The sequence below is a fragment of the Rhodamnia argentea genome, chromosome 1 (genome assembly GCF_020921035.1).
Source record: "Rhodamnia argentea isolate NSW1041297 chromosome 1, ASM2092103v1, whole genome shotgun sequence".
Taxonomy (NCBI): Eukaryota; Viridiplantae; Streptophyta; class Magnoliopsida; order Myrtales; family Myrtaceae; genus Rhodamnia; species Rhodamnia argentea.
In genome coordinates this window covers 28,534,105-28,663,830 of record NC_063150.1, presented here as the reverse complement: position 1 = coordinate 28,663,830, position 129,726 = coordinate 28,534,105, and the positions used below count along the sequence as shown (strand labels likewise).

The window sequence follows — 129,726 nt, the reverse complement described above, 5'->3', positions numbered from 1 at the left end:
TTTTGAATTGGATTTTTAAGTGATCTCTAGGATGACATGGCCTCATCCAAATGAAAAGCTAGGTATACAATTGAATCAAGTTTTGGGATTTACCAAATGGAAAGATAAACCAATAACTAGGCTACTGCCTCGAATGCTAGATTTTGTTTGAGGTGCTAGGATTCGGCACACACCCACAACGAAATAGAGGGTATAAGCGAGGAAAAGAAATTGAGACATAAGGTTCATCCATGTTCATCCTTAAACTAAAGTTACATCCAACAAATGATTCCACTATAATTAGCACCCCACACTTCTCTATTACATCACTCAATTATATGCGAAAAAGAATATATGTATCAACAGCTATTCATGAACTCGACGCTAAACTACCAATAAAATACGGAGTCGGACTATAAAAGTGCCCTGACGTCCAAGGGGCGCTGCCCCCTACAGCTCTGGCTGGGATGGCTCCCTCCTCTGTGCTTTCCTTTCGATGAAGAATATGAATCACGTTCTAACACGTGGGTGTGTGTATAATTGGAAGATGGTCTAGACAAAAATTACAGAAGAATTATAGCACACAAGTTACGAAGCTCGAAGATTAGTCAATCTCTACCTGTAGAAAAATATAGCAAACAAGAAAAAGCATTCAAACTCCCACTTGTCAGAGAGCACATTTGTTAGGAGCGACGAAAGTCGATTGCTGCAAAAATCGACACGGTTCTGCGTTTTTGACTTTGCTGATGTTGCGTTTACACACGAGGGTTTTTTGCTCATCCGATTGAAGTTGTAAAAAAGGATCATATTGCTGAATTTCTTACTGAGCATGATTGATTTTGCAAAAATTTTGTGAGAGTATATGAACGAGTAGATCGATTCTGGTCATTAGTCTCGCTTAATTAAACACTCGTTAGCAATAGTCATCTTGTGATTAATCAACTATAGCATATGATTCCTGATATACGTAGTTTTACTATTTTTTATTTGTGTATAGTTATCATCATGTATTGTATTCTTTACGTCCATAATAAAGACAATCGGTTTCCGCAGATGTTGATTTCAATACGATAAATGTGCAAATTGGCAAAAGAAAATGAGGAATATGGTACTTTTTCTTCACTTAGTCATAGTTTTAGAGCTATGATCCTCCGCCATCAACGGCTCTTTCGTGCCCATAATGTCATTATTCATTGCCAAATAAGGCATGCACATGCATGAAGATTATTCCTTGTAATCCATACCCTATATCTAACCTAAGGAAAGAAAAAGTACATAAAAAAGTATATCAACAAAAGGGTTAAATAGTGAATTTATTACGGGTCGTAATATGTTGCAAAGACGAATCATTTCGCCACCTCGATATACAATTGTACATCTCAAGCTTTGGCAAAAAAGAAGAAGGATTACCCACCTTGAGTCCTATAGAGATGCACATCACACATCGCGATACTTCTTTTCTCCAAAGGGAAAAAAAAAAAAAAAGTTACAACATTCTCCCCCGGTCGATGCGACCTTGTTGCAAGAAATTAAGTTCTATGTGATGGCGAAAAATTAACAGGTCGGAGAAAGAAAATGTAGATTAAAGCTTCTATAAAGTAGGCCATTAAATTTCGTTTCATCAAAGCTTCATCGTGCATGGCCTCACCTCCATGTCATCCATGCATGGCTATGAGCTAGCGGCAAAAAGTGTTAGAGAACGACACACATGCAAACGACCTCACAATGTTCATGGACAAGGACTTAACAACACCAATGTAGGAATCATTATGCCCAACAGAAATCCTAAACCATATGCTCAAAAGCTAAGATAAAAGAAGGAGGAGAAGAAAAAGATCTTCAAACCCATCCCTTCAATGGAAAAGCCACCCCCTACCTAGCTACACAATGTTTACATCACCCCCATCAATGACTCAATCCTCCACAAGCAATCACTTGAAAAAGGGCATTAATTAAAAAAAAAAAAAGTGACCCAAAATAAAATAAAATAAAAATAAAGGTCATCCAATTAATTAAAAACTTTGATTTTGGGATGAACCTGTGTGAACCTCCATGTGAAATGTCTGAAAGCTGTTTAAAGCATATATGCATTAAAATCTCTCTCTCTCTCTCTCTCTCTCTCTCTCTCTCTCCCTATGTAGCTTTTCCCACAACCATCCCCTCTTTAGGGTTTATTCCCAGAGCCTTTTTGTACTATGCATGATGCAAGAAGAACACATTCGCTAGTTTGAATCTCCCATTTACAAACTTTCCCCTCACCAATCCCCAAAATTCTTCAAGAAAAAAAAAAAAAAACAGCTAAACAGGCTGACAAACCCTAATCCCGAGTCCTCCGCTAGAAATATGCCGCATGAAAAGGGTTTCGACATCTGGTCTGCAAAGGTTTCAGCTCAGCTTTCAACACTTTACCTAACATTCGAACATGACAAGCATGCATGCATTTGAAATCCAAAAGCAAAGAAAAGAAGAGAAAAGAAACACAATTTCCTCACGTGAAAAAAGACAAAAACAAGAATGTATGCCATGCATCTAACGCGATCTGCAACTACTAATCTCCATACCGTAGTGTATATGCAACGCGAAATGCCATCAATCACACCTGACAACCAAAGAGAGGAGGAGGAAAAGGGGAGGAGATGAAGAACCAGAAAGAACAAGAATTGGAATAAACTGAACAAAAAAGTTTGGAGATACAGGACTGAATGCCTCCATAACTTAGTCGTACGTTTTAATACAAATGACGAAAGAGAAAGGTCAAAATCATAAGTGCCCATAAGACTAAATTACTCCAATTGCTAAAACTCTAAATCATTTTACAGAGAGAAAAATCCCAAAACAAGGCACCAATTGCATGCAATGGTGAAATGGGTACTCCTAGAAAAGAAGATACAGACCCCGTAACAAGGCTACAAAAAAAAAAAAAAAAATGAACTGGTTAGGGAGAGAAACTACATACCAGTGAAATTAACACAACTTAGATGAACATGCATATATCATCATCCTGTGGTTATGTCACTCCTCTTTTGGCTCCTGCTTATTCCTCAGCTGTGACGGCACGATAATGTCCTGAAGCAGCCCATGATCCCTCGCCAAATCCAAACCCGATGATGGCGAGGTCGATGACGGCACGGGGAGGAAGCGTTTCTCTTCGTAAAACCTCGGGAATGACGAGGGACTAAAGCTAGGCTGCGCTGAAGTAGTCATGCTGGTGCCGCTAGTAAGGAGGCTCAAATTAGAGGGACGCGAAGTGAAAGAGTAAGGCACGTTAAGGGGTTGCAATTGCTGGCGGTTGTAGTGATCCTGGATCAGAAACGAGGCTGCGGTTGCCGGAAGAGCGCCGCGGTAGGAGGCGGCAGCAGTGGCTTCTGATTGGAGTATGCCAAGGCCGCTCTTCGGCGCAGCGGGGCTGAGGTGGGTGTGTTGGCCCTCGTAGGTGGTGACGACGATGGAGGGATCATCGGAAGATCTCTCCACCCTCTTCTTCACTCCACACCCTGCACTAGTGCAACGATAGTAGCTCCTGCTCCATCATAAACATTGAAACAAAAAAAAAAAAACAAAAAAACAAAAAGGAAAACAGTTAAATTCACAAACAAAGAGAGTCTAACTTGCACCCTATATGATCTCCAACACCGATGACAAAACCAACAGTTTCCACAAGAGACAAGCGCCCGCGAGTAAAACTTTATCGTGTGTGTTTCTATAGTGTGAACAATGTCTGAACGCACAGTTGAGTGTGTGAAATGAGGAAAAAGGTTGGGAGTGATCTCTTCTTCTTCTTCTTTTTACCTGGGATAAGGGCTGTTCTTGACGGCTTTCTGGCCGTACTTCCGCCACCGGTAGCCGTCGTCGAGGTGATCGACCTCGCTCTTGGTCATGAAGGCAACTCTCGGCTCCCTTTGCCTCTTCTGGTTCTTCTTCTTGGGTTTCAACCTGAGCTCACAGTACACAAACAAAGACGCAACAGCATATCGTTCACTCTCTTTTAACAATAATTTTCTGCCAAAAGGGTAAAAGAAAAACGAAATTGACTCGCAAAGACACACCCTCCATCATATGATAATATTTCTTGATTCTTCGTCTGTGTGTCTCTCCACTAAATTTCATGCTTAAAATGCGCGCGGACAGACACATGCACACATATAAATAATTTTTTTTTATATATATGTGTGTATGTATAGCTTTGAGAAAAGGAACTCATTCATCAAGAAACCTAAAAACATTTTTCAAGAAAATACAAAAAAAAAAAGAAGGAAAATTCCATGCTAATGGGAATCTTATACTGCAGAAATTATACATGGGACCATTGTTTCTGGGGGGGCAACTAAGTACTGAAGGAACAGGGGGAAATTAAAGGAGTATAGATTTAAAAAAAAAACAAAAAAATATATATATGAAACTTTCGGATTAATTAAGGAGAGGGAAATAATGAAACTCACTGTTTCTTAGTCTTATCTTGATTCTGCTCTCCCTCCTCTTCCGCGGTCTTGTTGGCCTCTCGCTCCTCCTCATCATTGCCCGCCGCTTCGTTCGACGACAGCGACACCGACGACGAGTTCGGCGTCGCCGGGTTGTTCACCACCTCCGACGACGTCTCCGGCACGGTGGACGCCGGCGAGGGGAGCGGCTGCTGCTGCGAGGAAGGCGACGGCTGCGGCGGGGGCGGGGGCTGGTAGTGATGGTGGAGCAAATCCAATAGCAAGGAAGAAGAGGTGGCCACGGTGGCTGCGGCGGCGGCGGCGGAGGCGGAGGCAGGGGCGGGAGGAGGGGCGATGTCGAAATTGTCGGGGATGGCGAGCAGGTCCAGGAAGCCCTTCTCGACCTCGTCGACGGGCATGTCGAAGATGTTGTAGTTTGGCATCATGGGTTCCTCCGGGAATAAGGAATTCGCCATTGATGGAGCTTCTTCCGTCATCATCATCCTGCTCCGCTGCTGGGGATGCCGATCTTGATTCTGTTGTTGTTGATGGCGATGGTGGTGTTGATGATGGTGGTGTTGACGATGATGATGGGGTTGGTCTTTCTCTTCCATATATATACGTACGCGCGTGTGGATGATGATGAATCACGAGCTCCTCCTCCTCCTCCTCCTCATCGTCGTCGTCATCTTCTTCCTCACTCCAGCTCGAGCTGCTTTAGCCTGTAGCTTTAGCTTGGTGAGCAAGGGTTTAGAGAGAGAGAGAGAGAGAGAGAGAGAGAGAAGAGAAAGACGATTTTTGAATTAGGGATTGAATAGACAATAAAAGTGGGGTTGGGTTGGGGGCCTCTTTTTGGAGAACAGCTTGGATATAGGAGGTTCCACGCCTAGGTTTGACCGGCATTTGCCGGTTGCCCTAAGGCACTTACAAATTGAAACCTCCCCAAATAAAATAAAAAAAACAATATTTAGTTCCGACCCCGACCAGACTCATACCCAACAACTCTGCGATTTCCTTCTACGAAACTGAAAATCGCGAGCAAATAAAATCTGAGACAAATTTGAGAGTCGATGAAGAGCCGGCAGATTCGTGATATACGACGTCTTCAAATCGATGGTTACGTAAAAATTTCCAATTTTTTTTTTTTAAATATCAGACGGGTGCAAAAATCAATTGAGAGGGCAGATAATAATCGGATTGGATTGGATTGGATTGCAATCGTGTGTGAATAGTAGGGGGAGTGTGCGGACCGGCTTGGGGGGTGCATTAAATGGGGAGGCGACCGACTACCCGTTGGGTTGGTTAGTTTACGCGGAGGACTTGACCGGTTTTTACCGGACCAGTGTGGACGGGGGTTCTCGTTTCCACATGGGCACGAGAAAAAAATTCAAAATAAAAAAAGAAAAATTAAAATACGCAAAAGACGTATTCCCTTACGCGTCCTTCTATTATCGTCTCTCTTTTTTTTTTCTTCTTCTTCTTTTAAGCTTCTTTCTAGACTCTCCCTCTCTCTTTTTTCTTTTCGTTCCTCGCCGGGGAAATTTTCTCCGACCATACCTTTTATTCGATGGATTCGGGGTCGTGAATCTCGCCTGCCTCGACGCGAAATTGGTTGAGATCAAACGGTCCGTTCATGCGATATACCGACCGGGGTGGGTGAAGGAAAGGTTCGATCCAAAATCCATAGTGTGCCCCGATTAATAAGTGAAGTCCCGATGTTAAATTACACAGACAGCACACGGTTATTACAAGCGAATAAGTATGCTTTTTTTTTTTCTCTTTAACTTTCTCGTCAAAATTCAAAATTTCATGAATTTCGAGAATTATGAGAATTTATGTGAATCTGCGTGTCAACTTATATGTATGTGATAGGAATTATGTGCATCTCGGATTTAACAAAAGAAAAATACAACAATGCCTGGGTTACGAGTTTTTGATTAAATATTAATAACTAAAAGCCAATCCAAAAAATCCCTTATGTTAAATTGGTTTTAATACTTCACATATATATATATATATGTATATATATCTCGAGGGCGTTTTTTTTTCCCCTGTCTAGTGAGTTATTCAATTGGATCCGATGTCTTTTGTCTTGCTGATCATTCTAGAAATCCGTAAGCCGATGCTATCTCGTTTCGATTTTTTCGATCTCAATGATACTTTCTCGCCCTCATTCAATCGCGTCACTGCATTATTCCTCATCCATCTAGATGGGGTTCATCGAATGCCCTTGTACTTTTCCAAGCATATCTAACAAGATATTGTGAAGAGAATTGTCAAGACCTCATCATAATCAACTAATGAAACATCGCAAAATTTTTTTTTTTTTTGGGTGCGTGGACTGTTCTCGCGACATGCACAATTAATACTTTGCAAAAATCAAATATTTTTTGCGATAAGTATGTTTAACGAGTGTCTCGGACGACGAGTGCTCGTTTAATAGGGCACCGTCGGACCACTCTTTTGTGATTTTCAAAAGAAAAAGGAAAAAGGAAAAATGAAAGGAAAATGAGCTTGTGGGCGGATAACGCGAGCAAGCGTGGGAAAGAAGCTTCTCCGCACGTGTGGGGTCCGGCGACTGATGCGGACGCGCCATTTTAACACCGTCACATCTCTTATTTACCGACACGCCAACGCCGTCGAAAGACTTCCACCCCAATCTTCTTCTTTTTCTATTTTATTTTTGTTCTTCCCTTTTAGGTTTAACTCAATATCCAAACGCTGTGAATAGAATGATGGAATTCGAAGCCCAAATCACCTTAATTACTGCGAAATAACAAGTAGAGAGTTATATCGAGATATATGAAATATCTCATGGAGGAACCGGGAACGTTTCTCCTCGGCCCGTGATCCGGATTGTTTTTCTTTCGACGGCGTAGCTTATGTCCCGTCATCTCACCCGGCTTTCCTAGCATGAAGTCGCGACTGGAACAAAACCTCGTGAGGCTATAATTGCATTTTGTCCAATAAATATTGCCAAGTGATTTCGATACGTTTCAATCTCTCATACTTTTGGCTCTCGAATGAAAAAAGAAAAAGAAAAAGAAATGGATGAAAAGCATGTGGACTTCGGCTTGATTAACGGGTGATCGCCCCATAGCTCGCGACTATGAATGAGGTGGAATTAAACACGAATTGATGGACAAGACCTAAATCATAATACCCTTCTTCGAGTTTATGTCCTAAAGCCCCACTGATCCAATAACACTCAAATCACATCCTTTCTAGCTTTTTATTAAAAAAAAACATTACTTAAACCTTACCCCAATGTGAAACTTAGGGACATTATTAGCCACGGAATCTTCCCATCACATAGTACAATCAAGCAAAGATGATGATAAACCCTTTTTCGGTCACCCCTTTTTCTTACTTGTCTTATTATGATTTTTTTTTTGTTTAACTTTTGTGGGGTTAGGGCAATCACTTTATGGCCAGACCCATTTTGCTTGATTCGGTGGCCAAACACATCGGCACTTCCCATGCAATGGAAACGTCCTGGGGCAAGCAAGCACCTTCGATTGGACGATGTGATGAGGAAGCCAGCTTTTGGCGACAACAACGTAAGCGCCCCCATCTCGGAAGCTATCATCACAAGATGAACCCCCATGATGAGTCGTCCGGAGGTACCATGCAAGCCGTTCTCGAGCAAGAAATCTCGAGGAACTATCTCTCTTTCCCTTCATCAGTGGGGTCACGATAAGAGAGATCTCTCTCTCTCTCTCTTCTACTTCTTCTTCTTCCTTGTTGGATTAGGGTTTGTCACCTTTTGAGGAGGATCTCTCTCTCTCTCTCTTCTACTTCTTCTTCTTGAATTAGGGTTTGTACACTTTTGAGTGTGCAGACCATTTGGTGCAATGGGGGAAACCCTCCTTTTGCATTTAAGGTGAAATCAAAGTTGCACCCCAAGTAACGCTTTCGTGGATCACATGTCTGCCTTCGTGATCCCTAGAGGCATCATTGCCACTCATTGATTCCTATGTTGACCCCATCGTGAATTTAAGAAAAGGGAGGCTTAAAAAGATGCCTCTTCTTGCATTCAGCGCGTAATGATCCGTGTTCGTGTCATTGTGCCATCTTAACTTATATGATTTGCACGTCATTTCGGCTTGAAAATTGATTATGTAACAGTCTTTATGTAAAACTAACAACAGTCTGTTTTGGGCCACAAAAAAAGTACCAATTAATTAAAAATTATTGTGGGGTCTGCTCTTTTAAGACACGATATAGTGTTATTCTTACAGTCATCTAAAAATTTTTATGTTAAAAAAATCGTTTAAGTTTTTAGCTTGTCCAATTTTAATTTTGAAACGATGTTTATTGTTCCCCTTTATATTTTAAAAGGAGCAAGATGTTTTGAGTCCTAAAAAAAATTATAAAAATAAATAAGAAAAAAATTGCGATACCAAAAATAGATAAAATGTGAAAAGTAAAAGTTACGGGTGAAACTATCTTTTTGAAACCTTAAACCATTCGTCACGCCTCGACACATCTTCATATAAAATGTTGCTTGCTATTGCCCGTGCCGGTCACGTATTTACAACATGCCGGCCCCGGTGCTTGATTCCGATCCCATTCGACCGGGTCATCCCACAAATTAATTCAAGACGGCCGGTCCGATTCGGTCTCCGACGCCGTTTCTAAGACGGCTCTCGCTCAGGGCTCAAGGTGGGACAGGTGAAGTCGGTGTCGGGCCCACGGGGTCGCAAGGCTCCACACGTGTCAACATCAGGGGGCGCGCTTTTCTTAATCAGGGGGTTATGAAAGCACATGCGCTTTACGCGGTTTTAGTATATTCTACGATTGCTTCCAATGCACGCCCTCCAGATCTTTATAAAAAAAATTTCTTTTCCCTTTTTCTTTTCCCCCTTCAATCAAATGATCTCAAGGCTCACGCACTATCTTTTTCTCATATATATTTTTTTCTTAATTTTTTACTTTTGCCCCCGTAATTTCATGCAGTAATTAACAAAAAATATTTAATAAATTGGTGAGCTTCTCAACTGCCATTCAAAGGCCCCTCCTTTTTTTTTAAGATAAGCGAGGTGATTCGAAACACCATACAAGCTTTATGATCCGATCAAGTTCAGGTCTCTGACTGATGTGAGGGGGCCTTGATCTTGAGCACTTCGCACGCGGCCGGTGAGGTTTGGAATTGGGCGACCTCCGATCTCTGAACCGACAGCCTCTCGACGTCCCAACCGGCCGAAAACAACACGTTAACAATTACCTATCAACGTTGTATCTTTTAATCAGATGGTCCATCTAAGAATGACCTGTCCATCACTCTCTCTCTCTCTCTACAAGGCACGTGAAAAACTGCAGATTGACCACACAAGAAGGATCTGATATGTTCACAAGGACATTCTTACGGATTCTGAAGGATACTTAACTTGATCTGCGCGGATAGATTTCGCTATTTAATTTTGCCGTAAGCTTGGACTTTATGTTATAATATCATGACATCAATTTAGGGGGAAGTTTCCTCTTTGACTAAGGTATACGGCAGGGAGATATCTTAGTAAACCCTAACAAAAAAAGCTATTTTAAACAGTTTTGACTGAAGCAATACAAGGTAAGGTAGGTCAAATTGCTTTCGCTGCTTGTGGTTTTGGGGGGAATCCTATGATCTAGAAGATCGATCTCATGATCTAGAAGATGGATTTTTTTCACTTTTTTTTCCAAGTTTATTCCATTAGCGATGTGGAGATGACAAAGAAGATGGCAAGTCAAATTAGGCATAATCAACTTGTAAATTTTTCGTGCATACTTGTTGTTAACATGTCGTTGAATTGGTCAAGTGATGGGAGGAGTACAGTGATACAAGAAATACACCTACCTTATGTAGGCTCCGTACCGTTGTTGTTGTTATTTTTTCTTGTTGTGTGATTCATGATTCTCACATGATTCGTGGCTCGAGCTAATGCAGGAATACGAGTCAAGCGATATGATTGACAATAGACGTTTGTTATGCACACATTAAGCGATTTGTAGGTTAAAAGAATCGTAATTGTAGTGGAGCATGGGACATCTTAGTATGGGTATGCCATTCTAGTTAATTTGTGGATTTGTACATCATGACGAAACTTCAATGGTCATAAAGTATTTAAATATCAAATCACACATTCATCTAATAGCTTAAACTTTTATAATAGTTGACGATGGTCTAATAAAATCTCGCATGATATCAGAACGGAAGGTCGTGAATCCGAATTTTTCCAGGCCCTTGCCTCCCAAATTAATATTGTCTACGCTTAGTGCTTGGGCAAAAAGATCAGACTAAACGTGAGGATGAGTCATAGAATATCTAAATATTAAATCACGTATTCATCTAACAGGTTCTCATCAATTGCATCCAGTTCGCTTTAGGACGAGAATGCCTGGCCTGCACAGGCCACAAGGTTTAGAGTTAATCGGGCTCACGGGAGCTCTCCGTGACGTTCCACGGGCTCTCCGGATAGCCGGGCATCCACGTCGGTGTCTCCTATTAGAAAAATTGTAGGGAACAAAGAACGCAAGACGGCCACTTGGTTCCCAATTGGCTAACAAGGGGGGCATTGGAGTCATTTCACCCCCGCCGGTCGCAATTCACGCAACGAAACGAATCCATCGCGATCAAAACTCGCAAAAAGTTTGACCCTGGCTTCGAGTCTTCGTGGGGGATGGATGGATGGATGGATGGACGGATGGTTGCAATAGCAACACACGGACCGTCTTAGCGTGACATTGCGGTACGGCTTGTCGTCTTTCGGGACCGTGAAATAGGATTTGGTCAAAGGTCAAAAGTCTCGGATTTAAATATTTTAATTTCTCATTTTTTTTTCAGGTATTTTATTTATATATATATATTTTATTTGTATTTTTGCTTCTTTTTTTCCACGACAAAAAACAGACGTAAACGTGAAGTGATGTAGTTGTTGGTGTTGGTGGGGGAAGCCTATCTTGTATTATGGACGTGTTAATTCTTAGGGTTTGAAGGCTGGTCCTTTTCCTTATTATTTATTATTATTGGGCCTAGGTTTAAGTTTGCTGGTCATCCACATGGTAGGCCACATGCTGTTTAGGATATGTGTGCAAATATCATCCATCAAATGGGAATTTTTCCCCCCACCTTACATTAGTAGGCATCGTATCTTTATTTCCTCTTTCCTATTTCTTACGTCAAAATTTCTTTCTCCTTTTTTTTTCCGACTATCATTTCCATCATGGGTATGTGTTTCTTATGGGCGATTTTGCTGCCGCCTGAAAGGTCACGTGATTGCTAGCATGTGGTCGGAGCTCCGACCGGAGGTAAGGTCGGAGTTAACACTGGAGAGTTGGGGGATATTATTACACTTCTGGGAAAATAGTCCAAAAGCTAATAAATCTATTGTATGGAGACGAATTTAGTCCTATATCTTTCGATTGTGTCAATTTAATCGTAAATCTTTTGACGATTTGCCAATTTAATCTTAAACTTTTCAATTATACTAATTTAGTTCTAAATCTTTTGACGGTTTTTTAATATAGTCATTCCGACCAAGTACCCTAATAATATGTTTAGTACTAAATTGGTAAATTTTAAAAAAGTTAAGGAGTTTTTTGAATAATTATCTCCAACTTTTCCCAAGACTTGAGGTGGGACATTTGCAAAATCTGAAAAGTCATGGGACGGTCCCAATGCCAAAGCCTAGGGTGCGAGTTGTGTTCGCGCTGTCTTTTCACACACCTTCCTTGTCAGACAAAAAAAAAAAAAAAACCACACCTTCTTTGAAATCTCGTCTCGATATGATTATGCTCCTCGTAGGTGTTAATAATTGTCCGATGTGGGGCGAACGAAGTTTAATAAATGTAAGAGAAATGTTAGGTTTTGACTGTATGGGTAATTTCATCTAACGATGAACTTATGCAGATGATTAGTCCCAAATCCATGACGACCTGTGAATGTAATCACTCCATATTGAGAACGAAACGGGGAATTGACGAGCCGGGGAGTCTCAACTCAAACTCGAAATAAATTTGGGATGGAACCTAGCTCTAATATCGTATGAGGACATACATATCGAAAGTATTAAATTGATAAGTAGAGGGAGACTGCACAATTAAAAAATGATCATTGAAACCCCATAAACAGGCGATAACATGATATTTTAATAGCAATTCACTTCCGACATGATAAATTAGGTAAGACGCTAGTCAAAAAACTTGAAAACGGGGATGCCTAACAAGGGCTTCGTGTGCTTGATGGCAAGGGGGAGAGGGGGTGATTGAATTTTTTCCGTGAGCCTAATCTAAACCCGTACCACCGCTTCTCGAACATTTAAATTAGCTCCATGATGTGACCAAAAAAAAAAAAAAATTAGCTCCATCGAATATGACATGGCAATATCATCAGAATAAAATCACAAGAGCAAAAGTGGATTATCATGTAGGTGTTGGATACTTAATTAACGTCTAATTTCCTTCCACATGAACTTAATTGATGAGATTTGATTCGATCCATCATGCGTAAACTACACTTCATCCTCCAATATACAATCGACATCCCAAGGCCATAATTGAAGAAGTGCTAAGAGGAAGAGGAGGTCAAACGTGAAGAATCTCCAAAATCTCTTGCAAGTGACGAGGAAAGTTCCATTTCGATATTCTATTGCGTTAGAAAGAGAATCCCATTAGGATCCTCCACGATATAAACAAAGCCTCCCAACTGCTTTCAACGGATTTGGGCAACGAAACCACAGAATATATTCTACGGCCGACCAATTTGGAATTTTTCTTTTTACTTTGCATTTGTTATTACCGTTTTGATTGCTTTTTAGTTGATGGACAGATTTAGGAAATGTACCGAGAAATGCTTGGAGGAGGCATCTGTCGCTTGCGGAATGGACGTTTATCGGACGAGGACATCGGGCTTCTGCTTTGTCTCTGGACAAGGGGTGTTGGAGTTGAGATCGATTGGATGGTCACCATCATGAGTCTTCATACTTTTTTTTGGTTAGTTGGCTCATAACTAAGTGGCTTAACAAGGCGAGTCTAGCAAAGCGTCGTGTTAAACGAAAAGAAAAATAATCAGGTACAATAATGGGTTTGGATTGAACTCCCTTTCGGTGGATCTCGAAGGTATCGCGCTGTTGTTATGGATATTAGATAATAGGGATAATTGTCCAAAAAGTCTGAAACATATTATATGATCGACAATTCAGTCATAAACCTTTTCATTGTGCTACTTTAATGCTAAGCTTTTTGACGATTTTCCAATTTTGACAGGAAATTTCTGATATGAATGCCGGCTTGTCTACGTGGCATGGCCGGTCTTGACGTGAACGATTTTTCAAATTCTTTGTTTACAAAAAAAAAAAATCTGAAATTTTCTTCTTTTGTTTCCTTTTTTCTTCCTTTTTTTTTTCGTTTCTTTTCGTTAGTGATCGGTTTCGGGCAAAGTGTCTGCGAGGCTGCTAGCAAAAAGAAAAGGGGAAAAAAGGAATAATTTAGAAATATCTTTAAAAATTTTGAAAATCATTTATATCAACAATTTCGGGCCAATAATTGACAAATCGTCAAAGTTTTTATGACTAAACTGATACAATTGAAAGATTTAGGTTCGAATTAACGGTCGTACAATAAATTTATGACTTTTTGTATAATTTGCTCCACGTAACCCGTCAATGCTGAGTAACACAGGCCTCTACGAAGAAGTAATTCATCTTGAATCTCCTCTTGATGCCAAATGGCCTGGCTTGTAAATCATATCGAAGAGGTAGACTTAGCCTAGTTCACAAAACTTAATCCGAAATCCTATATAAATGACAATGATTTGCCGAACTTCGAAGTTATTGGAGACATTAGTGATTCTATATCGAAATATCCGATTTACGCTTCTCAAGTAGGGCAAGGTTTCCAAGGCGAAGTAATTTCTCGTGAATTTCTCCCGGCATCTGATGACCATCCTTTGATCCGAACGGAGAATTACGCTGAGCCGACATTCAGAAATCGATCCACAATACCACCTAACCGAACGAGAAAATGAAGGACACCAATCTAAGCCACACATCTCTACCAATAATATTCCAACTCTTATACTTGATTGAGCTTGATGAAGACCCACACATAGAATAACAAACCCTAGAAAACCCTAATCCCATGTTAATTTAGTATCTTTGCATCTTCATGCATTTCACTTCTCGATTCTCTTTCTAGATTGATGCTCTAGGACGAGAATTCTTTTCTATATCTCTTGTTCGATGGGTGTCGAGTGTCGGACGGTCCAAGCCACGCTTTCTAAAAAAGCAAAACATAAATGTGTGCAAAATAGACAAAAAAATAAAAAGTAAAACAAGATCTATTGAACACGACACAACTGCTCACGAGAAAACAACATATGGTTCCTCCCATAACGAGGCATCTAGATAAAGCACAAGCAAAATCATTAGGGTTGATTCGAGTTTAGTGTAATAATTAGGTGATTAGATAAAGAGATGTGCGCATTATTTGTGAATCTATTAGAAAAGTGATATGTCGATGGATTATGCATGACATTTTTATTCTAAGGTTGACGTTGAAAGTTGTAACCCTAATGTAGTACAAAACCCTAAATAGATTCTAGAGACCAACCACTAATTATTCCCTTCTCCACATAATTAAGTTTGATTAAGCGGGGATCACTGCCAACAAATATCATTGAACCTTATTTCAAGGACAAGAGACTTTATTTCTCCCTCATTATGATTATTCTAAAGTTCTCTTTACTAGAACGCTAGAACATTGTTAGAATAGTAAAGTCAAAATGCACACATGAAATACAATATGAAACCCAAAAAAAAAAAAAAAAAAAAAATTGTCCATGCTTTATTATTAGATAGCAGAGGGGTCACCACATTCGGTGGTGGCCGATGACGATTGCCAACCCTTGTTGTTCTGGACTAGGGTTTTTTGATTCGGATGCCCTTTTGCTCTGGCTTGCATTTAGTCATTGGGATAAAAATCAGGATGTGATATGTTTTATCATAACCCGTGTTTAGTAGATGTTCATTATAGGATAAATGGGGATATAGAGGGAATCTATTGGGATAAAAATATCCTAGGAGAAGGGTCAGATAGACCTTGATAGGATTTCTCAAGAGAGTAAACACGAGGAGAACTAAATTTTTTCCATAACCATTGCCTCTCCTACGCGCCGGGCCACCTCTCTATCATGGTAGGCCGCCTCTCCGGCAATAGCTGCCATTAAGTGTGGCCACCTCTCCAGCAGCACCGTGTTGAGGTCTTTGACGGTAAAGTCGGATATATCCATAACCTCGTTCTTTAATCGATAGTGTGGCGTGATATGAGATCACATCCCTCGTTTCTAACCGCTTGAACTTTTTCAACATTTGTAAGAGGTATCGACCTTTTATGAAGAACTCAAGATTTATCATTGACTTTCACGGTAGCACTCTTGAACGACCTATATGAGTACATCTTCAACTTGTAAAAAAAAACTGAATATTCCACTGTTTAGCACTTATTTACTCATTTGACAATACTAGGAGTAAGGCCACCATGTCATTTTCAAAGGATTCAAATCCAAATCAAAATCCCCAGATCTATCGCATCCGCTCGATCGATATTGTGCCCGAATTTAGATGGCACAAATCTCTCTCATCAATAACTCACTCATCAAAACTCATTCACTAAATAATTTCTAAAGCATTCCGATGTTTCACTAAAAACAGTCGATCTCGGTTGTACATTGCGTCTCCTTATTTGACATTAGATCCACAGTTCACCAAAAGTAGATAGGATATCAAAAAATCATTAGATTTCTTATCATATCATATCCTAACTAGAAATCCGGACGATCAAACACAACCTAAAATTAAGCTCGAAAAGATGGAATAAAGAGGAAAACAAGGGCCGAAAATATCAAAATCCGGGATCTCCCGCTTTGATAGCATGTAAACTTTTTAGGGGACTACGATAAATTCTTTTAAAAATATAAGTTGTTAAGATGAAAGCGTAATTTTAATGTTTGAATATTCTAATAGTCAAAGCACAGAAAACGGTTGCGTATGTTTTGTGTCAATTTATAGGTTAGATTTTTTTTGTTAATGTTAGAGTGCATCAACCGCAACGAAATAGAAGCTCATTGCACCGAGTTACCAAAATCAAAATTCAGTGATCGGGTCGAAAATACACCCAAAAAAAAAAAAATAGTATCACTAAAGGTGCTACTAGCAATTAACATTTAGTGATTTCCACCACAAATCTCCGAATGTTCTAAATAAAAATTAGACTCAAAATTTACTTGGATCTGAGTAAAATTCGAACTTGAATTATACAACACAAATAAATTGACTATACTTCTGAGAAATATGCAATATGTCTCTTGTGATATTTAAAACAATACTCGATGAGGGGAATTCAAATGAAACATCAAATCCAAGAAAATAAGTGGGCAACTCTTTAATAGCGAAATACATGACCACGAGCGCGTAGAAAATCGTATCGACTCGACTACATTTAAGGATGTGTTTACTTTGCGAAAAATAAATAACTTAAAAAATATTTTCGTATAAATGGCCACTTGTATCACTTACACTAATAAAAATACTAACATCGTTCACCAAAATATTTGGAGATAAATAGATGTTGATAGTGAAAATATTACGTATTAACTAATTATTTTAGGTGATGCATGTAACCATTTTTAGGGAAAGTATTTTGCAAATAATTCATTTCTCGTAAAAACAAACGGAGCTCGAGATGCTTGCTAAAGCAAAAATGGATAATCTAGGAATGACCCAAAAGGTCAAATTTTTTAGTTTGTGGAAAATGACGCTAGAGAAAAAGACCGTCAGTATCGATCGCTCCCATCGACCACTAGGCACGCCCTGAAGTATACCCCCTTCTTGCCCTCGCTCAACCCCTTCTCGCCCCTCTCTTTTGGCCCGTGCCTAACGCTATCCATCCATCTGAACTCGACTCGACACGCGAACACGAATCAGCCGGGCTTACTGAGTCCGGACCCGAAACCTCGAAGCTAACCCGTTGACTATTTTGACATCTAGAAGTTCGGTCGGATGACATCTCGATTTATTTAATTCGTATGGGAAAATGGAAGAGAGAGAGAGAGAGAGGGAGACGGACCGCTGATTGCGGCATTTGCAAGTTACTCTTAAGTCCACACCTCTGATTGAGAGAGACCCTTTCACGTCAATAATAGTTATTTGCAGGCCTCCCCCCTACAAATCATCGAATTTACTCTTTTGGGCCTCCCCACCTTTTTGACTTGCCCTTCCCATCCTGGCCACACATAAGTCGAAGCCGAAGTCAAAGTCAAAGGAGGGGGGGATATTTTGAATTTCCCCCCATTATTCTCGTCCATTTTTCTTTTTCTTTTTTTTTTTTTAAAAGAAAAGGAATTTGTGGTTTCGGGGTGGGGGGAAATTAATATTCGATGATGCGTTAACGCGTTTTTGACAGAAGCGGACAAAACGACTTTAATTTTTTCGCAAAACGCAGTGAAGGACAAATCTGCCTCGTTTTGCGTGCACGTCTCAATTTTAAATTTAATGCCGTTCATATTCTTTTCCTCCTTTTCATTTATTTATTTATTTATTTTTCCTCTTGTTTTTTTTGCGAAGTGGTGACGTCACGATTTTGCATGAGACGGTACAAGATCTCCCTCTCTCTCTCTCTCTCTCTTAATGGAATATTTTCGAATAAATGAAGCATTCTTCTAATCGTCTCCTGATATTTCAAGTCGTCAGTTATTTTGGCCCATTGGTATAATGCGTAAATGTCTTTTTTTTTGCACGAAATAATAAACATGTCGGTAGTCGGTGGAACCTTTTTTTCCCTAACTTTTGTTTTAATAAATCTCTCAATTTTTCCATCGGATTTATCGGACTTTGTTCTTCATGTTCGCTCATATTGCTCTCTCTAATAATAGTTCGGGGCGAAATTGTTGGAAACAAGAATTCTCTTTCACTGCCACCTAACTTTTAGCTCACACTGAACTTCAATTTGACTTTCATCCACTTAATATTCCCCGAACATCACTGAAAAGCGAACCGATTGGAAGTTAAATAAAAAGGAAGTACAGAGGTAAAACGACCCGATTGAAAATTCCATCGGAAAATAAATCGAAACGATCCGCTGGCAAAAGCAACGGCTAATCTCAATGGCCGCTTACGTGGTTTACTTGGTTTTCACGCAACTTGCGCCGGATATGATGTAACATTTTAGGCGTGCATCAGCCCTTCAGCCCAACAATCGGAGGCTAGTTTAGGGCAAGATCAAATCAAAGTTAATGTCATACCAAGAACTCTTCATCCTTCTTATTTCTAGCATCACCTACACTACACAGAACATTTGAAATCCCATTATTTTTTATTTTGTGGACAGGACTTTTCTAATACCAAAGTTTTAAAGTGGGTCGTTGATCAAGTCCTACGAATCTTCAATAATAAATAAATAAAAGGAAAAAAAAAGGGAGGGGGGGTTCTCCTATTTGGCTTGTAACTTGGGCCATGTTTGGTTCAACATTTGGTCAAGGGACTTTGAGAAAACGCAAATACCTTTGGGCTAAAGGCCTTTTTCAAAATACAAGTAGTATTTGGTAAAATGTATTTTAAAAACACATTTGAAAAATAACTTTGACATAAATGTTATTTGGTGAAAAATGAACTTTGTAAATATTTTTTCTTTCCGAAAAAAAAGGCGGCGCGATTAGCGGCCGGCGGGAGAAGGCGGTGGGCGGCGGCGGCAAAACGAATGTGACAAAATTAAAATAATAAAAAAAATTAGTTGAATATCCACATTGGCAAACTTAACTTGACTCGTGACCAGCCAGATGAAAAAAAAAAAAAAAAAAAATATCGCACGACATGGTCAATACTTAAATTCTGATGATTCAAAAGGATTTACATGTGAGAATGTAAGATCAATTTTTTTTTTGGTCATTACAAAGTTATGTTAGGAATCTTGGGACGAGAAATTGGGCAATTTAAAGCTCTAGAAAATATAATGTCAGGCTGTCAGGGCTCAATATTATATATATGTGTGTGTATATATATTACATTTATTTTTTTATGTTCAATCTTTTCATTTTTTTTTTTTTGGTTCTATTTGGGGGGTGGGTGTGGGTTCAATCAAGCAAGATTTGACCAGTGGGATGTGGTCAAACCACATGGGACAGGATTGGGACCGTCATTGAATGAATACATGGTCCCCTCCCCTTTTGCAAAGGTCAACGCAGTGTGAGTTGCCTATTTCTACGTTGACCGCTTTTGTCCATCAATGTCTTCCCAAGAAACCATCTTTCTTCTTTTGATTGAGAGAGGGAGAGAGAGAGAAGCAATTTTAGTTTCTCTTTAGCCTGCCTAATTAATCCTTCGATGCAAGTAGTTTGCTGACCGCTTCCGCACTCGGTCGTTTTCGATAGAGGGAATACTTTATGCAAGATTTTAATCGACGACATCCACGCAAAGAGCTATCTTGATATGTTCGATTGATAACACTGATCACGCCGTTCGTTTTCTCATGCACCTCTCGCGAATCTCTAGTGAAGGGAATTTTTTACGGGGGAAAATCCATTTGCTCTTGAACTTCATCTCGGGAATTTCATGCATTACAATTCATTCCATTCAATCACAGCACTCTCTTGATTTTATTGATATTCACCTTTAGGGCACAAATTAAGAGAGCTTGGTAGGAAATTACTTGGTCCCATCCACCGGAGATTAGTACAAAAATGTACACGTAATGATGACATCGGTAATGATGAATTAGGTGGTGCTAATTGCATATTAAACAGAATTCCTGGTGTCACGTCAGTCCCCTATCAGTCAACAAATCTGGCTCTCGAGTCCTGTAAAATATTATCCAAGGGGCCCCAAATCAAACTGCTTTTTACATGTTTAAGTGACAATGAACCAATATTTTCGTATGACAACATTCTTCTTCTTCTTCCAACATTAGCTTCAACACAATGACCTTGCATGTAAATGTCACTTATGGCTCTGTAATTTTTGAGTCGGTCGGGCTAGGCGAGATGATCCTCGAGCCTCAAAAGATAATAGAAAGCAAAAAGAAGAAGGGAAACTGCGACGTCAAGTTCGATCATAACTTGTGTGAGATTCTCGAATGGCCTGTATAACTTGCAGATTCAGTATACCACCAAGACAGGACTAAATGAAAAGGGGAGCATCTCCAGCAATTGGGCACGTCATATTCGGGTTGAGAAAAACATTTATAAGTAATAAGCCAGACAGTACGACGCGATATCTAATTGCAACAATCGTTGAGAATATACTCAGGGTGATCATCTGAGCAGAGCTCGATTTGGAGGGCAGTCCAAAATACAGAGTTTTGGGATGAAAGTAGGAGCAACTTCACAGTATTCGATTGTGTACCTTAACACCCAACACAACCCACCGCCCCAAATTGTCAAAGGCTGGTGTAAAACCCAAAATATTCTATTCCCTCCCTCACATGAGAACGTTCAAAGTGATCACACATTGTCACAAACCTAGAATGATGCAAATGTCGTTTGACTTTGGAGGATGTCCACCGACATGCCCGGGTCCATGCGAGAAAACCTAGGTCCAATGGAGAACCACAGCATGAACCCCATTCAACTTCCTGTCAGATCGCATAAAAATAAAAACTGTTTTGACAAACAACAACAATGAAAGCCCCACCAAAACCTGATGCATCTGAGTCAAAAAAGCAGAAAACTTTGTAGCAGAACAACGCATCTTTCAAGCTGCTAACTACTTAATAAATTTTTCCTTTCTGGAATGGTGCTAAAAGTGTCGTAATCTTCAGCTATAGTATGAATATGGTCAGTTGACTTGATCACTCATCTGGGTTTAATCAATCATGTTCTTTCTGACCGAGGAACTGGACAATATAATAGAGAACATCCAAGATCCATGACCCTTTTGAGGGCTTAAGATAAGGTGAGATCTGACAGCATTAGAGACCCACCAAATTAAGGCACTTTGTCACTTGACTTATAAAAACTCTTGCTGACATATGTACTTCAGAGTGGAGCTCATGCAGGTCCATGTTCTTCCCCCGAGTTCAAATTTTAAATTGGTTCTTCCTAACATACTTGATTAATGTGAAATGAGACAAAACAGATCCACGAAAGATAACTCGACACTAGTCTACAGCATTCAAAAAGTAAAGCTCAAGCCCAAGCAGTCCTAAATCATTATTCTTTGCATGACATAAGCTTTTCGTACTGCAACAAATCACTCTAAAACATAACCGCAAATGGGAAGATCAAACGTAATCACTTAGTTTCCAGAGTGTGAAAATTGAGATCACAGAGCAATAAGTAATTCATACACCTAACTGCAAATGGGAAGATCAAAGTCATACTTGCATCAGGAATATACATTCTGATACATGATTCAAGTAAAAAAGATCCCTTTACGAGTCTTTTGCGGCAGCTTGATAAACCTTCCATCGGCGAAAATCACAATTATACACACGAGCAACTGTAACCTGCCAAAATGAATTCTACTGTCAAAGGCTGTTTCTCCAGAAAAAGAGAAAGTCCCAAAGGCCACCAGCCCAATTGCCATAATAAACTAAAGAACGTGGTCCTATGAAAAGGTTAGAATTTTTCGAATGCACACAAGTGCGATATTAACCATAATCCAGGTTGTCACAAATTAACAAGACTTTCCAATAGCCTCACACAAATTACAAAAATGACAGCAGCGGTAGTTTGAGATTAAGAGACCTACCCAAAACTGATGTAGTAAATGGATTGAAATGTAACATGGACCTCCAATTTGACATAACTCTGTCTTACCTGGGTGATAGTTAGATGGTAACCTTAAGAATTGTAGATCAGCAATAAGAACTTCTAAACTTGCTTTAGCATTCTCTAAGTTCTTTCATAGAAGAGTTGAAGGCCTGTGACATGAATTTATGCAATAAATAAGATACTTGACATCATTGTTGGAGAGAAACGGACATTGCTTAAACTTGAGTATGGCCTCTTCACACGAATACTCCCAAAGATAAATTTTGGCCCCAGCCATAAACATACTGAATCGGTATTTTCAATGTGAGATGCCATCAGGCTTCAAAATCAGCCAGGAGTTCGCCTATTCAAATTACAGAGCCATAAAAACCATTCAGTTTGGTGCGTGTATCTTTTTCTTGGTAGAAGTTTTGAAGGCCTTAGGTTTTTAAAGCCCATCATGGCATCCCACTCAGGTCACTTTCTTGACCTTCGAAGTTCACACATCACAGCGACTAGCTAAATGTTACTGGCAATATTTCAGGTGTCCAAGTAAAAATCACTTCTTATTCGTTGAGATCGACATTGGTTCTCTGAATCACCAACCTAGATTAAGGACATTGCTTCCAGAAGTGCATTTGCCAATGAGAAGAGATAATAAAAAAAATTCCACATCAAGTCAACAGCGTAAAAATTAGTTCCTAATAAAGCAAGAATTGCACTAGCGCATCCTCTACCTGCTACCCTAAGTTAAAAGGATAGCAAATTGATTGGCTCAGAGACTTTCAAGGGGTACAAAGATATTTGACATGCAAAGTTTCTTGCATAATAAGGATGTGACAAAATTCTATTTGACATCACAGATAGAAGATGATTGATGCAGGGTTCTATTACAGTTCAAAAGAACTCCAGAGGGTAAAATGACAGTACTCCTGATTGAAATAATATGATATGTTGACAAGATAAACGAGTTAACATGGCAAAAAGCCTCAACAGTCAACAGCATGAAAAAAATTGTCAGATACTTAGATACCACAACTCAAATACATGCACAAAGGCGTTCAGCTTGACTTTCAATCATAAAATACAGCTCCCAGGCGACTGTTCTATCTTATGGTGCTAGAAACACACATGCTCATTGCACAAGCATCCAACATAGTGGCATGCTCAATCACAGCTCACTTTGCTGTAGAGTATATAAGCCTCCCTCTGGGTGCCCGAAGAAAATCTAGTATACCGTAATTGAGATGTCTGAACACAGACTTGCAGGACGGAAAGGCAAATGTCGAAAAATGGGAGGAGATTTAGCCTTCTGGGATTCAGTCCTTGAGCTATCTGACATTATGACATACACTAGCAGCCAATATGAAACAGTAAAAACAAAGCAAAGAAAATAACTTCCAAATTAGGTACATGTCAACCTTTTCTCCGTCACCATTTTCATGATACTATTAAGCAAGCCCTAAACTAGAATAACAAGCAAAACAAAACCATGTTTCTGTACTCTTGTGATTCCTCAAAGCACAGAGAAAGGGTCCTTAGAAGGTATTCCCATTATTGAACCCAAGTGCAAAAACTTCTTCATCATAATATTAGCAATTCAAAAACTTTAATGCATGACTTCCCAAAATGGGAGACAATATCATTGATTTCAATACCAAAACCCAAGCATTAGATGATCAAGAGGATGTGATGAGAGTTTTATTAACAACTCATAAATGTAAGATTAGTCTACCATACACCAGATTCAGATATCATTTCCTACTCAAAGGTAATTATATGAAGATGGAACACGAAACCAGCACGTTCCTCCTACCTCTGCATGAGAAATTTTCCTAACGTGGGGAGCATAAACAAGACTTGCTAGTTAGGTGCATCAACACTTTTCATTCGATAAATGAGGAAGAAAGTATTTTAGACCTAAAGTCTTGTTTCCATGCTAAATATTTTTGAACGTCTTTATCTAACTTGGTCTCAACTAGCTATCAAGAATAAGAACCTGTATCATATTCCACTAGATGTCAAGGAGTAACAGAAGAAGGAGCAACAATTGCGGCAACTGCAATCCATCTTCAAGATTTAAAACCTCGAACTTCCAGCACAAGGCTGTCCAACAATGCGGTGCATCTCAATCAAATTACCAAAAGGGAAGCTTGTTCTAAAAAAGCAGATAACCACCACTTTCCTATTAACTTATGAAGGAATTCAAAAAATTCCCCCAAAATCTAGTTCACATAATCAGAAGTACTGAGTGGATGAAAACAACAAACTTCACCAATAGCCTTCTTGGCCTGCAGTCTAAACACTTCACCATATCAGGAACTTTTGCCCGACATTAAATATTGAGATTGAATTAATAACTCAAAAAATGAAAAGAAAAGCAGAAGAACAATATATCAAGCTGACAACAAAAAGATTAACATCTAACAAGATGCTCAAGCTCACCAAGGGTTAAATTGGAAAAAAAAAAAAAAGTGCCTTCATATCTTTGTGTCATTGTAAAGATAAAATCAGTATAAGACACCATGGAGTTGCCGACCTCACTACTATATTAACTTGTAATTTTTTTGGCCGAATATCTATTGCTAACATTACATCTCAGAACCAAAGATCAGATAAACTAATTGCAAGAGTAAACCAATCTCATCTGCCTTAAGGGAAAAAGGAAACTCAAACCGAACTTCAGAGAAGGTTAAAAGAGTAAAATGAGGATATGCCCATTGCATTCATGAAATGAGTAAAATGCTAAATAGACAATCTGCTCCAAGAGGCAGCCCATGAGCTTCTTGTTGTGTGACTTGTTTCTCTTTCCCAAATACATTTCTCTTTGCTGAAACTAAATGATCATTGTGATTGAAGCTTTGGTGTCAACGTTTTTATACCTCTTAACCATCACCATAGAAGTTTCACACTTAATGCTTCAAAGTCATACTCAATGTCCACACACACACACACACACACACACACCTCTAAGGTAATCATTCCACCATATTTCAAACCTCCATATTTTATTTTCAGAAAAAGTACAGTGGCGGCACAGAGGCAGCTGGAGGAAAAGTGTATATGGTACTCAAATGTACATTTGACTATAAGTCGTTCTTTCTTAGAACATAAAGTAATATAACTGAACTAGTGGATTTCATAGCACACATAATTAATGATACAAAAGAATCAGCAGGTGAAAAAGGACCCATAGACATCTTGGATGTCTCTCTATAATTACAAATCCCAAATTAGCAAATGATCCGATCACAAAACCTTCACCAACAAGGATTCATATTAGAGAAAGCCAAATATGACTTTGATTATGAACCACATAATCAAAATTAAACCAACAGAGCAAAAACGACAGCACACTGGGAAATCCTTTTGTTGAGCTACGAGTTTCATCTCAATCAATGAAGATTGCAAGCACCTCAATTCCTCTCCTTCATAAGCATTTGCTGCTTATTCAATATAGTTTCCACAGAGCCAGTTGAGATTTCTGGTGAAAGAGAGAGAAATGTAATGCGTTATATGCATCACAAATGAAGAATACAAGGCCCCTATATATAGGTTGAGAATACAATTAGATCGAGATTAGGATAAGACAACTCTAAAGAAGAAGTTTCATAAGTGGGCAAAAGTGTGGTATTTTCTTGGAATAAATACACTAAAGCATTGGTAAAGAAGGGACCTGAGTAGAGGATTGGAAGGGAGGAAGAGAGGACAATATCTTGTGTTCCCAAAAGGAACATGACGAGACACGCGAAGACAATTAGAGACTGGATCCCAACATCTCTACCGTTTGTGCTCAATGTCATACCCAAGGAAGCAACATAGACCAGCTCGAGAATCTAACTTTGTGCATTCATGAGGAATAAGATGCACAATACAAGTATTAGCAAAACTCAAAGAAGACTATTAATCGCACTACCATACAAATGCTCGTAAAGAGAAATGTTCCCTATAATGGGTGACAGAGTAAGATTGATAATTTATACAGCAGTATGACAAGCCTCTTCGCATAGGGTTTAGGACAAAAGGTGGAGACCAGAAGAGTGAGTGCAACATCTAAGATACGTTTATGCTTACGTTCTGCTCGACCATTTTGTTGGAAAATTCCTAGACAATAACGATGAATGATAGTAATGTTTTGAGAAAGAATTTTAAGTCAATATTTCGTGGTATCATCAATACAAAAAACTCTGATATCTTGAGAAAATGATGTTTTATCATGGCACAAAATTGCGAAAGCTACAAGTAATTTAAGATTAATTTTCCATAAGATAAAGCCAGGTATAACAAATTGATCATCAACAAAGATTGCCAAAATAGCGAGCCTCCTGCAGTGGGGATTGGATATGGTCCCAAATGTCAAAGTGAATTAGATCAAAGAGAGCATGAGAGACTGATTCACTAAGATCAAACAGTAAGACGTGATATTTTCCAACTTCCGAGACAAACAATCAAAATGTTTATTGTCAACAGACCTAATGACCACTTGAAATCAAATCAAAGAACTTAATCTAGATGAAGAAACATGATCCAATTGAGAATACCTGGCGACACCTTGAAGAGTTTGGGATATTTAAGGAAACAAGCTCAACTAGACATCTCACTCTACGGCTTGTCCCAATTGTCTGTCCCATGAGAGCCATGAGAAGAGAAGTGTATATCAAAACCGAGTTCACATAGTTGTCCTACGGAAATCAAATTTAGTCAGGATTTGGGACCTAGAAAGATGTTAGGCGAGGATAATGTAGATGTTGAGAAGTTTCATATATGATTGACTCTCATTTGTGAGTTATTAGCGGTTCAAATTTTTGAATAGTAGGCGCACATGGAGGGAAGGATTTAAATTGACACAACTTAGAATATGAGGTCATGCAATTGCAGCGGGAATAGTAAAAAAAAACCATGAACCAAAATCACCTAGAATGACAAACATAGCAGAAGTGCTAGAGTGAAGGATTCAGATTGACACAAATTAGTATTTGAAGTCATGCGATTGCAGCAGCCATGGTAAAAAAACGATGAATCAAAATTACCTAAAATGACAGACATAGCAAAAGTGTCAGGGAAAGAGGAGCTAGAGTAACCAGATTCTACAACAATGATACAAAGATCCTCTAAGGATAGAGTAACAGACGATCCATTTGGAGAAGCCTTTATGGTAGCAACAGTGGCAGATGGACTTGCATGTGGACCTCGGTTTCGGGGTTGATTGCTCAGCCCTGTAGATTGCCTAGGTCGTAGTTGGTAGCAAGCGGATGCTAGATGAACTTGTCAATGACAATGTTTACAAAATTGGTTGCGAAATGAGGAAGAAGCGAAAGTAGCAAGCACTGTATCAGTAGGTGCAGAGATGTATATGGCAATGCATTACGACTTTAAGATAGCCAATTGAGTCTCCTCAGTCAATAATTTGGAGACAACTGTCTCAAGACGATAAAAAGGTTCTCTAAGCAAAAGTGAATCTCGCACAAGTTCAAACTCATATTCAAAGCTATCGGAAATTGCATAACACGCATACGTTCACGGTATTCAGCAAATTTGTGAGCATTGGAAGCCACATCCCATTGTGGTTCAAATAAGGCTCATCCCATACAGCATACATTGAGGATAGAAAAATTATTGATGGACTGACCAATTGCCTAATGCATATGATGTAGCTTCCCTAGCAATTGATACAGATGGCCAATATCCAAAGTGGAATAATGGCTAGCAATCAGATCCCAAACTTCCTTTGCTGTATCGAATCGAACAAACTGACGTCAAATAGATGAAATCAAAGTGTTTCAAAAACCATGTTAGAATCTGATGATTCTTCCGTCCCATTCATCCAAATGTTCCACAAAATTATCCTAAATTTCATCAGTAAGCTCAGTAGGCTCACGGATATCACCAATAATAATGCCAAAGCCGGCGTCCTCCCAAAAAACTGGACATTTCTTGAGCCCGTAAAATATAATTTGATCCATTCAAAATAGTCTGAATATGTGCGGGAGCTTGCACTTGATCCATGATATGCAGTTTACCAGTTGAAAACAGCATATAAGTGATGAAGAATGCAAAGCACAAATTGGAAACGATGATGTGGCAGGGGATGTGATCAATGCCGCTCAACAGTCAATAGATGTTGGATGATGTGACAACTGATGTGGCAGATGATGTCATTACAAGCAGTTGACGGATGGCACGTGATGACAATGTCACTGTCTGCTACTGGCACGTGCGTGGAATGTGATGATGACATCACTCAATGTGTCTGGTGCGTCTAGTCACGTGAGCAACACGTGGGCGCGTGAGGCGGTGGATCACAGCAAGATCTAACTCGTTGGAGGACAGTGAAGCTGATGGTGGTGTTTATTTTCCGAAACAAGCAACCGAAAAGTGTCAAAGTAGCACTCAAGAGCAACAAGCTATGATGGATCGAGAAGAGGTGGCGAGTGTGGCAGCATCCAAGCATCCGTACACGATGAAATTTCAACATTTGGCTCGTCTGAGGGCTGCAAGTCAGGTGATGGTGTGCACTTTTAAAATGAACAGCAGAAGGGTGTCAAAACGATAACCAAAGGCTGAGGACTTAGTGAAGAACAGCTGCAGACATGGCGGAAAAACATGGCTTGTGCTGCCAGTGTTGCTACGATCACAGTGGTACAGGGTGCTTCCTCAGATAACAAGAAGGGCTCTAATACCAAGTTAAGATTTATGGTAAATCAGAGAGAAAATGTAATGCTGTGTAAAAATTACATATGAAGAACACACGGCTTGTATGCAGGGTGTGAATGTAATTAGATATAATGACAATTAACCCAATCCTAAATAGTATATTTCCGACAAATCCTTCAAACAATGACCCACCAATCAACCTCCTAACTACAGCCGGAAGCACAATGGCAAATGCCTATAAGCAATAAAGCCCAGACCTCCACGACATGCCTCTGATTATGAGCAGCAGCAGCATCAAAATTATACCAAGAGAGAGAAATACGACAGCCCACTGGAAGATCCCTATGTTGAGCTAGGAGTTTCCATCTCTACCAATTACAACAAGCACTCTAAGAGCGGCAAAATCCGCAATTTAAAATTCCTCTCCTTCACCGGCATCTCTGCTGGTTATTCAGGATAGTTTCCACAGAGCCTTCTAACAATGACCCACCACTCGACCTCCAAAAATCCAACAAGCACAACTACACTACACACGCCTATAAGCAATAGAGCCCTAGACCCGCAGGACTGGGTCAAGCGCGTAACAGCATTTAATTTCAACCCAATCAAGCATTGAACACTTAGCTCGCGAAGCTCAGATGAGCTGGACGTCGACTTCCGGCGGCGAATGAAAACGAAAAAAGACGCAAGCAATGAGATTGTGATTTGTGAGTACCGCTCTTGGAGAAAGGCGAGAGCAGAGTTGACGGTGAGGCCTGGCTGAGCGAGGTAAGTCTGAACATCTTCCTCGAACCGAGCACCCGGTGTTCCTCTTCCCTCCGTCGCGACCTCGCCTGAACCCGATGACGACGCCATTGTCTCTCCTCAGAGAGACAGCGAGTGCGCGTGTCGGGAAGTCTCTGCAAGGGCGACGATGGAGGCGAAACGCGCCGCGGATCGTGGCTCCGGAGTCGACTCGAGTCAACAGTTACGACGCCGTCGTTGAGGATCTTCTCGGATCAGGCCGGGCTTCCAGACTGGGGCTTGGCGGTCTAAAAAACGGGTCCAGTGGATGAGTGGGCCGGTTTAGGCCCGAGTCTCTGGGACGTGACCAGACCAGAGTCATACCTGGGCTTTAAGGTTGGTCCGGCCCAGAACCTTCAGCCTAAGCCCATTCTCTCTGAGCGCGATTTTCATTAGAAAAAGAACTACTTTTCTCGAATGATTAGGTGACCTACCTTTTATGAAACCGTTTTCCTTCTCGTCTTCCATTTAAAAAGATACGATCATCACTTATCAGATTGTTTTTCAATGTAGAATTTGCTTGAGTTTAGGCATTGTTACTTCTGTCGAACGCTTGAGGACGCAACATTTGCGGGTCGCTTGGCATGTACGCTTGGCATGGACGTGCCGAGCGCCCGAAATTACGCCCACATACTATGCTGAAATCGTATGACAATGTTCATGACTTTGTTCCTACTCCAGCTACAAATCACCTTGGTGCTTGCCTCTTTTAAGCTAAAAGGTAAGGATATAAAACATTAAAGTCATAAATCTATTTCATTGGTATGAATTCGGTCTTACACCATTTTACATTGATACCAATTCAATTTACCAAGCAAATTTAAGTTGAAAATTGCTGACGTGGTGTTGGTCAACCTATGTGGCACAACTAGCGTTGACATAGATATTTTTAATAATTTATATCTTTCTTTTTTTTTTCTTTTCTTTTTGCGGTGGCTGGCCATTGGAAAAAAGAGAGAGGAAAGAAAAGGAAAGAAAAAAAAAAGAAAGCAAAAAAAAAAAAAATTAAAATGTCTTCGTTAGCGCCGGCCATATCATATAGGACCGTCGGCATTCACGTCGGCGGTTTCTAGTCTAAATTGACCATATATAATGAATTGATACAAATATGAAAATGTTGATGACTAAATTAACGCAACTGAAATGTTTATGACAAAATTGGTACCAATGCAATAAGTTTACGGTTTTTTGAGTACTTTTCCCCATTAAAGTCGAGAGTTTCCCAGTCCCATCAACAATTAGACACATATAGCAAATTAGGGTTTTCCACCTAATCCCTGATTTAATTTCATATGGCCAAAGTCCAATAATTCACAACCACCATGCATGTATCAAGTAAAGAATCCATCATAGGATGATAAAATAAAACTCTAAATCAATCAGCTATCCAAATAAATGGGTGCAAGCAGATTAGGCTGGCCTAACAGGCTAACACGCACCCACTTAGATAGGTAAGGTGCCTCTCAATTTCAGTCACCCTTTATTCCGGGTGTCATGCCTTTTCGTCCATAAAGATGATAGGTGTCAAATCTATATACGACTTGTTTCACACTTTTTAACATGTGAGATTTACTTACACTTTATGTTAAGTGATTAACCAATGTAAATAGATTTAGTAATCCGAATTAGTGATGGTAAGACTAGTTTTAAAAAGTGGCTTATTTGGCATGCCGTGGAAACCGAGCATTTAAAACAAGCAGTCAACCGAACAGGGCATTCGTCACATCGCTTTGTGAATCGTCCAGATTAATTAATTTGGGCGTGCCTAAGATAATCTACAGAATTCCATAAGATAATTCTCCAAAAAAATCAATGAAGACATCATTAGATTTTAGTTACGTACTGTTCCCCAACCATGCTACATTGACTATCTAGTAACATATATGTGCATATATGTTTATAAGGAAACACAAGCACAAACATAGAGGGAATATCCAATATGCTTAATGTAATTATCCATAGTGGACCCTCCATTTTTGTGCGAAAATGGCACCACCATTAATTCTGATTCATTGTACACCAAAAAGAGAACAGTTGATCTCATGCCAATTGCATTTATTGAAGTGGACAAATAGGAGATAATAAAAGGGGCATTAGGTTATCTCCCTTCGGATTGGCCGGTCGACAAAAAGTGACCCATAATATGGTTTTTTGCTAGGAACATTTCTCAAGTCCTCCTAGTTTTTTCTCCATCCTTTTCTGATGACTATTCCCATGCATGCATCAAGTTTGGAAAACAAGAACATCATTGAGATCGGCATCGAAATGACGCGACCGTTCAAAAGAGCGCCAGAGAGAGCTATCTATAAAGCTTACATATGCCGACGCCCGACTATGTACATTGATTACTGGCGTCATTCACGCCTTTCGCCGTTCCAACACCAGCAATCACTACGTTTCTAGCGGTAATGTCTACCAAAAACACCACAGTAGTGCTATAAGAGTTGCCCGTTGATATGATTCAATCATTTCTTGCTTTGTTTCATGAGTGCTCCTCATAGAAAGATCGGCTTTTCTTGTTTAGTAATGTGCTTTTTCAGGTAAAACGTTTACTTTGACATGGGGTCAACTTTACGTGAAGCTAAATGATGTCAATAACCTAAGACAAAGAATATAAAAACATTTTCTCTATAGTGCTTCGCATGTTTCTGTCTCGTGCATGATAGTTCGAGTGAAGGGAAATTATCAAATCAGTCAGAAACCTCTTGTATAGATACGAATCCGATCCTAAATTTTTCGATATTAGCGGTTTTGTCATAAACGTTTTTATGCAAATGTAGTCTTTCTAGCCAATTTTAGCTGGAACCCACTAACGTGACGGTCCAATCACCGTCGGCCGTCGGACGTGGCGCACGTCACATCGGCGATTTCAGACGGAACTCGGCCGGAAAAAAAAACTACATTAGAATTTCGCGCAAAGGTTTAGGACTAAATTGAAAAAATTGACATACTTATTATCTAATTCGCGATCCTACATTCAGCTTATCATTGATCGGATAATTTCTCCCCTCGAGTGAATAAAAACATTGCACCCACTTGACAAGTGGGAAAAAGAAAACCCCGTTGAGCAAAACATGAAACGAAAAATAGAGAATTTCGATTCGATGCTACGTCCAAAGCAAAATTTCGGTGATTTTTAATTTTATATGTCAAGTGGTGAAAAAATAAATATTTATTCGGCTTGCCATCTACTAGACCCTTTCTTTTTTCCCCATTTTACCTAATTTGATATGCTTCATTTCTAAGGGACAAAGTTTCGGGCCCTCCACGTGGGAGCAGCTTCTTTCTTTCTTTCTTTCATTCTTTGTGACGTTTTATTGCATGTGTCTTTTCTTTTCTTTCCTCGTGTTTCTGTGGTTATAGCTCACATCATCACATGTTGCGCACCATACACAAAAGAAAAGAGAGAGAGATAGATTCGAGTTGCTTGCATGGCCCAAAAAAAAAAAAAAAGGTTTGCAACTTATTTTTGTTAGGGTTTTCCACGACAATGGCTCGTGTTGAGTAATGATGTTTCACTCTTCTTCTTCTTCTTTTTCACTCTCTTGATGCAAAGGAAGCGTGATAGGCAGCGATGGTAGCGGGGCGAGTTCAGATCGATAACACATTGTCCTTATATACCTGAGCTCGATGAGGGAGACGCGCGGCTATGACCGATCGAAGCGCGAATTTAAGGGTAAGCAGTGGTATGTCGGAGTTTATACTCGGCTTTTGAGAAGAAAGTATATGAGCTCCGGTTTGAGAAAAGGCGAAAGGAAATCTAGGCATCGAAAGTGAAAGAATAAGTTTGTCTCAACTTTCATCTGAGTGGGATTTGGGTTACTTTGTATGATAACTCTTGAGCTTGACCCTACAAATGCAAAATCCGTAGGGTTTTGAAAAAACTTCGTCTCGAATCCCGAACGAGATCGAGTTATGGACACTAGAGAGAGAGAGAGAGAGATGAATAAGCAATCCCTGAATTTCAACAAGAAAGGTCTGATATGTACCCCGAATACCGATACATTACGCAAGAGTTTGAGTTGTCGATGTATTTAATATCGAGGCATGAGGATGAAATAGCATATTATCAAATGAAAAAAATAAAAGAGAACAATTGTTCAAAAAGTCCTAAACCTATTGCAATCTTGGTAATTCAATCATAAACTTTTTAATTTTGCCAATAAAATTTCAAACATTTTCATGTTTTAACAATTGAGTCCATTCGGTCAATTTTGGTCGAAAGTCATAGATGTGGTGGTACGACTAATGATGAAGTGGATAATTTATAATTTTTTTGGATTTTTATTTTCTTCTATTTTCCTTCACTTTTTTTCTTCTTTTTCTTTTTTATTTCCTTCTTCCCTCTGCTAGCCATCGATGAGCCCGGTGATGGCAGGCTAGCCGAGGTGGTCGGCCTCGGATGAGGGCTGCCCTTGTTGGTCCCGGACAAGGTTCGCCCTCGATTGGGCGGGCGGGCACAACCTCGCCCGATTTGGCGAAAGGATGCCTCTCCAACCCAATCAAGGGCAGTAGAAGGAAGGAAAAAAAAAGAAAGTAAAATAAAATAGAAAAGAAAATTTTGAAAAAAATAATAAAATATTATTAAATTTTGTCAACGTCGATGTCGCTCGTTCCACATGTGACGACGGATTCCATGTCAGCAATTTTCTACTAAAATTGATCGAATGGACTCAATTGGTAAAACATGAAAAAGTTTAGGGTTCGATTTGCAAAATTGCAATTAATTTAGGATTTTTTTCAACGATTTTTTCAAAATTAAAGCGTGCACCCACAATGCAAAGAAAACTTTCCACATGTGATTTTATTCGTCTCTGATTTCAAAGTTCCAATTACCCACCACCTCACCAGCCATCAGATCAAGAGTAGATAAGGCCCCCTATGAGAAAAAACACTGATTATAGTAGGGCTGCAATTTCTCTTGACTATTTTGCAATCTCGGACCCAAGCCAACTATATTTCAACAAACCCAGCTATTTAAAGGAGAAATCATGATCTAAAAGTTTGAACTTTCAATGGATTTGGTACACCTCATCTTCCTCAAAAATATGAGATCAAAGTTAACGAGATTAATGTCGAGACTTAATACTAGAGAGAAAATCAAAATCAACAATCAAATATATCAACAATTAGAAATCTCATGTTGTTATCAAACGGATTTTTGTTCCGGAAACATAAATTTTGTGCCATTCTCAAATGCGTTTATCTGCTCAGAAATTTATCCAAAAGTTAGAAATAGAAATGGTCGGAAATTGATTTCAGAAGTAGAACAATTAGCATTCACGCCCTTAGCCCCCACCACAGTACAGAGGAGGAGGACTACAAGGAAGATGTTGCCCCGGATGTTTTGGTCTATCCACAAACACACATATGAACTTGTTTTTCCATCAAAAAAGAAAATAATTCTTTTGAAAAAAAAATTCCAAAAAAAAGAAAAAATAAATAAATATATATTTTTTTTTCTCAAATGGTTTTTGTTTTTATTTTGTTGCAGATGTGGACAGCTAAAGAAAGGTGGCCTGAGAATCTGATGCAAGGACAAAGGAATTTTCAACTTTATCCCAAAAAGCAAGGAAAAACATCCAAAAAGCAGAGGAAATAGGAATAGTCAAGAAAAAGGATGAGATGAAAAACCACATGGGGGGCTTCGCATATGGGGACAAAATCGAAATAAATGCTGACCATGTGCTTTTCTCTTTACATGCCGGAAAACAAACAACGGCCCCCCCCCTCCCTTCAATTATTATTTCGACCGACCGACCGATCCGTTCTACATTAACTCGAGAGGAATAATATTAATTTTATCAATTATGTCATATAAACCTTTTAACATTTTACCTATTAAATTTATCCGATCAATTTTGATCGAAAATCGCTGATGTGGATATTAATCATGTCCCGCGTGGCATGGCCGACATTCATGTAGATCATTTTTAAAAAATTTGAATTATTTTTTAATTATTCATTTTTTTTTGGTAAGGATTTTTTAATTATTCATTTAATGCTCCTCTTTATTCTTTTCTTTTCTTTCTCTTATTGCGGTCGGCGAGGGTGGTTGGGCCCTTGGTAGACGCGAGTGAGGCAACCTTGATCCTTTTCACTTAGTCCGTGCATAAATTATAATTTGACTTAGTGGTGAAATCGGTCAAAATGAATGGATAGCTTGCTTATGGGAATAACATCTCGTACGCAAGGCCGCTTGGTATATGATCGTCACGAAGGATAGAAAACGAATCATTCCACGGTGCATCGGATACAATTTGGCGAGCACGTAGTCTCTCGCTCCGAACGAATCGATAGGGATGCGGCGAAATCCTTCGACAGGCCTTTTTTAGTTGTGGGTTCTAGGCCCACATACTCACAAAAAGGGTTACTCACGCGAGAATCTTTATCGAACTTAATCCGTCGTTTCAAAAGGAGTTCGAGAGTGTCAAATGCATTAGATTGGCACAAAAGCGCTTACAAACAGATTTTCAACAACTTGACGGCCCAATATGCAATAGTAGCGTGTAAAAATTTCGACACGACCACATGAATCGAAGTAAGATAAATGTAGGACACAATGAATTTAATCAACAAATGACAAGAGATTGAGGACACAATAAGAATCGACCGACAAGATGGGTGAAGGGTCAACACCGAATTTAATCGACTGCAACTAGTGAGTAAACGTTGGAATCTAATCGACGACACCTAACTCTAGATATGATACTATGAATCGACGACGGATCAAAACAACTATGCTAGGCTAAAGGTTAAGCGCTAGTTGAAAAATGCAAGTGTTTTGGGTTTGTTGTGTGTGTGTGTATCTTGCTCTTGCGATGTATTTATAGGCAGGCTCTTTGGTAACCGTTGAGCGGTTTCTTCTTTTGGCCCCACACTTTGCTCTTTTCCATAAGCCACGTGGATTACGGTTTCCCAGTCTTCGCGCCTTTTCCTTTTACCTCGTGGGGATTACCGCCAATCGCTTCGATCGTGGTCCCCCTTCCGCGCGCTTTTCTTGTTCCGGAAGGAAGTGGCGCCGGATTTTACCCCGATACGTGGCACCTTTTTGATTGGCACATACCTTGCTTCAATGTTCCTTCCCGTAGCCGATTATTGCTCCCTCACGTGCTTGTCACGAGTTTTTCTTGGATTATTTTAAGTGTCAACGGGATCGTTAAATCCGAGACGTGGATTCTCAACACGCATCACGGGACCCCCGGAAACGGGGAGGGCTCTCGGAGATCGAACGAACATACCGTCGAGCGCTTCGAGAAAATTGCAAGTTCTTTGAAGAAAGCTCGGAATACGCAAAAGTCCTCTCAAATACGTGATCCACACGATGGTTAAAAGATCGTGGCTTGCCCTTTGGTCCTAATCGAGCCCACAGTGCCGAGAATTGACCACCCCCCGGGCAAACGTGTGCTCCAATTAATTGAGTTTGGGACGGGACAGTGAGAGGTCGGAAAGCCACCGCTATATTTGTCGGGGAGCCGGATTCCGGTCCAACCCCTCCCCCTCGATGCCTCTCTTTCGCTCTCGATTCGTCTTAATCATTATTTAATCGATTTTACCTATGTAATTACGCATGAATAGTGCTTTTTTTTTCCTTAAAAAATAAAACCGCAAAAAATAATAATAATAATAATTAGTGGGTGTGTGGATACGCACGATTCTGAGTGTTCCTGCAAAGGAAAAGCGAGGCGCGACTAAAAAACGATGGAATGATCGCGATGAGTTGTGAAATATCTATGGACTTGACCCCGACATTGTGTCGAACCGGATTTGATTGCTTGGTGGGGTCTATCACATTGCAATCATCAAAGGTCCATGATACATACCGCCTTTAATTTATTTTAATTGTTATTATAATTTTTTTTTTGGGTCAATTCTCTTGGCGCTAAGGTTGATTCCATCACAGAGCAAAAGTTTGGTTTTTTTCCCAATCGATTTCAACTTCTCTTTTGCACTTTCTGGAGCGGGAAAACCGCCTTCCTCTGGCACTGATGATTCCATGTGCTTGGCTAGCTAGCTACGTGCCTGTGGTACCCATGAAGGTGGAATTTATGAGGATACACGTATCTTTTGGTTCATATTCACCTGTGATTATTCCCCTCAGACAAATTCCTCTGGCCTTATTCACCAATTTGAGATTCACGTCATACCGACTAAACTACGTAGGCGGGCCTTGCTCATTTTCTAGCACATACTCACACGAACTGATAGAGCAATGACCATACCCCGAGTCGCTAAAGCCATGTTGAAAATTACAAAAATCATCAACATGAAACTCGCGAAATATTCGACTCGGTCAATATATCAATTGATGGGGGAGAGTAAGCAGGCATGAACTTATTTCATTAAATAGCAAGAGCAGCGATAAAATTCAAAATAATTCTTAGATTGAGGAATCCAATTTCTGCATGATGATTTTTAATTCCTCTCGATCGCTCTGGCAGAAGAAATTGCAGTTGAAGTTCGATTTTTATTCTCCTTGCAGTGAGTGCTTGAAGACATTGCAATACATGACACTTTAATCAAATTAATTGGTTTACAACTAACATGTTTGACTTACGAAATAGACAGAATTCATAGATAATGTGATTTGCCTAGGAACGAGAAAAAAAAGTAGATCTATCTTTTCCTACTTCGGTTTCAAAATCAAATTCAAGACGCTACATGCATTTCTCAGCCTCAATCATATCAAGTAAACTCATGTTCAATTATATATAATATTACTATGTCGAGCCACAATTAATTTATGTATTAATATCAAAAAAATCGATGATCCTGCAAAAAAAAAAATTAAAGTTGCTAGGAGGAAGATAAAGATCTTAAATGCCATTGGGAAAAAGAAATTCGAGGGGGAAAGAACCGAAGCATGAATATTCACAATATTATAGAGAAGATAGAAACAATTTAAGGCAAAAGATTGCTTCACAAAATGGAAGTTGTCCCAAGCTATCGTCCGACACGTGGCGCAGCCGGAGTCACTGGCTCGGCGGCGGTGCGGTAGGAGAGTTGGAGCTCGAGCCGGCGCCGTTGGAGGCGCCGCCAGAGAGGAGCCGAGCGAGCTCGCTCATGGCCCTGACCTGCATCTCCAGAGCCTCGATGTAGTCGGTGGCTTCCTCGAGTATCACCGGCAACGGCTCCTTCCGGCAGCCGGGGACCAACCGGCCGAGGACCCTCACCTTCCTCTGCACGGCCGGCAGCCCCTTCCCCCTCAGCCTCGACACGCTCACCCTCGGCTTCCTCGACCGGCCAGCGGCCGCCGCAGCCGCCGCCACAGCAGCCGCGGGCCTCTTCCGCTTCCTGAACTTGCTAATCCTGATCCGGCCCGCCAGGATGGCCCGGCTCCACCGCGTCCTCCCCTTGGCCGACGCCGCCAGAGCCCTGTCGGCCGCCTCACGGACGGCCCTCCCGGCCCCGCCTCCGGAGCCGCCGCCGCCGCGCCGGGAATTGGCCAGGGCCTGGAGGAGGCTGGAGGAGAAGATCTGCTGCTGGGCCTGGGACTTCCACTTGGAGGACTGGCTTCGGGCCTTGGGTTGGGCCTGGGCTTGCGCCTGAGCCTTCTTCTTTCTCCTCCGCGCCTTCGCCTCCCGCGAGCGGTCGGAGGCGGCGGCGGGCGGGTTGCCCATCGCGATCGGGTTCGGCGAGATCAGGGACGACGACATCGTACGTGGGGGGTGTCGATCCGATTCTGATCTTCGATCCAATCACGGAAAGGATTCAGAATCTCAGAATTTCCGCAGCTTTTTCGACGGATGGCGATTGCTTATTCCTAGAGAGAGAGAATCCGAGCTGGAAACCGACGGGGATTCGCCGATTCAGTGACGTGGGCGGGTCAAGCGATCAGACAAGGCCGCGGTGAGACGATCGACAGAGAATTCTCGCTCGTGGGTTGGGTGGATCGATTCATCCGGAGAATTTGCAGGGGAATTGATAACGAGCGAGCGAACAGAGACGAGAGAGAGAGAGAGATAAAGATGGCGGATGCTTTTAGAGAGAGAGGGTATCAAGAAACGGCACGCGTCGTTTCGCCGATCACACTTTTTATATTGCGCCGCTTATCATTTCATTTTCAATTTTTTTTTTGAGTGCTTTGATCTATAATTAAGTGGAGCCTTCTTTCTTTTCTCTAAGCAGTGACGTTTACATGGAGCAATGGGAGAACATGAGCAGGCTGATGTGGCGCGTATTTATGTATCCGGGATTCCAGATTTAATTAGAAATTGACACGTGTGCATCCACATGAAATTACATAAAAAAAGGGGCTAAATTTCATATAAGGGTCTAGAATGCTTTCATTTTCTCAAATCAGAACTTGAACTAGTCATTATTTCAATTAAACAACCGAAATGACGTGACGGTTTTCAAATAAGGGCTTGAAGTGATTATCATTGTTTCAAATAAGGGCCTAACTTTGCCGGCCAAACTGTCGGTCAATGGTATTTTTGTCAAAATACAATTTTAACCAATTTTTTAGTTAAATTAAATTAGAAATTAGAAATAAAAGTTAAACAAAAAATAAAAAGTAACACAAGAGGAAGGGCCATCACCTCATAGTCGGTGGGTCGGAGGCGATGGCTGGTAGCGGCGGCGTCACCTCGACGAAGAGTCGGCGACCCCCACCAACTAGAAAAAAAAAAAAAAAAAAACAAAAAATAAATGAAGCAAATGCCCCTAACCGGTCTGTGAGTTAGACCCTTTTTTGAGACCGATGTAGCCACTTTAAGTCCTTATTTGAAATAATGTCCATTTTAGACCATTATTTGATAAAATGGAGACATTTTATACCCTTATTTAAAACAATATTCACTCCATGCCTTATTAGAAAAATGAGGATACTTCGAGCCTTTATTTGAAATTTTCCCTAACACAATTAAAAATTGCCCATGTCACTCACTTTTTCTCTCTCTTCCTCCTCCTTCGTCCATGACCATCTCTGAGCCCAACCTTCGCACCCCCCCCCATAGTCGCCTTTGGTGGAGTCACCGGTGCCACAACTAGGCTGGCATTTTTATGCGTCGGTGTTGAGGAGGGCCGCCTGCTTTTTTGTTTTGTCTCTCGTTTTTCTCTCTCTCTCTCACTTTTCTTCATTTTTCTTCTTTCTTCTTCCTCCATCATTAGCGATGATCGAGCAATTATCTCCCCTTGAACCAGCAGCACCGTCCCCGATTCCCATTGCCGACTACAGTAAAAATTTAAAATTTCATGAATCCATTGTCAACTGTTCTAAAAAGTTAAGATGTTAGATAAAACACAAACATCGTATAGCGTGCCACATTAGAAGCCGTTGTGGGAGCTATGGAACACTGAATATTTTTTTTCTCGAAGGAAAGTCCGTCCGAATAAGAAAGTCGACTGACGTGGCTCTTCAATTAAATTGTCCACAGAACACTTGTTCTTATGCGCATTCCTTTTCGTCGTTAATTTGCTTACAATAACACCTCTAAATCCTCTCGCATTTTTATCTTTTCTCATAGCCTATAGATTACAGGTACCTGCAGCATAACATCTTTACCTTTATGGTCATCGTCATTCCAGTCCAAAATCGATAAAGAACCCCCCCTTTTTCTACGGCATCTGTCGAGTTCGATTCCTTGCTCGGCATTCTCATCGCGAAATGTCGCAAGGATCGCAGATTTACGCGCTTTGATCGAACCCACCTCTATCGGGGAAGTCTAATTGTGCCCGTAGATTTTTTTCCTATTGGCATTTTTTTTTCCATTCACTAATCGGAGAATGTACAATGACCCTTTGCATGAGTTCTTCGTTTGATATATTCTAGAATGCAACATTTCACTTAATCTCCACTGAAACTATAATAATATATCTATATATTAAGTGAAACCACTTCATAATCTCACTTTAAGATTTCCTAAACCGCACTTCCTTTCTTTCGCGAGCACCCACTTATTGTTTTTTTTTTTATATAACCATCCACTCACTTTCTTTCTTTTTCTCACCATTAATAATTTTTTTCTGTATCTCTTTTTATTTTTTATTTTTTTAATGGTTTTGGCCGGCAACCTCCTGCCGGCCGGGTTGCCGGCCAAAACCAATAAAAAAATAAATAAATAAAACATAATTTAAAAAGGGAAACATATTTTAATAATTATAAAAAATTTGCCAATTCAACACCGGCATGCTAAATGGACTGAATTGACACATTGTCAAAAGCTTTATGACTCAATAGGCCCAAAAAAAAATTAAAGATTCAATTGGCATAATTGTAATATGTTTAAGACTTTTTTTATAATCCTTCCCCAACGTCTATGCGCCTTCATCTATCTTTTTCATCATCATAGCCACATTTTTGTGCACTTCCGCACGAGGAAAATGTCATAAAGAAATGAGCAGTCACAATCCACAATGCTTTTACTTCTCCATTACAAATGTGAGGAAGTAGATTTTCCTGGGAAAATAGAATTAAAAGGGGTTTTCTTATTCTTGTTCAACTCCAAATTTGTTTTGCTTTGCAGTTTTTTGAGTCGGTGGACATGAAAACTTGGAGGTACAAACCTACAAAATAGTTGCTATCATTGGCAGTTGGGTCTCGCTAGCCGGTGATACATGGGCTCACTTCTCATGACTTATCGGTTCATGTGAAATGAGCTAATATAGGCCGTTAGCACGTAATAACTCTCCCAAGAAGAGCTATTTTTAGGTATTCCCCGCACTCCCCTTGTATGTTAGTTCATCAGATTACATGAGTCGACACATGATCCGACAACGGATCCACATTATCCGACAACTCATGTGAAGTGGACTAACCGGCTCTCAAATCGACTTCTCATCCTCGACTTTTCTTTCTAATGACTCTTGAAATCCCACTGAAAAATTTCTTATTCATTTTTTTTTTATGGGCGCAGCATGGTGTTTCGAGTCAATACACGAAATTAAATTCATGAATCCTGATAAGGAAGACTATTCATACTTGACTAGGGGACTCGTAAGGAATTATCTATGATTTTCTTGTATCTCCTCTCTACGATATTATGCTGGACATGTCGAACTATTGAGACCTAAAAACTTCTTGGGAAATATGTTCCAAACTGCTTTACCACATTTGTCAACACCTTAGAATCACATCAACACAAGCATCCTAAGGAAAGCTTGAGGAAACAAAACCCTAAGAAAAATGCCGCATCAATCGCCTACTAGTTAACATATCCTAATCAACGTCTCTGAGAATACAAAGTTGACAAGTTTTAGGACTCAATTGTATTATATAAAATCTTTGAAGACTCAATTGCACTTACATCATATCATTTTAGGACGTAGGGTGGATTTGATCCAAAGGCAAAAACGGGCTCTTGTGCTTGAAAATATTAGACACAAGTTCCGACATTTTTTTCCCTCTAATCCTTACGGAACGGTTCTCATGCCATTCAAGGGCTGAATTGAGGGCTAATTGACACAGTCATTTGAGGCTAAAATGTTTATCTGGTGTGTATATTTCTCAATAAGCTCTTCACCCGCTAATCACTCTCTGTTGAATCTAAGATTGAAATTCGTTGAACGACAATTCATGCAATTCAACATGATTGATAATCCATCAAACCTCTGTCGCTCCTGAAACACATTCATTGTGCTCAACGGACCTGACCTTCATAGGAGAAAACACAATCTGATAAAGAAAGCAACCAAAAAAAAAAAAAAAATTTCCCAAAATTTGTGGTGTTGGCTTCCACCACCACCACCACCACCACCACCGCAAGTGGTGGTCGGTGGGTCCATTTTTGTTGTCATTCCTAGCAATGATTGGTCCTGCTGGTGATGATCCCCAAAAAAGAAAAACAATAATAATAATTAAACAAAAGAGAATTGCATGTGATGTGTTGGCTTTATCGGTCTTGGTTGGAATCTATTGGGATTTTTCTATTGCCAATTTGAGGAACCGGATGCCCCCACATCCTCCGCACAAACCCGATGCTACATGATAAGAAAAACAATAATCATATCATAATGATCATTAAAGAATACTTAGCGGAATCATATAATCAATCTCACATATGAATTCGTGGAAATGTTTTTGGGGCTCTAGGGCTCACATGAATCTTGCTGCTTTGCTCCAGCTGGCTTCCGATAATCGCCCTATCGAAAACTATACGATTTAAATAAAACGAGTTAATTAATTAACCACTTTAACAAAATTATAAAAAAAAAAAAGTCTATTGATAACCATTGATTCGATTTGTGTGGTTGTGTTCTGCAAATGGTGTGAAAAATATTTTCCTAAAGATAATCGCTTGTATCGTTTGAAATGATTAGTTAATGATTTTTTATTATTGACAAAAATTTATGTCTCAATATTCTCATGGACGATGGGACTATTTTTCGTTTAGTCATTTGCGTAGGCGATTATTTTTAGAATTTTTTTTTTCAAATTATTCATCTTTGGCGAAACAAACAAAGCCTTAATAATCCGGATCCCCATTCGTTCTAATTTTGAAACCCGTGTCCTTTTTCTTTAATGCATGCGTTTAGAACATGGGAAGACCAAAACCCTAGGGTCTTCATTAGGCTGGTGAGATGTGGCAAATGATTTGTACTCATTAAACAGGAGTAATCTTGAATCAATGGCACTAAATCTTTGCTTCTAAGTACAAAAAAAGTGACATTAAGATAAGATTTTAGCCCACATGGAGCGCACACAAAAATGTGTTTTCTCAACTTCCTCGAATGCTGCAATCATGATGGATTTGATTCGATTAGATCTAAGGTGCGACATATCATCCTAAACCTACTTCGTTTTAGGAGAGGTTAGGAGAGAATCTGGGCAAATTTTGTGTTTTTTCTAGGTTCTTCCAAGGCATTATTGTGAACTGGTTTTTCTAGAGAAGCTTGCCTCCCTTGGATTAGACACGATGAAACATTTCCCACCAAAACGGAAGAGGGGCATTCAAATTGCACATGGGAGCCAAATGTTGTGTGGTCCGAGTGGCAACATTAGTGATTTCTTTTTTGAAATAATCCAAGAATACAAACACAGAGATCCGCTAATATGGAAATTCATGAAATATTCGGCAAGTCCATAAACTGTATTATAGATTTATTCTCGAGACAAGGTGGACAAAAATTTGCTGTGTAAGCATCCGCATCGGTGTATTCAATGGTTATATACATATGTTGCATGAAAAAATATTATGTATTTTGAGGCTTAGACACAAAACCCATGCGAAAAAAATTAGGAACCGCACTTATGTAAATAGCTGTTTATACAATGCATCAACCTCTTTTTCAAGGTGAATTACCCACGTGTCGACAAGCTTATAAGTCTTTGTTTCTGACTTTCAAATATCCCTTTTGTCGAGCCCCAAAAATAAAAATTTACACGATACAAATAAGGTTGGCCCAAGAATGGAATTTCAATGAAATCTCTCAAAAAGAGTCTTGACTACCAGCCAAATCGGGAAACCGTCACGGACCACCGGACGGTGACATGGTGAGTATCTCGATTCACATGCTTGTGGGATTCTTCGAAGTACTACAATAATCGCATCTATCTATCCTATGCCAGCATGAACTGAGGAATGGGAACATGTTGATCCCGAGAATTTGATGGGATGCATGGATCGCCAGATCTGGCGAGGGGGGCCTTACTAGCGCTCGCCCTCGCCCGGGCGCGGCCCGGGGAGGCCGATCCTCACCTTTGTCCAATGGTCTGCGACCGGCTATTGCGAGAAAGAGAAGGGAAAAGAACAAAAAACGAGCAAAATTTTAGAAAATTATAAAAAAAATGTTCACATCATTGCAATACTTGCCACGTAGGATCGTTAATATCTACAATAGCGATTTCCGACCTAAATTGGCCGAATGAAATGAATTGGTACCAATGTGAAAAAATCTTGAACTGAATTAGCTGGATCGAAAGGTTTATGACTGAATTGGTACCAATGCAATCGGTTTATGGTTTTTTTTTTTTTTTGGTACTTTTCATAATGAAAGAGAAAGGTTGAGGCAACCTTTGCAGTTCGAGCCAAGCAGACCACGTCAGAATTTTTTTTTTTTGTTGTATATTTTTTGTGGGTCGACGACCACCTGGGATTCATGCCCTGAACTTTTCCCACAAGAAGACCTTGTTCGTTGCTTTATACGTGCATGAAAAATGTTTTGTTCAATGGGAGGATATTTTAGGTGCAGGGTCATGCCAAATTAAGTCCATTCTCCAAAATAATATTAGTACCTAGTAACGATCTTGGTTTACAAATTGGTGATGACATAGTATTGATGAGATCTCCTATTAGATTTGTGTGGTTTGTTACATGTCGATTGGGAAATCGATTTTGTAAAGCGATCTAAGTATCGCTAGTATTACTCTCTAAAGAAGATACGGTTTGATGAATCCGAGCTCATGTTTATGTGATGAATAAAAGCTCCTCAATCAGAACTAGGTCTAATGACACAAATGGTCATCGAACCTTGACTCAATATGCAATGTGGTCTCTAAACTTTTTAATTTGTTCAATGTGATTTATGGACTTTCGGTACATGTTCAATTTTAGGCCATGAATTATATAAAAATATTGAATATAGTCCTTCTATTAATTTTAATTCAAGGACAGTATTGGATATTTTCAAAAAGCACAAAGACCGAATTGAACATGTACCAAAAGTCTAAGAGACCACATTGATCAACTTAAAAAGTGAGCGATCACATTGCACATTGGGGTAGAGTTCATGACAATATTGGACAAATTGAAAGTCCAGGGACCATATTACACGTCATGACAAAGTTCAGGGATTGTCCGTGTCAAATTTTTCCTCGGAAATTTCGGCTAGCTTCCTAATAAAATACGGTTTTTTGGAATATCTGCCGCTTTTAGTAAGTAAACCGGTGGTTTTCAAATAAGACTTTTGCTGGAGAGACCCCGTTCGACTCTTTACTTACCCATCTCTTCCCCCCACCACTATCCAACCACTCTTGTTAATGACTTTCTAATCACGTTTAGGTGCGCACTCATCGCTTCTCTACTACGCATTTCAGCAAGTTGCAGAAACAGAGCCTTATCATATCGTGGTCTCGTGCCCTCCTGACTAGTAATAGGAAATATTCTCTTAACAAAGCAGAAAGCAACAACGATCACCAAAGATGGCCATAGGGTTAGATAGATTGAGGAGCTTTCTTTTGGGCTTTGGGATCGTGCCTTCCGGACGCCGCCACCACCTTGTAATTTGTCTCAATGCATCATCGTCCTAGGCCCAGTATAGTTGTTAAATCGAAATACCTGAGTCGAGAATCGAATCGAATCGAGTTGTAAGATACGATGAAGTACTCGCAATTAGTATGTTGGGTCATAATTTTTTACAAATGACTTCATTTAATGGGGCACTTGTTATGATTTCGAGTGCATGTGATGATTCCTACGAGTAGGACGATATGATATTTCTGTTTTTATTTATTAAAATGAAAGTTAGATTCTAGTATAAATCAACAAATTCTCATGTCTTTACCAACAAAAAAAAAAACAAATTCTTATATGTCATTTCATGAAAAAAGTATCAAAAAAGCTTTAAACCTATTATATTGATGTAAATTTAGTCATAAATTTTTTAATTGTACCAATTTAGTTCTAAACATTTTGATCAAGTGCCAATTTAGTCTTTCCGGCTAGTTTTAATCATATATTTCTGACGTGGATGCTAGTAGGCCTATATGGCACAACCGGTCTTGATGTAGGCATTTTTTTAATTATATTATAATAATTTTCGAATTTTATTTTATTTTATTTATTTTTTTCCTCATCTTTCCTCTTGTGGCCAACTAGGGTCAATCTTACCCAAGCTAGGGAGGCCTCGATAGGCGTCACCTAAGCTAGGGGCACTTAAGATAGGGCAAGGCTAACCGTTGCCTAGACGATGCCCGGCCTCGCTAGATCTAGAGAGGGCAGCCTCACTGGCATTCACCATCGTTGTTCATGGCCATGCTAGCCATGAAAAAAAAAAAGAATAAAGAAAAAGAACAATAAATAAATAAATATAAAAAATATTATCAAAAAAATATCAACATTAGCGCCCACCATGCCACATAGGTTGACTAGTGTCCATGCTAGCAATATACGGCTAAAATTAGCCAAAATGACTTAATTAACTCTAGGCCAAAATATTTAGAACTAAATTAGCACAATTAAAAAGTTAGGATCAAATTGGTACCAATGTAATAGCCAATAGATTTAAAACTTTCCTCACATGTTTCTTGTCATTTCATTTATTGTTGTATTATAAAGTGCAAAATTTTCTTTCAATAATCTTGAAACCATCGAAATATAGCCCACATCATAAAATACATCAAAAGTCAGATAATTTCATAGGTAAGATACAAAAATCAAACCAATAGAATCGACAAATACATATTGCATCGTATATTCACAAGCGAACCTATGGATATTCTCTTGTGATCCAGAAGATTATCGATTCACTTGATACATTTGTATCTATTAGATCACAAATCAAATCGAATTATACCATACGAACCTGGAATCGACCGATTTTAAGAACTATGACAGTGGATATTCAGAAAAAAAAAAAACCTCCTCCTGCTTCCCTTGCTTAATTGGCTTTAGGAATTATTATACTGCTTCGTTGTCGTGTCATTGTTGACGCGGCTTTCAAATTGTTTTAGTGCTCCATTGGTCCCAGATCTTTCTTATGACCACCTCCTTGGTTTCTAATGAACCTTTTTCTTATGCCGTCTCTAGATGGTCATAACTTACAATATCTACGCAAGATTAGATTCCCTCCTCCCTCTTTAAATCAACAAGTCATGTCCCAAGAAGCTAACCCCCGTTAGAGCAATCACCGATTCCTAAGTGATATCATTAATCAACCATGGATTTAATGCCGATTCACGAGCTGATTAACGTACGAATCAGACGATAATGATTTTGCAAATAAGTGTTGAGTCATCGGTGGCAGCTAAACATATTAGACGAAGAACGATAACGATAATAATTAAGCCGAACAGAGAAAGATTAAAAAACACACCATGTGGCTGGAGAGAAAGAGATGAAAGAGACGCAGATGTTACAGATGATTGAGAATCAACAGTACCTAACGGATTGGATTAGTTGAGCTGTCTAATTAAGAGAAAAAGATGAGCATTCAGCCGCGGAGATGAGGATTCTTCCTCGATGGGGGATTAGCTACTAATACTTTATGACACAGGCACGCAATTGGGTACCCACGTGACTATGGACAGGGAAATCCTCGTACAAGTAGATGAAAATGGTTTATTTTAGAATATCTCTCTAGTTTGAACCTGTTTTATCCGACGCGAATCGAGGTAGATGAAATCCCATTTGCATCGGGTGCGATGAAATGCCTTGACTCATCTCTCTATTGGAATGAGTGAGGACTCGAAGACTTCACGGGCTTTCCTTTTCATGCATGCACACGAAACCGGGGGCCCATAAAGCTGCTCCGACCCGCCCCTGTGACAACACTGTTTCAAGGTCCAAAGTCTCAAGGCTTTCCAAGTGAAAAAGAACTCTGGAAAGGATCCAAATCCACCACCGGCAACGCTTGTTGTTTGTGTTTCGTTGGTCTGCGACGAACTCATTTGTCTCTCAGTCAGTTTCTCTCTATACTCCGACCATGTATCGTGACGCATGCGCTCCTCTTTCCCCATGAGTTTCGGATTCTGCCAGGAGTCCGGGACAACTAGTTCCGAGTGCACTGGAAATTTTGGTTCAGCAGCGTATCTTGACATGTTCAGACAGTAAGAACTAGTTATCTCCATTTACCAGAAGACCACCTAGGATTAGATTAAACAGGACAAAAAGGACTAGTTGAGAGTCCAAACACGACTTCATTACCGATTTGCAACCCCACGGGCCACAATATAAACCGAAAACTCATAATTATGCTGGCTGATAGAAAAGAAGATTCGCTTAATAGTTTCTTTCCCTGCATACCGCACACAAAAATTTGCCAAGACTGACAAATCAATTCCTAAAGGCTTTATGTTCAGTTATTCCCGAAGCACAGGCCACAGCAGATGAGAACTAGCCCTTTTTGCGGATCGACATGACCATCAAATGGCTTAAACAATGAACTACCCCACTTATATATGTTTTGGCATTGGATTGATACCTGAGCCCAGCTGAGACGAGTTCAAAACTGGCTATGCCTGCGCGTTAACGAGCTCAGATGTCTATGTGTAAACACATGGAGCCCCATAAGGTCCTTGTCAACAATCAAAACATAGAATGCATCTAACAGTCATTACCCTTGAGTAAGATAGGTTTCTGATTGATGGCTTTATCCAATCGTGAAAAGCATGCTGAACTGATTGATCAGTTGAATTCAAAGTTGTATCGCTGTAAACACATCATATCAAACAAATGTTTGGATCATCTTTACAGAAGAGCAGCAATGGGATCAACCCTACAGTTTTCGCCATCATAGCACAATAAGCATGGAAACTTACACCTTAAGTGGGCGAAGGGCCAAAAGACATGCTTTGAGATTCAGCATTGTAGAAGAAAAACGCTGACATTGCAAGTATCCATATGAGAAGTATAAAAAGGTAAAGGTGGATATTGAAGGAAGCGAGTTCGCCCGAGCAAGTTCTCTTTCCAGGTGGATTATGAAGCCCATCCACTTGATTCATTGCTCTTTCTAAAAGCTTCACCGACTGACGGTTCACATTGAGCGACTTTAAGACCCGTGCTCGAGCTGCTGTGAGAAGATTGGCTGAAAATTTTGCATCAAGAAAACCAATCTTGGAATTGCCTGGCTTACTGGAATCACAGGTATCCAACAGAAAACTCCCATCATCACCTGTGATCTCCGACGAGAAGCTGAGATCAGGCGAAACAGATCCCACAGAAGGTGAAGGGTCAAATGCTTGCATGACGATCTGTGAACAGGTTGGCATAAAACTGGTGAGATAATGTCAGGCGATCTCCGGATCATCTAGTATTATCTGGCGAAGAATAGTGGATGAAAGCTGGTGAAAACTACTGAATGCTCAGAACAAATTATTCGCAATCCCAAATACAAAAGGTGAGAATAAGGAACCACGGTGAATCAACCACCAAGGAACCTTTTTCAAGTGTAGCCCCCTTAAAAACTAGTTCATGAGCCTTTCAAAATGCAATTCTCGGATGATACAAGCTAACGATAACATCCTAAATCTGTTCATCAGTGTCTGAAGCACATGATTGAAACTCTCAAGAACTGACCACAATCAAAGTATCTCGTTCTGCTCTTGCATTCTTTGAGCAACAAGTTTCTATCGAGTCGTAATATCAAGCATTTCATCTGGGGAATGAGCATAAGATTTTATATCTAGATGCTGCACTTAAAACCTTCGCGATCAAGCAAATCTTTGCGAATCCAAATTGCTATAACCTTTACCTTTCTCTTTCATGAAACAGTAGACCTAAGTCGAAAATATGACAGCAGCATTAACGGCAGAAAGACACAATTCAATTTGCAAATCCGTCGCATCACTGGAAATGTTTCCCCTAGGCAGAGGTACCACGACACATTCATATCTGTGATCGACGTTGACTATGGCTAAAACGCGAAAGAGGACCATAAGCTCAGGCACAACTCTCCGAAGAATCCGCAATTTGCAACGGAAAAGCCTCCGCTGCGACTATGTTCACGCAGATCATGCAAATCAGTCAAAAACGATCCACCTATCCCGAAATTACCAAGGCGAAGCAAATCGTTACCTCGGCGGTCTCATCATCGCGATGAATGTCTGAAATCTCGGAGACGGAGGACAGATCGATCGATTTCTTCGACGTTCCTTCGGCGGTCGAGGTCTTCTTCAGCAACTGAAGAGTCGGAGCACGAGCAAGTGCTTTAGCACACGCGAGCCGACTTTGAACCGATTGACGCGAACGATGGCGATTCGTAAGCGCGAGAGAGACCTTCGCGAGTGCAATGGAGCTGAATCGAGCGCTCAGGAAGGAAAATGAAAACCGTTACCTGTGCAGGTTTCTTCGCCGGAGTTTCGCCGGAGTTCGATTTGCGATTGAGAGCCGGGGAGCGCGAGCTCTCCTTCAATGGCGTCTTCTGGTCCCTCATCTCTTCTCCCTCCCTCTCTCTCTCTCTCTCTCTCTCTCTCAAGCGTGAGCGTGGCGCGAAACTGAGCCGATCGTAGCTCTAAATAGTTCGTGAAAATAATTAAGGTAAAAAAACTACACGACTAATAAATTAAAGAGGATGAATGAAGAAATATTCAAAATAATTATAGGAAATCTTCTTTGAAAATGCCGTGATTATGAACGTCCCATTTCGAATAAGACTGTTACGTCATGCATCGACGACACGTGTCATCTTTTAAGTGCATTCGAAAATGTAATTCGTTATTTTTTCAACAGAAGTTTATAACTTCTTTTAGTTGGGTATTATTACAATAAGTATACAGGGAATCCAATTTTTCCATCTTCAACTTTTCTTTCTTGATTGTTTCGCAAATTTTCCCAGGTCGTGATCCGACGATATTAATCGAGGAAAGATTTCACTTTTGATTTTACTACTTCCATTATTCCCGAGAAAATTATCAAAAAAGTTCTAAACTTATTGTAATTGTGTTAATTTAGTTCCAAACTTTTTGCAATTGTGCAAATTCAGTTCATCCGACCAATTTTGGACAGTATTCTAATTTTTTTATATTACTTTTCCTTTTTTTTAATTTTTTCTTCTTTCTTCTTCCTCTTCGGGCCTCACTAAACATCAGCAATCGGCCGGAGGCAATGCCGACAAGTTCAACCTTGCCGGCCTTAGGCGAGCTCATCTCGCCCAGCTAGAGCGAGGCTGAGGCCAGATCTAGGCTAGTGAGGCTCACCCTTGCTTGCTTGAGGAAGAAGAGGGAAGGAAAAAAAAATAAAAAAATTTATGTCATGAGTCGATCGAAATTGGTTGGATGGACTAAATTTACACAATTACAATAGATTTATTACTTTTTTGATAATTTTTCCCACTATTACTCGGACCCTAAAAGATAGTGAGTACTGCCTATGCTCAATCCACTAGGTCAACTCGCTCACAAATCGCATGTGCTACAACACATTAGGTTGCATATTTGACCTCGTCCGAAACATGATGAGTTTACATACGAATTTTGAGTTATGAATTGATCCTATCGTTACATCATTCGTAAGGCTATTCGTCTCAATTTCACGGACCTCCAAAAGAAATAAATATTTGAACCCAAATAGTTGCATTAGATGGTATCAAATCTTAGTCATCATTACTTCTTGGGCGTGGCTTAAACCTTTTCCAATGGTGCAGCAATAGAGTGATCACCCCACTTTATTATTATTATTTTTTTGTCGAAGATCACCCCACTTCAAACTTGCTCTTTTTTTCCTTTTCCTTTTTTGCCCTTTTCCAAGTTGTTCTAGAGCTTTTATATGCTAGAGGCATCCATTCTTTAGTTGACAACCCTAGCAATAGATCAATTTCACTCTTCGAAGAATGGTGCGCATTGACGAATGATCCTTGTTGCAAATGATAGATGTTCCAAAAACATTAAAAAAAAAACAATAATCTTGTGCTATCATATGATCGCCATTGTGTTCTAGTTAATCCATCCTTTCTACGGTTAGGCGATTGATTCCGATTATGAAGACTGTACTTGCAGTCCGCTTTGTCCTTGAGTTGGTATTGGCGAATCTCGCTGATGCTAGTAGTGCAAACTCTCACCGGTTCTAGAAGCAAGAGTGACCGGACTAGTTCTGTCGGGACCTAATCACTCGCTTCTAGCGACAACACCAAGAACGAAGGTTTTGGTACCAAACTAAGCCAATTCGGGGTCAATCTCCCCCAAATCTAAACCGACTCTAAATCAACTTAACCCGGCACCTATTGAGGCGGTCCTACGGATGCCTCGACCGAGAATTCTCACGATACGCTCATAACATGAGGCTGCTAATCTTGCTTGGGTCGATGGGATGATGGTAGACCGATCATACATAAAAATTACTAGGTAGTAATGTCCAATAGCTTGGCAGCTCACCAAATTGCAACATTACAGCAACTATCTAACGAACCGTTGAGCAACACATTCCAGTAATCAAGACATAGTTGAAGTGCATCGAGTTGAAACTCGTAGATACTTAGCGTTTTGCGAATACCATAACTAAGATGGAGAGGCTTGTCATGAGTAAAATTTTGTGTCGATCTCACTTATGAGAGTCTTCGCTTCTTAGTTTTAGCCACGTTTACGCACTTGACAAAAGTAAAAGAAGAAATATAATCATCCTAGACCCTGCGCTCGGCCAAATTAACAAAGACTTGGGCGTCTGCAATCTTTTGAGCTGTTATAGGGTTTAACACCCTAAACAATTATCCTGCAAATTATCTGCAAGAAGTCAAGAGAAATCTCTATTGCATAACTTAGTTTTTCTTAATGATCACTTCTGATGATTTTCATTTTCAATACTCGGACAATGTAATATGAAATCACACTCATCATTGACAATAAGAGTTGATATTGTTTTAATGATTGTAGGGCTAGATAAGGGCCTTTATGCTCGACACATAACCCGACCCGTAGAAATCTATCCATTAACAAGCATGGATCATCTTTCCAGTGATAGAGAAGATACTGATTAATCAACATTTCCTTTCAATAAAGGCCCAATTCGGATGTATTAATTGATCTCCTCATTGAGATCTTGAGATTGCATGTTGTCATGAATCACCAATTGAGGATTTACTCCGTTTGATGTTAGAACACTTATCCAAGGACTCTTAATGGCAGATGACGACGGCCACTTCAGTTGTGGCCATCTCAGCCACCACTTGCAGCGGATGAACATGATGTTCTTTCCCTCGCATTCGGGATCGGGCGGTAATTTCTGAGTCAAATGGTCGCGAGCAGATCGAGTCCCCATCTATAGTTCTGTCAATGTTAGGGTATTCACTCAAGAATACAAAGGAAAAAGCAGTAACTTTTTTTTTTCGTGGCTCACCGTTGAAGAGATCGCATTAAGTAGAATCGATATACGATATTCCACATTTCTTAAAGTGAAAGTCTTGTTACGGCCGTATCGATGATTTGGACTAATTTATTTCCCAGGCAAGACATGGTGCCAAATCAAACTATCAATACCTACATTTGTATATACTTCCTATTAGTTAGATTCTTTCAATCGCCCTCTCTGTTCAATAATTTCATTTTGCTATCAGTCTTCTCTCTTATGTAAAACCCTAAGACCGGTAATAGCAGTTAGTCAACTCCAAGTACTCTCTAGGTGTTTCATTCAGTCACACCATGTATATGTTCTCACATTTGTCATTAGCAGAAAGTTAAGTAGGTCTAGAACTATCAAGTTTAAGTAGATCCTTTATGAAAAGTTAAGTAGGGAAGGCCTCTTGACCATCAATATCTCGATGTGTGCTTTGTTTTCCCCCCCTCCCCGTCAATCTGGGTCTCCTTCTGATTTCTATTTCTGAGTTTGTCGCTCTTTGCCGACTTGATAACAAGCAAATCTGGCCCTCTTTTCTCCATCACGAGATCTGTTATGGAGAGCTCTGGTTTCGATCAGGGACCGAACACAGCATCGCGTTGGTTGAGTAGTCACTAGCAATAGTGACTGTGGACATGCTGGTTGTTGGCGAGAGTAATATTATCGATGGTTACGGTGGTAGCTACAGTAGCGGCTGGGTTAAAGAGAGAGTGCTAACCAACAGCTACATGGCTCATGTATTAATCTTAATGAAGATCTTAACGAAGTTTTACCCTTAGAACGATTCACCGCATGCCTAGTGATTAATGCGCTACAACTGTGAGCATGCAATGAAAAACTCGATTTTAAGTTGTTTTATGACTACTATTCTCGCGGAATCTCCCATCAAAGAATGCATGTTATTATTAACACTTTCACCTCGTGATAATACTAGGACATTAAACAGTTGATGGCCGTTAAATAGAACCTACCTACCTAACAATTATTAACGTTAACCCACACCCCTCGGACCCCAATTTTGTCCGGAGTAAAATTTGTCCTCCCGTTAGCATAGTTTAATGTATGTATCTTCATGCAATAATTGCTGGTGGAAAAAGATTTTGCCTTTCATCTCATGACACCCATCAGATGGAAAAAGATTTCACCTTTCATCTCATTACACCCATTGCTGATGAACCCTAGAACGGGGATATATAAACTCCTCAATAATCATAAACTGTTTGAATGTCATCACACGAGTTGCCTTAATTATCCATCTTAATCATGATTAGTTTCTTGGGTGCCTTATCCCTCTTCCAATGGTGCAGCAACATTGTGAATCCCCCACTCTAAACTTGCTTTTTCTTTCCTCTTTATTTTTCTAGAGCACTTTTGGAGTGTTCATTTGATGAAGAAATGCATTCTTCCCCAACCCTAGCAACAGCACAGTACTACTTCCCTATAAATTGCACAACAATATGATCAACAGGCCATCAACACACCGAGTAGAGATTCCTCCGCAGTAGAAACCGGTATGTCTGACAAAACCCTAGATTTTAATGTCTTCTTTCAGCACTGCAACTCATCCAGAATCAAGAAGCATGTCCAATCCCTTTCAAGTTGTATTGGTTACTCAGTTTTGAAATCTTGGCATTATACGTGTAAGGAAGTTGAGAAATGCTTCCTGTCGAAATCGATAGGTCTTAAACCGGCGTCTTTATAGCTTCGTTTGAAGAAAAAGTTCTGTTATTATTGGATCATCCCGAAATGATTGTATAAAGTCCGTCTTTCAGAGTCCAGCTACTGAATCCAATCATGAAGGTGATGTTTGCGCTCTTCCTTGTGCTCGTACTGACCATGGCAGCTCTACATGCCAATGCAGAGCGTCGGCTCGGTGACACGAGCGTGGGCCGCAAAGCTAGTGTTGGCGTTAGTGATGCTACCGTTTCTACCAATGCTGCCGCTACTACTGCTGCTGCTGCTTCAAGCAAAACTACCGGATCCCTGAGTGATACAAGTGCTTCTACTCCTGTTGCTACTGCTACAAGCAACACGGATGCTGAAACCGGGCCCCAACAACATGAGAAGAACGCCGGTTATGGTAACTACTCGAGCACTCCGGCTAGCACCGATCCCGATAGTTCTCACCATGAGATAAAAGACAGGTCATGAGGAGGCCGAACTGATCGACTTGGAGGCTGGACTGGTCAGTGTCAATGGGAATTATAGGTAGTAATGAAAATGAATAAGTCGGCAAATTCATGTCTGAAGCATAGATCTTGAGTATGGCGCACCTTGAGATCCACCGGAAAGTCGATAAGCTTTTGTGCGTATCCTCTGAACCACAAACAAAGGAAAAAAGAGAAACGTTTGTGTACCCATATTGTCTATTCTGAGATTTATATGTATGCTGCAACATTATATATAATCAGCTGGCTCTCAGGCCAATCTGCTATAGATATATGTATCGTATGTGTACTAAAAATTGATGAATAAAGAAACCTGGCCCTAGCTTGGTTTTGTGTGGTTATGAAAACTTCTTGACTCCCAAATTTCAAGATTAAATGAAAAGGGCCGGGAAAGGATTTAGGGGATACAAGAGATTATCGTACAAAGAAGTGTCGAGTTATGTCTCCGAGGGCGAAGATTTATTAGGTAAAGCATTCGGCTCCAATAAAATCTTTTGGCATTGGAATGGAGGAGGAACTATGCGTGCATCCTTTGTAAACTTGGTTGAGTAGTTAAACAATTAGTTTGGATACGATAAATCTTGTAATCAAATCACAATGAGCCATACTTGATGAATGTGAATGGGGTGTGTCGCATGGACTCGTGAGGATTAGTCAAGTCGAAAGGTTTAGATATCTTGTATTTTTAGAAGAAAAAGAAAAAAAATAGAAAGGAAGGATAAGATAGGAAGAGAGATATAGTTAGGACGATCCAAAGCTAAAATGCTTAGGCTAAACTGCTTTGCATTTCTCCAAAACTCCTTGAAAAAGTTGAACCAAACGCATAGTGTTTACTTAGGTTGATCCTTAGTATTTTGTTGATTACTTATATCATGTGCCAATGGCATGTGTAGAAGCAAGATAGTTGATGAGACCGGAGTGGTAGGAGATTTAGAAGGCTGTAAAAGTGCGACAAAATAAATGTTCACCACCTAAGGAATCCACCATATGACACCGGGGATATGATAGGGCAAATGCGCACCGCCGAAAGAATTCATCCGAGGATAAATGGCGTGTAACTCACCCACTTAATGGAGTCAATAAGACCGATATAGAGTTAAGATAAAACTCTAATCCAAGAGTACAGTCATGAAACTCATTAAGATAAAATCTTTTAACCATAAAAAAAATCTTAGAGGAGTTTAAACAGACTCAATTTAGAGCAACCTCAAAGCATAGGCAAGTTTGGAAAAGTAGGACCAACAATCCTGATCAAAACATAAAGAAGAACATCGACTCTCGACTCAAGATGACTCTAGGAACAAAATATAATCATATAGGAGTAACTCCTAGAAGGACTCATTCTTGAGTAGACTGAGCATCACTCGGCAAATTGAGCATTCTTTCCTCTAAAAGACTCCAAATTGCATCAAGATTGATAAATTAGAAACTCGATAGATAGAGCTTTCTAACTCCATATTGCGAGAGCATATTGGAGCACGAAACTCTTCATAAAAGAACAGAAGAAAGCTGACTCTTAATATTCTGCCAGTAGTGTGGAACTTTTCCCCCAAAAAATTTATAGCAAGCGTTGAACAGACTTAGTAGATCAATGTCCTCCAACAGTTGTAATACTTTTGTATGTTGTTGCTAATTTAGACGTCATTCTATCACTTAACTTAAAGTTGTGACTGTGAATGCTATGAAAGGCTAATGCAAAGTCGATTTTAAGCTGCTGTTCTTCTCGCTAGTCACACTTTAACGACGAGATGATGCATGTAATTAGCACTTTACCACGTGACAATACTAGGATAATAAACCGTTGGTGGCCATTAAAAAGAACCTAACCACGCCCTTTGATACCAACGTTGTCTTTACTGAAATCTGTCCTCCAGGTTCACATCGTTCAATCCATTGTCATGTAATTATTGCAGACAGAACAAGATTTCACCTTTGATCTCCTCACTCCCATGATCTCGAGTTGAACTCACTGGTTGAATGGGGACACTGTTGCTCGGTAAAATGATAAAGAAATTGAATTCAACTCACGAGTTGCCTGAATTATCAATCTTTATCATGATTACTTCTTCGGTGGCTTGACCTCTCTTCCAATGGTGAAGCAGCATTGTGAGCCCCCCACTCGAAACTTGCCCTCTTTTCTTTGTTATCCCCGTAAGTGCTTTTTTGTAGCTTATGATCTGGTGATGATCTACGTGCTGTCATCTCTAAACCCTAGCAACAGAAGAATTTCACTCGCCTATAAGTTGCACATAATGGACAACACGTAGCTTGACACGAGCAGAGAATTCCCTCGTTACATGACCTAGGATGGCCAGCGAAACCCTAGAATTCTAATATCTTCTTTCAGTATCATGCCTCAGCTAATATCAAGAAGAACTTTAAGTGGTCTTGAGTTTTGTCTGGTACCCCCTTTTTGAGCCTGTTCGTGGGGGGAATTGAGAAATGTTTTGATCTGAATCGATAGGTCTTACAATCGTCCTCATTGCTTCCTAAACGAATCGCTCCATTATTTTTGGATGGTCATGATGTGAATGCTATATCCTTTCGGGGTTGAGCACCTGGATACAACCATGAAGATGGTATTTGCGCTCTTCCTCATCCTCGTGCTGATCATGGCAGCTCTACCTGCCCACAAGCAATTGGACCTCAAAGCTTGTGATGGCGGTAGCGATGCTACGGTTTCTTATACTGCTACTAATTCAAGCAAGACACCGGATCAATGGGTTGCCACTTTCTACCGCTACAAACAATAGGGTCGAACATGAGAACAGCAACGGTTATTTCAGTTGTGACTACCCAAGCGCTCCGGCCGATGTTGACAACACTGTTCCCAGTGGTTTTGATAGTTCTCGCCATTTCTTAGTAGACCGCTAGACTGCTTGTATTGGAGGTTGGGATGGTCGACCTCAATGTAAAACATAGGCGAGGCAAATGAATGAATAAGTTGGGGAACTCATGTTTGAAGCCTAGATCATAAGCATGTCGCATGTCGATTTCCACTGGAATGTTCGAATATATCAGCTTTTGTGTTGCCTATAAGTGTGTGGTCTCTCTTGTGTACTAGGAGATACAGAAAACTGAAGAAAACTTTGCCCTGGCTTGGTTATACGTGATTGTGAAATCATGTCTTGAACTTAAACTTCAAGACTAGATACATAGCAAAGCGCATGCGTAAATAGTCCATGTACATATACATGCCCAAATTATTGTACATGTAAACTTTTGTCCATTTGAATGCAAATTGTGGATCATTCTATCATCTACAAGCTCTTTATACATACCGAGTCGTGAATCTACAATGTCAATGCTCCATTTCTCACAAAATAATATGGGAATCCTTCATAAGATTTCTCTCTAAGATGTTTGGTACCCCTTTTTCTATGCTTGACAACAAAGCTTTGGGATAATTGCAAAAACAAGAGCTAACATTTAGGTCGTTAGTCAATTGAGAATTGTAGATTCTTTTTTTGTCAATTAAAGAATTAAGGATTTTACATAGCTTCAATCGGGCCTCGAGCTCCTTGTCCGTGGAATTTGCGAGAGGAAAATAAAACCAAAAGCGATTCCGGTGCAATAGTTGGTCATTTTGTCAAGTGTCATTTTCGATGCCCGATTCCACCTAGGGTGAGCTTGGGATTTCATTGTGGCTTTCTTAAGATCTTAAACCCTTGATTTAACAAAATTAAAACCTTAAGTCTTGTTTCTATACCTATCCCAACCTAATACTAATTTGACTTGCATATTTTTACACTATTTTGAAATAAAAAGGTACATTTTTATCTTACTTTCTCCCCAAAATTCAAAATATTGTTTAAGTTAATCATAATGAATTATATGTGAAATTCCATGTCCTAATTTATAGATTGTGAAAATTGTTTTGCGTCATTATAGAAATGTCGAAGTTTAAAAAATCAAAAAGTAAAAATGGATCTTGTGTGTCAGAGGACCGATTTAGTGAAGAGTACATAACCCATATTCCTAGATATTAGTTGATTAACTAATGCATTGTGAGTGTGAGAATGCAATGAAATTCTGACCTAAAGGGTGTTTATGCTCCTGTTTTTCATGCTATTCCCACGTTAACGATGCATGTAATTGACAAATCTTTACCACGTGATCATCCTTTGGACATGGACCGTTAATGGCCGTTTAAAGAGAACCAACTACCTAACAATAATTAACTTTAACCATGCCCTTTGATCCCAGTTATGTCTCTAGTTAGAATTCGTACTCTCCCAGTTAGCAAAGTTCAACGTAGTGTCATGTAATAATTGCTGACAGAAAAAGCGAAAATCATCATCTCATGACTCCCATATATGAACCCTAGAATGGGGACATTGCCCCTCAATAATCACGAAATCTTTTGAATGCCAACCCACGAGTTTGATGGACATTATCAATCTTAATCATGATTACTTCTTTGGTGGCTTAACCTGTTCTAGTGGTGCAGCAACACTGTGATTCCCCCCCACTCTAAATCTGCTTTTCCTAAAGAAAGATTCGAGTTGCTTAGTTCTTATCTGATGAGCATCCTGTGTTCTCTAACCCTAGCAACAGAAGAAATTCACTCGTCTATAAATTCGACGCGAAGGACCACCAGATCATCGCACCAAGTGGAGACACTCCCTCGCCACATAATCTGGTATGTCCAAGCAAAACCCTTGATTTCAAATATCTTCTTCCTGTATCATACCTCATCTTATCAAGAACATGCTTAAGCGGCTTCGGGTTAAGTTAATTACCACATTTTTCTTTAGCAAAAATTAATTGAGAAAAAGGGTTTTCATTAGAATCAATAGGTCGTAGATCATCTTTTTATCGCCTCCATGGAAAAGAGATCATACGGTTTTTGTCGGACGATCAATTGCATGAATGTAAATCCACCCTTTCAGGGGTCAAGTAACTGAATCCAATCATGAAGGCAGCATTTGTGCTCTTCCTTGTCCTCGTGCTGGTCGCGGCAGCTCTACAAGCCGATGCAAAGCCCAAGAATCTGCAGGGGCGTCGGCTCGCTGATGCGAGCACAGGCCGCAAAGCTAATGCTGGCAGTAGCGATGCTACCATTTCTTCTACCTCCACCGCTACTACTGCTTCAAGCAAGACCCCCGGTTCCACGAGCACTTCTAGTACTTCTTCTACTCCTACCACTGCTACCACTACAGGCAACACCGACGCTAAAACCGGGCCCCAGCGGGAGAAGAACGATGGATATAACACCTACTCAAGCACTCCGGTTGACTCCGACGGCGATAGTTCTCACCATTTCATCACAGGCCCCTAGTACCGCTCCACCTGGAGGTGGGAATGGTCAGTCGCAATGTAAAATTATAGGTATAGCGATGAATGAATAAGTTGGGAAAACTCATGTTTAAAAGCATAGATGACATGTTGATTTCCACCAGAAAGTTGAAATGATCAGCTTCTTCGTACCCTTGTGGTGTCTCTCTTGTGCGATTTATGTGTGACGCAACATATATGTCATGATCATAGCTGGCCTTAGGCCATACCTGCTATGTGTTCTGTGTACTACAGCATATGGAAATAAAGAATCCTGGCTGTAGCTTGGTTTTATGTGGTTATAATAGCATGTCTCCTCTGAAACTTCAAGATTAAGCAAACGATGTGACGAGAGATAATCAGGTACCGAAGAGAGCGATGAGTAACATCTTATATTCTCTTACATGCAGGCAGAGGTTGATTAGGTTAAGTATATTTGGTTCAACGAAAACTCTCGATGTTGGATTGGACGATAAAGAAAGGGAGATATAATCTCACTCGATGGAAACCCTAAAAGATGGAGCAGCAATATTGACTTCCCCCGACTGCTCGTTTCATCAAATTATGGAACCGAGGCTACATTTGCGTCATTATTCGGCTTAATTTGCACATTGTATACAGTTAGGAGCTTCCTTCGAAGTTCCTTCAGATCTAAGGATGCTGATGCGTCTATCCCGCCAATGTACCTTGGAGTCATTCATATGCACGATCAAACTAGCTACTTTCTAAAATATAACGGTCTTTGTGTTTTCGTTTCTAGAGGTTCGTAGTCGAAATGAAGAGATCGAACATAAGGCTCAATGACAATTGCTGCGTGTTTCAAGGATTTTCATGTTTGGCGTTCTTTGCATTGTCAAATCTACGGGAGTTCTTGTTGTAAACTGGCCTTAAAATCACGTCAATCACTCGCATCGAATATCCATATATTTACCTTCATGTGTAAACGCAGCATTAGATAAAAGGTCTGTTTTTCATCAGCTAATCTTCATTCGCTTCTCCGCGAGAATTTAATCACCGGATAACACTCCTACCATTATGACAGTGGTCCAACATTACGCATAATATCACCACAGCGATACAAATTTTCTCTATGGAACGGTTTCTTCATTACAAACTGCTAATAATCCTTCGTAAAACTTCTTTGGGTGTGAGTAAGACTTAACTTTAAATGTGCAACCATTTATTTTGGAAGCTCAAGTTTTTGGGAAATGACATTGATTATACCATACTTCTGATCCTCCTCGGCACAGGAAGGGACTGAATCATGCAAATTCAATACATGCGTGGATGAAAGAACATGTGGAACCTGAGATGTATGTACAAAGAATGGTTAGCCCAAAAATCGGTAAAAGTGGGTGCGAGAAATCAGATTCGAGTCCTCAAACTCGACACCTCTTGCTCTAGAAAGAGAGTCAAAGACTTGGGTAATTCTCTATTCTGCAATAAGTGAAGAGTACATTAGTGCTTACAGACTTTAAAATAGAGTTGATCGATGATGAACAGCTTAAGTGTCCTTGTCTAAGCCTGATCATCCTTAAAAAGCCATTCATTGTTTGATTTAAAAGTGTTCCGACAGGGTGGGGGACTCCAAAAACTAGGTCCCCTTCCCATACCTCCATGCCTGTCATTAGCACATCAGTGGTGATAACGTCAGGCGGGGAAGGCGTACCCAAAAGTCCCCGATCCCGCTCGAGAATGACGCAAGAATCATTAGTTAAAAGCCGATTCCAACTGAGCACCCTTTCAGAAGTTAGGTCGATAATATTATCTGACCCCAGCATACAACAATGCCTGTTACATATCTAAGAAGCTCATTACAAATATTCACTGCTCATACGAAATAGACTATTCATGGTCTACTATTTCTTCATGGTCCTTGTAGCTAATTAAGCTCCTTCATGAGTAAAAATTGCACTCGAGTTAGGTATCTTGCTGTTGATAATGCAGTATTCTCTCAGCTCACTCACTTACTTTGAATTAAGAGCTCTTGGGAAGGATGACTCCGTGAATGTAATCCAACAATCATAGCAATAGAAATATCTAGAAAATTGGAACCAGGAGGAAGTATTCTGCAAGTAAATTATGGCCAAACAGTTCAAAAGATAAGCAGTGGAATGGCGTATGTAATCACTAATGAACGGATGCAATTCCTTTAATCGAAGAGAATGCTGAACCATTTGGTGGTTGAAATTTGGAGGCTGTTGACTCGCAATAGATGGGATTAGAATGTATGTTCATTAGGCAACTCGAAGGCTCTAGTGAACTTGAACAGGTTGGTCAGTTATGTTTCGAGGGCAGCTTAGATCGAGAACGACGAGAGAGACTTTTCTCCTGATTCCCTGACGGCTCCTATCATCTTTTCCTTAAAACAAGATTGAAACAAACCTGAGTTCTCGCCTACGGTAACAGTACGACAGCACGAGTATGTGTTGCATAGGCTTGTTTGATAGTCTTATGTGCCAAAACAAGAATAAACAGGTGTTCGGCAATAGCCAGAAGTCGACCATTTACCCTTTTCTGTCGCCAGCAAAACACCTTCCAGGCCGGGAGTTTCCGTTACATGCTCTCCTCTCGAGCAGCGTTTTCCTGTCCGTTCCCATCATCCGATCGCACGATGTAATAGCAACTCTCCATACATACGATTCCGGTTCATTCATAGGATGTCGGAGATGCGCCAACGACGCTTCCAGAGCACCTAATCCGGTGACAAAGCAGAATTTAAGGAATGTATCGACCGAGGCTTGGGCTTAAGGCCGGTTATATCAGCATCAGCAGCCGGTGGCACTTTTATTGGCTAGGGTTTGTGCCTCTGTATCCCTCTCATAATATGTCAAATCACGTTGAGATCACTAACCTGGGCCTAAAGATGCCCAGTGAGTTGGCCGGGCATAAGTTATGCAGGACAATTCCGGATGTACTTAGAATTGTGGCCCAAAAAATGAAACTAGAACGTCAAATGTAAGCCGGGTCTTACATGTGATGTTGCAATACAGGTCGGACATGCATATATACATATATATAATTGATACATGGTCTTGTGTATGGTCATTGGGTGGGTAGCTCAATAGAAGTCCTAGTGTTGCAACTTGTATACTACTATCAACTTTGCGATTTGTATTAAGTATATGTTCGGATGCACATATGAGTTGTGCAAAAGAAGTCACGCATCGGAGAATTGATGTGGTGTGAGCATTTAATATATCCTAGTTGACCCATACTTTATTGGCTTAAGATTTTGAGAGAATATGAATCTAGCAAGATATGTTGACGGGTTCGAACTTGGGCTTGCTCTTAACGATCTTTCCAAGTGAATGTATTGAGCTTCTATTGTGCGCTCTCAATAAAGCTCTTTGAGCCCTCCTTGGCCACATGCTATACTAGTTTTTGTATCAATTCATAAAGAAGTGAGCATAGTACAATTCAATCGTTCAGCCGAATCATTTCCAGCATTTGGTTTGGTCCGGTTTACGAGGGGATGTATAATTTTTAAACAGTTCGCAAACCAAATCGCCTACCTCAACTTTGCTAAATCAAAATTCAAAAATCTCGAGATAATTAAACTATGACCAAAAGATAAAATAATGTAAATTTGTCCATATTGCGTAAGTCTTCTCGTCCAATTCGAATGGTGTCGGATGCGCCCTCATGAGTCCATGAGACCACGACCCTCCAATTTTCTATCACGCCTTCAAGTAAGAGTCGCCAATCGATTCCATCCCTTTTGTACGAAATCAAATTCGCATCATACAAGAAGGGGCTTTGATTATTCAAAAGGCTAGTGGCCATTGGAGACATTGACAACCAAAGATGCTTTCTTTACTTACTTGATCACAAGGTAAAGACATTCTTGACGAGAGACCGGGACACTAACTAGCACCGACACGCGACATGAAAAGTCGAAACTTCATTTTTATAAAAATAGAAAATTTCAACACATTTTGACATATTATATGTTAAATACATATTTTATCATGTATATATAAAAATATCGGTAATGAACTTCTTCTTCTTCTTCTTCTTCTTATGTTAGGGATGCACAATTAGATATGTTGGGCTGATTGAACATATTAATTTTGCGGGGGTTGGGATATGACTTAAGTGTGTGTGTGTGTGTGTGTGTGTGTGTGTGTGTGTGTGTGTGTGTGTGTGTGTGTGTGACAAATGCTTAAAATTGATCATGTACGTGTCAAAATGTATGTGGTGAAATGCTGGACTTGCGTGTTCTTGGCGTGTATAGAGCGCCGACCAAGTGTCGATAGCATGTCGAAGATTGTTAGACACGACACGAAGGCCCCCAAAGAGTGTCGATGATTCCTAGCCGGGATATACAGACAAGACATTCTCTCTTTCTCATTTGTTGTCATGTATCGGCAAAAAAGACGTAGCTTTCACTTCTAGATCTTAAATAATCATTTGGTCCAAATTGCATCCTAGACTATGGGTGATCGATTTTAGTGCTGGTAGTTCTCCATTCGTAGATTCTAGAAGCGGCCCAAGTGGTCATGAAACCAAACCAGCCCATTATTAGGATTCGGTGGACCACAACAACGAAATAAAACGTAAAAGTGAAAAAGAGAAATAAAGACACGAGGTTTATTCTAGTTCACCTTTAAACTAGGGCTACATCCAACGATATCCCGTACTCTTGTGTCAATAGGGAGTATGAATCACACCCCTTCGCATGTCCGATTCAATTCTAAGATTGATCCCACAACCTATGATTTCTTCTTCTCGTTTTTCCTTTTTTTTAATTTGTGGGTTTTTTCTATTCCTCACAAGTGGGAGTTTCCCAACACAATACAAGCCCTAGTGTTGCAATTTGTATATTATCATCAGCTTTGTGATTTGTATTATGTATCTATTGAAATGCATGTGTGAGTTTTGATCTCAAAAAAATTCTCATGTAAGTTGCGCTAAAGAAATCACACATCGGATAAGTGGTGTGGTGTGAGCAGTTAATATATTCCAATTGGTTTATAACTCATTGTCTTAAACTTTTAATCGAATATGAGTCCAACTGGATATATTAACAAACTCGAGCTTAGGCGCGCTCTAGACGATTTCCCCTAATGAAGGTATCGGACTTCTGCTTGCGCTCCCAACAAGTTGGTATTAGAGCGGATGGTAAATCCTGTTTCTATATTTGGTGAAATATCATTCGTTGCTCCCAACTACATCATCTTTGAGCCGCAGACATATTATCTACCTATCTATTGATAAAGAGGTGAGAACAACGCAATTCAAACCATTCCACCGAATCATTTTCAACATTTGGTTTGGTTCGGTTTACGAGGATGTACTTTTCATATAAAAGAAACGGTTCATAAACCGTAAACCTTTTTTTTTTCCAATCCTATTTTTTATGCCAATTTAGTTCCAAACCTTTTGTATTGGTGCCAATTAAGTCCTAAAGCTTATAATAGTGCCAATTTAGTGCGTGATTCAGCTCGGATTTGGAATTTTTTTAATAATTTTTGGTATTCCACATAATTTTAAAAAACCAAAAATCTTAAAATTATTTAAAACCTCTAAATAGATCTAACTTCACCGGGTCGGCACTCTTAAAAACCTACCATATCGCCTACCGTTAACTATTTGCTAGATACAAAATTTAGAATAAATTGCTCCAAAAAAGCTTAGTTCCAAAGTAGATACAATGGCATGCTTTGGTTTGGTTCGTAAACCTCTATATAGATCTAACTTCACCGGGTCGGCACTCTTAAAAACCTACCACATCGCCTACCTTAACTTTTGCTAGATCAAAATTCAAAAATCTTGAGCTAGTTCCAAAGAAGATACTATGGCATGCTTTTCATAAATAAATAAAAAAACTAATAATAGAGAGAGAGAGAGAGAGAGAGAGAGAGAGAGAGAGAGAGAGAGAGAGAGAGAAGGAGAGATTCGACTTTGACCAAAAGATACAACCATGTAAATTTGAATGGTGTCAGATACGCCCTCGTGAATCCACTGGACCAATTTTCTATCACGCCTATAAGTAAAGACTCGCGAATCAATTCGATCCCTTTTGTACGAAATCAAATCCGCATCACACGAGAGGTCTGATTCGATTATTCAAAAGGCTAAGTTGCCCACTGGAGACATCGATAGCCAAAGATGCTTTCTTTACTTTACTTGATCACATGGCAAGCTGAACCCAGGCAGACTCTTGACGAGAGGCCGGGACATACGGACAAGGACAATTCCCTCTTTCTCATTTTTTTGTCATGTATTGGCAGAAGATACATAGCTTTCGATTCCAGATTTCTTAAATAACCCGTTGGTTCAAATTGCATCCTAGACTTTGGGCGATCGTCTTCGGTGCGGATCGATTCTTATTTCCAAATCTAAAATAAAACGGGATAGAGTCGATTCTCCATTTGTGACAGGGGTGATCAGTTCACAATCCAATCCGATCCGATCCCATTCGGGAACCGGAAATGGGACTTGATGGTCCTTGGACCAGACCGGTCCATCGAGTTCAGTAGGCAATACAATGGAACCCGTCGATTATTAATAGGGGTGAACAACATGGACTTTAATTTTAATACATTAATTAAAATTAGGTTTGCACTTAAAAAAATAAAAAAAGTAACTGATGGATTAATAGTTTATATTTATGAAATAATAACAACAGTAATAATAATACTTATTATTAGCATAACCATAATAATCGGTCCAATCTGGTCCAGGCGGTCGAGTTCCTCCTTGGAATCAAGAATCAGACCGAAAATCACTGATTCCACTTTTATGAAATCAAAAATCGAACTAGCGCATCCGAGAACCGAACCGAACCGGCCATTTCAACCCGATCCAAGCGGTTCTCGATTCGATTCCAAGATTGATCCCGTAACCAATGATTTCTTCTTCTTTTTCTAGGTTTTTTTTTTCCCCATTCTATTCCTTACAAATTTTGTTTGTTTCTTCTATTCCTTATAAGTGAGAGTTTCCCAAATATAAAAAAGGAAAAATAATAACAATTTACTAATTAGGGTTTTTCTTCTCCTTTTCGAAACCGGAGAACCGGGGCCGATGCACGCCTTTTGTTTCTCGAGATCTTGTTCGGGCACGCAATTTCGCCCATTAATACACACAGATCACATCGCTGGCTCGATCGCAGTCGGGCAGGTTGGTAAGAATGACCCCGTCCTATTTCGCTGTACAAACATTTAACTAAAGCCATGGCCACCAACTACCGCGAATAATGCAGAGGAGGTACAATGGCATTTCAGTAAATTTTCCGATGTCGGTCGACGGCTTGGCTGTCGTAATGCGATGTAACAAATTTCACAAAAGTTAAACGGTTTAGTTTGCTAAAGCACATAGATTAGGCTTTCTCCCACCCAATTCTTTGTCTAATTCCTCTCACATTCTTCGGAATTTGCTATGTTTTGATGTTCCTTCCGGTTGTTTTTCGAACGTTGTTAGTGAATGAGAATACCTGGCTTTTCGATAATAAAAAAAATTAAGAGATTTAGCAATCTCTCAGCGATTGCTTAAACATGTTCTGCTAAATTTTGTTTTAAGTAAAGTTAATATATTTTAATCACGCAATATTAGCCTTAGAAATGGTTCCTTGGAAGAGGGCAAAAAAAAGGGGGGGGGTTTCAGAACAAGAGAAAACCCTCAGAAGAAGCCGTCGTCGACGGCCAAAACCTTCATCAGCCCGTCCAGCGACACGCCCTCCGCCTCGTCGCCGCCCCCCAGCCTGATCATCGCCTTGATCTCGTCCTCGCTCGCGCCTAGCCCCGCCCACGCCATGTAGCTCCTCAGGTCCTCGTAGCTCAGCCTCCCGTCCCCGTCCTTGTCCATCACCCTGAACACTTCCTCCATGAGCCCGGCCCCCGACGCCGCCGCCGCCGCCTCCCGCGACCGCGTCCTCGCCCTCCCCGGGGCAGCCTTCGCGCCGCCCAGCACGCGCTCGAACTCCTCGTACTCCACGAAGCCGTCGCGGTTCGCGTCCGCGACCGCCATCATCGTCGCCAGGACGTCCTCGTCGCCGCCCCCAGCCTCGCCGAAGGAGAATCCGGCGTAGAAGGAGCGGAGGTCGTCGCTGCTGATCTTGCCGTCGCGGTCGGCGTCCAGGACGTCGAACGCCGACCTGAGGTGGGGCCTCGCCGGGGCCTCTCGGCGGAGGTTTCGGTCGGAAGGGCACATCCGGACGATCTTGTGCGCCGAACGAATCTCGAGAGTCTCCTTTCTGGGCGGCTTCTTGCGCTCTGTGGCTCTTCTTCTTCTTTTGTATGGTTGCAAATGAAAGGCGCAACGTGAAATTGATGAACAATAGATCTCCACAGAGGGAGAGAGGGGCTCGGTTTTATATACACACGGTGCCTGTGGGGCCCACTTTTTTTTTCTAATCACGCCACCGCGGGTAAATGTCGTCGGGGACGTTTGGCTTGGCGGGCACGATTCGCGTCGTGGTGGTTTGCCGTCGTCAGGGCGCACGTGATGGATTGACACGCAAGTCGTGACGTCATCGGGTCCAGAACACGGTCTGGGTCGTCGCACGTGATCCCCGGACCCCCGGCTGTCCTCCTCTTGGACCGTCGCGTGAGCTGTTTGGTCTGACCGATGGATATTTCGGCCTGAAATGGTTGATTTACATGTGATCATTATTACTCATTAGGCTTAGAAAAAAGGGGTTAAATCTCGTGATTGATTGATATTGACCCTTTTTTTTTTATTAAATCCCCCCACTACCTTTTCGGTTTTTTTATATATATTTGGAAATCGATATTTCTTTAGGTGGGATTCAGTGCCAAATTAAATTAAACGGCTCTTAAATGATGTTTAAAGATCGACCAAAAAAAGCTGATGTTTAAAGTTCCAAAAACCTTTTGACCAAAAAAAAAAAGTTCCAAAAAGCATGGAAACATATCAAGAGACTTTTAACACTGTAAGAAGTTCTTTTAGGTCTAAACTAAAGCGGTCAACGTGAAATGAATTTCAAAATTAAAGGCGAAATTAAAAAGAGATGTTGAATTGTAAGTAAAATGTAGAAGCCGGAACTCATACTTTAGTATAAAATAAGTACGATTCTAAACAGCGTTAACACTAGATTGGGACATAATTATCCTAAATTTTTTCTTATGACGTAAAAAAACACATACTTATAATTATGTGACACATTTACTCTACGTTAAGGTTACGTAAGATGATTTTTTAACCAAAATAATATTGTTTCCACTTCATTTGTTTTTTAGCATCCATGTAGGCAGTTTTTTGAACAGTTCTAATTGACCTAACTTTGAAAAAAAGTAAATGCATCACTCATGTACAAGTTTGAAATTTTTGAGATTGTTGGTGACTTTTGCCTCTAATAATAAATAACGAAAATCATTTAGCTATCCGACTGTCCTTTGTGACTTATGGTTGGATTTTGATATTCTGCCAAATTAGGTTCCGTTCATATTGGAATTTGTAGAAGGTATATTCTAAGGTTATTGTAGTGAACGATGTCAATCATTTGACCCCAAATGAATATCACATTTTCTTGTCGGTTTTTCGATGATCCAATTGAGCTTGGCTCGTCTATCATGCCAAAGGGTTGTCGGCCAAAATAGGATATCACGCCAAAATAAAATCTTTTTCCATTAAATATGAAAATTACGAACTTACTGCACATCAACTCTATTAAAATGCCTAGAATACCCCCTCTTATAAAAAGGTCCAATGACCCCAACTCACGCCACTGAAATACCAAAACTCTCAACTCATGTACTTCGATGGGTGATTTAATCGAAATTCCGGTTTTACAAATTTAAAAATGAGAAATTGCTATTCCAATCAACCGAATTAGGATACCCCCGATCAAATATGTCTCATGAAAGGAGTAACATGAAGCTCGAAATTATGGGCCTATAAAATATTTCAAGGAAATTGGTCTATGGTTTATTTAGTTAAAAAAAAAAAGCAAATGGTAATTTTTAGTGTCTCCTGCCACCCTTCATCGCCCTAGCCACCTCCTTGCCGCCTCTTGACTTGGCCATCACCGTTCACCACCACCTCTCCCCCCAAAACCTAATTTCATTCAACTCCAAAATCTGCGAATTTTTTTGACCATGAGATCTGGTTGTATGTGTACAAACTAAGGTTGGCGACCACTGATCCGAGGTTGCCGTAGTCATTGGCAGCCTCAAGCAAGTCACCCACGGAGTCCACGGCCCCGATCTAAGGTTGCAACACCGTGCGGTAGCTGCGGGGGAAGTTCGATGACTTTCGGGTCCATTGGCTTTGCCGTCGCGTCGGGAGTGCCCGGGATGCGTGGACGTGGGCGGGCGTGACAAGATTGGTAGGGGCATTTTTGGAAAGATGGAAGGGAATTTTACAAACAAATATAAACAATTTTTCTGAGGTAAAGTAGTAAACATGTAGTTTTGAAAGTAAATGTATCGTTTATATTGTGAGGTGAACGTCAAGTAAAATTTTTATAATTGCCTCTATTTTTTTTATTTTTTTTCCGGAATAGCAATGATTGGTGATGCATTTCCGAGAACGTTCGCCAACAACTCCAGCTTTCTCGGTCGTGCCTCCCAAAGTCAACGACTCTTGATCAAAATCGTGTGCGCGATAGTCGTCACTTGTTACGACAATGGCCGTCACAGAGGCCGACAATGGCTTGAGAATTTTTCTTTCCTAAATTACGCAAGCATCACAGAATGAATTAAGATTTCTCTAACTCTAATCACGCCAAAGGGGTGAGTGCTTAAGAAGATAAAAAATTGTTGGTCATGCTGTAGTTATATAAGTTCTAAATAAAGGGATTTTTCCCATGCTCGTTCCGAATCTAACATGACCGAGAAAGTTAAAAACATCGAATAGAAGGGTAGTTTTTGTGCATCTCAACTGATTCAATTCCCGAGCGATTTTAAGAATATGCTCCCACCCGCTGCCTATTGTTTGTGGGATTTTACTTATGTAGTGCTCCCAATAAGAAACGAACCTACTACCGCAATGGGAGAAGCAAACTTCTACTGCGTTCTAAATCGTGTAAAATATTTTACTTCCACGAAATAATCAACAACTTTACACTTGTCGATTTATCATGATTCTTTTGCTTAATATGTAATATTTTGTCTAATGACAATGAATGACTTTTCGCTCCATCCCCAATTCATAAATGTATCAAACCGAACTCACACGTCAAAAAAGAGTGCAATTGAAATTTGATTACCAGTCACAATGCCTAAAGATTTTTTTTTTTTTTTTCCTCGTCAAACAATGCCTAAAGGTTCAAAAGATCTACATATGTCCGCATCGGGAAGATTACTAAAATATCATAACCCTTCTTTACGGATGCCAATTCAATCCTAAAGGTTTTAATTTGGCCAATTTATTCTTAAATCACGTTAGCATCTCCCATGCCACATAGGATAACTAGCATTTAGGTCAACCGTAGGGTTTTTATTTTTTTTATTTTTTTGGCAATTATCCCTTCTGTATCTATCCACACATGCAAGTTCCTTTCTTGAACCGACTCTTGATTGGCACCATGAGTTGGTTACGACCCAAAACCTATTTATGGTCCCCGAAATCATGATCATCGATCGGTGTCTCGGTGAAAGCATGGTTCCTGAGATCAATCCAAGGGCCTCGCGTTCTTATCTTCAGGAGAACCGTCGCGACCCAATTAAATTAGAAAAGCGTGAGACTGGAACACCACCCAAAAAGAAAATCCTTCCCACGAATCAATCGAAAGCCAACTTCGCCACACACTTGGCTGCGGGCTCGTGAGCCATCAAATGGGTCTTAGGTTTAACAATGGAAGGCTGTGTTTTTGGTCTTTTGTTTCCACGTTCTATTCATAGGGCTAGTTCGATGGAGACTGTCCACGTTGTTTTTGTTCTATTGATTAGAGACGGACAAATAGAGTGAAATCGTCTAAGACAAGATAGTGTCGACCGAAGCTTTCGGACTCTAGCACTAGCGAATAAATTCTCCCTTCTCAATTTTTGGCAACCACACGATCGACTTATGGTGGTCACGTTGTAGCAAACGTCCGACCTGGCATGAAAGACTGGCCCCAAAAAAAAAAAAAATGGATCTAATGAGAACCCTACGTTTGAATCAATGTGACCCCCAATTTTTGGGCCTTTCATCAATAATAATAATGACACAAATAATCCATAAACTTCGCAATATATAATGTGATCTTCGAATTTTTAATTTATTCAATATGGTCCATAAACTTTAATCCTATGTGCAACATGATTCCTCAACTTTTAATTTATTCAATGCGGTCCATGGACTTTTGATACATGTTCAACGCAATCCCTGGACTATGTGGTAATGTTCAGTGTCGTCGTTCCATTACTTCAACATAAAGGACGATACCAAAAGTTCAAGAATCGCACTACACATCGGGCTAAAGTTCATTTGTCATATTGAACAAACTAAAAAAAGTTTAGGAACCACATTGCACATTGAGATAAGTTTGGGGACCAATGGTGTCATTTTCCCCATAAATAGTCTGCTGAATTTGTGATGCAAGCAGTGGCGTGGGCAGGGAGCCCCACTCTGGCTACGATCCAACAAATTCGTTTCCAAATGTGATGCGACCTGTCATTGTCTTTGGGCAATGAAAACCTGACGGGGCGTTTTGGATTTAATCTCTTGATGGACCAAAGTTCTAACACGTAGCCATCTTTGTGATGGGAATGAGATGCTTTCCATTATTAGGACAAAAAGAAGAAGATCGGAATGAGATGCTCTCAAAAGAACTCACTCACAATTTTTCTTCCTCTTCTTTGTTACCAAAATAGATGCAAATACATGCTGCCTGATCATGCATGGATCAACATATATGAGACTTGACTTGAATTCTTCCTACCGATTTCTCCTTAGACTTGGCGAAACATGCCAGGTCTCCAGTTCTTTCAATGCCGACTTTGGCCGGTCGAGAGCAGATAGCATCCCCCATCACGACTTAGATTAATGTCGCTTCTTCTCAATAATGGAGAAGAGAAGCGGGTCTTTCGCACGTAATTGTTCCAAATGACATATCAAATTCGTCCATCTAAGCCTACTAATGTAGATCCACAGCTTGATTTCATGACAATCGCGTGCGTGCTAAGCCTAGACTAGCAATTCCACCGCATCTTCACCAAAACCTTTTCCATCCACCAACAGAGGAACAAAACCCCCTACAAGATCCATCAGTTTTATCTTATCTACAGAGGTTTCTCAATATGAGCATAAAACTTGAATGTTCTTCAGTTACACTAAAAGTCACATCAAGGAGGCTCAACAGATACATGATGCGTAGAAACGAGAGAAGACGACCAAACTGAGATAAACAAGGTCTATTCGAAGTGATTGTCTACAATGGACCGAAGATGAAAAGATAGTCCTAAGACAATTGTTTATCCTAGTTCCAACATGGCATCAGCCAAATACAACAAAAACCAAATCCTTTTAGCCAAATACAACAAAAGGACAAGATGCTCTCGTCTTCCACCACATTATGTTAATCTACCACCGTCCCATATCAGGGAACAAAAAAGATGTATTCTGTGTTTTGTGTGGCAATCTAATCTAAAAGCAGAACAGAAAAATGTGAACGAAGAGAGCTTTTTAGGTAAGTTACATCAGTAAAAACGCTGCAGCTCCAAACTAATGTTTTGGCAATAGGCGCTTCATCCCAATTGAGATGACAGAAGCCCTGAGAGACTGGATGCAATTCTTCTTTGAACCCGGTCTTGAATCAGCGCACAGGATTAGAGAAAAATATGACTGCAAAATAGACAATAAATCCAGCAACAAGAATGCCACCATATATATAAGTTTGCGAAGACTGCATGGGATATTTGTACTCAATGTTGCAGCATCTCATTTTCTCACGCTCGTCAGCCAAAACCCGGTCCACATATCTGCACGTAATATAGGCATAGGATTTAGAAATGAAAAAACAAGCAGCTGCTGTTCAGTCTTTTAGATGGAACAGCAGATCAACTATCTTGATTCACAAGGAATATTAACTTACTGTAATGTGAACATAGTGCTTTGCAGAATTTGCGAACTGTTTACGTGTGCATCTTGTAACCGGTGATCATACAACAACGAGGATAGATCTACAAGCTGTTCTTCAAGGCTCTGTCGATCAAGTGAAGTCAGGGCATTTTAATATCTTCATAACATTGTGTTGAAGCAAAACTATTTTAAGAAGATAGCCACTTACATCCAAGTACTTCTCCAATCTTTCGACTAATTCATGAGGGAAAGGCTCTGGCAAGTTAGTTGTCTTTTTGTAGAACTTCTCCAGCCACAGCTCCGTGCTTGATTTGTTCTTTTTCCCCTTGACTGGTTCACCAAGCGGGGTTTTCAAATAGTCTGATGCAAAACCTTGTACAACCTGTACAAAACTAGCCCTTGATAAGCATCGACAACAGTAACTCAATAAGAAGATTAAAATAGATTAAATCACCTCTGATGTATCCCGAATTTTGCGAAGCGCAGCATCCAAATTTGAATATACTGTATTCCTCTGTCAAAAAAATTGAACAGACTCTTAGTGACACTCAGTCACTAAGCCAACCTGCGTCTTCGACCAATTAAGGTCAAGAAACAAATAGATATGCTAGGCCAGGATATTTCGAGCTGTTTCCAGCATCAATCATCAGGCAATGGATAACAGTGAGATTTACTTTATTATGATTTTATAGGAAGAGGCCTCACCAATGCAACATCTTTCAGCATTTGACTGATTTTGGAAGTATTAGAGAATGGGCCAAATGGATGGCAACCAGTCGCCCAGAGCCAATTAACAACTGCTCTTTCATGTACATGAGAAGCCTTCTCATAAGGTGCTGTAAGCCCACCAACAGCAGATGCAAGCCCTGCTAATATATGGCGCTGAACCTGATAAGGAAGAGCATGCCTTCTCTCTATTTCTGAAACATAACTGTATGGAGGACATATAACCTTTCAGGTAGTCAAAATGGTACATATACTCAATGAGATGCCATAAGTTCTCTTGCAAGAGGTATACTGCTCAAGGACAATCACATTGTCCATCAGAAAAGCAGATGCAGGTGCTCTATATAAGACATTGACTTGGAAACATCACTATCAACATATCAGCTAACTAATTTAGGAAACAACTGTATTGCTTGAATAATGTCTTTACCAGTATACTCACCAGATGCAAATAAAAAACGTGAACATATAAGTGGATAAAACAAATGGAATTTGGTTATTGAATGCAAAAAACGTTTCCATGCTACCGCAGGTGAATAACGGTTCAAACCCGCCCTTTGAATTCCTTTCCATGAAACTTTGGTTTAGAAAAGAAACTCAAGATGTACAGGAAATAAGAAAGATGACATACTACAGCTTTTCAAACAATGTGATGATGCTCCATTTTTCAAATAGCAGAACAAATCAGATATTAACTCTTGTAGGAGGAAACTTCTAGTTTATAAAATAGGGTTAATACTACAAAAACCACAAACTACTAAACCTGTGCCACATTTACTCCAAACTAATTTTTGTGTCACAAAAAATTCCAAACTAAAAAACCTATGCTACATTTACCCTCTATTAGCTTTTGTCAAATTTTAATGTTAAGTTGCTGAGCAGGAATGACACATGGCAATAACTCAGGTGAGGTGACAAGTCCACTAAGCAATTCAAGTCTCTTTTTTTATTATTTTACTTTATTCTTTATTTTAGCATCCCCTTTTAACAACAAATTTTTTTGTTCTTTCCTATTTTTCACCCAGAGCACTCCAGCTTTAATACTCAGCTTCGTCTTCTTCTTCTCATTATTCCTGTCCAAACCAATCTCTTTCTCTATCTGTTATCTTGCTTGCATTCACTCAGCCCTTGCATTCACCCACTCAAGTGCACTCATCAGTGCACACTTTCTATCCTCTGTTTAATTTCCATGTTCACACATGGCACTCTCTTTACCTTTCATTCACAGCCTTTCCCAACTAAGAATTAACTTGCCTTTTCAATTAGCTCTCATTTGAAAATTCCATGAAAAATAGAGGTGTATTAGACAAACAAGCTGCTTGGGATTTTTCAAGTTCAACAAATGAGACAAAAAAGGAACGCTCGCAGACAACTGCTTGGGATCTTCTGAAACAAGCCAAACAAGTTCAACAAAAAAGCAAAGAAGAGAAGCTTACCAAAAGTAAAAGAGTGTGCTTGATGAAGATAAGTGTGCTCGAACGAGTCATGAAGATGAAGACAAGTGCACAAAGAAGATGGAGTCGAAGAAACAACCAGTTGGGATCATTCGGACCAAGCCGAACAAGTTCTACAAACAAACCCGGGAAAAAAATCAAAGATGAGAAGATTACCAGACACAAAAGAGTATGCTGGAACGAGTCACAAAGACAAAGATGAACCAGAGTCCCCCAAGGGAGAGAGAATAAGCCCTAATCATTTTCAAACGAGGCTAATTAAAGCAAAAACAAAGAATAAGACAAAGCTGAGTATTAAGGCTGGAGCATTTCGAGTAAAAAAAAAATCAGAATAAAATAAAAAAAAGTGAGAGAGATATGAATTTCCACATGGACTTTCCACGTCATCCAAGTAATTGCCACATGTCATTCAAGCTCAACAATTTAACAAAAGTTTGATGGAAGCTAACAGAAGGTACATGTGACACGAGGGTACCACTTTGGGGGTTTTTGTGACACAAAAATTAATTTAAGGTAAATGTGGCACATGTATACAAGTTTGGGGTTTTTCATGGTATTAACTCTATAAAATAAGGGGTCTTAATATAGTTAGATTGTTCATTAATGCTTGCAAAAGAAAACTAGTACTCAAAATTACAAAGAAATTAAGAGTTTCACTATGTTCTCACCTATGGAAGGAGACAGCAAACACGCTAGAGATACCTATAATGGAGATACAAATGGTAAAGTAGGCACATGATGGGCATAAAGACCCAACCAAAGCCATCTCTAGAAACCCTTACTGCTAGGACTCCATGTCTTGATACTGAAGGACGCAGTAAAAACAATGCTTTGAAACTTCAACCCTGCAAATGACATGCCTCCTTACCTCAGTGGTATCTTTTCATTGGGATGCTGAAGTACTATCACAACATCATGGCTTGTCCACACAAGACTCTCATCTTCCATCATAAGATTTGCATCCACATCAGCTAGTGACAGCACAAAGCTGGGGAAAAGAAATAAAATTGAACTTTAATATCAATCTACTTAATCTTCTTTGCTCAAATGCGGGAGAGGAGAGACAATCATCAAGGAAGGTAACAATTGTATGGTTTATAAAAATTTACAAAAGTCATTCACTTCGTCATCGAGTATAATACATTGTATGGTTATAAAGATAGAGGGAGAAAAAGTACATAATGTATGACCTAATGTGTGTACATATAGGATTACATTGCAGAAGTAAATTTTTGCTCTAACAGACTAGAGCTCTGTCTCTAAGCCAGTATGTACAAACCAACAAGAATCTATCTCACATAAACATCGAACATCTTCAGAGATCCAACAATGGGTTATTAATAAGTCATCAAAGACATTTTGACATGCTTAATTTCAAGGTAAGCACATGCCAACCTGAAATTGGAACTAATTCGACATCAAGAAGCTTCATTCACCAATCTAAAATAGCTCAACAGTTTCTATAAATAATATATTGTCACCCAAAAAGGTTCAAGTCTTACGGAAAATGCAGAAGGGACTCATAATTTAGGCTTCAACACAAGATTAGTGGAAGGTACTTTTTTTTTATACAGTAAATACGCAAAAGACATATTTATCCATCAGAAGACCCCAGAGAAGTCAAGCGATGAAGGTTCTTACTTTTGGTTGATTTCAGGATTTGACTATAGTTAATATGACACCCAGAAAGCCACCTTTCCCAGAACAGCACCTTATAAATGCTAAGTGCAATTCCAAACCAAACAACTAGTAATCTACGGAAGAGTATGTACAAACATACATCTTTACCAAAAAGATAATTATGCAAGTTCCCTCCAATATGAGAACAGCGAAGAAGTTTCAGCCACTTTGATGTAGGATTGAGCACAATGCAATAGTATCATTCATGACAATAATAAAGTTTATAGAGGAAGAAGTAGACGAGATCTAGGAATACGGCATTATAATATAGCAACAGAACTATGTGACAGAATTCCAACAAAGTAGCATTCTCACACAGGAATCACTCTGGTCCCATATGTTCGGTGCAAATCCCCCTTCTTCTTTTTCACCCCCTTTTTCTTGTCCTTTCCAATCTTGGTGTTATAAGTGGCCCAAAGAGGTTTATGCTTGAGTATGGAATCACTTGAATCATCCGATTCACCCATCCAGTCCTAAACAAAGAAAACCTGAGAAACATTACAGCACTAGATAATAAAAAGCAAAATCACCAAATGGATGTTGAGTGCTCTGAGAAACTGGAAATGTGCAGAATGCTAGGCATTGATTTTGTAACACCCAGGAGACAATTGAATCGTATAGTGAGTTCATACTAACCTGGCGGAGGAAAAATTTATTTGAAAGAGATGGATCTGCAACTTCCAGTAAACCAGCAGCAAGCACATCAGTGGACCGTTCCATTTCCTGCAGATATTATCTCCGAGTAAATCCATTGGCTCACATAATGATTAGCTCTAAGGCAAAATCCATATGACATTAAAGCCTCCGCTAGCCACATCACAAGACATGGTCTTGGGCACATTGTTTTCGCCTTTTGCCTTTTTCATAGTACGTGAGTGATTAAAGAATCAAGGGGGTGAAAACATGTGTAGATATGAAGAAGGAGCTCTTCAAAAGAGGGTAAGTACAGGCCAAGCAATCTACAATCTCTGACTATTGAATTATTCTAAATTGTTGCACTTTTTCAAACCCCACCCAGCAGAAAAAAATAAAAAATAGGCATGAGTAGTTATTAGGTATTGACCACAGAGAGAGAGAGAGGCTCACTTCTTTGAGAATAGCCCCATCAAGATAAGTCTTAGTATGAACATGAAAACGTCCATCCTTTTTGGTCTCTTGCAATGAATGCCCTCGCATTGCTTTAGAGACAGCAATGGCAAGCTTCTCATGGCGATGTAAAGCATGTGAACCTCCAACAATAACTACTTCTTGGCCATCATGAACCATCTTCTTAACCTAGAAGCAGCAGAAGAATAACATAAGAAAATTTCCAACTCCAGCAAATATGCATAGTAAAATAGAGTGCAATAATTCAAGTAAATCTTATTTGGACAAATTGATTCAGATGATTGAAGCCAACCAATCTGCAATAACTTTCACAGAATCGGCCAGGCACATGGTTAACAAACAAGAGAACATTGCTATGGCCTCATAAATAAGGTTCTATTGTTTATCGTTTCCTTCAATTGATCAAACATGCCAAAACGAATTCTTGAGCATAGCTACTAAGTTTACTGAAACCAAATGTCCCATATTTTGAAAGAAAGACCAACCTTATCACCAAGAAATGGATCCAACAGGCTCCATCATTCCTCTATTATTACACAATCTTAACAAAGTGCCACCAATTTGGAGCTACACTACTGGAATTTCTTTTAGTTGACAAACGCCTAATTCATTGAGCCAAAGTTCAAAATTATTCTTTTAGGTGAACGTGTTACCAGATTGTATGTGTTTATGCAAAACCTTTCTTCCTCCTAAAAGCCTGGGTTGCCAAATTCCAGAGGGCAATTAAAACTTGTACCCCTCCACAGATTCAAACAAGGGAGCAAAAACTTGCATATACATACAATTGCTCTAAGATAGCTAAAAACAAGCATAAGCATTATCTGAATTCTGAATAACCATGATGCATAGTGAGCTTCCAGGACATTTTTTTTAAATTTTTAGTTTTGCTTCTTGTGAATAATGGAGTCATCTTGTACCGTGAATTAGACTATAACACCAAGGGCATAAGTCAAGACATACAGTACCACAGGATCAACATACAATTGATTCATCAGAGATAGCTTAATTTAGCCCAGAGAGAAGAACAAGAAAAGGCCACTTACCTCGGCCTCGATTTCCGCAATGTCTATGCTGTAATTGTGACCTTTTTCAATAATATTAAACCGATTATGATTCTGAAGAACGATGATTGGTATCAGCAACCTTGTTGTGAGATCAACAGTTTCAAACCTGGATAAACAAAACATATAGAGATCACCACTAAAAGTGGAATTGCATAAGACAAACAGTAAACCCTTAGAAATGATTCTAGGCATTCAAAAGTACAAGTCTAGGACACAGCTAAATCTAATTCTGGGTATGTCCATATTGTGCAAATAAAAACTTGGGAACCTGCAAAACAAATTAGGTCTCATGTACCTTATGTCTGGAGCTATAACATGCTCGACTGTTGTTGCTATAAGACTTGCAAGTTGTCCATCAAACACATCATGGGAAGCACGGTCATTCGCAGCACTGAAACTGTTGGGGAACATAATGTTTTGTAAACGTGGTAGAGTTCTGGAGCTCACGCTTCCCTCCTCTGTTTCAATCTTTCCATATGTGCAAGGACCAGCTGAGAGGTCAATCACGACAAATCTGGAGTGCAACACATATTTGACAGACTAAACCTGGTCAGACCATTCTCGCTTTTTAAGCACCTAGACTTCTCATTTTTTGTGTTGACAGACAATTTCTTAAAAAAGCTTAAGTCAGAGAACTGCTATGTGGAACTCTCCATGCCATACCAATCACTTGAAGAAAAAGTGAAACACACAAATAGAAAAAGCAAACAACCATCCCATCATGTGTTTTTAACATGAGTAACTGCTCGACTGGTACCTGCCAGATCCAAGCCAAACTTGAGATGCCCCTCCTCCATTATAGCGGTAGCGGTAAATGTAATCTCCTTCCTGTTTCTTCATGTCTTCGTCGGTCAATTGGCTGATTCTCCCATACATCAAAGTGTCAAGATCAATTTCCTTATTCCTGGGATCCATTCTGACCTGTAAAAACCAAAAGTAAGCCTATAAAGATAAAGGCTGTGAAGGTCACAAGCCAACAGGAGAAAATTCTAAAATCCAGCCGGACAACCAAATAGAAACTCCTTGAAGGAAAAAAAAATGTCCTAGAAGTCACAGTTTCCCATTAAACTTTTCTGGCCGTCCATCAACAACTTAAATTACAACAAAGGGGAAAAGAAAGTCGGGAAGAAAATACAATACACCATCACTATATTAAAGCAATCAAGACTGAATTTGAGACTATACTTTATCAAAGTTAACAACGAATATTGCATTGGGCACAGGTCTATCCATCTCTGAAGCAGAAAGTCCACCGTCCTCCATATCGAATATGTAGGAATATAACCTCTGAAATACAGGTTCCACAGCCGTTGCTTCCACCTCAAACAAAGGTACCTCTCTCCCAAAATCGCTCTGAATTTTCAGGAAAAACAATCATTTAGAAGCATCGATACATTCAAACTGTAAAAACAGTCAATCACAGCAATCAACACAAGCTTTGTAGGACCTACCTCCCTTGCAGTTCCAGAAGTAACCATGGCCTCTTTCATGGCCTTCTCAAGTGCAATGAGTTCAGGTTGTGCAGCCTATTAAGTAATACATCAATTATGGAAGATGAGTTTATGTTTACTGCCAAATTACATATAAGGACAAGGATAGATACCGAATCACCGAGCATATATATATATATATAGTAAACCCAACAGTTCATGACCAATTCTAGAAGACACCAACACAGAGAGAATAACACATCTACTTGAAATATTTGTTATTGAGCAAAATCATACTGACTGAAAATAGAAAATGCAAATAAAAGTTGAAGATAGGGGAGAACTCTTTGAGCAGAAAGACATGAACAAAATCTAGAAAGAAATTATTACATGATATGCATTATACACGATGTGATGCTCGATGTCAATAGGCTCTCCTGTCTCCAAACACAAAGGCCTGTGTGATGTAAAGCTAACTCTCAGGAACTCTTCAAACTTGTGAGCATCCATTTTGTACCTATATCCTCCGTCACCGTCAAAGCCTATAAGGACAACATTCACTTCTAATGGGACCTGAAAAGGCACCTGCATCGAAATCCACCCAAAATCAAACGGCACCCAAAACTGTTTCCAAGCAACATATAAAATCTCCGTAGAAGCATAAACTAGACAAGATCAATGGTGACGCTACTACCTTACATCAAATATATTATCACTGATTGCTCATATTATTAAGCAATACAGTGACGGGAAAATTTGCTCTCTAATTTCATACTAGTCCCAGGATCCTTAGCTAATGCCGTTTGTATAAAACGTCTAAGATAATCTTGAGCCAGTGAACTTGAAACTAGTCACATAAAGGAGGCCTGTCTTCCCCCTAACCTATTCTAATCAGACTCAGTACCGATTCCATGTCTTTATGACAAGCAGCAATGTACAATCAGCCAGTTCGCTTATTGGTTAAAAAAATACACCTCACAATCTTGCCAAATGACAATTTTGCAGTACTTCACTACGAACACCCCTAATTCTTTGATTTGATGATCCCAAACGCACAATTGCCGTCTTAAGCTTATTTCTAAGATCACTGATACGCCTTCCCAGCAAAAGAGTGCCCCCTCCTTCTCACTCATATCCTCGCTACTTCGTCCCATTCATCTGTATACGCAATCGCTAATGCAATACCAAATTAATTCACCGGAGAAGCTGAGAGTATTCAGCAGAGAAGCTGATGAAAAGAGAGAGAGAGAGAGAGTTTGGGGGGGGTGGGGGTGGGGAGATCAGTTGATCTAGAACCTCGGCCCGAGAGTGAAGCATCTGGCGAACGTCGGACCGAACGCTGTCTCGGACGTCCTGGAAGGCGCCGTGGTGCCACTGCGGATGACCAGGATCTCGCCTGAAGGCTTGCGGAGCTGACTCGGACCGAGTCGCGAGCAGACTCAGCGCCAAGAGGAAAGGAAACGCTAAAGACTTGGAATTGAGAGCCATGGGAAGGATCGCGGAGTCAAGCCAGATTTCGTACACTTCGAAGTCTGCAAAAACCCTCCCGATGAGCGGGCGAGTGCGAGGTTTTACTGACGAAGACGAAGAGGATTGACGAACATTTTCTCGGAGCGCAAACGTCTCTCCCTTCGCGAGGAAGACGCTATATTTTCGAAAATGCCCCTGTCAATTTTGATGCGTCCGATGTTTAAGATCAGAACAATTTTATAATTAGTACCTCATTTTCCCTATTCAGCGCTTAGTCCTCCTTTTTTTCCTCCTTTTATGCAATCCAATCCCTCGCTCGGAAGAGTGGGCATAGTTCCAGAATAAAATTTGAAATTTGGAGAATCGGACCGATTGAAATCGATCAATTTCAGGTTCCAAAAATTAAAGAATCGATTTTGACATCTAGGTTCCAGGCAAGTGAAACCCTTGAAATCGGAACTGGAATTGGAGAAAGTTTTTTATATTTTTTCTTAATTTATGTCTTCGCGTTATCTTACGATATTTCATGGTGTCAATTAATGAGTATGTAATTCCAAATTACTTTATCATTCAGACTTTTACTTTGTATGTTTCATATTTTTTTGTATATCTAAATATGAGTTGTGGTAATGAGATTTTAACAATAGGTGGTGGTCATTACACGTAATTATTCACCGCAATTATTCAACTAAGAATACATGTGAAACCTGGATGGAACTAGAACCAACTCTGGAGGTTTTAAGTTTTAAGTTATGCAAGATAGGTTTCAAGTTCCAAATAATAAGAGGCTCGTATAGATGGGTAAGTTTCAAGTGGAACTTGTATGGAACCTACAACCGCTCACTAAGACTTATTCGATTATCAAACAAATCGGTGCCAAATAAGAAGTACGATAACCAATCAATATTAAAAATCAATAGATCACGTCCATCTTCCATATTATAATTATAAACATAGATATATTGCGCGACGGATAAAAAGTAGTTACGAAGCAGGGTAAATTCAAATTTAACTGCGATCACGTTATGCGCATGGACTCGGTTCCAGCAAGAGTCACTAATGAGAATGGGATTCTAACATTCAATCTCAAGTGTCTGCCACGAACCTTCAATTCAATTGGAATCGGAAAAAATCAGAAATTACTTCCAAGTTTTAACCCGGTCTTCCGCTGAAATTGACATTTTAGACTCGCATGCAAACAAAAGCAAAGAAACGGAAGACAAAAAAAAAAACAAAATTTGACACAAAGATTCAATTCTTTGGACGAAATACGATAATCTCGCAAGTGATTCTGCACATTCGATCTCTTGCGCTATAGATTAAAATTGTCCGTGGCATCATTTAATTTAATGTGCCTGGCAAATAACTCTGCAAATTGTCAATTTTCTTATCCTATTTCAATCCAAAAAACTTTTTAACCGTCGAGACGACATTGACCACTAAACCCTTCGTCCCCTTGACCGGCGCCGTCGCCTCGTCCAAACTCAACTCTTCGCTCAAACCGGCCAGCGAAGCCCCTTCCTTGCTGAATGCTTTGTATAGCCGCGGATACAAGCTCTCGATGGACTCCTTGAACTTCTTCGGCACCGCCACCCTAGACGACGGCGCCTGCTGCGGCGTGCCATCCCGGAAGTACCCCACCCGGACCCTCCCGTGGGCGTAGGCCTCGCAGGCCTGCAGTATGGGGCAGGCCCTGTCACGGAAGTGCCACGCGACGAGGGCCTCGAACCCTCTCGGAGGCGTCTTGATCAGGTGCAGCATGGAATTGCACGAGAGGACGAAGGCCTCCTCGTTGTAGGCAAAGGACTTCTTCTCGCCGGAGGATCCGGGCTTGAAGGACCCGAAACCCGGTTCGTTGTAGTAGGGTCGCTCGTTCAGCACGAGGGCCTGTATCGAGAGCAGCACCTGCAAGACCGTCGACTCCTTCGGATTCCATGTTTCACTCTTTCTTTTGCCTAACAAAGACGCAATTCTTAATTTTAGCAAATGAATTTTTTCCTATTAGTAAGAGAAAAAATTACCAAAAAAAAATTATAAATCTATTATAATTATGTCAATTCAATCTCAAACATGCCGGTCCTTCCTTCCGGCCAATGACCGGCATTGACGTGATAATTTTTAATTATATTTTGAAGCTTGCCTACGGACAGGCTAGGTCTAGGCAAGGGCTTGAAGCTTGCCAACGGACAGGCTAGGTCTAGGCAAGGGCCACGCGCCCTCGTCTAGATTTGGCAAGGGCGCACGGGCGAGGAACATAAGCTAATTAATATATATGAAACCAATCCTTAGAGAAATAAAAATTATGAAATATTAGATAGCTACGATTCAGAAATCATATGTAAATGTACCTACGTAAGTAATCAGAAACACAAGCTTTGTAAAATGCAACAGAAGTTACCAGGCCACGTATTAAGCAAGCTCAAGCAGACATTGCCGTTCACGTAGAGGTTCGGGTTGATCCGGTACCCGAACGACCGGTAGTGGACCTGGGGTGGCTGCGTTGGGTAATGGGGCGTGAAGGATATGTCGAAGAAGTAGAGGCCGTCGTGGTAGGGCGTGTCGGAGGCGCCGGCGATGGCGGCCCGGAGGAGGCCGACCCTCTTCTCGTAGGCCCGCACGGTGATGGACTGCGGCAGGTGCTGCTCCAGGAGCTTCCACTCCTTCATGATCTTCTTCTGGGTCGTGGCCGGGATGGGCAGGCTCGAGTCGCGATAGAAGTGGTCCGAGTCGTCTGAGATGACATCAAAGCGCTGGAAGGGCTTCGATCTCCGAGGCTGTCCCATCGGGCTCGGCGGCGGCGGCGGCGGCGGAGCAAGAAGAAGAAGAAGAAGCAGCGGAGGGCGTGGTTCTGCGCCGCTTGTTCCTCGACATGATTTTGATGGTTCTTGGGTTTCACCCAAATGTCGAGTGACTGTATAACTCCGATCTGAAAGAGAGATTTGGAGAGAGAGAGAGAGAGGAGATATAACTGGAGGAGGAATTGCTGAAACGGATCAGATTAGGAATCTAATTTTAATTATCAAGAGGTTGGGTGTGTTTTGAATATTTTCTAATGTTTATCTTTTGTACTTTATTATTTGTTTAATTTAGTTTATTGTTAATTCTTGGCATTGTGGATTTCTTTTTTTTTTAAATCTTTTTCCCAATTTGAAACTCGGATAAAAGAATATTATTATTTATTGAACAACGCTCAAGTGAAGGAATAAATAGTTACATACGAAAATAAACATCATAAGTATTTGTTTTAAACGGAAAAGTTCTAAGGTTTTCGAAAGCCATAATTAGATTCCAGCGACTCGTGATCCGTCTTTTTCAACTTTCGAGACGATCCCCGCGATCTCCTCCTTCGTATTTTGCGTTGACGATATGGTCATACTATTTTTAAGCTCTTAAGGATCTTTATGGCATTTGTTCAAGCTTGGCTCGAGGGTGCTGCAGTCTATTTCATGTGTGAAAATTTCCTATGTTTTGTCGGATGATTTTCTCCATTTTCCTCCAAAAGTGCTCGACTTTCATTTGTGGCTCCACATGTTGGGCTGATTATATTCCTTTTGTGAGGACATTACGCGTTCCTTATCGTGCAAGCGTAACTCTCAATTGTCTTGCCTTGACGCATAAAATTTTAGGTTCACGATCACTGAAAGGTTTGACTCCTTTATTGATAAAGACTTAAAAAAGGGATTATACATTACATGATACATACTTTATTTAACATTTTGTAGGATCACCATCGATTGTCATAAAAATTTAAGTTGTTAGATAAAAAAAAGTGATTTAATATTTAAACATTCTAACGGTCCCCTCACGCATAGATTGGACTTTTAAGAATATGTTAAAAAAAATGTTGAACATGGTGTTTTATTTATCCAAACCTTAAACAATTGGACTAGCCAATTACGTGGGAGAGTGATTGTTCTTTAGGTCTCCTTCACAACCCAGTTCACTACTCTTTTAAAATTCAAGCTATTAGAAGAAGGCGATATTTGATATTTCAAATACCCTAACGCCCCCCTCATGTATGGGTTGGACTTTGAAAATATGTAATTTTTTGGTTAAACATATTGTTTTGTTTTTCAAAACCTTAAATGCGAGAGCCTATAGTCGGGGCATCTAAACAGAGCAAATCCATCAGGGGCCTAGGAGATCGGACTAGGCAATTATGCGGGGGAGTATTTGTTCTTTGGGCCTTCACAACTCTGGAACAACATATGAGATTATGTGGAATAACTACCGACTGTTTTAAAAGTTTAAGTTGCTAGATGAAATCATGATTTGATATTGAAATATTATAAATATATTTGATTATGATCTGTTTCTTTAACAAAAAAAAAAAAGAGAAGAAGAAGAAAAAAAAAAAAAAACCTCTAAAGTTATTAGTTTCTCGTGAGCTTAGTTTATTTTCAGTCGATGACCTTGAATATTTTTTGTGCATTTGTTTGAATTACTCGTTTATTCTCAATAACGTGAAAAACGTGATAATTAGGGGACCCCGAAGATTTGGGCAAAAAATTCGATTTATTCGATCAAATTTACTCGAGGTGATTTAAAGTTTAAAATTATATTAATCCTTTTAGAAATTTATTGAGAATACCTTTATTATGATTCGATAAATTAAAATCCGTAGATATTTGCTGCTTTTCTTTTCCCAAAATTTTCGGGATAAGCATAACAACACAACGAAACGTAGCTGGCTTAACCGATCTAATCTAAAGAGGACGCTATCCGCAACTGTACTTTTATCTACTCCATCAAATGAATCTCAAAAAGATTTTCAAACTCTAAAATTACGATCCTGGTTTGTTTCGCAAAAAAATAAATGATTTGAAATCTTTTTACAGAAAATGATCGCCCATGTCGCTCACGAAAATATTTAGACATAAATTGTTATCGATAGTATTTTTTTTTCATTGGCTAATTATTTCAGGTGATATGAGTTATCCTTTCTAAGAAAATATTTCTCAAATCATTTATTTTCCGTCAAACAAACGGAGCCTACATGGGTTTATTTCTTTCTATATTTGACCATGTTTATTATACTTTTAATCGAGAGAGAGTCCACTTGAATGTAAATTTTTTAGCCATTTTTTTCATTTATACATTTGTTAATGATTTCTTTTCAACTATATTTTTTTGTGGTCGAGATTGTTGTTTTCAACATTTAAATTATAGAAATTGTGGGGCATAAAAACAGCTGGAGTGCCATTTATTTGTCAACGGCGCTCAATTTAGTGTTAATATTTTTTTTGGATCACTTAAGTGCCAAAATCGAATAAAAACAATCAGCTAAGTGCCAATTCCAGCCAAAAACGATAGCTTAAATGCTAATTTCAGCCAAACATTACACGTGGTATTTTTAATTAATTTTTTAATATTATGTGGATTTTTTTTTAAAAAAAAAAAGTCAGTCCACATGACATCTACGTGCAATTTTTTTTTAAAAAAGTCTACGTGGATGCCACGTGTAATATCATTTTACAAAATAAGCTAAAATATTTTTAAAAAATAAATTCAATTAAAAAATATTTGTAACCTAAAAAAAAAAAATTTGGGTGGACTCTTGCCATTGCCGGCAATGGCCAACGACGGGTGAGGGCTAGTCGGGTGGGGTCGGTGATCCCCGACCATTGGTTGGTAGGGTAGGGGTCGCCTCGCCAAGGGTTGGCGAGGGCCGGCAACCCTTGCCCGGATCTCGGCGAGGGTCGCGACCCTCGACCAGGCCTGACCGTGGGCCTCCACCAATTGGGGTCGGCCGCCATTGGCGGCCCGTGGCCGAGCCCGGGCGAGGACCGCGGGCTTTCACCTAGATTTGGGAGAGGGCTACTGGCCCTTGCTAGCCCTTGGTGGGGCGACCTTGCCCCATCGGCTAGTGGCCGGGGGTCGCCAACCCCTAGTCGACCAGCCCTCGCCGCTACAGCTCATCTTGATTTTTTTTTTTTTTTTTTGTTTTATTTAGCCAATTTTGCAATTACAAATGCTGAAGTTCTGATTTTTTAGGTATTTTTGCAATTATTTTCATTTTTTCCGGTTTTTAGCTTATTAGGTGGAAATTTTTATTAAGTTTTGACTTTTTTATTGCTAATTGGGATTTTCGGCGTGCCACGTATGCGCCACATACGATTTCCGGAAAGCCACATCGGACTTGTCATTGAAATAATCGTTTTTCAAAAAAACTTATACTTAAGTGATCCAAAAAAAATATTGGCACTAAAGTGAGCGTCGTACATAAATATTGACACTCCTGGTGTTCTTTTGCCGAAATTGTGGTCATTGTTTTTTCTTACTGTAAGCAAATGAAAACGTAAAAATCTTGAATTGATCACATGAAATGGACTTTTGAATCTAGTCTTTTCTAAACGGCATTTAAACCAAAATTGCTTTCAATGAGCTTTTCAATTACAATTTGCTTTGACAAAAAAAATTACAATTTACCAAATACTATTTGTATTTCGTGAAAATCCCCGTGTCTAAAGTCATTATTATTTATGCAAAGCCTTTTACCAAACACTCTCTCTAACAAATTAACAAGCAGTATTTTTTATACATATGATTTCCTTCCACCTATTAAGTTCAAGTTTTTTCGTTGCATTTTCTAACAATTTCCCTCCATCGGTTTGTTTTAGATGATTAACCATTTTGGCAGCACAAATCAACTGTTCTTATTATTTTAGCACAAAAAAATTGATCATTTTAGAGTAGGAGTCATAGCATTGCACGGTATGTAAAGCCCCATAAATATTACAGACATACCTAGAACCAAATTAATTAGAATTGATTCTTATATAATCATCTTGTAAGTACTCGATGTACTCTTCATTAATGATATATACTAAAATTACACAATTTTCTCTTCTACGCGATCTTATCCAAAAAAAAAAAAATGCGTAGGGTTATGAATTCAAATTCGGGTTTTGTTATATAGAACTAAAAAGTCAAGTGATGAAAATTTAAACATCGAATTTTCAATTTCAGCTCTTAATTGGAATATCAAACAAGCTTAATTAACTCTTCCTCTGATATATGCAATTGAACTGTAGAAAAACAAAGGGATAACTAAATGTATAAACAGAAATTAATGACTTGTCTCTCTTAATTAACCCTGAGTTTATTATTAATTACATAACCCCCTAATTTTAATACAATGGGTGGTACTTGGGAGTTCTTGTTGGTTCAATGCGCCCTACGTCTTAAAAACAGCCGACAACATATGATCACGCAAAAGAGAAGGTTGAACCAGAGAGTGCGTGAATGAACAGGATTCCGCATTGCTCGGTCGGAGCGAATGACGATGGTTCGAGGCGAATCACACTCGCTGCATGATGAACAAAACCATGGAGTCCCGCCCGACGTATCGAACCCCTTCGAGTACGGCGGTATTGATGACATATGATAAATCGAACCACTTCATGCTAGGAAAGTTTATAAAAAAAAATCATAAACATATTGCATTTATATTAATTCAGTCATGCACCTTTTCAGGCTTCATCAATGAGTCTATCCGGCCAATTTAGACTCAAAATCGCTGCTCGTGGACGTTGGTCATTCGACGTAACACGGTCGGTGTTTGACATTAATAATCTTTGTAATTTTTTAAAAAAAATTATAGATTTTCTTCGCTTGTCCATGGCTCGCGAGGCGCCTCATCCACATATCTGGCAACCGCGGATTTTTCATGGCCCCCGAGTTTTGATGGCAAGCTCCAAATCTTGTCCATGGACGGACAAGGTTGACAACGAAAGCTTCTTTGCTTCGTTGGAGTTGGAGAAGCAGATCGCAGCCATGGATGATGGAGGAGGAGCAGAGAAAACAGGCCAAGATGGAGGACAAGGAAGGATAAAGGAGGAAGAAAGAGAAATTGATTTTTTTTTTTTTTAATTTCAACTTAACAGACACATGTGACTTTATTATTGGACATGTATTCGACCAACCAAAAAAAAAAAAAAAAGGTGGCAATTTCGTAGAAGAGGTTGTAGCTTCAACTAAATAGGGCGATTCATTAGAAAATTTGATCATCTGAAACAAATATTTGCTAATCTAAAAAACAAAAAGAATTAGACGTTATTTTTTACAAGTAAAATAGGTGGCAACTTAATTCGAGAATGATTATAATCTATACAAATTAAGGTTGATTAATCAATAAGTAGTAAGAAATTAAGTAGAATGGAGTTTTTGTGCTGGAGCCATATCATCATAAAGATCCATTCCCTTCCATTTTCCTCCCCATTAATTTGAAACCATTAATTTTTACCACAATAGATCAAAAAGCTTAATTATACTAACAAAGAAAAACTTAATTAAAGAGAGCATTACTGAATAGGGCTAATATCACAAAAAAAATCCCAATATGATACATTTATGACAAATTTACCACAAATTAGTACACTTGTGATAAATTTAGCCCTCCGTTAGTTTTCATTAATTTTTATCATCAAATTGCTAAGTTGGATGACATGTGATAGTTGACGAAGTATACCACATTGGGATTTTTACCATCCGTTTGTCACATATGTACTAGTTTGGAATTTTTCATTGTATTATATTAATTTAACTGAAAGTAACAAAGGGTAAAATTGTCAACAAATTTACCGGTTTTGGAATTTTTGGATGGAAAAAATTAGTTTGAGATAAATTTGCCATAAGTGTACCACTTTAGGATTTTTAGTTGTCAAAAAAATTAATTTGAAATAAATTTATCACTATACCGGTTTGAGATTTTTCGTGGCATTAACCTTACTAAATAATTATACATGTTGAATGATGAGAAATTACTTAATTGTAAACGCGGACTAATAAAAGGGAACACTGAATATGAAATCTTTCAAAATAGAAGACAAAAAAGAGCATATATTCATATTCCTCATACATCGAGCTAAAATTTTTCCTATCTTTTTTTTTTTTTCAAACATACTAACGTTCTATTGCCGACGCATATCAATGTTTCATTGTCTTTTTTCTTGCACACGGAATATTATACTAGAATCGACCCTATGTCGAAAAAAAAAATTGCCACCGTAAATCGGTTACGACATTCGATTTCCCGCCAATTTTCGCTTCCGCCCGACAAAGTTCGATCTCTTATAAATAGAAATTTCTTGTTTCCCCTCCAAACCCAATCTCCCCAATGGCAATTTGGCTGCATCACATCTAAACCACACACAAAACATCCGGGCTCCCTCCAAAACAGTGAAACCTCTCCTTCATTAACCAACTCTTTACCTGCCCAAAACCACAACCCCCGCCATCATTTCCCCAAAAAACCTGAGGGCCCTTCCCAACAAACGAGCCCTCCGCATTAAAAGTTTACCTTCTCAGATCCTTTTTCCAACCACGCAAAGCCTCCCAAGAAAGAAATTAGACGAAAAAAGGGCCGTTCAAGAGTATTATGGTCCCTCGCTCACCCTCGATAAGGGCGGTTAACGTCGCCCTCGCCGCCACCTTCGTTTTTGCCGTCTCCATCGGGCTCCCTGCCGTCCATGGTTTGTCCGCGGACACGGTCATCGACTCCCCGCTGCTGACGCAGAAGATCGGCACCAACCGGACGATAAAGGTCGACATAAACGGCAATGGGGACTTCAAGTCCGTTCAGGCCGCCGTCGATTCGGTCCCCAGAGGGAACTCCATGTGGGTCATCATCCATGTCAGGAAAGGAGTCTACAGGTAACGCAATTCGGAGATTCGAGCTAGCTTAGGAAAATGGGCAATTATCGGTTACGATTTTAGCATAAGATGGGATTAGGATTATGCCGAGGCGTGACGTCTGTCGAAATGGAGCGTGCCGGCACGAATTTTCGCTTGAGCTTAACGAAAAAGTGCTTCGAGATGAACGGTTTTTGCGATTCAATTATCGGACCGGCAACGTTTTCATCTCTTGAAATTGATTCGAATTGGTAGGGAAAAGGTGCACATACCGAAGGACAAGCCTTACATATTCATGAGAGGGAATGGTAAGGGAAGATCTATCATTTCATGGTCGCAGAGCTCTGCCGATAACGTCGAATCCGCCACTTTCAAAGTTGAAGCCCCTAACTTCGTCGCCTTCGGCATTAGCTTCAAGGTTCGAACTCGAGACCTCCTGCTATAATTTCGCATCCCATTTCTTCACAACTAGCTCTTGCCAATCTCTTTTTAGCTCGAGAAGTCCGAGACGTAGGTTTAAGGAGAGAACGCACGAGTTCGGTTTGCTGATCTCGGTCATGCACGATCCTTCTTTTACAATGCAGAACGATGCGCCGACGGGAGTGGCGTACACATCGCAGAACCAGTCGGTGGCGGCATTCGTGGCGGCGGATAAGGTGGCTTTCTACCATTGCGCATTCTACAGCACCCACAACACTCTGTTCGACTACAAAGGCCGACATTACTACGACAACTGCTACATCCAAGGCTCGATCGACTTCATCTTCGGCCGGGGCCGGTCCGTCTTCCACGTAAGCAAACTTCTGCACACGAACTCGTCAAATTCGACCGCGATAATGAGATTTTTATCCGAATGACTGATCGTGGGGGAACACGCAGAGTTGCTATATATTCATCATAGACGACAAGAGGTTGTCGATCCACGGATCCATCACGGCCCAGAACAGAGAAAGCGCGGACGAGAACAGCGGGTTCGTGTTCGTGAAAGGGAAGGTGTACGGCATCGGCGACGTCTACCTCGGGCGAGCCAAAGGCGCCTACTCGAGGGTCGTCTTCGCGAAGACGTACCTCTCCAAAACCATAGTCCCCCACGGTTGGACCAACTGGAGCTACGATGGCAGCACAAAGTAAGTGATCTCAACCATTGCCTCAATTCGAAACACATCGAATCGAAATCATAATTCGTTACACATCGGTAATGTTGCCAACAAGGCGAATAACGGGTTTCCAAACGGATGATGAAACCGCAGGAACTTGTACCACGCGGAGTACCGTTGCCATGGGCCGGGGGCCGAGTCGACCGACCGAGCGCCATGGTCGCATCAGCTCACCGACGAGGAAGCCACGCCATTCATGTCGATCGATTACATCGACGGCCAGGAGTGGCTCCCTGCGTGGCTATGAAGTGGGTCCCTACCAACACCCGCCTATGTAGATACATATCCTTCGTATGTTGTCTGGTTGACTTCGAAAAGAAGTGCAAATTAGAATCATATGACCAGTTGAATTCAAACTTCTTCCCCTCGCCACATTTCATCGTTAAGCGTGAATATATCGGTATGGATGCGCAAGTCGCATTCGAACTGTATGTGATTTTCTTTTTCCATTATGCTTACAAATATAACTGGCTAGATATGAAATCGGGTATATGAACATTTCAATACTCAAGAAGTAGGAAAATGCACGATAATCCCTTTGGTTGCAAAAGTCTTGGATAAGACTTTATGATTGGTTAGGTTCGGTTTGGTTTGAGAACTGGTTTTTAGCCATAAAATTCGAGAAAAAATAGGTGCCTTGTTTGGTAAAAATGAAAATTTAAATGTGGAATTTTAAGCGTCGAAAATAAAATTAAGAAATGATTTGGTGAAAATTAAAAATTGATAATAGAACACTATTATTATCGTGCCCAATGCCTTTTTTTTCCCTTCTTTTGGTCAAAATCTTGCAAATTGTTAAAAGGGGTCATTATTGGTAGGTTTTATCGTATTTAGAAAAATTCAAATTATCAATAATATTTTTTTAAGAAAATGAAACAAATGATCCTTAAATTTTTGACACAATATGCAATTGATCCCTAAACTTTTAATTAATCAATATGGCCCCGAAAATTTTTTGCTTATGTGCAATGTGGTCCCCGAACTTTCAATTTATTTAATGTGATCTCCGAACTTTTGAAATATATTCAACTTAGTTCATGAACTATATGAAATGTCGTCCCCGAACTTGAATTAATAAAAGGACTATATTGAATATCTTTATATAGTTCAAAGACTAAGTTAAACATATTTTAAAAATTCCGGACCATATTGATCAAATTAAAAATTTAGTAACCAAATTATATATTGAGCTAAAGTTCGGGCATTATATTGGTCAAACTAAAAGTTCAAAGATCATATTGCATACTGAGTCAAAGTTTTTTTTTTTTTTTTGTCGGAGCATACTGAGTCAAAGTTGAGAGACTATTTATGTCATTATTCTAATTTTTTTTTCTATCGAACAAATTAACTCCTACAGAAAATTAAAAATTAACTCCCTTAAGTGAATTTTTTATTTAGTTCGATTAATTTAAGTCAACAAGATTAAATCATCGAAGAGGCCCTCCTCGGTCATAATCGCGTACAGGTACAGGAACAGAGTGTTTGTTAGGGTTTTGGAGCTCATCATCTCCCAAATTCTTCTGCGGTCGTCTTCATCTTGCTGTGAGCTTAGCCTCGGAAGCGAGACAGAGAGAGACCGCGCCGATGGAGGGAGGAGACGAAGCGGCCATCGAGAGGATGGTGGACTCCAAGGACCTGCAACAGCAGAGCAAGGCACTCGATAAGCTCACCGACCATGTCGAAGATCGCCAGCTCGATTCTACTCGCGTTCAAGAGGTCTTTTGCTCATTCCTCTCTCGTTCTGCTCAGAAAACCTCATTCGCGATTCCATTGCCTATGCTCCGCATCCCAACAAAAAAAAAAAAAAAAAAAAAATTGAAGAAGAAGTGCGTTAGTGAAGTTGCGAGATGAATTGGTGCGCGTCAGTTATGTCCGAGCGCTAGTTCAGCTTATTTTCTGCAGATGAATTTCATATGAAAGGCTACTGGAGATAAATGTTTTATATCGCTTCACCAAATGTGTAATGAGAATTGAGCTTGTTCCAAATTTTGTCGATATTAATCCTTTTTTTCCTAAAATTAATTTGAGTGCCTGTTGTTGGAAATTGAAGAGCGCAAGTTAGCATAGTTAATAAATTCGCAGAACTTTGGAGTGATTCGGTTGAGTGGATACTGTAGTTCTTTTGCGAAATCTTAATGCAAGATCTGATTGTTTAATGTGGCAGGCGATGGCATCAATTGCTGCATCCGCAGAAGCTGATAGGAATGCCATGAGGATGAGGTATTATTGAAATATAATCCGCTTCTTTGCTATGTGGAAGTTACTTCGATAGGTTGTTCGCATTGTCTGGTCTTTTAGAAACTTGACGCTTGATAAATTTTGCAAGCTCTTGCTAGTGTTTGCTTGATAAAAAGCTAAGTGGTAAGTACCCTATTTATACTCGTTTCATGACTGCAATACTTGGATAGTATGAGGCCGCATAGTCACATAAGTTCTTGAGAATAATTGAGGTCTCCGCATTCATGAAAGGCCATTTCCAAGAGGAGGTTAAAGGCCAATTATAAATAAAAAAAATTTCTCTCACATGGTGAAAAGTTAAATCTCTTCAGTAAGCTAGCAAGTTGGTGTTGCAAGTAGGTTCATGTAGAATCTCATGAAACCCCGCTTGCAAGTTGTGGAACAAATCTTATACCTGAAAGGAACTCAGAGTATGGTAATTTCCTTTTCTTACCAAAAAGTAGTGGAATTCAAAGTTAGGTAGATGCTGTGATGCTAACAATGTAAGAATCATGGCACACGTTTAACTTGAGTTCTGGAGCATTTTCCTGGTGTAGTAGTCTAGTAGGAGATAATCTACTATATCCTTGTCACCTTATGAGTGAGCATAAAATAGTAGTGATGGTGGCTCGAGAAGAATATGAGAGACTTGGACAAAGTCGGTAGTTACTTCATATCTTCCTTTGGTTGGGCACATCTAGTGGAAAAATGCAGTTTTAATATTCAGGCAAAACATGTTGAGTTTTACTGCCATTTTACTAGAGAGAGTGTTTGAAGGAGAAATAGAGATGAAATTGTCAAAGCAGAAAACTAAGCTCGCCGAATGTTTTTGTTTTCTCCAAGGTTGGTGACTTGCAGAGAGTAGCTTGGTGTGATAACATAACCAAGTTAGGTTAGAAGAAGTGTTAAAAATAACAACCAACTTGCTAGCTTCTTGAAGAAGTCTCCCCGTGAGGAAGGATCTTATGGAGTTGGCCTTTGGGCTTTAATCTTCGCTAAATGTTGGCCATTCATGAAAAGCAAAGACATAGTTTAGCCATTCATGTGTGTATTTAGTCATGGAACCAATATCAAAAGTGTCGTTTGCTTTTGGTTTTTGGTTGAGCAAACACTATCAATAAGCTAACAAAGCGTTTTTAGAATAAACACTGTATATCAACAATTTTGGCACAAAGGCTTGCATGAGACAAGTTACGTGAAGAGAAATAGAGCTGAAGTGGCTTTGAGTGTCCACTATGCAGTGGAGTGTGTAATTGGAGTCCTGTGTGCACATATACTTCACGTACTATTTATAATAAAATTCAGCTTCCTGTTTCATTGCTTACCTCAATTTCAAGTTGAACATGTCTTCTGACGAATGGAAATTGTCATGGCATCGCAATCAGATGTTTTGGATCAAGTTACATTACCCTATTTGAGCCATGGCAGATGATGTTAGTCAGGACTCATGATAGTCTTAGTTGGCATGAGCCAGTGTGTGAGATCTTCCATGAGTATTAGGGTTGGCACTCGTCACAATCATTAGGGTTAAATGTTGTCCATAGCAAAGATGCATCAATGCTTCATCATCCAATTTCGATGGAACCGTTTCAGCTACTTTCTGGCTTGTGGTAACTTGTGCATCTCTGCTGTTGATTTACAGTTATCACTCAATGCATATACTTTTTATTTTTTTCGTTATCTCATTGATTTCTGATGCAATATGCTTGTGGCACATTGTTCCCTAGGGAGAAAGAATTGGCTGCTGTCAAGATCAATGCAGCTGATGTTGACATAATCGCTAACGAACTTGAGGTCAGTTACCTAATGCCATGCACTTGAACACCTTTATTCTCTGGCCTGAGATTTCCAACATTGTATGCTAAATACTGGAAACAGCTGGACCGAAAGGTGGCTGAAAGGACCTTGCGAGAGCATAAAGGTGATGCTGTTGCTGCAATTCGTTCCTTGCTTCGATAAATCGCACGAAGAATGGGCATTTGTAATTTTTCTGAGGACTCTCCGACTTGCCATGACACTGTGCAAGTTGGATCCAGAGCTATATGAGTCATACTTCTTTTTGGATGTATGGCTTGCTTACTATGAGATTCGTGTGCTGTCGCTCATTCTTGGTTGCTACCAGATCTGCAGCCCTGCATTTTTTTCTTTTTTGGTCGATAGGTCAGAGCTTATTAGACAGCATTTAGTTTGAGAAACTAAAGCAGTAAACGTTCTGGAAAAAATGAGAGGTGAATTGCTTGTAGGAATTTGTTGAAATCGCCTGCCGACACGCTCGGCTATTGACTGTGGAAAATGCATGGACGTCCCTGGGCTTAGCCGTCCAATACTTATCCAAGTTTCTGAACGGGTATCACCATTTATGTATTTCCATGGGATGAATAATTTGCACTAGTGTCAAGTTAGCTTCAGTTTATTTCTCAAAAAATCAATATTTTAAAATATTTTTTAATATAATTATTTATGTTGCTTGAAATTATTAATCACTGAGCAATATTTTCATTAATGCTAATAATTTATTTGTGAATATTTTAGCTGACATTTTTTCTTTTATAAAGCAATACAAGCGATTATTTTAAAAAAAAATTTAATTATTCATTTTTTCGCGAATAAATGAAGCTTTAAATGCAATTGCTATTTGTTCATTGCACTGTAAGTGGCTATCCAGGGATAAGTTCACATTGGTAATCAGGTTGCATTGCAATTTAACAGTAACAGAATCGACAGATAATTTGTCTTCACGGAGTAAATCACTAAATCTCTCTGTTTCACCACTAAGAGCCGTCATAGTCAATTTTGATTTGTACAGCTTTTGTGAGAACCTAATGTTTTACTATGAATGTATCACAAACAAATGGATGACAAGCCTAATGCGCTCAGCCTCTGAATCTCCACAACACTTTGCAACATATCTACAAGGTCCTTCGTGACTTCTGGTAAATGCACAAAAGCGACACAGAGTCATCCTAAATCCCCCCCAGCCATGAATGCTCATATGAAGGACAAACATTCTTTCCTCTCAAAATGGTCCCAAAAAAATCCGGTCGCCGAATTTCATTGTCCGGTGGCGGCAAAGTGGGTCAAGACTGGATGGCAACATCAACTTCCTGCCGAAGAGCCAGGTTTGCTTGGACCGTTAGCCAATGTAATGAATAGACAAATCCTTTCGATGCACCGGATGTTTCATGTTTCCCTTTGAGTGCTGTCCCCGGCGGCGGAGCGGGAAGCCTGGAATTGGAGGGCGTTCTGTCTCTGCAAATCTTTAAGTATTTCCAGTAGTTCCTGGAACGTCGGTCGGCACTTTGGATCACTGGTTAAAGGAAAATGCAGTTCCCATATCAGTATCGAATTTTCACAAATTTACAATCTTTTTCCTCCCAAAAAAAAAAGGCTCCCAAGTGAAATCAAATTGTGCTAGAAAACCTGCATAACTACAGTGGTACATATCAAATGCTCATCGAGATGGAGCATCGTGTTCTATGTCCAATCAGAAAAATGCTTTCCATTTTCTACCCGAGATGAATGAATTTTCTTTTGCAGACTCCAGGCTTCTGTTAAGTGTACCTGGGGCTTGATAAACACTAAAGGAAAAGAAGCACCTGTGCCAACAGCTCTCGATTATAGATGCCCACTGTGGGTCAACATCGTGAGGGATATCCAGTCGCTGGTTCATAAACCCCACAGCACCAATCACCTGCAAATATCCTGAGTAAAGCGTTGTTCAAAGTATTCCGAACTATAGATGTCATGTAATCCCTCTTAGAAACAAAAGGGAAAGAAAAGAACAGCAGATTGGGCATAGTCATTCGCTCTCCCTTCATGTTCACATAAGGGATGCCGCTGAATAACATAAGGTACAAAGCCTGCAAAGTCCATCTCCACAGAGAAGTGAAAAGGAGACCCAAGATGCAATGTATTCTAGCCGATCAAAGGGATGGCACGATGCCTTTTTTTAACGAATCTTGCTTACTGATCCAAAAACTAAAAGTGCATTTTTTAGAAGAAATGGAATGTGGTGACCGAAAAGAAAAAAGTACCTGAACCGCATTGAGATTATCCCACGGGATCTTCTGGGTGGCAATTTCCCATAATACAACTCCATAACTGTACACGTCAGATCTAGAGATGCAGAGAAATGTCAGAAGTAAATGAGGATACCAAAGCTATCTTTAGATAGATGAAGGTAGTATTCTTCAAAGTAAAACTCAACAGACAAAAACATACTTCTCGTCTGAGGCTTCATTGCGGAGAACTTCTGGTGCCATCCATTGAGGCTGGAGAAAGAGAGAGAAATTGCAGGTCAAGTCAGCCAAGAATTATAATTTCAGATAGCTATAGAGGCAAGTTACAGATGATGACTTACAAAAGTATTGGAAGAAATGGTAAGTATAGTTTTCATACCGTTCCCTTCCCAGTTTTTGTTGTGAGATACGCTTCATGTTTCAGACGCGACAGACCAAAATCACTCACCTAAATAACAATTTTAGCAAATTATAAATGAGCTCATAAGCGAAAACTCCTATATTGCATCTAAAAATAGGTATATATCATGGGACAGAAGGACAGAACTCCGTATATAAGAGGACATCACAAATTGCAGACACACCTTCACATTCCAATTCTTGTCAACTAGGAGATTCGAGGACTTCAAATCACGATGAATGATAGGTGGATTGTAATGATGCAGATAATTCATGCCTCTAGCCTGAAAAGGGCCAAATTCAATAAATCACATGTTAAAAGCAGCGAGATAACATACAAGAGATTAGTAGATTTCAAATAACTGGGCTGAAGACCAAAAGTTCACAGGCCAAGCAGTCTCAGGAGGTTAGGAATGCTAAGGTTCAAGACATTCTTCTCAAATTTTTATCAATATGGAAGTAAAATGTATAATCGAAAGATATCAACAAAAGCAAAGGAGGGCAATATAAGAAAGAGCAAAACAAACGCTGACATGGAAACAGAGGAAAAAAAACTTTCAGGTGACCAAAATGTAAAACGCTGCCCCAGAAGAGGATGAATCTAGATGCATCAATAAGGAGCAGATACTTACCACATCCAAAGCCATATGAACACGGCGTCTCCAATCTAACTTGACTGTGTTCCTCTGCAGTAGGCGAAATAAACTTCCACTGCATCAACACACGTAAGATCTACTGTTAGCTCCACATAGACAGGATATCCACAGAAATTACAATCACCGAAAACCAATAATCAAGACACTACAACGAACTTTAATAATGATGCCCCATATAATCAAAGAGCCTGATTTTCATAAGCATTGAGAAAGTACCGTGGAAGAAACTCTGTGACTATGCAGAGGCGCTGAGGCGAAGTTACTGCTCCCATGAAAAGCAAAACATTGGGGTGCCGAAGTCTCTTCATAAGAGACACCTGAAGGACAAAAAAACTGTCAAATTAATGTCACTTTATGAGAAGTAAGAAAAATCGTGGTAACATCAAAAGAGATTCTCAGAAATCTGCATGGTATGCAAGCAGAGGAAGAGAGCATAGATATACAATCGCAATTCCTCATTTTGAGTACAATGAGAAGGTATATTTCCTTTTGTTGACCCGCAAAATACTACATGTATCCAACACGACACAATTACACATAATGCAATGGATCAAGGCATGGAAAGCCCTTTCTATGCTCTTAGTCAAGCCTAAACTGCAGTAGAACGTTAGCGCTAGCGAACAAGAAAAGGCCCCTTAGATGGATAGGCTAAGGGGCCTTTAACAATGTTATATGAGAAAAGTTGGCCCTTCTTTCTCAAAGTAAAGAAAGCTTACGAGCTGTAGCTTGACAACGATATACCAGGTAAAATATCCAAAATCCATTGGCGCAAAAAAATAAATTCACAACCTGCTATCACCATGTGTACTGGAAAAGTTGCATTACTGTATTAGTGGAACAACACCATTAAAATTGCCAATGCCTTCACTAATAGAGCTGTCACCAATAAAATATATCTGTGGTTTGGGGAAAAAACCCAGTTGCTACAGAATAAGCACCACCAACAATTCTATTCATTAAAAGGCTGAGAATTTATAAAATAACAAACTACAGGCTAGTCATACAAGTGCAGAGAGATAGAGATTAAAGCATGCAGTTCTAACATATTAGTCACTCTTACTTTATCTCTTTATCACACTGGTTTTCAGAATGTTTTTCCTGGACTATCTGACTATCTGACTATCTAGTTCTTATCAGAAAAAAAGAACCATCAGAGGATGTACGGGCAAGTGACACCACAGACGGATTCATTTGGCACCTCGATGTCGACTCATCACATCCTGGGGTGATAAAAATTCACATTTTTGGCTCATTATCAACTAAAAGGCCGACCTATCATTTACCCACTGTCTCCATCTAGATCTAGATTACCATCAAGGAAGGCCCTTATCAAAATTAAACTAGCCACCTTGCATCAGGAATCACTAATCACTACTGCAACAATATTTTAGTGATGTCAAAAGTCAAGGACAGGCCTACAGGCTAAGCAGGACATAGCTCGCATATCATGTCCTACGAGAGATGCCTTAATCAGATTATAAGGTCTAAGCAACCCTCAGATGTTTTGGCTGAATAATACTACTAAGAACAAAGAGAACTCATGAGACATAGTAAAACAAAAAAAGAAAACAAACCTCTTGCTTAAAGGAAAGTATCAGTTCTTGTGAATATTCTTGCATTGAGAATACCTTCACTGCCACATCCTGCAATCGGATTACATGCAGAGAAAGTTAAAATCCAGAAAAATCATCATTAGAAAATCGCATAGGTCTATACCTGACAGTAAGATAAAGTAAGAAGCCAAATGCATTGCTCTAAATCTCGTCTTTCATTTAGCAAAATAAGTAAAACATAGCAGAACTCAAGAACTAAAGTTACCCACATCATTTAGTCATATGTGGGAACAACATGATCTCACAAAGTCAATTACAGCATTAGGTGATTCCAAATAACAAAATTAAGACATCTGGATAACACTTCTCTTCTTTCTTTCCACTTCTCCTGAACAAGTATTTGTGCCATATTTATCATGTCATTCCTAGCAAAACACAGAATGATACCTACTGTCCAGACAGATGACACATTTCTCTTCCATTACATGTCCACAACGAGTAAAATTCACTCCACAACCATGCGTAACTTATTATAAAGAGAGCTTGAAGTCCGTAATTGAATAGCATAAGAGATAACCAATCACTGCCAGAGGAGTGAGATAGACAGTATGTATACCGTGAAGTCAGGCATATGCATTTCACATCATGACATTATGCATCACTCTGTTAAAACTAAACTTAAGGGGAGTAGAAGAACATACTGATCCGTACCACAGAGCGTGATAGACAGTTCCACAAGAACCTGGGAGAGGAGGAAAAGCATACTAAACATCAGTCTGAACACTAAAAAAGTAGAGTTTATTGCCATGAGCATCGCAAACACGGAAACAAGTATGACCAAATGATCTCAGAAGCAAGAAAAAACTACATTGCATGAGAATAATCATTTGGGACCGGATGCATTTGCAGTGCATCTCGGCAAAGTATCCATGATTTGCAACAATAGCACCCATTTTAGGGCCTTTTCAGAGTATGTCCTACTGGCATAATGAATACAAACCCAAAATTGAAGGAAAACTACAAGTGGAAAGCATACTACTTTCCTGAAAGATGATTACCTTGCCCAATTTGTTCTCCAATTGTCAAGTCTTCCCACGGTATCTCGCAATCCAAGCAGTCTGCTTCCATGTCCACCTTGTTCACAGCACCACTACTTGTGCTTCCACAGCTACTGGCACTGCTCGTGCTGTTAACATTAAACGAGGACCATGAACCTGATGCTTCGTTTACAGTGCGATTATTTTCATTGTTCTGATTTTCTAGACTAGCCATGGGAGGACTTTTCTTTTCTTGGTCATTCTGCAATGATACGAAACCAGATCTTCCAGTCCTGGCCTCTGATCCTTCCCTTTCATTGCCTTTCCAAGGCCAGGATAGCCCCCTTCTACCAATCCATGCCTCTGCCTTGGATGTGATGATCTTGTGAATCGGCGGTTTTTCACTCTCATCACTAGAATCTTTAGCATGTTTTCCTGGCGACCTCTCCTCTTTTTGGTAGTGAACACCAAAGGAAGATGGAGGTACATCTCCCCTGGGCGTGCTAGCTCCACTTGATGCTGCATCCTCCCTATTGTCATCTGAGAGACAATTATCAGAATGATGAGTATCACTACTCTCATTCTCACGATCAATATGATTGTCTGCGGTCCGAATCCTTGACTTCACTTTGTTGCTCACCTTGGATGCCTGTTAATTTGGTTCCAACAATAAACTCGCGGTACATGGCAATAAAACATATGATATTTAAAGCTAAAAGACTGACCAAATTAGATATCTTAGAGGCAATTGCAACTTGCAGAGGCTGCTGAGCATCAAGACCAAGCTTATTTGTAGCAGTGTTTTTCAGGCGGCTTAGGCTTGACTCTGCTTCTGAGTGCCTCACTTCTGGCATTTGACTTCTTGGCTCCTGAAAGGGCCGTGAATCACTTGAGACGCATATGATACCCACCAACGTTCCATCGTCATCATAAAATGGAGTATTCGTTGCAACAGCTGAAAATTTTTCGCCTATCTTATTCTTGACAGGGATCTGTCCGGTCCATCTCTCTCCCATGATCGCCCGATTAACAATTTTATTCACTATTCCAAAGTCTCGAGGATCAATTAGGAGCTCAATGGCATCCTGTCCTAGGGCTTCTGGTTCGGAATAACCATATAGGTTTTCTGCAGTTTGATTCCTGCAAAATCAACATTGCCAGGTCATTCTCAGAATCTACAAAGGAACGACACTAGAAACTAGAGAGTGGAACAAATATATCAGAAACAGGTTCTGAAGATTCAACCTTTCTCTTGTCTTTGAGTAACCACTAGTAGCAGAAACCAAAATTTGACATAAATTTCACAGCCCATCACATTTTCAAATCCACGAATTAAACCAATATCTGAGCACCCCACCGCAGGAAAAATGAGAGAACAACTAAAAATTTCGAGCAACTCACCAGTATATGATACGTCCCCCGAGATCAAATATATGAACAGCCTGCCCCATATTCTGCAGAATGTTCAAATACTGTCTTTCCGTAAAATTCATCTCGGCAGGCCCGCCAATGAAGCTTCCCGCGCCTCCTACATTCGGAGGCTCCTCTTGACTCCGGCTCTCCCTCTGCAAAGGTGACGAATGAGCGAAAGTAGCAGAGCCCTTCTTCCACCCTGGGCGAGCCGTGAGCCCGGCCCTCCTCCGGGCGGCCGACCGCTCGGGCGACACGGAGTGGGAACGCTGGCGAGCGCGCTGCTCGGGCCTGGAATCGGACCCGCCCGACAGCTTGAGCTTCGACATTTCGTGCTTGAGGTGAGCTTGACCAGCTTCCAGCTCCTGGATCTTCCTGAGGAGTTCCTCGGCCGGTGGGGTCTCCATTCTAGGGCCTGCGAACGAGCGAAATCACCCCCCCGGAGCGGAGAGTGTTCCACTCCGATCACCCAATGTCCGGCGACGGTACTGTGAGGACCATGGACAGATTTCCCCTCGCGCTCTCTAAAGCCCCCTCTAGGGCACGATCCTACTCGCCGGACTCCATCAATTTCACAGTCTGAACTCAAGCTTGTGGGAGGACACCGCGACTCGAGTTCAAAAGACGAACCCCTCTCTCTCTCTCGAAGATATTCACACACTACCGCTTAGCGCTGATGAAAAGGACAGATTCGCCATTCACACACACACTCTATCTCTATCAAACTGAAGAGAATCGATTGACGAAGAAGAAGAGATTGCCCCTCCTTCCAATGGTCAATGAGCTCTCTCTCTCTCTCTATTGCTTCCACAGAGGGGTTTGGTCCGGGCTTCTTCTTGTTGTTGCTCTGTCACTCATCTCCATCCATCGTCGTCATCATCATTATCATCTGAATCTGAAAACTATATAGACCATATGTTAATCCATTTTTTAACTACCCCAAAAAGGGGAAGGTGGCGCCCAGATGCTCTAACCCCCGCCCACGCGCACGCGCGGCGCGTGGCTCGCCCTGGCCCATAGCGGCCGAGATTTTCTGCTCTCCACTCCGGTCGCGTCGGCGCGTGCCCGGCACGAGGCGGCGCGGGGTTATCTCGGAAGGTCTTAGCTTTTTGAGCCCCTCTTGCCTTTTTCGGTTCATCGCTTGGGTTCGGCTCATCATAGGCCACAAATTTATGCCGATTACGGCTGTCGAAGTGTCAACGTTATGGAACGGCAAATCACGAGGCTGGTCAACTAAAGCACATTTTACATAAAATCCTCAAATATAATTGCACCATAAACATAATTCCCAATATTCGAGTTATTTTCCTTTTTATCTCGCTAAAAATTATTCCTTTGTCGAGTCGAGATAACACGATTCTGTCCTAAGCTAATCGCTTGAATATCGCAATAATAGGATATCGATTTGCATAAACGAATATGACGAAGCCGATGCGAATCCCTCGTTTTCTTTTGTATTTTTACTTTGGTAATATTTTTATTTTTTTGCATCGATCGGTCTCCTCTTTTTTTCCGCATATCGAATATGGCCCTTTTTGAGTGTAATACAAAAAAAAAAAAAAAATCTTCCGTGCCAAAACTGTAATTTCGGGCAGCATTATGTACTCGCCTTGATTCCGAGAAAATATCGATTCTATGCGCTGCTTTAGACATTAGGAGACCTCCTCAACATTATTCCGTGAAAATTTCAAATGTTTCGGATCGTGAGACAAAAAAGGTGGGAGTGCATGAATACATGATTTGGATTGAACAAAAATAAAAAAGCAAAAATCAGTCAAAACAAACTGATAGTTTTCTCATGGTTCCAGCAAAAAAAAATAAAGTTTTTCCATTAAATGTGGAGGTTTTGGTCGGCAAAGCCAAAGTGAAGAAGCTGTTTCGACTCTGCTGAAATCATAAACAAGCGCGACTTAATTTCCTTCACGTAATGAAAAGTGACCAAAAGAAGAATTATGCTAGCATATGGTCCTTATATAAGATGAGACAAAGCTTTTTAATGCTCTCAACCCCAATGGATGGAGCTGAACTTAGTCAAATAAAGTTAGCCCAACGCACGCCCTTCTATCTAGGCGTCAACATCAATTTAACTGATTGATTTTATGGTCTCGAAACGAACAGTGTTTTCAGAGAATTTTCGCGGTCGGGATCGAAATGTAATAAATCTCAACTGTATGAGCCAAAATCTATTGACCGTGCGCGGTTTTTTGCATTTTGGTTTAACAGTTAAAATCTAGAGAGGTGTAGCACCCTTTGGAATCACATGTTCATCCTCAATTTAAGGGTTCCTTTTCGACAGAATAGCAACAATCATAGCGGAAAATCACTTACTTTACTAATGGGTAAGGCACGAAGGAAGTCTTCTTTTTACCAGAAATGGAGAGAGAATCCTTGTTGTGGCTTGCATTTTATTTTTTTTTTTTGGTGGTCTCTTTTCGCCCAAGTTTGCTCGTCCCATTCACGCCAGCCAAAAGGGAAAGCCCGAAAAGGACCCTCCTCTCTCTCTCTCTCTCTTTCTCTCTGCGGTAGGAAATTACGTGCACGCACGCAGATTTGGATGAAGACAAGAAAGTGCGCATGCGCTCCTTTTGTTGCAAGTTGCAACTATCTAGTATTAAATAGAGCAACTTGGGTAATTATGGTACTTGGGGCTGAACTCCACAGCATTTCTGAAACATAATTTCTTTCGGCAAAATAATACAAATGGTCTCTCAATATATAATGTAATTTATGAATTTTTAATTTGAACAATATTGTCCATGAACTTTAATCCAATATGCGGTGTGGTCTCCAAACTTTTAATTTGACCAATATGATCCCTAAATTTGCGGAACGTGTTCAACTTAGTGCATGAATTTAAATCAATGGAAAGACTACATTGAATATCTTCATATGGTTTAGGGATTAAATTGAAGATATTTCAAAAGTTCATGGATCATATTGATTAAATTAAAAGTTCGAGGGACCACATTGCACATTGGATTAAAGTTTATGGACTATATTGCACATTGGGCCAAAGTTCAGAGACTATTTATGTCATTATCCTTTTTCTTTATCCTCCACCCACGTCAATAGAAAAGAAAGAAACGCTCGAGATTTGCGGGTTCCACCAAAGTGGCAAGCGAATAGTATACCGAACCACATCGTACTATCAAATTAATAAGATGGAGACAAGCTTGAACCTAAAGCGGGTATGCTATCTCCAACACCAGGCTTGCTTGGCTAATTTCAGGGGACTACCTTTTAGCTTCCAGGCTCAATCTTAAAGCTCAACTCTCAATGAGTCAAAAATTTCTGATTCGCGGGTTTCATCAAAGTGGCAAGCGAAGAGCATACCGAACCACATCGTACTACCAAATTAACTAGATGATTCTAGAAACCTAGGAACCGTACTTGGATGAGAAGAGGATTTAGAGACTCATCATAGGGAAACTTCACATTGATATTTAGAGGGAGGCTAAGTCCGCCTCATTACATCATACAATGGGCCTTATATAGGCAAGGAGAACACTCTTGGATAAACACAAACATTGGATACACGGATCCACCGACACCGATAATAAACGGTACATGACACAACTATTGACCAACAAGGGGCCAATTATTGAGGGAAAAACACATACATGGCCGACAAGCCTTACGGTTTATAATTGAACCGTTCTTCGGTGTTATCTTCCGAGTTGTCCAAATTGTTTGGGCCATCCTTTTGTCGTTTGTAAGCTCTACAAAGGAGTTCATCATTATCCCATGGGTCCTGGAATCTTGGGCTGCTGGGACTAGGATCTTGTGGCAAAGATGAGCTAGAGGGAATATCCGCACGAGTGAAATTATTGCCCCGAGAGCTCTGTGCATAAGGATCTTGAGAAAATGGTCCTCCCCACGGGTCTTAGGAATCCGTGTCCATTGAAGACTGGCCTTGCTTGTTCTAGTGAAAAATTGCTAGGGCCTCTTGAACGGCTTCCCTTGTTTGGCTATACCCGTTAGAATGGTTCCATGAGACATCATATGCATCCGATGGCCATACCTCTAGGGGAATAGTGTGATTTTCCTGGCATAGGATTCTTTGGAGTTCTCTGTATTCACGAGGGATGGATGAGATACGACTTCGAAAGATCCCGTAAACACGAGCAATTTCCCAATTATGTTGAAGCTTATTCATGGTCATTCCAAGTAGGCTTGGTTTAGATCTCACGTCTTCAGAAAGATTGATGAATGTCCATGGTCTATGGAAAACATAGCAATATATCTTTCGGGTTTTGGTCTTCCCACACGATTTTGAATCCTGGATAGTCCTCTGCAAGCGCTTAGTGGTTGAACCATAGTAACATATCAATCATGTTCTTCCGGTTGGAGTAATCACCTGCAAGTGCTCTAGACAATACTCTAACAATCTTCTCAGTAGGGAACTCAATTGATACGATGTACGGATTGAACATGTATCAAAACATCCATTTCAATTTTCCGGGGAAGTCTAGGTCGGGTGACCATAGCAAAGGATGAATGAATAGATACTCGGGATGAAGATCGCTTGGGTTTCGACATCGACACCCGTAATCTCTAAAGACTTTGTAATGGTACCGCCGTAAGTAATGTTTAAGACTCGGGGTGAGTCGATTGATCCGAATTGGGTTTGGAACATCTAGAAGATATTTGTGGCTATTCCATTGGATTTATCTCGTGTTAATCACATGGAATGTATCAAGCATGGGTTCTTTTCGAACAAATATGTTGATAGAGGAAACTAGCTGCTTGGGTTTGGAAAGAAAGTTTGCAAGAACATTTTTGTTTCATGCAAGATGCTTAGTGTCAAAAGAATATGTTGAAAACTATTCTACCCACCTTAGCAAATGTGGATAAGGGATTTGTTTCCGTTTGAATTTCAGCATATAGGAAAAAAAGGTCATGTCCATTTCTACCAAAAAATAGCGTCCAATGAGATGGAACTCAAACTTTTTGATTCCGTATTTAACTATTAGGATCTCCTTGAAAGCGGAATGATAATGAATTTTTGTTGGAGTAAATCGTCCACTTTTGTAAGCACAAATGTGGCGCTTACCATTAATTTCTCCAAGGAGAATGGCTGCCCAATACTTATCACTTGCATCCGTCTGCAGTATTTTGTTGCCAGTAGATGGGATTTGCAATGGAGGAAGGTGTCGTAACATTTTTTTTCAAATAGGCAACTGCTTGAGTCTGCTTTTATCCCCATAGAGGTGCAATCTTTTTCAACATCCTTTGAAGTGGGTGAAGCGCCTTGAAAATCTTTGGGATAAAATCTCGGAGATAATTAATTATCCCAAGAAATGTTTACACTTGCTTGACTGTCGGATCCTTTGAGGAAAATTCCTATAATTCATCTGCAATATGGGGGCCTGGGTAGTAAGTTCCTTCTTTCAAATGCATTACGAGGAACTTTATTTCTTTTTTAGCAATGATCATTTTCTTCTAAGAAAGTATGATGCCATGCTTCTGGACTATTTCGGCAAGATGGGAAAGGAGCTTATAATGAGATTCTTCATCAGCACTATAGAGAAGGATGTCATCAATGTAAATTTGAGTGTTTGCTAAAAATTGGCTGAAAGATTCTACACATAGCCTTTTGAAAAAGGGAATGAGCAGTTTTAAATCCAAAAAGGACAACTGTCCACTAGAAGTACAAATTGGGAATATAAAATCCAATTTTCGGACGATCTTCAGGATGTATGCCTAATTGCCAAAATCCCGCTTTAAGATCAAATTTGGAATAAATTTTAGCTTGGGTAAGGTTGAGAAAAAGGGAATTTTTAGGAGGCAAAGGGAATTTATCATCCTAGAGAAACTGGTTCAAGGGCTGGTAATTAATCACTAACCGAAGTTTGCCTCGATTTTGCTCTGCTCGTTTGTTAACATAAAAGGCTTCACAAGCTCATTGAGAATTAGAAAGTTCTATGAAACCATGGGCGAGCAATTCATCACGTTCTTTCCGAGTAAGGGCAAGATGTTACGGGTTCATGCCAAAATAAGCGGCCTTTGTAGGATTGATTTCCTCATTTTTTTTTTTTTAAGGAGGCCTAAAAAAAGTCTTGATTTTTCCCAAGAGGGTGAGAACGGGTCTAGGAGAATTGTCAATGAGACTCGGAGCAACAGGATAAAAGACTTTGAGTGATGGGATCAAGGATCTCTGGCTGAATAATAAAAAGTCTCCGGATATCCACAAACTCTCGAAACTGTTCTTTGAATTGTAAGTCGGTGGGCACAATTCTGAGTTGTGGACGTTGGGCAAGAATGTCCCAACTAATGATAAGATCACCGTCATCAGAACCGCATCCAAGGCTTTTTTAAGTGATTGAACACCGAGGGAAGATATGGAGTGTGACTAGTTTACTACGAAATTTAGTTGTGAAAATATCACCAGAAGTAGAATTGAAATTCCTTGTGTAAGGTGTCTAAAATTCTTCTATGAATACTTTTGTATCAATGAGGGATGCGATTGCTTCAGTATCTATAAGAGCTATCACCTAGATGGGTTTATCACACTTGGAAGTGAATATTTGGATAGGAATATAAGGATGAAAGACTGGATATCGAATATGGAAAGAATCGGGGAAACACGAACATGTCTCTTAGAAATTGATCATCCGAATCAGAAGAATATGCTTATATGGCACAAAGGGTCTCGGGTGAAGGTTTATCATCGATGAAAAATATTGATTCGATAGCATCATAATCAAAAGAAATCCCCGTGCTTTGTGCTATCTTCTGGATCATGTGACTACCTTGATGCTTTGCTTGAGGACAGGTTTTAGCAAAGTGTCCTTTTTTGCCGCAGATATAGCATCTATTAGACTTGTCTTTCCTTCGAGATGAATGGGATGAATGCTTTCTTTTCCAAAGGAATTTTCATTTGCCTTTTCCACGTCTCCTTTTGCCAAAAAGAGAATTTATTGAAGTGCCTCTTCTTCTTGTAACCCGAGCAAGAAGGGTCATTGCAATCTTTGGAACACTTGATTTTTAGATCAAGTTTGGTTCAAGCTCAGTCAAGATCTCAATTTTCTCGAAAATAACTTATAAAAAGTTATTTTCTAAGGCATAATTCTTTGAGCGTAATATGAACTGCTTGCTGAATTTCTCCAAGTATGGCTTATACTGGAGACCTTTGTCATGCCCGCAAAGTCTTTTCGGCAACTTGGCTAACTTCTTTAGGGATGGAAGACGGGAAGACAGATTTGAGATTTTAGTTCGCACCAAGTAAGTAAAAGGGCTTGATCATCTCCTTAAAGTGTCGATCAAGATCTTTCCTGGCCAAAGAACTCTCTCCGCTCAAGTTCTTTAACATTATCAGGTTGGCCAATGAAAAACAGATGAATAAGCTGGATAGCCTCATTAAGAGTCATTGTGAGAAACATTATCTCATCTTGTTCTGGTGCCGCTTTCCACCAAATTTCAACATGGCTCTTCCCAAATTTCGGTAAAAGTCAATTTTGGAAAAACCTCAAGAAATAAGGGGAAAAAAGAGAGCAAAAAAGTCGCGTTAACATACCCAAGTCAAATCCACTACGGGACCGATTCGTCTCGGTGGGCCTGACATTCTTCGTTTATCCAAAGCCCAACGGTCCACATTATACGACTCGCGTTGGACTTTTTGGGCTGGTACGGGCTCGTGTAGGAATCTTCCTGTTTAGGAGTTCTGTCCGTGTTTTAATTTCAAAAGTGCAAAAGTTTTGCTTTAGTTTTTTTTTTTTTTTTCTTTTTGTCGAAGCTTTGCGTTAGTTCAACATTGGCTGTTTTTGAGTTTTGGCATGTACGACACTTCTATTGAGATTTGAAGCTTCTTCTTTCGCATGACTAAAGCGGGCGTGGGCAGCGGCGCATTCACCTCGCTGGACAGATGATTTGAGAGAATTTTTCTCTCGACAGACTTCACACTGAAAACTCAGAAACCAAGGCATTGAGCCATCCGTTTTCCTTTCAAACAATAATCTAACAGCTAAGCAACGCTCTCATGAGGAAAATTTCTTCATCACAACAATTTGAGGAACTCGCAACCACCGTTGTCGCTTCACTTGGTGTACAGAACATCTTCCCATGGATGGCGGTACAGAGGCTGCTTCAACCTCTTCTGGTCGAAAGTATGCCTGAAAGATTTAATTAATAGACTCGGTTAATGGATCCATGTGATGCTACAAATGCTATACGAATATACATGCAATCATTTTGATCCCTGCTTCTTATCATACGCCCAATCTGGTTAGTTATACTCTTTTGTCAGCAACAAGACATGTATTGGTGTCTGAGAGTACAACTAAACTATATCAAGCCCATTTACTGAGCAAAAAGGCCTCACCGAGTTCAAATAAGCAGGATGATCAAACAGAGATCTCAGGCTCGTAAGAATGTGAGCAACGAGCTGTATAATGATTATATGCATATAGCATATTGGTCAAGATGAGATTTAACTTACCCGATCAAACCAATGGATCGTGCCAGTACGAAGAGTCCATTCAGATATCCTATCTCCACGATCTCATCAATCTCTTGCTTGGTGAACATTCCACTTCCGGCAAGGAGATCCAAGAAGAGAGAACCAATAGCACCATCAACGTTCATGACCAAATTATTCGCCTTTGAGAGGGTGTATGTCTCCACCTGAACAGCATATTCCATGTACTTCACGGAAGGGAAGTTCGATCGTGCAAACCGCTGTAGCAGCTCGACTCTCTTATCCCTATTGTCCCCTCTCTTGATCCTTATTCGAAGGAAGAATATAACAATTGGAAATTGTCAATTTCTCTGTACTAGATACTCGAGCATGGAATAATATAGAAGACCAAACCATAAGAACATGATACCTGTGCCCAATTCCAGGTACACGAATGCCCTTTTTCTTCATGCCTTCGACAAACTCATATGGAGTAAGACCCTGAAAATAGAGAGGTGAAATAAGACTGAGTAGAAACACAAAAATATAATTGCGTCGAAAAACCATTTCATCAGCACCCTGATGAGACAAACATCTTACCCTGTCATAAGCATCTTTGAAGTATCGAGCAGCATCATCAATGGCCCCACCAAAACGAGGGCCAATTGTTAGTAAGCCTGTTACATAAGCTCATCATTTAGCACTTTGAAAAGCCAATTCTCAAGGACCTACTGCAAACAGAACAAAGATGGCTCCAATAATCACCTGATACAAGGCTCGAAACAAGGTCTTTTCCAGCTCTTGCTGTGACTATGGAGTTGTGGGCCCCAGATACACATGGACCATGGTCAGCGCACAACATTATGCATATCTGCCCAAGTTCACACGTATTAGTCGAAGGATGTACCGATTACACAAGATATCTGTTTCTCTAGTGATTAATATGTGAAGTTGAAAATGCATAATAGTCAGGACAGTGAAGAGAAACTGAATTCTGCGAGTATCTTAGAACATATCGATGGCTCGATGAATGGACAAACAAAACCTACCTCAATGAACTTAGTGCAATATCGAGGAAGACTGCGTTTGAACCACAAAAGAGAGATTACATCACCGACACCAAGTCCCTGTTCAACGATGGAAGACATTGGTACACCAGCATAGCATGGCTCTTCCCCTGCAAATGACGAATGCATTAATTTGGTACGACTGAATTCTTCCACCAACATCTAAAAAACTTCTTTCAATTTTACATTGCCGCAAGATTACCTCTATCATCAGAGATGGTTGAAATAATGTGAGTTGGAGCTCGAACTTTCCCGCTCTTAATTGCTGTGTTAAGATCCTCAGGGATCTGTGGAGGTGTGACTTCCTTAACTGGAGAAATCTTTCCTTCTTCAACCTAAGAGGAGATCACGAAATAATCATGAGGACTCAATCATTGGGTAGGGTCCATTGGGAGTAGAACCACATGGCCTGCTCTTTGCATGTGTTAAAGAGTCAACAACATGCATTTGATGACACCTTATCATGTTCTACCAGTCGCCTCATCCCTGCAAACTGATGACAACGCTTACCAGTTTCTCGAAGGTTTCCTTGATTGCGGTCTCCAAAGCTTCATATGAAGTAGGAACAACTGCCCCCACCTCCCTGAGTGCTTGATTCTTTCCTTGTGCCGATTCCAGCTCCCCACCGCTTTTTGCACCCTAAGATGATACCAAAGGAAGAACCACTTAAATTTTTTATGATTTAGTTGTTGGGCTTGCACAATTATGAAGAGCAATGAAGGCAGTCACTTACAGCATGACCAAATTGCACTTCTGACTTGAAGAGTCGTGCACAAGTCCCACTAACCCAAGCCACCACTGGTTTGGTCACTTTCCCCTGTTTTAAAGCTTCAACTAGGGAGTACTCATCTCGTCCACCAAGTTCCCCAAGTACAACCATCATTTTGACCTGGGACAGATTAAAGAGCAGATTAGAGAACACGATCGCGGATGACAAAATTGCTTAACTAGTGATGGAACTTTAAATTGGCATGTTAAAGCCAAAGAACAATAGATACCCTATCATGTGTTGTAGTATTTACAGAAAGAATAACCAAAACTGCTTATCATTCAGACTACACAAACAATTCACTGTAAGCAAGCACAAAAACTCTTTATTTCTATACCTGAGGGATATTGTTAAACCTCAGTACATGGTCAGAGAGAGTGGAACCCGGGAAGACATCACCTCCAATAGCAATACCTACAGAAAAGAAAAGAGATAAATCAACTGTAAACTTGGCACTCTTCCACTTTGTTAAGTGTTAGAGGCATATCTGCATACCTTCATAGATTCCATCAGTGACACGGGCAACAGTGTTGTAAAGTTCATTAGACATGCCTCCCTGCAATAAAGAGTGAATAAATTACTGCAAATTGAGACAGTGCTCAAACTAGCTGACCAGATGCGCAATTAAGAAACAGATTAATGTAGCTTCGTTAGTTCATCTCAAAATGTTATTCAAGAGAGAGATGCAAAAATTGTTTCAAAGCCCTTTTCCTGTTGTGGGGCCAAACGTTGCAACAACATGCGTGGAAGTATAGGAACTTCAAGGATACATACAGACTTAGAGACAAAACCAACGGATCCAGGTCTGTATAACTTGCAATGAATAATGTTGTCAATAGTCCCGGCAGTGTCACCAATCTTGAAAGCACCAGCTTGAATGCCTCCAACAGTAGCTGGGCCAATTACAACCTGTGATACCAACAGGATAAGAAGCTGACGTGACCACGATTTGCAAAACTATGATGTATAGCAAAATAATGTCTCTTGATGCTTCTACTTCATATATGATTAAAATTCTTCTCACCTTATTGTTTGCACGAGCATATGCGATTAACTGTTTGGTGTCAGACTCTGGAACACCTTCAGCTATAATGGCTACAACTCTCATAGTCGGCTGTTTTAGAGCAGCCATTGATGAAGCAGCAGCACTGGAAATAAAAAAACGAAAAAACATGAATTCCACGGCAAGAACTTTAGCAATCAAAACTAATGTTAATTAGTACTTACCTTCTGAATGAAGCAAAGTTGATGAAAACATCAGCAGTAGGATGTGCAGCACACGCTGCTTCAATGCTGCAAAAGGAATAACATGCTTGTAAGATGCAGACTCCAGAATGCGCAACGACCCCTTAAACCACAACGCTTAAGTTGCTCCAAGAATCCAAAACTGGGCAAAACATAGATAGAAGTCGACCACGGAGTTGTTGTGCTATGTTCCATGAAACAGAAATTTACTGTTGTGGTACCTGCAGCATGCTAGGAGCAGATGTAGAACTTTCACATCACCTGGCCACTAAGCTAACAAAGATTAATGGTACCATCTAATAGATCACAGGGCATGAAGTTTCTTTTTATTTCCTGTTTTCTTTCTTTGCAAGAGATCAAGTGGCATTTCCAGTCTTACTAATAGTAGAAACTGCTATTATCTCCTATCCTTCTAAAATATGTATTCAGGGGTTAATTTTATTGCAAAAGCAAGTCACCACAAATATATATGCATATAAAAGATAATTTTCCTCCATTATTTATGATCAGTACAGTTACCAGAGCACTTTGTAGCAAGTTAGCCACCAATCAGAAGCAAAATTCAGCCCACTGTTTGGTTAGCTTTACAATCTAAGAATGATGGAGAACAATAAGTAAGACGTGGATGACGTACGTTGAATGAACCGGGATAGCAATTTCCTCCAGGCCAAAGAAGAGCTTCTGAAATCCCTCAGAACCAGGGTTGATAATACCTGCAACTGATGGTGTTTCCCGCCCTATACAAAACAGTAAAGTTAGAACAACATTATTGACTGCCATCGAAAACAAGATCCCCGCAAGCATCTTAAGCAAAGAAACACATAGATTGCAGTGGCCCGAATTGTCCTACACACCACAAAGAAAGTCAAAATCAAGCATGCGCTGGATTGGGAGTTGCTTGTAGTTATAGAAAAGAGCTTGCGTGGTGCGGGAGAATAGTTGTCCAGTGGCCATGATGTGGAATTAACCAAAACCTGCATGAGTGAAGGAACAAGTCTCAATAATAAATCAGAATGCCCCATCACAAGCTCCACCAGTGTAAATCTACTTGAATGAACAAAGCACGTGGAAGCTCAAAGATCTTGAAGCCCTTCATTTGCAGAACCGAGTATGATGTATCTACCTAAAAGCATGTAAACAGCCATTCGCACATCAGTTGTATGTGTAACTTAAAATTTAACTTATGGGAGAATATGAGCCTTATCAATCTCAAAACCAAACTTCCCTACACCTACTATATAGCACCTTGCAAATGCAACTGCAGCTAATTAGGCGGCATATCAGGACATAGAAGTTGTCCATAATAATCCACACATCTTATCTCAAAGTAAATATCTGGTTGTTACTAAAAAAAGGAAGAACACATCGAAAACAATGCAGGACAACTTCTACTATAAAAATGAAAAAAACAAAAACATTGGGTGAACAACCGCGCAAAAGATGAAATACATCAAAACCATGACAACTATTAGCTCGTATTTCAACCAGCACTATTCATCTCTATTCAACAAATCAATTATTTAACTAGCAACTAGCCGTGATTATCACAAATAAGCAACATTAAGATTACGCAATGGCATGAACCGCAGTCCTAAACCCAAACGCAGTCGTTCATCGAATCATCCAAACCACAGATCAAGGTTAAATAGGAAGAAAAAAGAAGGGACTCCGTTGGCACGCCGACGGTCCTTCATCAAAGTCACGAAGACGAGATCACATCAAGACACGCTCTCGCGCAACAGGATCTCTCAGCCAAAAAGTGGCCATGAACATGATTTCGGACGCAGCAAAACAAGCAGCAGGATCGACCACCTAACATCGTATATCTCAAACTGAAGCAGATCACGCCACAATTCAGACGGGCATACATAACCAAACCCCACACGGATTAGCACTGTCCCTCCAGTAAACCACGAGCATTCCGACGAACGTCGCGGTCATCACCGGCAATCAAGACACGGAACCCGACCCGAAACCAACTTACTCAGGCAAGATCTAACTCAAAATCCCGTCCGGAGAACCGCTAATTCGATACGGATTCGAAACCAAGAAAAGCATCAGGCTCTGGCGCGAACCTGGATCGCGGGGATCAACTCGGCCGGCGAGTCGAGCGGAGGAGGAGAGGAATGCAGTTTCGCCCGAAGAGAGGACAGAGAGAGAGAGAGAGAGAGAGAGAGAGAGAGTGAAATGCAGGGGAAATTGGAGGGACAGGTTTAAATAGAGGGAGGGGAGAGATGAGGACAAGAGAGCTACCACTAGAGAGAGAGAGAGAGAGAGAGAGAGAGAGAGTTCACGTGGCGAGTGTTAGTTAGCTCACCCGGGGAGGGTGGTTGCTATTTCTCCGGCGCGCCATGGACGACTATTAACGACGGCTCCGTCGCTGACTCACTCGCAGTGTTTCGCGTGCAGAGAGGAGAGAGAGGGGGGAGGGGGGTTGGAATGAGTTAGGTGGGGAGGTAGAATGCCATAGGTTGGCTTGACTTGGAAAAATGTGTGCGGGTGGACGTACTTAAATTTGGATTAACAGCACCAAAAGTTCGGAACTTATATATTCATAATTAATTTTTATCATAAAAAAATTTAAAAATTGATATATTTATGATAAATTTATCTTAAATTATTTATTTGACCACAGTAAACTCCAAATTGGTATATACGTAATAAATTTACCTCGACTTATTTTCTGATCACAAAAAATTCTAAACTAGCATGTGATAAATTTGCCACAAACTAATCTTTTTACCATAAAAAATCTCAAACTGGTACATACGTGACAAATTTACCCTCTATTAGTTTCCATTAAATTGAAATATCGCCAAAAATCTCAAATTGATGTACATGTGATAAACACATAGTAAAGACATATATCGATCAATTGTCATGTGTCATATAACTCATCAATTTAATAGTAAAATTTGGGTGAACAACTGACGGGTATATGTCTTTACTATGTGTTTATCACATGTGTATCAATTTGAGATTTTTCGCGATATTTCAATTTAATGAAAACTAATGGAGGATAAATTTGTCACACACGAGTGTGCTAATTTGAGAATTTTTGTGATAAAAAAATATAGTTTAAATTTGGCACAGGTGTATTAGTTTTGAGTTTTTGCTCGTCGAAAAAATAGTTTCGGGTAAATTTGTCACGAGTGTAACTTTTTGAATTTTTTTGTGGTAAAAAAATTAATTAGGAATAAATTGGTCACAAGTGTATCAATTTGGGGTTTTTCATGCTATTAACCCTTAATTTTTTAGGAAAATGCCAAAAATAATCATACATTATATTCGTTGTGACACATTTATCTCAAATTCTTTTTTGTGAAATCCCAAACTAACTGGTGCCAATGAAAATGACGATGTTTTGGGTAAAAAATGACAAAACATTGATGTGGGTAAATGTGTCACATAGGTACAAATTTGGAGTTTTTTATGTTTTAAGAAAAATTATGGTAAATATGTCACAGTTGACCATAATTTAAGGTTTTTTATGTCATAATAAAAATTTAAAGATAAATGTGTCACAATTGACATAATTTATAGTTTTTGGTAGCTTATTTCTATAGTCGAAATACATAACATGAATATCCAACTATCTAACCCCGGATGCGGTTAGTTTATTAAACTTACAATTATATAATGCCCTTTTTCTATTTATATTTTCAAAAATATGGGGTCCTCGTGCCCAATCGAATTCATGTCAGGCTTCATTTACCTCAAACGACATATGACACGACCTTTTTTTTCAATACTATAATCACATCGGGATGTTTTAAATATCAAATAAGGCTCTATTTGTTTCGTAAAAAATAGATGATTTGTAAAATAATAATAATAATAATAATAATAATAATAATAATAAAAAATAAAAACGACCACTTGTATTGATGGAAATAATTAACTTATCCGAAATGTTTTCACTATCAAAGATAATTTATGGCTCGATATTTCCGTAGACGAAGAAAGTAGTTTTCACGCTTTCGTCTATTTATTTTTACATGAGAATATGAATAATTATTAATCATTCACCTTTTATGAAATAAACACAGCTCAAATTATCAAAGAAGGTCTCGGAGAATCAAAGCTCCTGGCTATTTGCGAGCGGCTGTATTACGCGTCGCGATGATTGCTACCCGGCGGTGGTTCGGGTTACATCCATCCGAGTTGAGACCGTTGAAGGATGACGACGTGCATCGCTGAACGGGCACGATGTCGAGTGGGGCGTGGTCCCCGCCCCCAACACGTGCGTGCGTGCGTGTCGATCTGAGGATCCTCTGGTCTCCTACATTTTTTGGCGCATTGAAATGTCGGGTACGACGAGCAGCTTCATGTCCCCATTCGGATTTAATTCGTGTAATTAATCAAACGCCTTTTCCATTTATCGAAGTAATCGTGTACGTGAAGGCGTAGTAATTAAATGAACTAGGTCTAACCCCCACCCAAAGAAATGGCAATTGAACTAGTTCTTAGAGCCAGAACCCCGCACACCACCACGCCGCCCAACCAACCGCCGCCGCCGCCCCCCCAACCCAACAACACACACAAAACAAAACAAACCAAAAAAAAATAGTTCGTAAAGAGAGAGAGATGAACGAATTAAAAGAAAGGTTAATTTCCATAATAATGTTCAACTAGATTGTACGTGGGTTTCTCTCGTGAGGTGAAAAGATGAAATTACCATAAAAGTTTGAGCGAGATTTGCGTGCCCATTAAGCGAAGAATTGATTGAGGCGTTCCAAGTTTCTTCTTTCTTATATCGGATTCGATCTTAATTGGGCAATTGATAAAGAGAGAGAAATTAGTGACCTAGAAGGTGAATTTTCGTACGTATGATCTTTCAGCTCGGTTCAATTTATTAGCCTAGATCTTGAGAATGTTTTTGCTCATTATATGTAATATTAGTCGTATACGATCTTAATTTACCCGACGTACAAAACTTTGAAATACGCAACTCAACAGGCATCTTGTGGCTCTTACGGACGTGTCTTTTTGTACACGTCCGTGCCATTAACCATACCATCATGTGCCAAGTTAGCTTTCATGGATAAAAATGATTTTTTTTTCAAGTAAAAGTTCATGAATTTTTTAAGGCCATTCGAAAAACCGGGATATTAATGTTTCGGGCAATAACTCGTGATTTTTTTTTTTTTAGGGAGGGCGGGATTTGGCCAACAAATGGAAAGAGTACCAAAAAAGTCACAAACCTATTGCATTAATACAAATTTAGTCATAAATATTTTGTATTGGTACCAATTCGGCGTATCCTGCGAACTTCGGTTGAAAATTATTGACACGGACGCAACCATCTATCGTCCTAAGTGACACGACCGGTGTTGATGTGAATAAATTTTAAATTTGTTAATATTTTTTCTTTTTTTCACATTGTGGCTGCCCATCGCCAACTGCAAGGGTCGAGGCCGACCCAAGCCGAGTGGGTTGAGTCTCGCCTAGGTGAGGGTTTCCTTTGCCAAATCTGGCAAGGGCTTGACCCTCCCGGCCGGGCAGGGACTCAACCCTCGTGGCGGGACGAGGGCTACCCTCACAATGATCGACAATGGCTTAGGCGAGGATCGCGATTCTCACCGGCTACAATAAAAAAAAAAAAGAAGAAGACTAAATTGATACTAGTGCAATAGATTTAGTACTTTTTTTTATACTTTTCCTTGCGAACAGACAAAGATTATACAATCTTGGTGTAGACGATTTTTGTTTGTCCTTTTGCAAGAAAGATAGTTATAAAAACGCAAAACACGTGTGGAATGCTATTTTTGTAATAGCAACTCATCGAATGCCAATTCAAAGAAAGTGGCCTCGCTCCAAATCGTGGTCTCTATATTGGTCAAATAATTCTCAGAAGGAAAGGGTCAAAAAGGATTCCAATACATGGCAGGATTGTCAATGTGCGGTCAACATGGACAATTGAAAATGCAAATGTTTGTTGTCATTTAGAAAATTAAACTGTTTGATACTAATACATCTAATCTCATTCATTAAAATCTTTTCAACATCGATATTTATATATAACCAAATATTTCTATCGATGCTATAAATATTTTTTATTTCTTCATTTTATAAGCGGTACAAGATATCATGTTAGGAACATGTTTTCCAAACTGGTGATTTTTCATGGAGCAAACGCACCCGTCCTAATTTTTATTAGGTCTAATGTGGTTAGCCGCCTCAAAATATTAACTTTTTTTTTAATCTTTTTGCCTCTATAAAATAATTGTTCCCAATCCCCTACGCTAAGCTAAGCCACATTTAACCTTTGAACGTACATATACAAATAATTCAATTCACCCGCGCCTAACCCCTCCAACCCAACAATTGTTTAATTGTCCGCATGAGATCGGCGCAGCGCCTCACACATTACTTGTTTTTTAAGGTTTGGACCGGAGCGGTGCGCGACCAACATTTCCACATCGCTCTTTTTCCATCTTCCTTGTACTCCCACAAAATAAAGAATCTAGACATTTTGGTTTGTAAGGTTGCCGATCGACATAGAGATCAAATTCTTAAATGTGAAAATATCGATGGTTCGGACAGGTTTTTTTTTTTTTTCCGTAGTTTCATGTTGCGAAAGTCAGATACCTTCCGATACGAAGTTTCGAACTATTCGAAAATATGATGAAGCATCGTACCTTTCGATGTTTAATTGTTTGCTGATGTTTCGAAATGGGTAGATAGAGAATCGAGATGTCATTCTATCTTATATAGTCTTTGACATGATTAGATCGAAATTAAAAGCAATCTCGTGTATATTGTCTATCAACCGGTGATTGGGTTCAACGGCAGGTTCTACTTTAAAGGGTATAATACTTTTTTGGACTCCAAATTTCTGTCAATGTGATTTACATAATGCTTAGACATAAGCAAAAAAAAAAAAAAACATTCCCCCCTCCTTTTCACTTCCTCCTAAAAAAAATATGAAAATGAAAACAATAATCTAAATCCTACAAAAAAAAATTGTACGAAGAGCATGTCAATATTTGCATATTTCGAATAGTTTTAGGTGTTTTGAATCGAGCAAGAGATGCGAGATTTAGAAAAAGATTTAAAATGTTTGAATGAAAAATTAATCCAAAGGAGCTTTTAAATCAACGGTCCAAAACTGACGGTTTTTCTACGATAGCTATAGGATCATCCGTCAATTCACATAACTCTCTCATCTCTTGAAAATGGTCCCTATCAAAAAGTCGTCATTTGGACAATTAGGTCAAGTACTGAACGGCATCGAAAGGACGCCTAAAGCTTCCGATCGGATGGGACGTATTGAGTTTTCCGTCCCTATCTCATACGGTTTCTCCCCCTTCTCACCGGAAATTTCGCTTTCTAAATTTCGAGCCGTGCATTTAACACCGCACAAAGCGGATTCACGACATAATCACATGGCATATCATGACCATTTTATTAGAAATGTGATTCATACTTCTCGTCAATAGAAAGATGCGGAGGTAGCGCTCTTTTTGGTGAGCAAGTGCGGTAGAAAAGTCGTCTCCGATGAGAATCTCAAAGGAGCAGAGCTCTCGAAAAGTCATATGGCTTTTTTATAGTTTGAGCTTGAGCTTGAGGGTATAAATAACTGCTATTACATATAATTTATTTCTCTTGTGATTGAGAGTTGTAACATAAAGTTGTAATATGATATAACATAGAGTTCATGTAGTAAAATCTCTTGCTTGATATAGTTATAATTTAAAGGTGAATCGAGATAAATCTTGGGTGGATCTTGATTTCTCTTTCTTGCATTTACTATCTATTTCTGTGTGTTTATGTACCTAATTCTAACGCGTTTCGTGTGCTAATCAGAACCCCTATAAACTCACATCATTGAGGGAACACAAAAATCATTTTTATAGAGAGATAGAGAGAGGGAGGAGTTGCTTGTATAGTCGGAATATCTATTCTTTGTCGAATCACGAAAAAAATGGATATCGCCGTCGATCGAATACTTTTTCAATTCCTATAGAGGATGACACTTTTGTATAGAAACTACAAGCACGTGACTACGACATAGTGTGATCGCATGGTTGATTCCTCGTGGACCATGAGAGAGAGGGTGCATAAGGGCCTGCATAGCAACGATTTTGATCCAAAAAAGTGATTCTAATTATAATTGATTTTTTCCGATTATGTTCCCTGGATGAGTTTCAGAGAATCAAAACGTGTTTAATAACTATACAAAATTTTTATTTCTAGAATAGAAATGTGTTTGGCAATTACACAAAATTTTTCTATTGATGGGAACAATTACTTTTCTCAATTTTTGTCATTTAAGTCAAATAATTACGTAGTTCCTCTGTGAAATTTCAAATTAATTGTAGATCAATTCATATCAATTTTTTTGTATAACATATTGCATATTGCATATAACATTTTTTCATGTTATTCCGTCTATTTTTTATTTATTTATCATAACGAGTCATTTTGAGCTTAAAAAAAGAGAGATCATGTTGGGTTAGTGTGTGATTGCAGATTAGTTTAGCTATTTACCTTTTAATTCTCACTTTTCCTTTCATAAGTAATTTTAATATGGTATAATAGTCCATTGCTGAACGTGGCTACAATGAATAGGTCAATTACAATATAAAACTCAAGAAAGGATGTTGATTATATGTGTCCTTAGCCTGTTCAATCCCCGCATTCAAAACACAAAACCAAAAGAAAAATTATTTCTGAAAAGTGATTATTTTTTCCAAAATCAAAATTTTTTTATTCTTATTTTTGTTCCAAAACTATTCTTAGAAACAGAATCGGAATCGTTTATGTTATCAAACATGTTTCTCATCCCCCTTTTTTTTTTTTTTTCCGGGAACAGAATCAAAGAATCAGAATCGTTGTCATAAAGGCCCTAAACGACTGTAATTGAGTGCGAACAAAGTGATTGATCATAGCAAAAAAGGAGGAGCTCAAATTAGGTGGAGTGTCTGGCCAAAAATAAAAAAAAAAATAGGTGGAGTGAAGGGGAGAGTTAGGTGCAATGCAATGCAATGCAAGATAACCGAATTTTGGGCCCCCCGAGGTCGTTTGAGTGGTTCCTTATGCATTCTGCCCCACCACATTATCACATGTGATATTTAGTTTGTTTCTTACTCAAACCCTCTCCTCGTACTTCACTTTCAATTACGATGCTTTCCAATTTTTTTAGTGCCCGAAATTGGAGGGGCAAAAAAGGAAAAACCCATTCGGTCAACGCTTCCCCGTTAATGACTTGCGTAGTCAATTTTAGTGTGGAGAATGCCCAAGCAAAATTTTGGCGCCTCTTCTTTTTGGGAAAATTTGACTTTTTGAGGCGAAAAAGTCGTGCAACGTCACCCGTCCGTGTCCCGGCCGCCGAAAACGTTCGAACAATAAAGAAGAAGAAGAAGAAATTGGTCCTTTTCCTGTCCAAATGGACATGAACAATAGTAAAGACGATCTTCAATTTCATGCGTTTTGATTTCTAACGACCATCGACTAAACAAAACCAAGGTCATCGTCCGGGGTTGAATTTCAAAGTAATACTCGAAAATAAAAGTAAGCGAATACTTACCATATTTTATTCTCAAAGGAAAAGGAATGTTTATAAATTCTTTAATGAATAACTTCGGATTGAATATTTATTGTCATATTTGTTATTCGAAATGATTCAAGAAGTGTTCGTGAAATGATTTACAAAAGCTATTTCGATGGATGAGTTGAGCTGCGAAAGATTGTATGCTTGTTTTGTAAATAGATTTGCGATATCGATTATGGATTTGGTTTGTGAGCTTTGGAGGATGACGATTGAGTGCTTAATATCACCGTGAACCCGGTTGAAGGTTGAGCGTTTGTGGGTACATGCATATTATTTTAGAATATCTTTGTAGGCCGACCACTAGCAATATAGGTAGAGATCTAACCGGGGGAATTTTTGTTGCCTTGTCACATGGCGCCATGTGTGATCATAGTTAAATACGTGCACACGAGATTGGTCCATGGAATGGATCATTGACGTGCATTTTGTTGAGATCGATCAATCCGAACTTGAGACTTAAATAATAAAATAATGGGCTGGATTTATGGACGTATACATCATTAATCTCACATACAAAAGTGTAGATAGCTGATATAAGATCCGAAAATCAATCATCAAAATTGTGCGTGCATGTCAAAAGAGCATGGGTTAGAGAGAGGATCCATGGACGGTTGAATGGCCATATATTACAATATTAATTTTGCACAAGTATTAGCTGATATAGGATCCGAAAACCAAGCCTCAAAATTGTGCGTGCATCGGCAAAAGAGCATAGCTTAGAGTGAGGATCCACGAACAGTTGGATGTGCCCCATCGAACCAAGCGATCATGTGAACTAGGCTCACACGATCCGGACATTGGCAATACTTGTTTTCAATTATGAGCTTACGTGGTTCGAGGTTGGCTACGACTTGCTTTTACTGATTCGAGGTAGAGCATGCTGACATATAGCAGAATTGTGGCTACGGCTTCCATTGGAAATTCAATATTTAAAGGCAAAATGATTAAAAGGAGAGAGAGAGAGAGAGAAACTGATTTACTACGAGTTCATAGAATAATAACAATTTCTTGTCGATACAAACTACATTGTTATTTACCAATGCTTATGGTTAATGTATTGGTCATCTATCTTTATGGACTTGTATACCGTAATGGCTAATAGAAATGAGAACTGATTTATCTATTGAGAAAATTTACGATCATGACGAAAATGCCATTTGACCAGGCCCTTTTTTGAAATAATTTGATTACTTGAGGCCCTTATTTGAGAAAACAATAGCACTTTAGATCCTTTTTTTGAAAATTTTCCTAAAATTTATAAGGGAACTTTTGAGCGAGCCGGGCTTTCTAATTGAGAGCATCGCATTATTTCAAATTAAACTTGCCAAATAAATATCTCGAGGGCATTATTAACACGATCCCTAAAAGAATCTTCCCCATACAAAGTCATGAAAATAGCACCAGCAAGGCATGTGTGAAAATCATCGGTCGAGATTCCTTATTATCGATTTATCCTTTTTGCTACTTATGATCGTGATTAATCTAAGTTTAGTTTGAGGCGATCACAAAGAGAACTCCAAAGGAGTAAAGCGGGATAAATATAGTACAAGTGCCATAACTTTTGTACGGCATTCATTTGAGTGCCATAACTTTTAAAATGTTCACTTAAGTGCTACATCGGAGCAAAAAAGTTCAGGTGAGTGCCAATTCCGGGGAAAAGCATTCAATTGAGTATTATTTTTTCCGAAAAAGCTGACGTGGACTTTTTTACTATTATTTTATTGATTTTTTAGGGCCACGTGGATTTTCTTTACATTTTTTAATAGTTTCTGAATTTTTTTTTATTCATTTTGATG

The 129,726-nt window shown here is 39.8% G+C and overlaps 10 protein-coding genes and 6 long non-coding RNA genes across 18 annotated transcripts; 6 read left to right on the top strand and 10 right to left on the bottom strand.

The window, feature by feature from the left end:
* Positions 1 to 2,626: 2,626 nt before the first annotated feature.
* Positions 2,627 to 5,246, bottom strand: LOC115747719 (probable WRKY transcription factor 48). The gene is made up of 3 exons (XM_030683982.2): positions 4,419 to 5,246; positions 3,769 to 3,912; positions 2,627 to 3,499 (listed from the first exon to the last, which is right to left on the bottom strand). The coding sequence occupies exons 1-3, from the start codon at positions 5,009 to 5,011 to the stop codon at positions 2,992 to 2,994; spliced, it is 1,245 nt and encodes a 414-aa protein (XP_030539842.1). The 5' UTR covers positions 5,012 to 5,246; the 3' UTR covers positions 2,627 to 2,991.
* Positions 5,247 to 9,671: 4,425 nt separating this feature from the next.
* Positions 9,672 to 29,696, bottom strand: LOC125313623. Its single transcript, XR_007197271.1, has 4 exons — positions 29,486 to 29,696; positions 28,940 to 28,944; positions 19,962 to 19,966; positions 9,672 to 9,682 (listed from the first exon to the last, which is right to left on the bottom strand). It is a non-coding gene; the product is annotated as an uncharacterized LOC125313623 (long non-coding RNA).
* Positions 20,593 to 22,926, bottom strand: LOC115747800. 2 transcript variants are annotated; one of them, XR_007197266.1, is made up of 3 exons: positions 22,115 to 22,926; positions 21,744 to 21,869; positions 20,593 to 20,996 (listed from the first exon to the last, which is right to left on the bottom strand). It is a non-coding gene; the product is annotated as an uncharacterized LOC115747800 (long non-coding RNA). The 2 variants fall into 2 exon arrangements; XR_004016157.2 differs by lacking the exon at positions 20,593 to 20,996 and having other exon boundaries at positions 21,544 to 21,869.
* On the top strand, positions 24,279 to 45,941 carry LOC125313620. Its single transcript, XR_007197268.1, has 4 exons — positions 24,279 to 24,412; positions 24,805 to 24,807; positions 36,057 to 36,060; positions 45,930 to 45,941. It is a non-coding gene; the product is annotated as an uncharacterized LOC125313620 (long non-coding RNA).
* On the bottom strand, positions 38,397 to 39,563 carry LOC115747819 (transcription factor bHLH148). The gene has a single exon (XM_030684118.2). The coding sequence runs from the start codon at positions 39,207 to 39,209 to the stop codon at positions 38,526 to 38,528; it is 684 nt and encodes a 227-aa protein (XP_030539978.2). The 5' UTR covers positions 39,210 to 39,563; the 3' UTR covers positions 38,397 to 38,525.
* A 3,932-nt stretch (positions 45,942 to 49,873) lies between the features above and the next one.
* On the bottom strand, positions 49,874 to 51,659 carry LOC115747745. Of its 2 annotated transcripts, XM_048273345.1 has the most exons (4): positions 51,484 to 51,659; positions 51,225 to 51,329; positions 50,037 to 50,401; positions 49,874 to 49,938 (listed from the first exon to the last, which is right to left on the bottom strand). In XM_048273345.1, exons 1-4 carry the CDS (start codon positions 51,580 to 51,582, stop codon positions 49,899 to 49,901), a joined length of 609 nt encoding a protein of 202 aa, XP_048129302.1. In that variant the 5' UTR covers positions 51,583 to 51,659; the 3' UTR covers positions 49,874 to 49,898. The 2 variants fall into 2 exon arrangements, with proteins under 2 accessions (XP_048129302.1, XP_030539868.2); XM_030684008.2 differs by having other exon boundaries at positions 49,874 to 50,401; positions 51,484 to 51,658.
* A 4,202-nt stretch (positions 51,660 to 55,861) lies between these two features.
* On the top strand, positions 55,862 to 56,806 carry LOC125313621. Its single transcript, XR_007197269.1, has 2 exons — positions 55,862 to 55,984; positions 56,246 to 56,806. It is a non-coding gene; the product is annotated as an uncharacterized LOC125313621 (long non-coding RNA).
* Positions 56,807 to 69,056: 12,250 nt separating this feature from the next.
* Positions 69,057 to 69,441, top strand: LOC125313619. The gene is made up of 2 exons (XR_007197267.1): positions 69,057 to 69,218; positions 69,386 to 69,441. It is a non-coding gene; the product is annotated as an uncharacterized LOC125313619 (long non-coding RNA).
* A 42-nt stretch (positions 69,442 to 69,483) lies between these two features.
* On the bottom strand, positions 69,484 to 70,216 carry LOC115747722 (calcium-binding protein CP1). Its single transcript, XM_030683987.2, has one exon. The coding sequence runs from the start codon at positions 70,070 to 70,072 to the stop codon at positions 69,542 to 69,544; it is 531 nt and encodes a 176-aa protein (XP_030539847.2). The 5' UTR covers positions 70,073 to 70,216; the 3' UTR covers positions 69,484 to 69,541.
* A 4,889-nt stretch (positions 70,217 to 75,105) lies between these two features.
* On the bottom strand, positions 75,106 to 85,028 carry LOC115747721. The gene is made up of 16 exons (XM_030683985.2): positions 84,644 to 85,028; positions 83,738 to 83,932; positions 83,369 to 83,443; positions 83,103 to 83,270; positions 82,675 to 82,838; positions 82,213 to 82,431; positions 81,897 to 82,023; positions 80,833 to 81,021; positions 80,383 to 80,469; positions 80,062 to 80,219; positions 78,935 to 79,054; positions 76,592 to 76,817; positions 76,341 to 76,400; positions 76,095 to 76,268; positions 75,900 to 76,009; positions 75,106 to 75,786 (listed from the first exon to the last, which is right to left on the bottom strand). Exons 1-16 carry the CDS (start codon positions 84,833 to 84,835, stop codon positions 75,621 to 75,623), a joined length of 2,430 nt encoding a protein of 809 aa, XP_030539845.2. The 5' UTR covers positions 84,836 to 85,028; the 3' UTR covers positions 75,106 to 75,620.
* Positions 85,029 to 86,149: 1,121 nt separating this feature from the next.
* LOC115747746 (putative ubiquitin-conjugating enzyme E2 38) lies at positions 86,150 to 87,600 on the bottom strand. The gene is made up of 2 exons (XM_030684009.2): positions 87,216 to 87,600; positions 86,150 to 86,772 (listed from the first exon to the last, which is right to left on the bottom strand). Exons 1-2 carry the CDS (start codon positions 87,598 to 87,600, stop codon positions 86,210 to 86,212), a joined length of 948 nt encoding a protein of 315 aa, XP_030539869.2. The 3' UTR covers positions 86,150 to 86,209.
* Positions 87,601 to 94,173: 6,573 nt separating this feature from the next.
* LOC115747748 (probable pectinesterase 67) lies at positions 94,174 to 95,923 on the top strand. Its single transcript, XM_030684010.2, has 5 exons — positions 94,174 to 94,471; positions 94,706 to 94,868; positions 95,035 to 95,241; positions 95,330 to 95,577; positions 95,701 to 95,923. The coding sequence occupies exons 1-5, from the start codon at positions 94,197 to 94,199 to the stop codon at positions 95,852 to 95,854; spliced, it is 1,047 nt and encodes a 348-aa protein (XP_030539870.2). The 5' UTR covers positions 94,174 to 94,196; the 3' UTR covers positions 95,855 to 95,923.
* Positions 95,924 to 97,057: 1,134 nt separating this feature from the next.
* LOC115747723 (huntingtin-interacting protein K) lies at positions 97,058 to 99,909 on the top strand. The gene is made up of 4 exons (XM_030683989.2): positions 97,058 to 97,323; positions 97,772 to 97,827; positions 99,552 to 99,618; positions 99,703 to 99,909. Exons 1-4 carry the CDS (start codon positions 97,192 to 97,194, stop codon positions 99,781 to 99,783), a joined length of 336 nt encoding a protein of 111 aa, XP_030539849.1. The 5' UTR covers positions 97,058 to 97,191; the 3' UTR covers positions 99,784 to 99,909.
* A 701-nt stretch (positions 99,910 to 100,610) lies between these two features.
* LOC115747780 (RGS domain-containing serine/threonine-protein kinase A-like) lies at positions 100,611 to 107,985 on the bottom strand. Its single transcript, XM_030684066.2, has 13 exons — positions 106,890 to 107,985; positions 106,214 to 106,628; positions 105,510 to 106,137; positions 105,153 to 105,193; positions 104,473 to 104,541; positions 103,115 to 103,215; positions 102,875 to 102,953; positions 102,428 to 102,526; positions 102,223 to 102,291; positions 102,046 to 102,095; positions 101,859 to 101,940; positions 101,421 to 101,515; positions 100,611 to 101,131 (listed from the first exon to the last, which is right to left on the bottom strand). Exons 1-13 carry the CDS (start codon positions 107,303 to 107,305, stop codon positions 101,005 to 101,007), a joined length of 2,271 nt encoding a protein of 756 aa, XP_030539926.2. The 5' UTR covers positions 107,306 to 107,985; the 3' UTR covers positions 100,611 to 101,004.
* Positions 107,986 to 114,383: 6,398 nt separating this feature from the next.
* On the top strand, positions 114,384 to 114,842 carry LOC115747799. Its single transcript, XR_004016156.2, has 2 exons — positions 114,384 to 114,592; positions 114,634 to 114,842. It is a non-coding gene; the product is annotated as an uncharacterized LOC115747799 (long non-coding RNA).
* On the bottom strand, positions 114,790 to 120,530 carry LOC115747798 (ATP-citrate synthase beta chain protein 2). The gene is made up of 17 exons (XM_030684095.2): positions 120,450 to 120,530; positions 119,229 to 119,348; positions 119,009 to 119,111; positions 118,357 to 118,422; positions 118,154 to 118,277; positions 117,904 to 118,038; positions 117,625 to 117,685; positions 117,467 to 117,543; positions 117,094 to 117,249; positions 116,871 to 116,999; positions 116,563 to 116,695; positions 116,343 to 116,470; positions 116,059 to 116,164; positions 115,894 to 115,970; positions 115,724 to 115,794; positions 115,336 to 115,620; positions 114,790 to 115,009 (listed from the first exon to the last, which is right to left on the bottom strand). Exons 2-17 carry the CDS (start codon positions 119,326 to 119,328, stop codon positions 114,934 to 114,936), a joined length of 1,827 nt encoding a protein of 608 aa, XP_030539955.1. The 5' UTR covers positions 119,329 to 119,348; positions 120,450 to 120,530; the 3' UTR covers positions 114,790 to 114,933.
* Positions 120,531 to 129,726: the final 9,196 nt, after the last annotated feature.

Coding starts and splice junctions, on each gene's coding strand:
- LOC115747719 (XM_030683982.2), bottom strand. CDS start 5,011: ATGGAAGAGAAAGACCAACCCCATCATCATCGTCAACACCACCATCAT. Junction 3,913..4,418: donor CAAGATAAGACTAAGAAACA/GTGAGTTTCATT, acceptor CTGTGAGCTCAG/GTTGAAACCCAAGAAGAAGA. Junction 3,500..3,768: donor AAGAACAGCCCTTATCCCAG/GTAAAAAGAAGA, acceptor ATGATGGAGCAG/GAGCTACTATCGTTGCACTA.
- LOC115747819 (XM_030684118.2), bottom strand. CDS start 39,209: ATGTCGTCGTCCCTGATCTCGCCGAACCCGATCGCGATGGGCAACCCG.
- LOC115747745 (XM_030684008.2), bottom strand. CDS start 51,582: ATGAGGGACCAGAAGACGCCATTGAAGGAGAGCTCGCGCTCCCCGGCT. Junction 51,330..51,483: donor CGGCGAAGAAACCTGCACAG/GTAACGGTTTTC, acceptor CCGACTCTTCAG/TTGCTGAAGAAGACCTCGAC. Junction 50,402..51,224: donor GCGATGATGAGACCGCCGAG/GTAACGATTTGC, acceptor ACCTGTTCACAG/ATCGTCATGCAAGCATTTGA.
- LOC115747722 (XM_030683987.2), bottom strand. CDS start 70,072: ATGTGCCCTTCCGACCGAAACCTCCGCCGAGAGGCCCCGGCGAGGCCC.
- LOC115747721 (XM_030683985.2), bottom strand. CDS start 84,835: ATGGCTCTCAATTCCAAGTCTTTAGCGTTTCCTTTCCTCTTGGCGCTG. Junction 81,022..81,896: donor TTGCGGAAATCGAGGCCGAG/GTAAGTGGCCTT, acceptor TGCTGCTTCTAG/GTTAAGAAGATGGTTCATGA. Junction 79,055..80,061: donor GGGACCAGAGTGATTCCTGT/GTGAGAATGCTA, acceptor TCTTTTCCCCAG/CTTTGTGCTGTCACTAGCTG.
- LOC115747746 (XM_030684009.2), bottom strand. CDS start 87,600: ATGGGACAGCCTCGGAGATCGAAGCCCTTCCAGCGCTTTGATGTCATC. Junction 86,773..87,215: donor CTTGCTTAATACGTGGCCTG/GTAACTTCTGTT, acceptor CGTCTTTGTTAG/GCAAAAGAAAGAGTGAAACA.
- LOC115747748 (XM_030684010.2), top strand. CDS start 94,197: ATGGTCCCTCGCTCACCCTCGATAAGGGCGGTTAACGTCGCCCTCGCC. Junction 94,869..95,034: donor CCTTCGGCATTAGCTTCAAG/GTTCGAACTCGA, acceptor TTTACAATGCAG/AACGATGCGCCGACGGGAGT. Junction 95,578..95,700: donor AGCTACGATGGCAGCACAAA/GTAAGTGATCTC, acceptor ATGAAACCGCAG/GAACTTGTACCACGCGGAGT.
- LOC115747723 (XM_030683989.2), top strand. CDS start 97,192: ATGGAGGGAGGAGACGAAGCGGCCATCGAGAGGATGGTGGACTCCAAG. Junction 97,828..99,551: donor AGGAATGCCATGAGGATGAG/GTATTATTGAAA, acceptor ATTGTTCCCTAG/GGAGAAAGAATTGGCTGCTG. Junction 99,619..99,702: donor TAATCGCTAACGAACTTGAG/GTCAGTTACCTA, acceptor TACTGGAAACAG/CTGGACCGAAAGGTGGCTGA.
- LOC115747780 (XM_030684066.2), bottom strand. CDS start 107,305: ATGGAGACCCCACCGGCCGAGGAACTCCTCAGGAAGATCCAGGAGCTG. Junction 102,292..102,427: donor ACAAGAATTGGAATGTGAAG/GTGTGTCTGCAA, acceptor ATTGTTATTTAG/GTGAGTGATTTTGGTCTGTC. Junction 101,516..101,858: donor ATAATCTCAATGCGGTTCAG/GTACTTTTTTCT, acceptor GGATATTTGCAG/GTGATTGGTGCTGTGGGGTT.
- LOC115747798 (XM_030684095.2), bottom strand. CDS start 119,328: ATGGCCACTGGACAACTATTCTCCCGCACCACGCAAGCTCTTTTCTAT. Junction 118,423..119,008: donor GCTATCCCGGTTCATTCAAC/GTACGTCATCCA, acceptor TTCCTTTTGCAG/CATTGAAGCAGCGTGTGCTG. Junction 115,010..115,335: donor CGATCCATTGGTTTGATCGG/GTAAGTTAAATC, acceptor TAAATCTTTCAG/GCATACTTTCGACCAGAAGA.